Source organism: Coniosporium apollinis (genome assembly GCF_000281105.1).
Source record: "Coniosporium apollinis CBS 100218 chromosome Unknown supercont1.20, whole genome shotgun sequence".
NCBI lineage: Eukaryota > Fungi > Ascomycota > Dothideomycetes > Coniosporium > Coniosporium apollinis.
Window position 1 is genome coordinate 366,865 of NW_006913282.1, and position 133,580 is coordinate 500,444.

The window sequence follows — 133,580 nt, forward strand, 5'->3', positions numbered from 1 at the left end:
ATACCAATGCCGCTGCCCTACCTGCCATTGCGTAAGCAATCTACGCAACGTCTACGGCAGAAACACTCGCCATTAAATGAAGGCCGTTTTCCAAAGGCAGAGCAATCATCACCGAAGCTGCCTCTGGCCGGCGGTTTAGTGTCGGAGAGAGCTGCAATAGCCCTCAACGATTCGGAGGGCGTTACAAATAGCGCACTTCCAAAACCTGCGTTGCCTGCGCATGAGAACGCGGACTCACCGACTAGGTTTCCCCCAAGGAAGTCATCACTCCATAGAGAGCGGGGTGCAAGTCTCTCTTCACACGACAGCTCCGCAGAACAGCAGCCGTCATTACCATTGAGGGCGGCCATATCTATACCAGATCTTAGCAGCACGAGATCGAAGAAGGAACATGGCGAGCCTACTCCGAACCATCCCGACCGAGCCACTTGTCCAGGGGATACCTCGCGCTCACCGCTAGAGTGGCATCCTCTGCCTCCACTAGAGGCACCTCCTGATGAAGTACGCGCAAGTATACGATCCGCAGAGACGTACGGGTCCTCCGGCTTCATAGATGCCAGTGAAACCGAGCGCAGCAGTGTCGTGACGAGTCACAGCTTCAACGAAGACCTTTGCGGCGGCTTCACTCATTACGAGGGATCGGATAGCGAAGGCATGAGCGTCGAAGACGCCATTGGCATGTATGCCGACGGCTTTGGTGACGACGATAATGATCAGCCTGTCGACAAGGTCCGCGCACCAAGCGACGAAGGTTACTTTTCCCAAATTCACCTTTCGAGCGGAGCCGACGCGGAGACTCCCCTTGCGGAGCCACGCGGGCGCTCAACGAGCCGTATGGAAAGCGGGTGCTTCAAAGCTGATACCCTTCCGAAAGAAGATGCACGCCAGGTGATACCGCAATGCGTCCGAAACTCTACGGAGACAATCTCAAAGCATCGTACATCGACTACCCCCAATCTTGTAAAAACCGCTGGGCCGGTGCCTAGAGACCGCTACGGATTCAAGAAGATCACCACGTACATTACGGAAGAGCATTACGACGCATGGAACGGGCCATACACAGATTACCTAGGAAGACGGCGGAAGAAATGGGAGCAGCTCATGAAGCAACACCATCTGCCGACTGAGAACCCCACAAAGTTCCCACCAAAATCGGACAAAATCAAGCGCTACATCCGCAAAGGCATACCGCCGGAGTGGCGCGGTGCTGCGTGGTTCTGGTATGCCGGAGGTCCTGCTCGACTGGCTAGAAATGAGGGCTTGTACTGGGAGCTCATCGAACAGGTCACCCAAGGCAAGCTCAAAGACCAGGATGGAGAGCATATCGAACGTGACCTCCACCGATCTTTCCCAGACAACATTCGGTTCAAACCAGATCCCGTCTCCGCCCGCGACTCCGCAGTAACCGGAGTCGATTCGCATCATTCGTCGTTCGAGCCAGAAACAGCAATACTCCGCTCGCTCCGCCGTGTCCTGCAGGCATTCGCCATCCATAATCCCCACATCGGCTATTGTCAGTCTCTGAACTTCCTTGCCGGCCTGCTACTCATCTTCCTCGACGAAGACGAGGAGAAAGCCTTTATCATGCTCAACATCATCACGAACGAGCATCTTCCCGGCTCGCACGCACGTGTGCTCGAAGCTAACGTAGACATCGGCGTGCTCATGAGCTGCATACAGGAGTCTATGCCCGCCATCTGGGCCAAGATCGATGACGTTGCAGAGACCGCCGCAACAACCAGCTATCGGGGCCATATCTCAGTCTCTAAAGCGCGCCTGCCCACGGTCTCGCTAGCCACGACGGCCTGGTTCATGTCTTGCTTCGTCGGCAACCTACCCATCGAGACTGTCCTCCGCGTCTGGGACTCGTTCTTCTACGAGGGCTCCAAGACACTCTTCCGCATCGCGCTCGCGGTCTTTAAGATGGGCGAATTGGACATACGCGCTGTGAACGACCATATGGAGATCTTCCAGGTCGTTCAAAATATTCCGCGACGGCTGATCGATGCGAATGCGCTCATGGAGACGTGCTTTAAGCGGAGAAACGGATTTGGGCATCTGAGCCAGGAGATTATTGATATGAGGAGAGCGGATAGGAGAAGAGCGCATAAGGAGGATGTTGCGAGGCTGAATGGCGCCACGACGATGCCTATGTCGGTAGAGAAGCCGAGTGGGACGAGGAGGGCCGCGTCGAGAGCGAGATTCAAGAGGGGGATATCCAGGCGGAGGCCGACGGAGGCCTAAGTGAAGGCCTTGTGAGTTGTGGAGGTCGTCAATCCAATTGAGTGACCGAGCTGCGTGGGGATGTGTCGTATCGCTATGTCGAGATTCTGTATACGAACGATGCGACGCAACGTGGAGCTCGAGGACAGACATCTATACCCATTGGGCAGGCGCCAGCGCCTTGATCTACGTGTCTAAGTTGTCATGCATTCATAGCCGAAGGCTCGTTTGTAACGCCTGCACAGGTCGAGGTGCTAGCAACCCGCAGCTCCACCTCACACACCAACCTCAAACCTCCCCTCCACCTTACTCCAAAACTCCTCAACAAACCCCCTCTGCCCCTCCCCCGCCCTAACAGCAAGATATCTCCTCTCCTCAACCCTCGGCTCCCAATTCCCCGGATTCGCATCCACCATCACGCCCCCCGCCTCCCTCAACACAACCCACCCAGCACACACATCCCACGCCCAGCACCCGGCCTCCCAATACGCATCGATACTCCCACTCGCCACCGCGCACAGGTTCAGCGCCGCGGACCCGAACGACCGCAGCCCGTGCACCATGCCTCCGCCCTCTTCCCTCGTCGCGCACAGCCGCCGAAAAGTGTCGGATTTGACGGCGAGGTCGTTGCCGTGGCGGTCGCTGCCCCACTCCACGGCTACGAGGGCGTTGGCTAGCGACAAGGGCGTGGGGTTGCGGAGTGGTAATCGCGTCCTACCCTCCCCGTCCGTATCGTGGAGATAGGCGCCCTCGCCCTTCACAGCACTATACAGCTGCCGCGTAAACGGGTTATACACCACCCCCACCACCGGCACTTTCTCTACCGCCAGTCCCAGAGAGATACTGACGTACGGGTACCCGTGCACGAAGTTTGTGGTCCCGTCGATCGGGTCCACGATGAAGGTTGGGGAGGCTGTGAGGGTGTCGCCGGGAGCGTAGGTCTCTTCGCCCATAAAGGCAAAGGTGGGATAGCTCGCACGGAGGGAGGTACTGATCATGGTCTCGACGGCGCGGTCGGTCTCGGTGACGAGGTCGGCGGTGTTCTTTTTGGAGCCTGATGTGCCAGTCGTAGGGTGGGCGGTGGTTATCATGGTGCCAGCGCGGTGGGCAAGGGTGATGAGGTGGTCGCGGATTTGGGGGAGGTCGAGGTCGGCCATTGCGAGGGGTGGTGGTAAGAATTTAGCTGTGCTGGAGGTTAACGGCTAGGGACGTGATGGTTGAGCTAAGGTTGCTCGAGGGTTGATACACAAAAGTTGAAGTCTGCCCAGTATCTCAATTGCATGTGGGGCTTATCGATACGCGTCTCTCTTATCGCCGCAAACCCCGAACCGACGAACCTTCCGCCCAGCCTCGGCGCCCAAATAATCTCACCGTCGCATCTCACCCTCAAACCCCACCACCATGCCCTGATTCCAACCCAACCAGTCCTTACCTTACCGCCCTCAGAATGAGCTTCCCCCACTCCCTCACTCCCCCCTCTCACTTCACCCACCTCCCCTGGTGCGCATCCCTCCTCTCCGACGCCTCCTGGACGATCGTGCCAACCTCCTCACGCACCCCCAAACCCTCAACCGAAGACTCCTTCTTCGCGGAAACCCTCCAGTCCCCCCGAACCATCCGCGGGTGTCTCCCTCAGCACACCGCTCCAGACCCCACCTCCGACCCCCCCATCCGCGAAGTACGCATCCTGCTCGACCTCGGCGACGGGCTCAACGGGTACCCACACACCGCGCACGGCGGGCTCGTGGCTACGCTGCTGGATGAAGCTGTCGGCTTGCTGCTGGCTATTAATATGCGGTTTAGACCCAAGGAGGCGAGGAGCAAGGAGACGGAGACGGGAATCAACTTCTTTACCGCGTATCTGAATATTAGCTACAAGGCGCCGCTGATGACGCCGGGAGTGGTGCTGGCGAGGGCGGGGGTGGAGAAGGTAGAGGGGCGGAAGAGGTGGTTTTGGGCTAGGCTGGAGGATGGGAGGGGGTTGGTGTTTGCGAGTGCGGAGGCGTTGTTTGTGGAGGCGAGGCCGAAGTTGTGAGGGGGCAATGGAGTGGGTGTGCGGCTGATGTGGGCCGCTGGCTTTGCAGACAAAGGCATGCACTGGATCGGCGTTTACTGCGGGTTCTGTTTAGACGGTATAGAGTTGCAAATGTATGTGTGGACACCGGTAATATTACACCAAACCAATCGTTGAGTAACAGGTTGACGGCGAACAGTAATATCTCAATTCTGGATAATCAAGATGAAAGCCTGAGCGAGTGACAGGTTCAGCAACTGCACACCTTCCAAAAGCCTGGTCGACATGTGCACGAACTTAGCCATTCTACCAACGCTGATGAATGCAACCCATGTACGCCGTCTCGTGCAGAGACCATCCCTGACAGCAGCCACTGCACTTGACAACCCGCTTTCAATCATCACGACTCCACCTGCTTTCGGAGGTAGTATCTCGATGGCCAGCTCCGGGCGTTGCCACCAGGTGTGCGAAGAAGGGGCATCGCTTTCTATTAGCGTGGTAACGTTCGACCCTAACCCAGTCAGCGCAAACCCCTCCACTGTAATCTGCAGTTTGCAAGCGGGCACAACTCACTCCTGCTGGACTTCTCGACTCGCGAGTGCCATGGCCCTGCTTTGGCTGGGGATATTTTCAAGGGCGACCGCCAGTCTTTCCATCGACTGTCGTCTGCGCTTGGTGCTGTGCTCGTTCAGGAGGTACGAGCATCCTGTAGCGACTGCTCATCTGTCAGCTCCTACGGCTTTGCCTGTGTGGAATGTGCATAGGCGACTTACATAATATGGCAGAAAGGCGCGTCCCGATTGAGGGAGCTGGGGCCTGCTTCTGGAGAAGGGATTGGGAATGGATTTGCGGCGAGAGCGACCACTGCCGCATTGGCGAGGGAATTTTTCTGAGTAGGATTCGCGACGGAGTGGCCATTACTGCACTTCACGGTGATTCCGAAAGTTGGTTGAGGTGGATGGGATGCTCTAAAGATTGGAGAGTCTGAACACGAACTGATACTTCTGAGAACCTGCAAGTTCAGAAAGTGCAGCTCCGAGACCTACGTACTGATGAGAAAATGTAGAATTTCGCTACCACGGTTAACCCATCCCTTGTGGAAAGCGCGCCCTGATGCCAGCATGTCAACGCCCGTAAATGCAAACCCCGTATGCGCCTTCTCCAAGTAGCCGATGCTGCCCGCCCATGGTCATGCTACTTCCTCCCAGCGAATTTCTTGGTCCAGTCCCTCGCGGTCTTCTCAAACTCCTGGCGGTTGCTCTTGTACTGATCCGCTATGGCCGTCTCGACAGCATCGTCCGGGTTTGGCTCGATCAGGAGGTTCCGCGCCATGTTGATGACCGCCATAAGCTTGTTGGGAGGCTTCCACTCGTCGCTGCGCAGCATGCCCAGGCACATAGAGCCTTTGTCATCGTTGCTGACGTTGGGGTGGTAAATCTTGGTCTGGAAGTTCAGGACTGGCGGTTTGAAAGGGTAGTCTTTGGGAAGCGTGAGGAGGAGCTTGAAGTGACCGCCCTGTGGACGCGGTTAGCTGTGCTTTTACTGTAGGTGTGAGGGTTGCGGAAGCTGTACTGCGTAGACTGATTGCTCTGGGCCATCCAACAACACCTCCCACACGTGAACGTCGGATTCATCGACAAGCTGCACCTTCGTTCCAGCTGGTGGATTGCTGGTGACTTCCGTGAGCTCCTGACATCATTGTCAGCATGGCGAAAACGGTTGGCGTGGTGGGGACGGCGGGTGGACCTTGACAATTCGCTTGCTGGCTGACATCTTGCAACACTACCGACAAGCGACTCAGTGTGGGTGTAGGTAGGGGATGGAGGTGCACGGAGGAAGGTTTTGGTACGAGAGAAGGTAGGTTCCTATGCAAGGAATTCCAGAGTAAAGGTGAACTCAACGCAGTGACGACTTTCGTTTCAGTATTCTGTTCCAATGACAAGCTGCCGCCTGGGGCAACACAACGCTTTATGCGGCCTTACTGCGGACTTCATCTGCAGTCGAAACTTGAACAGTTCCTAAGTTTTGCATTTGTCCTGTGTCTTCACGCTCACGAGCAAGGTTACGGGGACTTGCGGTCAGCGAAGCGAAACTCCAGACGTTGCTACACGATGACAACCTCAGTAGGCCGAAGGTACAGCTGGACAACTTGTCCAAGAGCATCTTGGGCTCTCCTATGCATCTTCTACCTCTGCCTAACATGGTTTCCGAGGGTATCAGAGCGAGAAACCCTTATCGCCTGGGGTTTCGTTTGTGGGCTTCGCGGATCTGGTACCGAAATTTTCCATCCAAAGTTTTGAATCTATGACAGTACACAACGTATATAATGTACACTCCTACATACAGTTTACTAAATGTTCGACTCTTCCGGAATTCTGGTTGATCTCGAAGAAAGCTTAGTTACTTAAACTTAAACATCTTGATCTTTCGGTATCCAACTCTGCAAAATCCTATTTGCCTCAAGGTCCTCTCTTACCATAGCAAGGCGTTCCGATAGCAGAGATGTCAAAGTTTACCCTGGAGAAGCTTCCCTTGGCGGCGCGACAGACCATTCTTAGCCTGCTTGTCCCTGATTGGGAAAAGGGGCTTTTCGTCAAGCAACCTTGGGCTCCCGGTCCTGGAGAGTGGCCCACAGATCCGTTTTTCGTGTTGCAGGAGGTCTTACCCAGACTCTTCAAGTCTTCGACAAAGGAAGTCCTTGGTAGGACATCTTTGGACATTTGCCTTCCCGACAATCTGAACGCTCCGTCCAGCGGCCTGGCTACTTTCTGCGACCTCCTTGATACCATGGACACAGGATTTACCATAGCGATTGCACATGTGCGTATCGGCGTTACTCTGCAAGACTTCATACGTTTCGATCAGATGATCGAGCCTCTGCTTCGCAAGATAGCAGCTGGCTCGCCGCTCAGACGATTGGAGGACCTCGATATGAGAATCCAACGAGAGGGAGTTTTTCGGATGGTAGATTACACGTATCGTCCTGTTATCACCATAACAGGCTTCAAAAGACTAGACTTACGGCTTGTTGTCACGTGGAAAGATTTCAGGTACCGGCCTAAGACATGGGCAGTATACGTCGAAATGATTTCAAAGGTCTTAGCGGCAGTCAACACGCGCTGGAGAAAGCAACACAACAGGCTCCCTAGGGTCGACTTCACAGAGCGACTGCCCACCGAGCTTCGTTGCATGATCTTGGACCACTTAAGACCCAAAATCATGAATTTCACGGTCCCGGGCATTGCGGAAGAGGCGTACCTGATGCGGTCCTCTGTCTTCCTGGCCAATATCAACCGGCGTCTGGCGGCTGACTTCGCTGGTCGGTTGGCCAATACAGAATACCGCGTGGGCGAAGACCTCGATGCTCCACATCCGTATTGGCCGCGCAGTATCTCCGAGATTGGTACTCTATTAACGCGCCAACTGGCCGTCGTAAGGCTCGCTAACCCGCAGAATATAACCTTCGCGGCTCACTTCAAACCAGACTTTTGCAAGTGCGGACCCGCGTACGAGGCGTTCGTGGACCTATTCCTCACTGTGCTGGTCGACAAACTGGACCTATCCAACCACGTACTTGTCCACGAGATGAAGGCCAGATTCATCAAAGTCGACACCTCTGCGTTCTTCTACCCAGGTGATTGGAGCGAAGGCGAGACGCACATCTTTTCTATCTCCGGCTTCGACAGAAACATTGCGCTCAGGTGCCTGGTCCTGTATGGTGCACCGACCAGAGCAGGGAATTCGATGTGCCGCGCACCACGCGGGCTGACTACCCAGCAACGCAGGATCGAGATGACTACAACAGCGGTCCGGAATGGTCTAAACAGCTTCAAGGATGTTCTCTATAAGAAGCAGACCCTGGGCGGCCCCATGGTGTTGCACATATGATTGGAGAACCACGATGGCTCTCTAGGATGGCACGTGCTCAGCAACAGCAAGCGCGTACTCGATCTCACGCCAGCCTGAAAGTTGGGTGGTAAGATCGTTCGCGCTCTGATAGCAGAGCACCGAATGACAAGTGGCTCGAGGCGTGCACTGTATCGGAGACAGTATCTGGAAGCAAAGTTCTATGGTTGTTATGCTTTCATGCTTCGCATGGACTATACGTCCTATGGCCGTGTAGCTTAATGGACTAATGTGTTCTATCCACCTCCAGAACCGTCTTCCCCAGGGCGCGTGCACGTCTACTGTTCCTGTGAGACCAAATGTTGTTGGTAGAACTCATAAACAAATCTGTTATTTGTAGAGTTCATCGCAGTGATCGGGATATCGAGTGCACCACATCGCTTCACAGATTGAAGGTTCCATCCAGCACAAAACACCGCCGAGCCGCTCAGAAATGGAGCATCTAGCGTCCATTAATTCGGCATTGTAGTAGCCCTTCAACCCAATCCCCCACTTCGCCCTTGCCGCAGTGAGGCTGACAGCACGGGCTCCTCCTTCTGGCTGCCAGCCAAGTCCAAGATCTCCCCGCCATTGAGCTTTCACGCACTCTTCTAGGGTCGAGCAGCGGTTCTCCTCACGGCGTGGGAGGGTTCTATGTTTATGTAGGCAGCATGTCAATCTCATGGTATCTGTTAGGTGACTATGGGAAATGTCAACATGATACCGGCTGCCTGGCACGTATCCTTCTGTAGTCTGGAGTACCGACTCGTCCGTTTGCTTCACCAGCATACTAGTTCGTATTCTAGGCGTGGCATCCCTCTGCGCCTTCGAACTCAGTCCTTCCTCATGCTTCAACCACTGCTCTTCCATAGCAACAGTCAGGTTCCTCTGGCTGCTCATTCTTCCGGTAGTAATCATTGATATGCAGCGTTCCATCTCGGCGAAAATGAAGTGCTTAGTCGAGACAGAGGGAGCCGGAGAACAGTTCATCGCCTTATCGCGCGTGGTCAGGTGACATTAGATTGCATAGCCTGCCTGGTTGCCCGGCCGCGACGCCAGGCTGCAAGAGCCGCGACGAGTCAGAACAAAAGCGCGCTCGTCCCCCCCGCGAAACACTTCCTCTCCACACGCTTTCCATCACCCAGTTCAGAGCCGCCGAATACAGCGTTGCAACCTCACGCCCCGCCGTGCAGGCTGCAGCAAAGCCTTTAGGGCGACTTTCTCAGAAGAAGCTGCCCGTTTCTTCTGATGAGAAGTTCTAAAGCCTTCCGGAGCTCCTCCATGCAACTCGCGTCGTCGACCTAACTCCCCCCACGCTCACTTGCGTCGTCAACCTCAGTCGCTCGTTACGATCTTCGCCTTCGATCAAGATGTTCAAACGCTCGTTCTTGTCCAAGGACCGTGTGGGCAAGTCAAGCACAAGCAAGCTGTCGAAGAGGTCGTATCGCGACAATGTCAAGAAGGAGATGCTCGAGAGCAAGTTGGACAGTCCGCAGGTGGGGGGGTATGATGAGCCGTTCCTTCGTTAGCGCGAGGCGATTGGACATCAGGCTGACAGTAACAATCATAGTGTTTCGCCCAACCTCACCAGCGCCATCATCACAACTGTGATCGGTAAAGACCAACGACTGTTCGCGGCACACGAAGACGTACTGGTGCACTCGCCGTTCTTCGCAGCGGCGATTCGCGACCAGTTCTTCGAGGCCAACGCTCGCCGCATCTACCTCCCTGACGAAGAAGCCGAAGTCTTCTCCTGCATCCTCGAGTACCTCTACAAAGGCGACTACTACCCGCGTCTGCTGCACGACAAGCGGCGCAATGCCTTTGCCCTCGAGGATGCGGGCCCTGAAGGCAGCCCTAAAACCGGTGGCCGCGGATCCACCGGCTCAGTCGCACCGACAATCTACCACTTCGGCGTGGGCGACTACATTCTCCGTGACACGGCCGTGTACTGCGCGGCGGAGCGGTACGGCCTCGAGGAGCTCAAGAAGCTGGCTCTGCGCAAGCAGGGCCTGCAGAGCGGAATCGACGTCGCCACCATCCTGCGCAGCGCACGGTACGCCTACGAGAACACGCCGGACAGCGACAGCCGGCTCCGCGCGCATTACCTCGCTCTCATTATCCGCAGCCGGCGGACCTTCAAGCGCAGCGGCACCATGCAGATGGAGATGGAGATGGGTGGCAAATTGTTCTTTGACCTGTTCGTGGCCATGTGCAACCATGTGGATGACATTGTGGACATGACGCAAGTGACCCCTTCTCCTACGTGTGGCTGATATTTGACATTGCCTCTTTCGCGTGAGTCGCTCGCTGCGCGTGGGCTGACTGATGTTGCGCGAACAGTAACAGTCGATCTCCCAAGACCATCTAAGAGTGGTTCGCACAGCCACCACGAACAGCGTTGAAACCACCAGCAACGCAAAGCTCGGATCTCGTTATAAGACTGGAGAAATCTTTCCCTTCCCAACTCAACTAAACCGCACTTGCAAACCAGATTGACCAAGACCGCCTGCAAGCGACCCGAAGAGAAAATCGAGCCTAGACTGCCCAACTTTCTTCCTTGTAACTTAAGGACGGCCAATGTCTTTCTGGTCTGCATAGTGTTGCACGTAGGCAACCCTTCCCCTCTCTTGGAGTATCCCTGCGGTGTGATGTGGACTGGTAATCGGGCGTTTTTGCTTTGCCTTCCCTCACAGCTCTTCTACTTCGTCCTGCTCTTTCTATTCCCGACACCTTCCGCTTGAGGCGAGAGGTTGATGGGATGGGAAGGGCGGGACACGGAAACGTCTGCGACGTCTTCGCATGGTAGCTTCTTTCCTTTGTCAGGATGATGCGGCACTCTCCAGTCTGTTCTATGGTGCTCGCTTATGTGTCCGGAGCCTGAGCTGGAAGTACGCCCAAGCTAGATCTTGGACTGTGAAGGCGAGGGTGATGGACACCGCTTGGAGGATGTGGCGGTACGTAGGTAGTTTGAGTAGGTAACGCGAGATTCGGCCGCCATAAACATGATGTGCTGGTGATGTTGTGACGTGAAGCTGCGTGTAATCCTATACATCCCATACATGACATCCGTTGTGAAGCACTGAACGTATTATGCACTGCCTGATACAGACGCCGTACAGACAGAAGTTCAATGCAACAGGAACACCGGTATATAAAAGACAGGAACTCGCCCAAAGGAGCTGAGCGCGCCGGCTGCAGTCCGCCTCCCCGTCCCTATAACCCATTCGAAGACATGCTCGCCTTAGATGATGACCGTATCCATCCCTATATCCAACCTGGAATGAACCCAATTAATACCGCTCAAGATAGCCGCCCAATGCTTAACCTCCATTTCGAGACAGAATCCAAACATCCCGACCCAAACCGTAGGTAAACAAAAAGCAAAGAAACAGCAAGACAGCAAACTCAATCCACCCACGGTCTAACATAAACCCCGCCACCCCATCCCCTGGTCGTCAAACCCCCACACCCAGAAAACACCGACACAGCCGCCGCGTCCCCACTCACTGCACCCTCTTCCTCTTCCGATCATCCACAACCCCCTCATCCTCGTCCGCCCGCTCAACCGTTTCCGCGGGATTAAGCAAACTATGCACATTACTCGCCATGCTGCTCCTCCTCGTCGGGGGACCCGACGCATCGATTCCTCTAAACGGGTATCTGGGCCCCGGAAGACTCCACCCGCTCTCCGCGCTCAGGTTGCCGGACCCCGTGTCGCTGACCAGCGGCGGCGGCGTCGGCTGACGTGAGCCGTGGCCCTGCTGCTGCTGCTGCTGCTGCTGGGGGTGGGCGCGAGGGTTCCGGTTGATTTCGTAGGCGGCGAGCGCGTCGCGCAGGGACTGGTCGCCCGGGACGGCTAGGCTGGGCGCGCGGTGCGGCGACGAGGGCCACTGTGTGGAGTTCTGGCCGGACGCGTAGGGAGAGTGGGCGGGTCCGGGTCCGGGTCCGGGTCCGGGAGGTGGAGGTTGGGGCGCAGGCCAGCCGTGCGCGCGGATGTCGGCCGAGGTGTGGCGGCGGGCTAGGCTGGCGGGTGGAGAACAAACGGTTGCGAGCGGGTGCTGGATTACTGGTGGGGGTGGCGGCGGTGGTTGAGCGTAGTTTGGCGCGCGGATCGAGGAGGGCGAGTTGGTGCTGCCGATGGAGCCGTAGCGGCGGGGGGAGACGGCGAGGTGGGCTGGGACGGGGGCGCGGAAGGAGCCGGGGTGGGAGGAGCCGGCTAGGGAGGGCCGGCGGCGTTCGTCGTGGGCCATTTGTCGAGGGGATAGAGGCTCGGTTACGTGCTGTTGGAAGTAGGATGGTCGGGCTGCGGGTGGTGGCTCTTGGGGTTCGTCGAAGGCGCGGAGCATCTCTGTTTGCCGCGCGATTTCCCGTTGCATAAGGGCGACTGCACGGGTCAGTCTCCGTCTGGCAGATAGATCGAAGGGGATGAACATACCGTCTTTGTGTAGTTGGTTCTCAGGGTCCGGCACCATGGCCATAATGTAGTTGGCGATCTCGTGACTCCACTATAGGGGTCAGCATTCGTGTTTCTTAGACTAGGTAATACTGGGTTGGATACCTGATGGCATCTTAGGAGGCCGTCCGTCAGCATCTGGCACTTTGAGGTCACGTACGCATGGGCGTCCTCCGAGCGCGCTACTCGGTTGTGCATATCGTACAGGTTGTGCTCCAACATACTCAATCGAGCTTCCACCGGATCTGGCATCGGCTCGACTGGAGTCCCAGGCATTGGTGGTGCGGCAACCTTTGGTCCGGCTGGGAAGGAATCCCGGTGAATCAGGGCGTGTCTTGACGCCCGCCGTTTAATCTCTCTCAAACCCACGAGGTCGCCTCGCTTGAAATTGCCGTTGCCATGCTTGAACTCCCACAGGGGAGAGTCCGGTGCTCCAGTGTGAAACACGTCGCTCACTGTACATAATGTTAACATACTACCCGGTACTCCTAGCTCGATGTTGCTGTACCTTTATGGAAGCCATACATATTTAGCTGCCGTACAAAAGACGAAATATTTGTATGTTTGAAATAAGACCTGGGTGGCTTGTTAAGTGGGGAACCTTGGAAGGGTAGTGGACTTTCATCTTACGCTAAAACTTTTGAGAACTCGCTCGAAGGAGACATCACAAAGCTTTCGTTTGTACTCGACCACGAGATAAGATGCTGTATACTCTGGTCTTCCAACATGCTGTTCGCTGCGTTAGTGGGGCTGGTTTACGATGTATCTATGTTTACGCACTTGTATAATTTATGGATAAAGGCGGTCTGGACGACCTTTGGCTGTTGCGCTGCGGCTGCCGCACCAATAGCTGGACCACCGTTGCCGTTCGTTACCGGTTCCGATTCGCAGCCTGGTATGTGCGCGCCTCCGTTACGATCAGCGCCAGGACTGCTAAGCAGAGGCGGCCCCATTACTGTGCTTCCAGACGGCGTGACATCCATCGGATCTCGTGGTGGTGTTAGGGATGACCCCGTGGAGGATGATGGCAAAATGGGTATAGACTTGTAGAGGCCAGTACCATGTGCATCGGTAGAGAAAGGGCTCCGCCCTGGATCGGCCATGGACGCCATAGTTCGGGTGCAACAGAATAACAGCGTCCTAATGCAGTGAAGTTCCGGCTGAGGTTTGTGGAGATCCCTCTGCCCCTCACATTCACTCAGTATTGTCCGCCCTGCTTCGAGCGTCGCAAATCCACACAGTGCCAGACCAAGGCCAGTGTTTCTTGGCAGCTCTTGTACAGTCCAGAACTTCTCCCAACTATGTCGTTCGCAATCAAGTATTACGCATTCTCAGGTCTCGCTCCGATCTGCCCCTCCCCAAGCACAACGTCCAGTCTATAACTCCTCAAGTATGAGAGCCGCCGGCCGAAGCGGATTGAACGAGAAACAAATCGACAACGAGCGGTTGTGGAGAAGCTCGTGGGTGGTGTACGGTGCGGCTTTCGGTGCGGGACGTCTCAGCGACTTTGATATGAAACGTGTATGCCGGAGCCAGGACAGCACTCAGGAGCGTAGCGGTAGTTCGTTCGGAAGTTGGAAGCAATCGTCCGAGCAGTGCTCAGGCGGCGGAGAATACGGGGTCTTGCTGTGGGCGGGAGGAAGTTTGGATCGGTTGAGCTAAGCTCGGCTACGGGCGAGTGGTATTTCTCAGGAACAGTAGGTAGCGACTGTTGACAGGAGACTGCTGAATGTAGGAAACAGACAGACCAATGGCGGGCAATGATTGCAGTAGTTCAGTAGAGCGAGCGGGCGAGCAGGAGGATCGGGATATGATTGAGGTTGCATGTACGGTTGATGCAACCGGATCTGGCCGAAGTCTCCCCTAACCATCGTTTCAAAAACTGGAGTCTCGAAACGGCCTAGGCTTTCCGAGGGCCCCAAGGGTCATATAAAAAGTCGGTTGCCGCATTGAAAGCTAACGTTACTCGTGACCCTAGAGCTGAATGAGGCTCAAGCAAGTCTCACGATTCAAAGACACTTGAGCCGACCGATGCATTAGAGAACTAAACTGCTAAGCATACTTCGCTTTCTACCGCATATAACTGGTCCAGCTGCTCTGCAATTGACAAGATCATGAGTGCTGTTCAACGTCGAATCCGATAAAAGAAAGCCACCAGCCGAAAAGCGGCAATGCTTTTCTCAGACAGCCCCGGCCAACCGGAAAGAAACTGCGGGCCTGTGCACGACGGCTTCCTTCGCTAGCCTGAGCGTGCACGCGTGTTTACAACTTCAACCTTACGCGTTTGTGAGCTGCGCGCGTCGTCGGTACTCTTCCAACGCGCCCTATATCAAGAGGCATCCGCAACAGAGGCCAGCTTTGTCATCTTCGAGTACCACAACGTCTTGCGCGTTTCAGGATCCTCTCGACCTTTAACCATGCGTGATGATCTGCAAGTCGTCGATTCCTTCAAGCGGTTGGCCTCCAGACGAAGCCGAGCAGAAGCGTAAGTGGTAAAGGAAGAGACACCAGTTTCGTTTCTAATTTCATTCATTGTCTTCAAAACGGAAATGTCCTAGCTGCACGTTCTTGCATGCCCACCTAGGCACGCCGAGCGCGGAAAAAATGCCTCAGCGCGACAGCTGTTCAGCGCTCATTCACCGTCCACTTCACAAGAACGACAGAACAACGAGCCTTTAGTTGGCTGTTCAGACCATATGATTAAGCATTACATTGATCGCAAAGAGAGCACTGCCGAAAACCACTCGCTGACGTGTGCTGCGCAGACTTGAGGGGATCGTTGCTGAGTTGGATTCATACGAACAGGCCGCCTTGCGGAACGCTTTGAATGCGAAAGAGTTTCGGTATGACATCGTAGGGTCACTGCCACCTGAGGTAGTGAGCATCATCTTCAAACATGTAGAGGTCGTGGACTTCTTTCGGTGCCATCAAGTGAGTTGTTTTCTGGATCACCAGTTCATACAACGCTGATGTTTATGGTCTCAGGTATCAAGGCGATGGAGGTCGCTGTTAGCCTCCAAAGAGGTCCTTCGGCAGAACCTGGGCTTCATGCACTGGTACTCTGATGCGGAGTTAGCTCAGGCCAGGAAGCTCTACCCCCGCGATTGCGGTGGTTATGAGTTCCTTCAGGGCATGGCGAAGCGGATGCACCGCTTCAAGCACGGCAACCCTTGCGACCACTATCAATTGCATGCAACGCCGATGTTATTTTTTCAGGAACAGAGAAAGTCCAGTAGCGTCATGTGTGGAGAAAGAATCGCCTGGATGGTGTTTTCGGACAATGGATCTCAAGCCATTACAGTACTAAACCTGCGAACTCGGGAGTGCGTCGACTTCGTTGGGCAGGCCCGAGAACATATATCTTGCATTTCACTAGCAGAGGACGTTGTGTCATATGTGACCTTCTCAGGGTACGCCAGCCATTGAGTCTCGTTCAATCAGAGTCCACATCTAACAATAATCACCCAGAGTCTGTTATGTCGTCGATCTTGAGACTCGGGAGAAACGCTACTTCAGATTGCCGTCATCGGAGCTGATCTCCATCACAAGCCGACACAGAACCGTAGCAGTCCTTCGAAAGGGTGCGGTATCAGTGTGGAACTATGATGAGGGCTCGTGCCATACGTTTCCGGTTATGGAAGAGCCATGCCTGGAGAATTCAGGAGCTTCTGAGTTACAGCAGTAAGTCGAACCAAATCTACTGCATCACTTTGGGTCGCCTCAAGTAACAATAGTGAGATCTGAATCACCATGATGGTTTGCTCACATCCGGCGTCTTTAAGGTTCGTTCTTAGGCCCCAGGACCTCCTTGTCCACCCGATCAAGCGTACTGTAGACGTGTTCTGCTGCGGCAGTGATGTAACCGGCCAAGGGTACATCAGATCCGCAAGGTATAGCTTTTCTGGCGAGAAAATCTCTGCCGTGACAGCTCCACTGCCGACAATCCTCACTACGCACCCGCACTTACGATCTCCCGTGTGGGAAATCCAAGCGATCGTTCCTCTGGACTGCAAGGGACGCTTCACAATTCATTTCGGGTGCAAGGAGACCCACTACTTTGAGCACGGACACTGGCACTCCATGGTCTTTGACGACGTGTCCTGTAACTTCTCACGAAAAAGCCTTGAAATTGTGGTTATGAGTTTCAAATACTGGAAGGATGTCCTATATCCGCTGGATATGGCCAACGATGGATTCTACATGACTCCGGTGGTCGTCGATCCTTTGACATCAAACATACGCTTTGCCAACGGGTAAGTCGTACCAGTGCCACTCTTTCGATTTTCATTGACCCAAGTCACAATCCAGTGAACTACCCTGTATATACGACGTTCGATACGACCCCAAGCCTCGTAACACGATCACTCTGAGGTGTCAGGACAGGGAAGAGGGTCATCTGCCGCCGGACGATTCTGAACTTCTCTATGTCAACGATAGGTTCATCGTTCTGTTTCGATCTATGGAGATACACGTGTGGTGCTTTGAGGAACGCGACGTCCCCGCGGCATGAGGTTGACGTTCGATCCGCTCAGAGAATGATGACCTGTTAGTAGCATTTAAAGTAGCTCAATGGCTTACGGAGATCACACCTGCGGCGTGCTGGTGTCCTTCGAGGATGTGCTGGAGGGCTTTGTGCTTCGTCGGCGGTATTGGCTTGGGTCTTCACCAGGTGGCTCGCTATCGGTTGCTGCTGGCTACACCGTTCAAGTGTACTCGCGCGCTCAAGACATATTCCTGTATGAGCTAGTGATAGCTTGGTGCATGAGTCAACGGTAGCTTGAAGCACTACTCAGAGAGCAAGCAGATGTTGAACCACCAACATCTCATACTGCAGTCCAAACCATTGCGAGATACACATCACGGGTAGGGGAAGTCACAGAAAGTCGCAGCAAGAACATACGTGAAAGTATCAGTCACCTGCTAAGAGTTTGATGGATATTCAATCTATTCTCAACGCTGGAGCCAGCGGAGATACATGCGCAACAAAGGCGCCAGCGGCAAAGAGACCGCGAAGGGCAGATCAATCTAACCGCATCATGCCGCAAAGACGTTCTGTGAGACAATCTCATTAAATGAAGCACGATTCCTTGAGAGACCACAATGACACCACCGCCATTCCGTAACCCAGAGCCCCCAGTCCCCAACACCGATACCATGCTGCTCGTAGAGAATTAGTGAAAGAGATGAAAGCAGGCGCCATCATTGACGAAGCCCACGAATTTAATTGCCGGCACTAGGCAGTCTCGACATGTCGCCGCCACGTTCGAGCCACTCAGGTTCGACGAGATCATTGCGCTTTTCCCACAGATGCTTGTACGCGGTACGGATCGTGCCGTCGCTGACTTGATTCGTCATTTGGATTTCCTTGGCGGACTTCCCCTGACCCATCAAGTGCGACACGAAGTACACGCAAGCGCTGCCGGTGGAGAGAGGCGAACGGCCATCGAGTACGCCGGTCTCGCGGACCTTCTCGCAGAACTTCTGGACAATCATCGAAGTGTTCTTGTCTAGACTGAGCTGATTGCAGACACGGGCGGCGACCTCGGCCGGCGTCGTGGTCGTGGTACGCGTATACTCTTCGTTGGGCATGACAGCGCCTGAAACAGCAAGGTCAATAAGTAAGGAACAGAAAAAACGGATGATGGTAGCATCATCCATGACTTACCTCCTTGAACCGTCCGCTTTTGCTTCGTGGTCTGCGTCGCGAAAAACCGCTCGAGGATCTTGAAGGTACGGCCGATTTCCTTCTTGGACACCTTCGTGACGGCATAGATGTCTTTGAAGGTTCGCCCGACGCTCATCTTCCGCGCCGCGATGAAGATACAGCTGGCGATGATGGCGTCTTGCGACTTGCCCTTGAGGATCTTGGCGTCCTGGCTCTGCTTGAACAGATGCATGGCCATGTCGGCAACGGTGCTCGGTAAATCCGCGTTGTCGCACAGCGAGCTGATCGATTTGTAGGCGGCTTGGAGGCTCTTGTTGCCCTTGTCGTGAATCACTTTGTTCTGGGCTCGATGCAGATCGCGGCTGCGAGAGCCGCCATCGCCGAATGCAATGCTCGTCTGCAGCTGAGAGCCGTTGAGCAGCGGGTTCGCCGCCTCTCCGACACGAGAGGGATCGTCGTTGCCCTGGTCATCGTTCGCGAACGTACGCCACTCGGAACGCATGTCGACGACGTGCGACATGAGGACTAGACCGCAAGACCCGCAGACCACGTCGCCGGACGCAGGCTCATCAACGTGGTTGGGAGGGAATTCCTTGCACTCCGGGCAGATCAAGTGCCGGTTCAAGTTCTCCTGCCATTCTTCCTCCTGGGCTGCAGACTCAGGCGGGGATTCGATGACCTCGCCCGGGGAAAGGACACGGCCTGTATGGTCGGTCGCCATGATCTTAAGAGTTGTGCGAAACCGTCTGGAGGCTCTGCGCCTGAGTGCTTTATGGCTAACTGCGAGTTGATGTCTTCTAGCAAAGCAGCGGATGAAGAGCGGAGAGTGCAGTTTGACGGGTTGGAAGATGATGTGGCGACGGAGCAGCAAGCGGAAGTTGCTGGCTGAGTCGGCCCTGCTTAGCAATCACGAAAGAACAGCGAAGTGATTGGAATTGGTCGGAATAGCGCTTTCGGTGGAACGAGTGTTTGCGAAAGGGAGTGAGTGAGCGAGAGGCTGCTCGTCCGACCGGTGACCAGTGAAGGCGTCCGCAGGAGTTCGATGAGTCGAGCTCGCGCAGAGATGGCCGCTGAAGCGCGTTGAGGGTGTCGCTACAAGAAAATGCCCAGCAGTTTTCTTTGTGTGAGAGGACAGACTCGACGGCGTTCGTGACGAGTGCAAAACGGGTGGGTGCAGAGTGGGGGGTGGGGTGAGGAGAGGTGAGGTGAGGAAGAGGCTGGCAGGAATGCGATGAGGTCGAAGTGGCTCTAGAGACGCTAAGCCTAATTGGGCCACTAGCGCGGAGCCGCCCAAACTCACTTCGAGGCTCTCCTCCAACAGCTTGGTAGGAGGAGCTTCATCGCCTACCATACCAGCGACACCACGATGCTTGCGCAAACAATCAGAGCCTCGGTAATAGGTTCCCCCTCACTGCTCAACTGACTATCTGACAATTGCTCGCAGCGCTCATCCCTCGCCCGCGCTGCCCGACAGCATGCCGTCATTTCCCGTCGAACCCTCATCGCACCCACAGCTGTCCGCCAAGGTACGTCGTCCGACAGTCCTTGCAAGGTCTCTGGCTGACCCAAGTCCTCGATGGCAGCCGATCTGGTCCAGGACATGTACCTGCGAGAGCTGAAGAACTACAAGCCACAACAAATCAAACCCTCCGATGCCGAAGGTCACGTCCAGAAATTCTCCGTTCCGAAGCCCCCACCGTCGCCGGAAGAGAGCGACATTGCGAACGACCTGAAGTCGTACGAGAACCAGACTGTCGAGGTGGAGGGTCAGTCAGCTGAGGGTACTGCTGCTCCGGAGGAAGACTGGTTCGAGGATGAAGAGGAAGAGGCTGTTGTTCCCCCAGGGGCAACCCATTAGATACTGGGTGTCGTAGCTGTATACAAACTTAGTACCTGTAGTCGGGCAGCAAACTTGTACAAACCTCTCTGACGCACTGCTAGCTAAAGTTACTTTTCTGTACGATCCTGCACGAGTGCTTCGACTACCTTGATAAGTTACCAGTCTGTCAGCTGACTGCGTGTCACAAACGTGCTTCCTAATTCAGCCCCCATGGTCCGTCAACTTGACCTGATCCGGCTCAGACATGGAACACCGGAAGCAGGGCTTCACATGTGGCCAGAGCATGGTCTCTAATATACAAGGAGCACGGTCACTCGGTATTCCGAAGTAGCTGCAGTGTCTAATTATTGTCCAGTAGTGCGTTGAAATAGTGGCATGGGACAGAAGACCAGCCTTGTCGCATGGCGTTGGTCTACTAGCCACCTCAATGTCAGTATCAGCATCAGCTTCGAGGCTTCCTCAGCGATCGACGCACACCAATCAACTCGAGTAGTGAAGCTACCTACTCGATTCACGCCGAAGAACAGCTCGAAGTCTGAGCAAACTGGAGCTTCAATTTTAGCTTCAATTTCGTCCATGACACCTACCCTCCATATGCATCCGTAACAGAATCAAAGAGAGCTGTACACCACACTACAGTATCTAGTTCTACAGTGCCAGCCCCGATTAGCTTCAAAGTGCGATTGCAGATGCGTGAACGGAATCCCCCTAAACAAACGCACGGCAACATGCATTAAACAGCCCCATAGAGTCTTTACCCGCCTGGGCATTCCCTCTGACACTCGCCCTGGCGTTCTTTCAAGTTCGTCGACTAAGGCTCTTTTCAGTGGTGTATGGTCACAGGTCCAGCTCGGTCGCACGCCCATGTCGAGATGCGTTATCATGGACGAGCTCTTCCAGCTGTCTCCAAACGTTTTCTGTGATCCAGCCGGTTCCCTGTCGACAGAACGCCATCAAGCCTCCAAAGGTGGAGCCGAGATAGCCTGAGACGAGTCTTGCATATGCAGTGGAACTCCCCGCGACTGGGCCTCTAAGTTGAGCAGCGCAAGCCTGTCTTATCTGCCTCTCTCTGCCTTCCCTGCGCTCAGGATCAGCAGCAGATGAGGCAAGAGAGGCAAGAGAAACAAGCAGACTCGGAGCGTTGTCTGCCGGTCGATCGTGTGTTTCATTAGTGGGAGTGCCGCTGGCTGCAGACGCCACTGTATTAATGGGGCTCTTCGGTGGTTAAATTTGGATAGTCCGAGTGATGGATCAGTGGGACCCCCTACTAGTGCCGCACGAGCGAACCAGCGCCATCAATCTCAACATCTAAGACAGTCGCCGCGACGGGGAGAGACTGCACGGCCACTTTCTCAGACACGCTCTACTCGTACATCTTTCTAATATCTTCCATCAACTAGACACATTCGTTACCTCTACATCGCGAGTCCGCTTAACCCACTGTCACTGGCCGCTGCATCTCCGTCAGCCGTACGTCAACGCTGCGTTTCGGAACCCCGTCGATATCTTGCAAGCATCCGTGGCCTCCACGGCGCTATCACCCATCGCTGAGCAGACCAACTGCGAGGACCCTTCACCTGCAGTTGATTGCGTACTCTGCCGATCCTCTTGAAGATAAACTATCCCCTAACATGGCCCCACAGAGGTAGTCGTCACATCGGCCGTTTCTAGGCCAGCACCCTCCTTCAAGCCTCAAATGACTATCAGCATGTCCTTCGAGACGACAACCGCGAGCAAGTCTGAAGCGCGTGCCGCCAAGGACCAAGCAAGAGACAGGAGTTTCTCGGCCGCCGTGCAACCCTACGACAACCAGCCTTCACAGCCCACCGCCGGACACATACCCCGATCCGCCAGCTACACATACTTCCCTCAGGTCAAGGAGCCGCTTGTGGACGAGGTTCCGATCGTTCGTATCAAGGGTTCGATCAGCGAAGATGAATTGGCAGCGTCGCACAACATCTACGCCGATAGGGATTCATACAGCTCGTCAGGGTCAGGGGGAAGCACACCAGAAAACGAGGCAGTCACTCCGCTGGAGTTGAGTACCAGCAAGAGGTCGTTGGACATGAGCAAGTCTCAGCAGAGCTCAAAGATCACCATCTCGAAATTTCTCCTATCAAACGGTGAGCCCAGAGATTCGGCTTACGCATCCGCAAACGAGCTTGATGGCGCTGTGCAACCTGGCTTCGTAATCTCAAAGCCAAGATCGTCCTCTAGGACGCGCAACGTTTTCCGTCGCAAGTCGTGGATTCCACGGTCCCAGTCGACCTCCCGCTCCACATCTCGGTCAAACTCGCCGAGCAAAGCAGAGGCGGAACCCAGGCAAACCGACGATGGCGCGACAAACTCCTCTTGGATGTTCAGCGCCGGCCGTCGTAAGTCTATGACAGGCCGTAGCCGAGACGCAGACCATGCGATAGCTGAGCCTAACCCTACGGCCGCCGTCTCCAGAAACGGCACTGTCGCATCGAAGAGGCCTAGCAGACCCTTAAGCGCCCTGCTTAGAAGCTCTGTGGCTGGCAGCGATGCGAAATCATCAATTCCATCAGCTCCGGTGCCTGCTCTGCCAAAGTCGTTCTCGACAGATCGGTTGCCAATACTGCCGAGATCACACGCTTCATCGGAGCGCATACCTCCGGTTCCTAGAACGATATCGTCGGAAAAGATCAAGACCCTGGTGCCAGAAGTCTCAAGGAAGAAGGACGAGTTGTGGAGTGTCTTTCGCACTCTTGAGAGTGATCTTCACAAGTTCGTATTGACGCAGCTGCTGTATCCGCCTGAATCCGCGACTGACTTCATGCTAGATTCCATTCCAAATCAACCTCCCTCAAGGCCAATGTTGTTCGGGTATCACTCCTTCCGTTCCTGAAAACCTACGCTTCACATCCCTCCATACAGAAGCTCCGCGCCGAGGATCTAGACCGGCGAACTGTCATCTTAAACAAATGGTGGACCGGCTTGCTTGAAATGCTGCATGGAAGGAACAACCAATCCATTTCCGGGACTGACAGGCCTGCCATACTCGATGGCATCACAGGCATTATGGAAAGGCCGGAGTGGCGGCTCTTCCCCTCCCCATTCTGCGCCTTGGCCGACAGGAAGCCTTCACCTGCAATGCTCCGATCAACTTCGACGACATCCCTCGCATCCAACGCCTCCGACTTCCTCATTGAGTCCGTTCATCACAATGTGCGAAACACATTCGTTCAGAACTTGCTGGCACAGATGGCTTTTGTCATAGACAAGATGTCTTTGCGCAACGCTCCCGCAAGCACCGTCTCCTTCTGCGGCAAGACATGTGCGTACGCGTTCATGTTTTGCCCAGGCGTCGCCGATGTTCTGATTAAGTTGTGGAACCCTTCAACCAACCTCATGAAGCGAGTGGTCGAAGAAAACGGGCCGTTAAGTAAGAATACCCCACGTCCAGATGATAAGCGCATGATGGAGGCTTTCCCGCCAACCCTGCATCCTCTGCGCTTCGTCTCGGTAGCAAAAATATTTCGCGAACTTCGTAAACCTTGCTCTATGCCACTTGGGGCAGCGCATCTTCAGTGGCATGGACCATGGACCAACCGATGGTCAGGACGTGACAGCGATTTGTTCTACGTGTTCGTCAAACATTACCATATACTTGTCGCAGAGTTCCTACCGCCCGACACTACCAAAGCGGAGAGACTTTGCGTGCCAGGTATGGTGTTTGTCCACGCACAAATACTCACTAACCTTGACGCGACTATCCATCGGAACGCTTCTCAAAGCCAAGCGGAAGAGCCTGCTCATGGATCACCAACCATCACGTTTGACGACGTACTCACTGATCCCGACGCATCTGCCACGGCGCTGCCCCTGGCGCCTTCTAACGCTGTACGGCTTATGGCTGAGAACCGATTGATAATGTTAATACGAGATTTTCTCTCGGAGCGAAGCTCCATGTATCCGACCGCTCGGCATATATTCGCGGAAGCATTCAACGACGTACTAAAAGCATGCGCCAAGAAGGTATCGATATACGATCATAACGCATGCTACACACTCATCGACTTTTTGGAAGAGGCCGTTGTCATTCTAGTACGATACGAACACATTACAGCATCTAGCAACGACATGCTCGACTGGCCGTTCTGGCTCTCGGTGTATAGACGGATGATTGAAAGCCAGAACACCACAACCGAGATTCGGCTCTATGCGTTCTTGTACAGCACGTGGAATAGTATTTCTAATAGCCAGCAGCGGAAAGCGGACATGTGTTTCGAATTGCTCCTGGATCCGAAGATCTTCGAGAGCAGGTTCAACCACTGGTGTCCGATGGTACGGGCGTACTTCATGCGGCTTCTCTGCTGGCGGCTCGCAAGATTCGATGGGGACGCTGATGCTGACGCTGCAGAGACGTAAGTTTGAGCCATACTGGAGTGCCCTCGGTGCTGACTCGACTTGCAGAACCATCCTTGTACGACTGAACGACAGACTGCGCTCTATCTGGTCGCACTTCCTCTACGTTCGCGAAAATGCCGACTCACGACATGAGTTGCTTCCATCGACCGCGCCTTGTAATCCTGCACCTGGACGGCGTCTCCTTATCATCCGTACGGATGCCCCGCTCATTAACGTCAGCGGCCAGTTCTTCTCCTTTGATGGTGCCGTGTCGCCTTCGACTACTCGATCGTCAACCTTCATGAGTCAAACGATATCTGACTCAGCGCTTCGTCCTTCGACTGGTCAGTCAGACGCTTCGGACTCGTCGGACATGGTCGAAGACACGGGCAAGCGGAGATGGGGCATCTTCAAGAGTCTTATGCCGGGCTCATCGAAGACACGGTCGAAGTCTCGAAGCCCTGATCCGCCATCTGGGAAGGTCGTTCGCACCCAGTCCGTGGTGTCGCAGGCTACTGGGACTGCGCCCGCGACATCCTCTGCTGCAGCTTCGGCGAGTCAGCCGGATACGCCTCAAGCATCTACTCACCGCACCTTCTGCTTCAAGTTCTCCCTCGAATGGGTTGACAAACGATTCCAGGCACCAGGAAACGCCCGACTCTTCCCACCTCGGCTCCCCCTGCCGGCGCAGAAGTTCTTGCAAGCGCAGCAGGGCACGCCACCAAACACCACACCAGTCAAGCCGCAGGGAGACGCCGTCAACTCGAGCAAGTATGCCGGGCGCGCGCTCGCGGAGTGGGCGCTGGTCGTCAATGAGTGCCAGAACTTCTTCGAGCGCCGCAAGAACGAGGGCGTGCCAGCGAACAGATTGGTCGAGACACCTACGTTGGGCGTTGAGGCGTTCCGGCGGCCTGGGTAAATGGTCGGACAACCTATAACCGCTTTCACTTGCTGTGCTCTTGGCCACTCATTCATGCACATATGGTGCTTCTCTTCGCGCTCTGTATATTATCTTCCCACGCAGCATGTACTGGGCTGTCGCTTTTGTATATGTACGTGCTCAGCCTCGTATGCGCTTGCTGCCGCACGAGGCTTTTGGCGGTCAGCCAATTTTCCGTCCGTCATGGCTTGGTTTTTCGCTCTCGCTCAGGCTGGATGGGAGCCGATACATGAAAATCTGGATAATGGGTCCTTGGCGTTCTTTGGGTGTGCATGGTTCTAGAAGTATCCTTACCTGTCATGGGCTGCTGGTGGGCTTGTACACACGGGAACTGAGTTGAGGGTGGGTGGGAAATATGGGCTCAACTGCAGATGGGCAACGGCCTTGAATTGCAGCTGGAATCTTGCTATGTGGAATATAATCGGGTTGCCATGTCTCGCTGCCTCGTACACGCTCTAGTAATGGGATCATTTCAATGCTTTTGCATTTATCAAACCCAGACCGGCTAGCGACTTCCTGCAGCGTTGACGACACTATCGACACTTGTCAATCCGGGTCCAAGACGCCAACTCGTCAGGAACTTAGCGATGCAACTGAAGAATGCCCTTTACAGATTGCTGTAATACTGATTGAGAACACGTGGTTTATGCTTGCGGCGCAAACCCCATCCAAAGCTCGACGGCAGCGGTTGACTCCACAAAACCTCCAAGGTTGTTCCCATCTGCCGTCTCCGCCAAAACACCCACAACGTTGAGAACGGCCCCATGAATTACCAACGTCCTCAGGTGCATCCGAACGCGGGTCTCCGAAGTCGTCTCCGCAATCCTGACTAGTACTCTCCATGTAGTTGAGGTGATGTTGATGGCCCCAACTTACGCGCTCCACCAATCATTCTCCACTGTTCTAAGCGCTTGTTGCAACGTCGAGACGGCTGAGCATGTATCTCAGGTGAGCTTATGCTACGCCGCTCTTGCGTATATCTTTAGCTCTACACTGGCCGCCACTGCTTACCTCGTCAAGACGCAGCAGTCAGGCTGCGCCACCGCACGCAATACACCGACTTACTTTGTCCTACAACGTTGATCTGTCTATCCACGAGTGGAATCTTGTCACCATGATGTACCATACATCGGAAAGGCTTAGCCGCTGACGGGAGATGGAGCGCCTATCGTTCAAGCATGCCCAGTTACTCACCACCATATCGCCGTTGCCTAACGTTTATTGCTTGCGTCGTGCTTCTACCACCCACAAGTATTCTCCGGCCCGGTGCATACGGCGTTCACGCCCGGAGCCTCCGTAATCCGCTTATCGAAGGAAATGCTAAGCTTACCTAGGGGAACCACGCGAGGAGAATCCTCGGTGAGCTTCTTTTGGGACTTCACGGGTCCATCTGGCGGTGCTATTGGTGCGCAAATTCCGTACCTTCAGTAAACGACCCTGCAGTGCTACCGGTAAGATGCAAACCATGCATGCTGTAGCTCGTCACGATACCAAACACTTCTGCACGAACCACCGATTTCTCAATCCCTTCTCGTCAGTCTTGCAGTGGAGAAATCGCTTTTCTAGTGCTTGTGCTCCATTGCTTGTCATCTTTGTCTTAAAACGATCTACTCTGTATCAGCCTGGCGATCTGGTGATTGGCCCCCACCCCGAAGAAGCTTCACTCGTACTCCTCTCTCGCATTCTGTCTAAGCACGACGTCGAGATCTTGAAGGCCCAGGCTCCTTCTCAACTCCCAACTCCCCCAACTCGTGCTGCAGTGCCACTCCGCAGCCTTCCGGCCCCATGGCGCCGCAAGTGGCTTGCGGACTACTTGACGTGCATTAGTTTGCTGGCCGTTACCATGGATTGGACGGGGCAGATCCGAGCGATTCACGGGCTGCCAGTGATAGTGCTGCGGTATCTACTCCCTCACCGTATCGAGCCTCAGCATGCTCACGACAGCATTTGTACCCTTCTAAGCTGCATGGACATCTTGGATCCGCCGGCAGGGCTATGTCCTAATGCGTCGTCTGGGCGCACAGTAATAGTGACTGTCAGCTCAACGGCCTAATCTGTCAGTGGCAAATTCCAGGATTCTTGCGCAGGTGTATCTCAGGCTCATCTGATGTCCAGGATGTCCTGAGTATCCCCAAGCAGGTACGACCAATTGTGTCCCAATTGGGTAGAGTCGTCCATTTTAGTTCTTGTAGCGAGGCGGCATATCCGAGGAAACCCATCCTTTGTAAACTTGGGCGGAGTATAAGATAAGACTCCTGCTCCTTCTGGATCTAGCAACGTTTCTCTCATTGTTCTTTATCACTATCAAGGCCTGTCGATTCTCACCCGCCTCACACTATCGTTACTACTCTCAGTCTAGTCATAATGTATTTTCCTAAGGTAGTCGTTCTGCTCTCAACGGCAGCAACTATCCAAGCCATATCATTCGAGGGCCTTACCAACGATGTGGTACACTACGCTCGAGAGATCAAACTGCCAGGCATGATCGCAGTCAAACGAGCACTCCGCAATCCGTTCGAGGGGCGCCAGGATGGATGTCCCGAGGTCTGGGGTAGCATAGCGGAGGAGTTGAAGCAGAGATTCTTGGCCAACGGCGAATGCACCGACGCCGCTCGTGCTGCCATCCGGGCGGCTTTCCATGACTGCTTTCCCGGACAAGGTTGCGATGGGTCGCTGTTCCTAGCACAGGAGTTCACACGAGAGCGCGAGAACGGCGGCCTGGCGCCGATTTCTGAAGACCTTGGGAAACTGGCACAAGCAAAGGGCGTAAGCGTCGCGGATATGTTTCAGTTCGCTGGTGGTGAGTTTTACATGATTACCATTCTTCCTTCCTGGCTGTTCGCTTTTTCCTATGCTTACCGTCTCCAGCCTACGCGATAGCCACCTGTCCCATGGGCCCCAGAATCCCTGCCTACGTCGGCCGCACCGACTCCTGGACGCCCGCTCCAGAAGGCGAGCTGCCCAACCCCTTCATGACAGGTGACGCCGTGCTGGCTTCATTCCAAGCAAAGGGCTTCAGCGCGCGCGACCTCGCCGCCCTGATCGGCGCCCACACAGCCGCGAAGCAATCCCGCGTGGACCCCTCCCAAGCCGGCGCAGCGTTGGACCAGACGCCGGGTGTCTGGGATGTGAGCTACTACCAGCAGCTGCTCGATAACTCGGCGCCGTTCCGCATCCCGGCGGACCTCGGTGTCGCGCACCAGCCGGAGACGGGCGAGCACTTCAACAGCTTCATCGGAAACCAGTTCGGGTGGAACGAGGCTTTCACATCGGCGTAAGTTTTAGCTATTAACGAGTCTGTGGATGCCACTTGCTGACATTGTCCCTCGTAGCATGGAGAAGATGTCGCTTCTTGGCGTCCCGGGCGGTGCGGCGAGTTTGGTCGACTGCTCGAGGTTCCTGCCTGGTGGTTCGGTACAGCGGGACAGGAGGGCAGCTCCCATTAATGGTCGCATCCTGTAAGAGCCATCCCTTTCCGGCAGGATTTATTGGGGGATATGGGACCGGGGTTGGCGGTGGGAGTTGATGTTTGGATGGGACCGTCGTTGGAGACGATCTATCACGTGACTGCTGCATTACATAATGAAGAGACGGCACACTGTAATGAGAACCTCCATGCTTATCATAACTTTCTCCTTCACACAATCGGGGGTTGTTCATATCCATTTCTATCTGACGGAGACAAATGAGTTTGTGATTAGTCATGTGCGGTACGTTCTTGGCTATGTCTCGACCAACAACCCTCTCTTCCATCAGTCCCAAAGCGCCCACTTATTCTCCGCTCTGCACCCATGGAAATACTGCGGAGAGTTTAATAGACCACTTCAAAGAATGTCTAGGAGAGCAGAAGTGCGGCTTACGTCGTAACATTGTGATGCTGCGAGGTCGATGATGCACACATGTGCACTGATTCTGTAATTTACACACGATCATGAAACACTCGATGCTATACGATTTACTGCTTACAAGACAAGAGATTACCGGGATCAACACGGCCTGTACAGCTTACTGCTGGAGACAAAGTCGTAGTTATCTCATGCAGCTCTCGACGAGTACACAGGTCGAATGCGTGGTTTACTCTTGAGCCTTCCAGCTGGAGAAAGAGTCGAAGCACAGAAGCAACGGTCGAGCAGTTGCTCTCGTCACTGAAAAAATTCCAATCTTCGAACTGCAGGATCAAGGCCATGAGAGGTACTTCCTAGTTTGCGGCTCAAGCGCCATGGTTTCCAGGCAAGAACTACTCAGCCTCCCTGTTCGATGTTGCTTGCGGGCACCGTCACGGCTTAGACATTGGCTCTTTCTGAGAACAGTGTGCAATTCATCTCGTCATTGCCCAAACATTAATGGCCATTCTAGCCTCTGTGTGATCATGAATCCCATGTGCCACACACAGGGAAGGCCTCTCGCAGTACGCTGCTTAGAAATTCGTGATGCAAGAACAACCACGGAGTATTTCTTTACGCCAATGGAGTCGAGTTTGAACTCGTTCCTGATTCAAGAGATGACCTAGAAAGTCGCACTTCCCTTGATTGAGGTATACCCCTCATTGCACTCCGACTACATCCACGGTTCAGATAGGAAGGTGGAGTCAACAAAGTGGACACAGTCAAGATGATAAGGTCCTCCTGCCCCAGACCCTCTTGCCAACACTTCCCAGTCCACAATCCACCATAAAGAGGCCGTTCCTCCCGTCCAAAATCCTTCCAGCATCGTTCTTCGTTCTCAGCATCCATACATCGTTTTTCGACGGCCTTCCTCGTTTCATCACTCATCACTCATCACTCCTTACTACTCACTCCGAGCTCCATAGCAGTCGTTTCGGATTTACCCATCAAGCTGTCAAGTCAGCCCATTCGCTTTTGTCCCTCACCACCTTCACCGACAAACCCAAGTCAGAATACCGAAGTCAGATACACTATCAAAGCCAATGTCAGTATACATGCTCCATCTCTTCAGTGGATTACGCTTACGCATACCAAACCCAGCCTCAAGACCGAGTATCCCACCATGCATTTCAGGGTCGCTGTTACGCTGCTTAATCTCGCCCTCTTCGCAGCCGCGACACCCTTTCGTTCGAGGTCGGTCACGGTGATCAACACATGCCCGTACAACATCTTCCTGTGGTCCGTGGGCGACCGTCAAGGTGCACGAGTCACCCTCGTCCCCGGCGCGGCTTGGAGCGAGGCCTACTACAAGAAGGCGGATGGGAGCGGTCCATCCATCAAGCTATCGACCAACCCGCACGACGAAGGCGACCTGCAGAACGACATCTACCAGGTCGAGTACACCGTACACGATGACGGCCGCATCCAGTACGACATGTCGGCCGTCAACTGCTACTCGCACAACCCCTGGGGATGTCCGTTCGTCCACGAAGGCACAAAGCTGGAAATCGACAACCCGACGTGCAAGGGCTTCGAGTGTCGGCCGGGGGATGTTCACTGCCGTCAATCCTACCTCGCCCCTAAGCACGATCATGCGAATAGGGGGTGCCCCTCGGGAGGTGCGCTGACCTTTACCGCGTGCTCTGGCTAGTCCACTCGAGGCTTGGTACAGTGGCCCACGACAGCCTTACAGGTCGACTCTTGAGCCTGCCAAGGACCCTGCACTATTCAATGGACGCTGCTCCAGATGAACATGTTCCAGAGGCACACTTTCCGGAGTACCTTCCGGACGGCCATGAGGACGCAGATCCAACTGGAGTCTGGACGAGGCAAAGCCGTACGTGTTGTACTGCGAAGATCACCTGCCGTGCCGCGACCAGTGAACATAGCTGCGTAGGCTAGTATGTCGACTGTATGGGACACGGACCCGAAGTGGCGATGAACACCACTGGCTGAAATCACGCGAGCGGGTCAATTGGCAGTGGACTGATGAAGAGGTCACAATGCTGGAGGTCTTCACCGAATGGTGCTGGAGTGGCTTCCAAGACGGACTGTCCAGAAGCGCAACGACAACCGACGTACGCGTAAATCTACGCGCGATGGTACTTCACTCGTTTTGTGGAGCCGCAGTGTTCCAGGTTCATGATGACGTTGACCAGCACGCATGGTTGTTGCAGTGAATCGCCGGTGTTTGTGCAGCAATGCCGACGTGTGCCTTCGGTGGTCGGTGGTGGGAATCAATAGTATGCATCCTACCTTCAGGATGATCGGATCGAGACTGACATCCTTGCAGACTGGGTCAATCTACATCACAACTTCCACGGTCATGGCCCGATGGCCCCTTTGGAATTACTTGTGCGAGTCCGGTCCTCAGTCTAGTAAGGAATCCTCTTGCGCGATGGTATGAGCAGGGGCGGTACAGCATATGGACGGAGGGGCAGAACAGGATTACCTTGAGTCATGTGTATAGCACTGTGTTCCATCGTGGAGAAGACCTAACTTTCATGTCCTCGTTTTACACACTATCCGCCGATTGGCAGCCACGTTACATTGTCGCTTGTTCGGTCCCGTAAACAACGATTCAATGTATCCTAAGTGAAACCGCATTAAGCCGTGACAACCATTGAGAGTTGCATATGCGTGACTGCGCTGAGTGATGTTTGTTTCAAAGATTAACGATCTACTGTGCGGAAACGCTTGTTGTGAAGATGGAGAGCACCAGCGACACATTGCCGATTGGAAAGGCAAAGGAAGTCGCAGCTCCTCGCAGGCCCGCTAAACCCTTCGGCCACATGGTCCCAATCGCCTACCTCTCGAATTCGCCGGACCTTGTACTGGCTTCTACGGTGGACTCTCGAAGTCGATGTAAAGATAGTGATCACGGAGTGCTCGATATTGGGTTACAAACCAAGATGACCTGTAGTGGTAATGCCACTGTCTCTTTTGAATACATGCGCCCTGACCCTCGCACTGCCCTCGTAACATACAGAAAAGTTCAGGCTGCAGTCACTCCGAAGAGCAACCGCTTTACCCGCGGCAACGTCGCCCTCGGCTGCCGGTGTATAATATGTACGGTCGCTATGCCTCGCCCAAGGATGATCCCAAACCGAATCACCCTTCCCCAGCTGCAGAATCGCGGGTGGAGCCCCTTCATTTTGGTGTCGTGATCACGCCTTCGTACTCTCTCGACGCGATGTAATCGAGCGTTCTCTGGAAGTGCTTCCGCGGGTTCTCGAGCGAGGACGTCGCTTCATTGGTCTGCAGGTTCGAGTGAATGAGTTCTATCAGGCCGTTGAGGTATTTCGTCGTCACCTGTAAAGGATCGTGTCAGTTGTCACGCTCCCAAGTCTGAGCGAGCGGCTCATGTGGAGCGTGAGACGTACCGCTTCGTTCTCCTGATCGAAGTAGTAGACGTATCTGTTCAAGATCTCTACGAACAGCTCGACGGAGACTGCTGTGTCCATGCACGCGTCTGCTACTCGAAGCGCGCGCTGTAAGCACTCTAGGACGCGTTTACCGTCGCGGTAGAGCTGCTCCCTCGCATTAGCGACTGCGTCTGAACACAAGCAGCGCGGATATGAACTTACCGTCTTTGTATCTTCCTCCCCCTTCGCCCGTATCTCCGTCGCCCACCACAGATGACTCGCCAGATACACCGCCCTGCACTGGTCCGGCTTCTTGAGCAGCTTGCTGCCATGTAGCGCGCACTTCGTGATGAGCGTATCGTAGTTCTCCTTGCTGAAGTTCCGCGTGGTGTGGAGCCCGCTGGCGATGATGCATACGGCCTGGAACTGCGCCCTCGAATCGCTGATCGCTTCCTCGTAAATAGTAAAAGCTTGTGCGAAGAACTCGTAGCTGACTTCCTCGAAACCGTTTTGGTCGGCGACTTGGCCGCAGGCGACGAAGAGGCGGAGAGATAGGTCGGCGGCGCCGTTTACGCGGGTGTAGAGCGTGGAGAGCGTGCTGTGCATGAATTTGTAGAGGGCAGATGATTGGGTGGACCAGTTGTCGTCGAGGTGTTCTCGAGTTTTGTAGCGACGCGCGAGCTTGATGGAGGTTGTGATCAGGGCGGGTGTGGTGTATTTGACGCGCTCATTGCCTTCTGAGAAGGCTTTTCGTGCCGTTTGAAGCAGCTGAAGCGGGTGTTAGCCTGTATCATGATGTCACATTGGCAAAAGGCTTACTTTGAACTGTGTATCGTTTGACGGACTCTGGATGAGATGCACTATCCGTGCTAGCCATCCTTGCTCGTCTATCGTTTCGTCCGTCTCCATGCCCTTCCTTTGAAGTGGGCCACCTTGGTATCCTGCAGACTGTTGTGTACCTTCTTTGATGATGACTTTGAGTATCTCCAGCACGCCTTCGAGATTCTCAACTGTGTCAATCTTGGTCTGGTTTCGAAGCAAGCTCTGGGCAACCTCGCCCGCCACGGATCGTCTAGTAGAATACGGCTGCGATTGGAATAGGGGAATGAAGTTTGGTAACGCTAGTGCGGTGAACAAGGATAAGTATGCTTTGACAGGGGCGAGTAGGAGATTTAGAATGCTCGATTGCGTAGCTGGGGCGTGGAGGTCAGCACTGTTGGCGTACTGCGCGACCTTTTCGTTCGCGAAGGCTAGGACTTGATCGACGTAGTCCAGCCGTTCAGGGTATATGTTGCTACTGACATCAGCTTGATTCCTCTCTGACCGTAGGGATTAACTAACAGGGCGAGGTTTGCTAGGGACACCAGCAGAGCTATTGTGTCTTGTATTGGTAACCGCTGTAGCTTGACCAGACTGGCAACTTGTTCGTGGAAGATCTCGAAGAGCTTTACGTTGTCTGGAATGCCGCGACTCCTCTTGCTCTCGCCATTTGTGGGTGCAGACTCCTCTGGTGGCTCGACCGCGGTGGTAGATGTTGCTGTCGACGCAGCGTCGCTCTCAGCAGGACGCGCTTCTGGCGCATCCCCATTCTCTTGTGCCGGTTTGTCCGCGGGCTTGCTTTCTTTGGACATCCGCAGCTTCTCTAAGAGCTTGGTCGTCGCGTCATCCTCTGCCTTTCTCCGCTCCTCTGGTGACTCCGACTCCGACTCTCTTGCGGCGTAAGCGGACAACCTATCCATCAGCCCTATCACGATTGCCTTGATGTTGACGTGTGGATTCAAGCGAGCAGTCGCGGAGAGAAACTGGTCCAGAGTATGCAGGTGGTATTCATCAGGGAAGACTTGTGTTATCACTGTCGCCATGTGTTAGCGCAAACAGAGTGTAAAGGCGCACTCCCGTATTCACCTTCTAGTAGATACTCTTGCGCTAGGACGTCCCGGCATTGAACGACCTGTTCGAGAAGAGGCTGTAATATCTTCTTGTAGTTGTCCAGGTCCACCAACTGGCTTAGCCGCACGAGGTTGCTCCCCACCAGCAACTGGAGCTCCTGTCGTTCTCTCGTCCTCTGCTCCCGCTCCCTCGAGTGTCCCTGATGCTGCAGCCGTACCCAGAGCTTGTTCATCTCCACGAAGTTTGTCAGAATGAAGCTGATCGAGTCCTGGAGGTTCCCTTCCGGTCCATCACCGCTTCCGGTAGGCAGATGGTCTCTCGCCTGTCCTGAAAGGTAATACCGCAGGAACAGCCCTCGCACTGGATGCTGTACTCCTCGACTCATCTCCATCATGTCCTTCATTATCTCCTTGACCGGCGCATCCTCGATAGCCATGTAGACCGTTCCGACCGTGATCATAAGGTAAAGACGGGGGATGATGTTGCCGGCATACTGGACGAGTTCGTAAAGGTCGGCGAGATGGTTGACAGGGTGGTTATCTCGTAGGTAAACTGAGAGATGGCGCAGCGCATCGAATACAGCCATGTACAGTTCATAGTATTGCTTCGGCCCTAAGCTGCTCGTGCGGAGTTCTGATACTAGGGTGGAACTGAGAATCCATCAGCGTGAGCAGCGTGCCTTTACGCAAGTCTGTAAGCATGTGTTATAGGCTTGACACGTACCTGCATTTGAGCGCATCCATCAGCTTTCCGGGTGTCTCAAGGCATCGCCGCATTAGCACCGTCTGCTGCCGTACAACAGCCAGAGCATCTTCGAGCAACCGGCCTTGATCTTCCACTACCGGCGGCGACGCCATTGCTACCTTGAGGTTACGGTGATACGGTTGTTGGCTTGTAGTGTGTGGGCGGTCGTTCTGTATGTTTAGGTGACCTCCGCCAAGCTGACGTTGGTCGACTCTACAGGGCTGATCTCAAGAGACTCGTAATCTTATCAACAACACCACACTCCGCGCGTTCATTGAGGCTGCACTTTCAAAAGATCTCAGCACTGTCATGTGGTACTGGAGATCTTGCCGTAAGCATTGTCACGGTCTGCATTTGATTGAGTATAGTGAAGCTGGAGCGAAGGGATAAGGATCTTTTTGCCATCACTGGATCATTAAATTACCTAACCGCTATGCACTGTGCCGAGAACTCCAATCTAATGCTTCTGCCGGTTATACCGTCCCTCCCAATAAGACAAACCCAAACCGTCTATCCATTAAGCCATCTAAGATGCGTGGCACCATTAGACTCATATTGTACCGCCGAAACCCGGGTGACTATGCGAAGCACCTGAGGTTCAGACGCTAGTCTGATCAAAATATCGTCAAGAAGAGAAGACTCGTGAAAACTGTCGTATGCCACACGTGCGTGTCCAATGCCTCAGGATTGTGTGATGTTCCAGCTCACAACAGCAACTTCCGTGGCGGCTGCTCCTCGGGCAAGGACTGCAGTGGAGGAAGAACTTTCAATAGCGCTCGGGGCGGCATCCCACCAAGTGCGGATTGGATACCGCGTGTGCCACATGCCGTCGTCATAGTATGATGTTGTGGGCTGCGGCGCTGTAGAAATCACTGTGACTGTTGACGCCGGCAGAGTGACCACGCTGATTGAAGAAGTTGTCGTGGTAGTCGTTGTTGTCGTAATGTCGATGGCTGAAGATGAGAGGGTGGGAGTTGGAGAGGGAGCCAGGACCGTAGACGAAGACGTCAGCGCGGAGGCGGGAAGACTTGTAGGTGACGAGCTCGAAGGTGGAGGTGGTGCGGACAGTGAACTGCTTGTTGCGCTCGACGTGGATCTTGTTGAATACGTTCGGGTCTCTGTACTGGGGACCGCCGGCAACGTTGCGGGCTCGGTGGAAGTCGAAGGGAGCGAGGTGGGCTGAGGCGCGGCCTCCGTGGTCACGACTACTGTCGTGGGAGCAGGTACCGGAATGACGGTTCTTATGATGGTGTTGACGACAGTCGTAGCAGCAGCTGCTGAGGTCTCCGTTGAACTGCTGCCGTCGACGTTGACAACGGAATAGTCTTTGGCCTGCCTCGGTGCATTGGAACGCTGCTGCAGGCGCTGATCAAGCGGGAGAGCTTCTGAGATGACCGCGAACACAGAGAGAGCTACGAGAGCATGTGACTTTGGGATGTGCATGGCTTTTGAGTATTGATGTTGGCGCTGTGTGATTGTGCTAGTGAGAGTAAATGAAGATGCGATGAGTTTGAGTACGGCGAGGTGTGATTTCAGATCTGATATGGTAGACTTGGAAGAGGCTATATCAGTCTCTAAGAACCTACAGGCTAAGCGCACGCGACTAGAATATATGGGACCCATCTTGAGGGCGAGGCCGGCGGCGCGCATGGTGATGGCTGGCGAAGGCGTGGAGGAGGCTGGTGTTTCCCAGCCATCTTGAGAGAGACGCGGGTGTTTGGCGCTAGCAAGTCGGCAATCTGAAGCTAAGCCCTACGATCAATCTCACGTGACCCGACGCTTGGCGGACCTTCCTTGGCACTGCTGGCGGGGAAGCCGTAACCGATACAGCGCGGGAGGAGCTGCCGCGGCGCGCATCACCATCACCATCAACACAACGAGCCCTCAAAGTAACTTTCGCGACTTTACGCCCATAACATGCAAACGAGACTCGCTACGAAATCGTTCGAGTGAGCGCCATCTACCTTCCAAAACCCCCTCCTCCAACCTCAGTGAACATCATTGGTCTAAGATACACGTATAACACCAAAGTCGGCGCTCTTAGCGACCGCTACATGGACGAGCGCACAGGAACACAAGACGATGGCACCCGTGCATCCAGCGACACCATACTCTCCGGACTCACCTCCCTCGAGAATGACAGCGATACCGACGAGTTTGGACGATTGCTTATACAAAGAGCCAAGGACGAGCAGCGCATTCGCGACGCGCTTCGGCGGGGTGGACAGCCGTTCAGAAAAGCGAGACCTCGCCCCCGCATAGGCCTGACGTTGGAGAACTTGGAGCGCCAGGAGGACTTGGAGCGGTCGATAGGTCGCGACGATCTGGCTGCTCAGAGAGAATTCAGCAGTCCAATCAGCGTCAGCAGCAGCGAGATATCAGACCCTCCGGTGCGCCCACCGCAGGGATGGGGGAGAAAAGGCAGGCAGAGGAATACCTGGATGCGCCGTATACTGCAAGTGGACGTACAAGATGAGAGACGAGAGCCGAGTGCAGAAACAGACGCGCTATATCCTCAACGGACGGCAGATGCAAGAGACGGTGGCCTAGGCAGCAATGGGTGGTCGGCTGCAGCTGCAGCAGATATACCCGTATCCTCTACCGGGAGCAACAGAGCTCTCGAGGGAAGGCACGCTGAGGCCTCGCCATCTGCGGGGAAGCGGATGAACACCTCGCTTGATCGGATCCGGGAGTGGGAGCTTAGCGAGGATCTCACTATGGGTTCATTACTAGCTTCGACACCGATTATTCCAAAGAACAGGCTCCTGGATGAAATCCTTCAGCGCGAAATCGAAAGTATTAAGGAAGAAGCCATCGCTCGAAGCCAGGCAATTGAAATCACTGAGGTCCAGGAAGATGAACCACCAGAACACCATCCATCGCCATCATCCACGAGAGTTCCTCGGCTTGTCCAGCGTGACGATCTTGAAGCTCAGCCAGCACGGAAAGACATTGCGTTGCCGAAGCGCAGAGAAAGAGGGCAGAGTAAGCCAAGGTCACCGCTGGCGATGGGAGATGAGAACCAGGCGCCGAATTCTCCAATCCTAGTTTACAAGAAAAGCACGGAAACAGTCGGGATCATCAACCCGGATATTCAGGCCAAGGCGCAAGCAACCCCGCAGAGACCGGGTCACAAAAGACTCGACTCTCAGGATCTGCTCAGGAGACTAGCTCGGGCGACGAGTGCTAGTCCGAGTCCGAAGAGGGGTTTCGAAGCTGCTGCTAGCGATCGGGCTTCTGTCAGATCTCAACCAGGCACGCTTTCGAACAGCGTGCAAGAGCTTCCGAACATTGAGGAACAGAAAGCCCCATCCGAAGGCGACGAAGAGCGCCCGAATGACGAGTTGAGGACCGACCCTATTCCAGAAGAAAACGCGATCCCAGACGATAACATATCGCCAGAAGCGGACCTAGCTAGTGAAGGCGATGTAAGAGATCCGCCTAGAATAGATCCGCCAAGTACAGATCCGCCACTACTCTCCGAGCCCAACTCCACAAGGATCAATACAGAATCGGTTCCCTCTCCCCAAAAACCAGCGGACGTACAAACACCCAAAGTGACTGGCGCCTGGGTCAACACGCCTGCGCCTGAAACGAGCAAAGCTCGCTTCTTCCCGCACTCTTCATCAAGCAGCAGCAGATCAGTATCCCCGATAAAGTCTAAGACCGCGGAATCACTACTAGAGACGGAGCGGAAGGCACCGATAGAAGAACCTCCAAAGCCGCAGAAGCAAGCGCTACCGTCGTCTGCGCTAGAAGCAGTCATTGACAGAGCAAAGTCCAATCACCAAAGCCAAGGCAAGGAGGACACGCTCGGAGATTCCACGATCGATTCGCTGGAGGACCTGATTCACTCGTCACCCGACGACACAACGAATCTGCAGCTCGACGAAGACACCTTAATGGGGCTGCAACTCCCAGCTGGCGCGCCCAAGACGGCGGCCGAGCGGGACCGGTATCAAGAAATTCAAATCCTGCAGACCATGAACACTCGTCTCAAATCAGCAAGGACCAGCATACGAGATGCGGGCCGCGGTATCAAGCGGGTCGAGCACCAGGTTGATGTGGCTGAGCACCATGCTGATGTGGTGGAGGTCAACAACGTTCCAGCTGTCACGGGGCAATGCAAGCGCTGCGGATGCTCTGCTGTTTCTGCGCGGAGCTCATCATTCTCGGGCGTTTGGCCGGCACGCAAGAGCTTGTTCTATGATAAAGATAGGAACGGCCGCATGAAGTTTACCGGACTGGGACTTGCTTCATTGATATTGCTCACTTGGTTACTGTCGGAAAGTGTACTGTGGTATGTATGCCCGCAGCTGTTATATCGGCATCCACATCTGACCTCGCTGCAGTAGCATGTATTGTCAACCGCGCTACGCCCGCACTATGGTCGGTTACGGCGTCAATCCAGACGCCCCGCGATTACCCTTCGTCACGACCACGATTCTGTTTCGGCCGCTCGCTTGGCTGTGGAGGCCAATCCTTGGCGTACTTCAGTGGTTTTTTGAAAGCATTTACCAGGCGTTGTGTGAGGCGGTGGTGGAGGAGGAAAACGTCAGTAGTTTTCAAACCATGGCGGAAACAGTGGCGAGCTACACGACGCAGGTCGTCCAGGCCACGATGGAAGCGGACTACAGCATTATGGACGACGAGTTTGTTTAGACGGTTTGGTTACCGTGAAATAGCGAGGCGTTCAGGTATCGGATTGGATATCTTGTCGGGTTGGATTGATATCCGTTTTATGGACTTTGGAGCACACAAGCTTTGGGGCAGCGCTGGCAATGTGCCGTTGTGCATACCATCATTGTTACGACGGCTGTTGAGTATTGCAATAACCAAGAAAGTCATTTCAGCTTCGAAACGGTGGATGTATCCTCTTCATTTCATGTTGTAGTTCGGTTTGATAGACGCTTACAGGACGCTGCGGCAATATACGGTTAGTGGTTAGAAAGAGTATGCCGCGATAGTATTCCAGCAAGCGCAAAAACATCGTGACGTGGGTACAGTATTTTTCACGTGGTCCAACGATCATGTCCGCATGAAAACGTCTGCTTCGTCCATAGTCTGTCAGTCCTGCTGGCGACCCAAACCTTGCACCATCGATTTTGGATTTTATTCGCGCCCGTTGTCGATAACTGCGCCCGTACAACATGTGATCATCTCCAAATGGCCTGTTGATCAACGAAGACTTTTGTCACCATCTATCTCTTCTTTCTTAATGATTACAGCATTACTTTCTCATCTAGCGACCGCTTTCACGACGACATGCGTGACACACTGCCCACAGTTGAGTCTTCAGGACCGATTTCTGTCGCGGCGAAGAGCAAATCAAGCGGCTTGCTGGCTCTCTTGTTCCTTCTTGGCGACGTTCAGAACCCATTCAATCGTCTCCTTCTCGGCGGTCAAATTCGGGCAATGGTCCGCCTTAATGCTCGTGACATCAACCTTTCGACCGCTCGCTTTCTCAATCATAGCAATCATCTCTCTCTGAAGATCAGGAGGACCGGCTAAGTCCTCCTCGCACGACAAGTACGATGCTGGAATGTCCTTGTATCCAGCGAATGTTAATTCGTTGCCGAAACTCTGCGCCGAATGCTTTGCAAAGTCCCTGACGATAGCCTCGCCCTCCTTAGGAGGCAACTTCTGACAAATCGTTCCAGCGGTCGCTGCCGGATCCTCCATTAGCATCCAGCCATTTTCCTAAGGATTTTTGTCAGACATAGACGAGGTACAGTTGGCGATTATTAAGATACTTACATCAATGGAGACGAGAGGCCTTTTCTCGTTGGGAAACCTGCTCAGGAGAGACACAGCTGAATCTCCAATAGCAGGGACAAGGCAGGATATGTAAGCGAGCTGAACGATCCCTCCGGGTTTGCCTTGCGCCTTCCTCTCCTCTTTCCCCAGTCCTTTTGTGCTTTGGGACATCGGAATACCAGCATACGAGTGGCCCATTAGAATCACGTCTTTGCCTTGGTCTGCGAGTTTCTCGACCTCCTGTGCGATCACCGCCGCATCGTCGTACATGGAAGGTGCCGGGCCATCTCTGCCTTGCCGGCTGCTTAGCCCGACGGTGGGCGGATGGATGCCTTTGATCTCATAGCCTGCCTTGGAGACGGCATCGAAGAGCGGTTGGTAGACCGGCAACAGAACGTACGAGCCGGGAATGAAGATGATCGAAGGTTTTGACATGGTCACAATCACGTTAAGTAATTCTTTGGATGAGACAGCTCAGATTCACTCAGACGTGCCGCTAATTATTTGGAAATTAGAGTTTCCAAAGCTGACGGAGGGGTGCTGGTGTTTCATCAAGAACACGGACAAACCAGTGGGATAAGATGCAGAACATCCCGCCTTGAGAGTCAAGGCCAGGAGCTTGAAGTGCCATGAAGTGCTTACCAATAATCCTCGGATCGGTACCGGACCGGCATTTCAGTTTGGGACAGCTCCGCCGGATGTTCCGTCTTTCTATGGCGTGGTTCATTGATGCTTCCCGAAATGATTCAGTTTGGTTCGCAAGATCCATTACTGAGACTGCACGTGTCGAATGTAGTGCCTCAATTGTGATTCTTCAAAAGCCTCATGGTCCCGACATCTTACGGAAGAGTAGCGAGCCAAGGCTGTTCAACGCCTACAAGTCATGAATGACAAGGTTGCAGAGGTGCTGCCGGTTGCAGCAGCCAAGTTCCGAGCGATAACCCCATTGGGCGACCGCTTGACTTCTTTCTCAAGCTGGGTGGTCATTTGCGGTGCACTCGTCCTCCTGATTCTCTGGCTGTCCGATAGCACAGATGTACCTTTCATTGAACATCTACCGTCCATTCCCGGCCCTCCGATGGTGGGAAACCTCGTCCAGCTGGGCACTGAACAGCCACGACGTTTGGCAGAGTTGTCAAAGAAGTATGGACCCGTTTTCCAAATTAGGTTGGGAAATAAGGTAAGTCCTCTCATATAGTGAATAAAGGCGTGGCGATTGACCTGGTTCCAGCGATTCGTTGTTGCAAACAGCTTCGAGTCTATCAAGCAACTCTGGATCAACAACCAGTCTAGTCTGATATCTCGGCCTACGTTGCACACATTTCATAACGTTCTTTCATCTTCGCAAGGCTTCACCATCGGCACCTCGCCATGGGACGAGTCCTGTAAGCGACGACGGAAAGCCGCCGCCACTGCATTGAATCGACCAGCCGTTGTCTCCTACATGCCTTTTGTCGACTTGGAATCCCATGTCAGTATCAAGGAGCTTGTGCAGCAACTGGGTAACAGTGACGCACAAGTGGACCTTGACCCTTATCCGTTGTTTCAACGACTCGCCCTGAACCTCAGCTTGACTCTTGGGTATGGATTTCGCATCGACGGCTCCGTTAACAACGAGCTCTTGCGCGAGATCATCAACGTGGAACGCGGAATCAGCACCCTCCGGAGCACAAGCAACAACTGGCAGGACTTTGTACCTTTGTTGAGAATTTTTCCCAGAAGAACGAACGAAGCATCCGATCTTCGGCACCGGCGAGATGTTTACCTCGAATACCTGTTGCAGAAACTCAAGGACAGGATAGCAATGGGAACTCATGTATCTTGCATCACAGGCAACATTCTGCAAGATCCCGAGTGCAAGCTCACCCATGGTAAGGAATTCTTCGCAACAAAATACCTATCCTCTCAAACATCTGTTGACCATCTGATGTAGCGGAAATAAAATCAATTTGCGTGACTATGATCGCAGGGGGTCTCAACACGATGCCTGCTTGTATCTTACTCGGTATTGGCATTCTTTCAGGCCCTCAGGGTGCTTCGCTTCAGAAAAGACTCCTCAACGACATTCACAAGATATACCCAGACGGAAATGCCTGGGAAAAGTGCTTGGAGGACGAGAAGTGCGAGTACATGAAAGCCTTTTGCGAAGAGGTGCTCCGCTTCTAGACCGTCATCCTATGTCTCTGCCACGCGTAAGCGTCAAAGACGTCGTGTGGCAAGGTGCGACCATTCCTGCTGGCACTACATTCCTTATGGTAAGTGGTGATCGATATACTACTAGAGTTTCCGTGATGTGCTGACGGGCGTTTGTATTAATAAGAACGCCTGGGCGGCAGACTTTGATCCTGGCCATTTCAAGTCTCCCCAAGAATTCAGCCCAGAGCGATTCCTGGACATCCCAGAAGGATTAGGGACGCAATACTTTGCCTTTGGAGCGGGCTCGCGCATGTGTACCGGCTCGCACTTGGCGTACAGGGAGATGTACATCACGTTCGTACGCATGCTCATTGCATTCGAAGTGTTGCCTGCCGCGGATACATCGCAAAGACCAATCTTGACGGGTCCTCTCGAGTGCAACGCCAACCCATCGGGATTGTCCACTGAGCCAAAGGCCTTCAAGATCGGCTTTCGCGTGCGCGACAAAGCTTGTCTTAAGAAGTGGTTCGAGCAAACCGACACCACCACAAAACATATCGAAAGATAGTTTATTAATCCATGTAAGACCATTCCGATGTTGTTTGTACACCCCACGTTCTCAGTCGGAGCTGATTTGCTCGGACCAGATCAGTCCGGATGTCTAAACATCAGGGTGGCCAGTCGCCCGTCGGCCCACGCCCAGAGGCTCTAGACGGGCGGGCGGGCGGGCGGCTAATTCGAAGTGCTCCCGGCGGGTGGGCAGCTAAGGCATATCCGGCGGGCGGGCGCGCCTAGCTTATTAATAGAGTTTTAGCCCTTTTAAGCCTATTTTAAAGATAGATCTACCTAAATCTTATCTTATCTTATTTTATCTTAAGATCTAACATGAGAAATCTATGATTCTCTTAGGCGACTCGCCCACTAGACCGCCGGCTATATCTGGGCGGGCGGGTAGTATCTTGCCTTTTGGGCGGGCGGGTGAGGGCGGACCGCCCGGCGGACGACTGGCCACCTTGCTAGACATCCTCTCTCGAAGTAGATAGGCTCCACCCTTCCAGGATTAAGCTTGGCTACCTGGGGCAATTACAGTTCAGCACGGAAGGCGTCTTAGGCGTCTAGACCTGCAAGCAATTCATTCGGCCTCGCGGCATCAAAATTTGATTCCTCTACGTTGGGTGGCTAGGGCGGGACAATCACAATTCTCCATGATTCTCGGTCAATGCCTTCGGACGATGTGCCAGCACTCTCCCTTCATTTGCAATGACGAAAAAGACCAGCTCTAGCTTGAAGTTCTGTCCTTCAGGTATCTAACCATGACGGTTTGGGTGCTGGTAGGATTGTTCCAGAACACTCACCAAATCCTACCAGCTCCGAATTGTCGCCACCACACCATCCTCGAATGGTAACACGATCTCCATCCTCCAAGAAAGTACGCTTAATCGTGGAGGATACGTCATAGCTCCGTTTGCCCCCATTGGAAGCCTCGAGCAAGGAGGCCAGAGTCCCAGGTTCTGTGCCACTGATTGTCCCTGACCCGATTAGATCACCCACTTCTAGAGGGCAACCTCCTATTGTGTGGTGAGCGATCATCTGTGCGAAGGAATACACGAGATTGCGGGACAAAGTTGCCGTGTCACCATTGGTTGCTTGAGTGAGCTCTTGTCAGCATCGGAATCCCAATAAAGGGCGGGCACCCGCTCAAATTACTTGTCATCTCGACTTCCAGATCGATGTCATAGACATTCTCCCCCCGCGCTTCCTGCAGATATGGATGCAGCTTCGTATCATTTAATACTCCGGGAGCATGAAACGGTTCCAGAGCGTCTTTCAGCACAACCCAAGGGCTGATGGTCGTTGCAAAAGTTTTGGCATTGAAAGAGCCCAAGGGGACCGCCTCCCAGGCTTGTGTGTCCCGAGCCGACCAGTCGTTCAGCAGGACACAGCCAAAGATGTGTCTTTCGGCTTCATTTACATTGATGGGCTTGCCGAGCTTGTTGCCCTTGCACAGCAGCGCCCCCAACTCGAGCTCAATGTCAAGCCGGCGACAAGGCCCGAAGCTTGACTCGGTTGTAGACGGGGTGTCCAAGAATTGTCCCAGAGGTCGGCATACATCCGTGCCGGAAAGCACGACCGATGAAGCTCGTGAGTTATAGGCCACCGGCAGATGGAGATAGTTGGGTTGCAAGGCCTTTGCAGGACCCCTGAATATGCAGCCACAGTTGTACGCGTGGTTTTTGCCGGCGAAGAAATCGGTGTACCCTCCAATCTTCATGGGCAGGTGCATTGTGACTTGATCTCTCCGAAAGAGACTCGCGCGTCGGGTTTCGATATTGCCTCTCAGGACACCAGGGAATGGTCTTTCCTTTGCAAAGATATTTTGCAAGTACTTGCGCACCTTGGCGTGAACATCCTGGCCAAGTGCGGCGAAATCGTTCAGCGTAGGCTGTGAGAAGGTTGCGATATGGGCAGAAGCGAAGTCTTCCACGAAACCTTGGTGGCGCGCAAACTCATGTAGGTCCAGGACATGGTCTCCGATAGCGACTGCCGCATGCTTCTCGGCTGAAGGTGAAGTTGTAATGATTCTAAATGGTATGTTTGCTAGCGAAAAGTGCGACCCCTTGGGTATATCCAGCCAACTGCCATGAGTCGCCATGATTCTTTGTTGAATGCTATCTCTGAACGTCCATGTTGCCACGTATTGGCTTTTAAGACATGATGCCGAGCTTGTATCCATACTGTTTGATGAGACTGTTAGTTGGCATTACTGTGTTCAATAACCTTTCAGCTCAGAAAAACGCCATTGACCGTTGGGAGAGATACTGCGACGGGTTTTCCGGCGGATGTTCTCTGCGACAACACAATGATCAAGCTCAGCAAATGGTCTGTGTGGACTCTTGCAGTACGTTCAGCAGAATAGCAAAAAGGCAGATCTACCTTCTGCTGAGTTTGTGCCACAGCACAGGAGCATCGCTGTTTAAGGCTCTTGATCAGTAGTCAGGATGCCCCTCACAAATTTCGAGACACCGAAGAGATATTCGTACCAGACTGGTTTCCTTGCCAATCTAGAGTAGATGATGTTTAATTTGGTATTATTGATGCACAGCAAGGCTAACTCTCCTGGGCCAGAACGGAGGCTATCCCAGGAGCCTTGCCAATCGGACAGAACTCACCTCAAAAATGTCCGTACGGTCTTTACGCTGAGAAGATCTCAGGCACTTCATTTACGGCGCCACGGTGGGAGAATCAACAGACATGGGTGTATCGCATCATTCCATCAGCATCTCACGCTGCGTTCGAGGCCGTGCCTTGTGACAACAGTCTGGAAGCAAAGTTCAATTACATTCCTGATCAGCTCCGATGGGATCCTTTTGATGTCAACACGGATGTTGACTGGATCCGAGGCTTGAACATGGTCGCCGGGGCGGGTGATCCTGCTCTTAAGAACGGCGTCGCTTACTATATCTACGGCGCCACCCGGTCAATGGCTGAGAAGACTGCATTCTACAATTCCGACGGCGACATGCTCATTGTGCCGCAGCTGGGCGCGCTTGATATCTGGACGGAAATGGGTCGGCTACTCGTTCGACCCAACGAAATCTGTGTCTTACCTCGTGGTATCAGATACCGAGTCGATCTCGTGGACAACCAGCCGATCAGGGGGTTCGTACTGGAGATCTACAATGGACACTTCCAGCTTCCCGAACTTGGACCCATAGGTTCGAACTGCTTAGCAAACGCCCGAGATTTCCAGATACCTGTCGCGGTATACACCTATGATACCAAGTCGACCTGGACGGTATACACCAAATTCCGAGGCCGACTCTTCTGTACCAGCCAAACTCATACGCCGTTTGATGTTGTCGCTTGGGAAGGGAGATATTACCCATATAAGTACGATCTGGGTCGCTTCAACACCATCGAGACCATCTCGTATGATCACCCGGACCCGTCACTGAATACTGTTCTCACCGCGACGTCCAACGCCCATCCCGGGACCGCCATCGCCGACTTTGTCATTTTCCCGCCTCGTTGGCTCGTGGCTGAAGATACCTTTCGGCCTCCGTCTTACCACCGCAACTGCATGAGCGAGTTCATGGGCCTGATCCAAGGTTCTTATATCGCCAAGGGAGGCGGTAAAGGCGGCTTTCAGGCAGCTGGGGCCAGCCTGCACAATTGCATGAGCAGCCATGGCCCAGACTCTGCAGCGTTTGACAAAGCCTCCAACGAGGAGCTTGTACCTGTCAAGGCGAGCGTGGGGAGCATGGCGTTCATGTTCGAGAGCTGTTATATGGTTGGCATCACAGACTGGGGGTTGACAAAGTGTTCTAAATTGCAGCCAAAGTACTGCGAGGAAAGTTGGGGAGGACTTCGAGATTATTTCCAGCCGCCCAGGGCGGCAGCGAATGGCGAGAATGGAGTGCATTAGGCGCTGCGTACTGCAGCATCCCAGAGAGGGCGATGATGCTCAGTGTTGCTGGCTTGCACAAAATCGAAGAATAACAGGATCATGTGTCTGCGATAAGGCATATATGACAGGTCGTACGTTGTTACATACCCCCTTCTGTCTGTTTGAAACGTCAAGCAACCAAACGAGGACGCTCCATTGCTGGGCAGACATCGAATTACACTACCCTGTGCGATATAGCGATGTCATCGTACGAGATATTTATGGTGTAGGTGAGATGTGATGTGGCGCAGGCGAGAACAGAAATTACTTGGGCCTAGTTAGGCCCGGCAGGGGCCAATGAGGGATGCTTGTACAGAGGCCTGAAAAGTCGATCAGTGTGCCACTCTAGGCGACTGTGGGAGTGATAGTACTAAGCACCGAGCTTACGTAATAGGTAGGCCGAGCCCGAGGCGCATTTTGTGACGTTTAGGTACTTCTTAACTAGCTTCACAACCTCCCTGGAAACTCAACTCTCCCTCCACACTATTCTGTTCCAGCCTTATGTGTACATGCCGCTCCGCTCCTTCCCATTCAAGTAACAATGTTGGCATGATCTTCCGTCGTTTGCTGACCCAATCTCTCGAAGCCCATAATTACCAGGCCACACCCTCACGTTGACCTACGACTCGAAGTTATTATACCCACGCGATGCAAGAAGCTGGGAGACCAAAACGCCCAAGAGCACTTCAGGCGTGTGACGTGTGCCGCGCCAGAAAGAACCGCTGTAGCGAAGACCGACCATGCACTTATTGCGTTGGTGAGCTGTGTGTGCGGTATCTGGACCAATTCCATGTGGCTTACCCAAGATCGCACAGAGCATGACTTGGAGTGTACATATTCGCGCGGTTACCGTGATAAAAGACAAAGACCACAGCAAGTGCACCCTGATTCAGATTATGTTGCCCGGCTGACCTCACTGTAAAATGCCAATTTCACAGTTTGAACAACATGTTACAAGCATCAATTCTCCACGCTTCACTCAAGGGCCCATATCGGGCACCATCGACTTCTTGCCGAACAATGTCAATCAGACGGCGACCCTCGACGAGCGTCCTGTTCAACAGTCACGCTCTATTGCTGTTGGTCAAACCCAGCAGCAAGGCGCGGCATCTGTTCCATCGACCATGGACGAGAACAGCTGCACCCCATCTACAATCACACGTCGAAACACTGCGTCTGACGTGATGGATACCAACCTGCACACAAGCAACCTAGAATTCTATGGGTCGGCCTCATCGGTCGCATTTCTCCGCCATGTGGAAACGTTATCGAATTGTCGGACCACGGGTCCTTTAGCTGGACCACCGGAACGATCGTTGGCTTCACTTTTGCACAACACTGATTTCCAACCCGACATGTCGCACAGCATGCCTGTGGCACCACGAGAGGCGGACCTGAACCCTGACCGCTTTCATTTCCGCGTAGCAAGGCGATTCCTCGATGCTTACTTCTCCAATATCCACCACATCCAGCCTTTGTTCGAAGAAGAGGTGTTTCTCGCTCGCTGCGAAGATCTGTGGTTCAACAGACCAGGCAAACAGCCTTTGTCCTTTGTCGCTCTTTACTATGCCACTTTGAGTTTGGGCAGCCTCGTCATGACGTTCGAAAACCCCGAAATATATGGAGCAGATCGATTCACGTGGAGTCGCAAGCTGTTCAACGACGCACTTGCTGTCGTGATACGACTTGGCACAGCAACAGATGCAGAAATGGTCCAGTGTTTTTACATGATGGTAAGCTAGTATCCCAGCTGAGAAACCGCACCGGCTCTAAGCACTAACGACACTAATTGCCTGAAGAGCAAAATATGCCAGCACGAGCTCAATCCTCACGGTATGCCGAGCTTGACCTTGCTCCTTGTGTTGTCCTCTCTCACACCTCTCTTTAGTCGCATACCTATATTCCGGCCAAGCGGCAAGAACCTCGTTGGCAATCGGGATCAACCGGAGCCCCATCAGTCTAGATGCAGCTGACCCGCGGGCTTCAACGGCAGCATCAAAAACGTGGTGGTAGGATATCCCGAGTCTTTGCTCTTTCATGACCACGTTGCTAAAGCTGAGTAGGGCTGTTTACTGCCTTGACATGTATGGTGAGAGTCAATTTCAAAGTAAAGCACAGCACTGAGAAACGCATAGACAGACCAGCTTTGCTCTGGGAAGACCCGATAGCCTCGGTCCTGATCAATACCACACACAATATCTTCCCACGGCAACTTCAGGAGCATCAATTTCGAGTCCTCACGTTCTGCAGATTGTTCCATGCATGGTTGGCCTGTCGCGGATTATGCGAAAAGTGGCGCTCGATTTGTACACCCAGCCGTGCGAAATGGAACAACAGCTCCACCGAGCGAAAGCACTCGACGCTCAGTTGGAGCATTGGCTCGAACAAGTTCCCTCACATCTTCGGTCTGAGCACCAGAGTGGCTCGGATCTTTGCTTGAAACCGCGGCGCCTCGCCAGCTACACCAAGAAGCAGTCAGTCGTGTTACGACTTCGTAAGCATTGGGAACAACTCCACTTCGAACCCAGTTGATTCTGACCACGCTCCAGGCTACCTCAACCTTCGCATGGTAATTCATGCCGTGTTCATGATTGATGCGAAAACAGCCAGGTCAGAGGAGGCCGCGTTCCTTCGAGAATGCCAGTGCCGGTGTATTCAATCTGCAGAAGGTGCAATCGATTTGATGTATTCAACATTTTGCACAGACGACTACTTCCAGACCTGGTATGTGTCCTGTGCCATCGAGCACTCCAATGACGAAAAGCAAATTCCTTACAACGTTCAACTGACCCTTGGTAAACTTTTTTTAGGTGGTACAACTCGACGTATACCTTGTTTGCCGTCAGCATACTGCTCGCCGTGGTCTTTCGTCAGCTTGCGAGAACTCAGCAAGCACTCAAGAATCTTTTCGCCCACATTGACCGTGCGATTGTGGTACTTGAAGCTATGGATGACTGTTTAGTCGCCAGAAATGCGGCAGCCATCATCAAGCGAACACTCGCTCGAGCCAGAAAAGTACCCCAGCCGGCCTTGGTTGCACAACAGTCCTCATCGTCCCAGGATGCGGACCTCAATGGCGCGCTACGTCCTCCCGTCAACGCGGAGCACCAAACAGAATCTGACAATGTTGACATACTGTTACAGTCTCATGCGATGGACGGTGATGATCTTGGTGAGAATGTGGGCGACCTTGATTGGCTTAGCACCTATCCTTTTGATGACACCCAGCAGGCTTTATTCTGGACAGAGTGGGCTCATGAGATCGACACTCTTGGAACATAGTATATAGCATCATTTGGTACATGTTCTCGACTATCATCTAGAAGACATGGTCTAATCTACCTAGTGGACAGTTTTTGTCCTTCTGAATCCACCGTCCACCGTTTAGCCCACAGTTCAATGCTGCCTGATCCCTTACCTAGCAGAATCCCCAGAGGCCAGGGACAGCACAATCGAGGAAGGATACTCGGGCCCGGTGTGGACGACATGCTTGCCACGGTTGAGATTTCTGGGGACACGATCCAATGCAGGGAACTCTGGCAGCGTCACCTCATGACCCTTTATCTCTAGCCGGATGGACTCCCCAGGTCCGAAAATGAAGCCAGAGGGCCACAGTGGGATGTCGAGACAAACAATCTGACCCGGCGGGATCTTGTCCTCGCTGTCGTGAGGATGCCACGCTACAGCGGGAGCAAGCATCGCGGTCTGCTCCTTGGTGAGGGTCGGGTCAGCGCTCAGTTGCCGGTGAGAAGCTCGAAGTCTGCCATTGGGGCCCAAGTATTTGAAAATGTTCAGGTTTGGGACATCTTCGGCGGTGGTCCCTGCCGGGAGGGCCTCGAGAGGAATGTTCACCTGCACCAATGGCTGGCCGTCTGCATCGAGTTTTCGACAAATGACGTAGACGTCTAGATCATCGGTTTCAGCGCAGGACATGCACAATTTGACTTGGGAATAGCCAATCAGTTCGGTATAGGTGTTGAATTTGTGGACGAAGTGCGCGCCGTCGTCATCCCAGGAGTCGGATTGGTAGCTGATCGAAGAAGGCTCGCCGGGAGCACCGCCTTCGTTCATCGTTGCGGTCTTGCCATCCAAGAAGAATATTCGATGCTCGACGTAGCTGGGTGGGTATACGGACTCAGGCCTGTTCACAATACAGTCGCGGTTAAACCCGAGTAAGCTGTGCCGCACTTTAGGCGTCGACTCCCAGTCATTGGCCTTTTCGTAAAGGTATCGATCGAAGAATTTTTGCAGGTCATCGTTTGCCCATTTCTGGTACATATCATACCACTCCTGAGTGTGATGGATCCGTAGCCTATTCACTCAAGTCAGAAATGTTTGTTCAAGACTCATGAAGCTCGGACACAACGGACCACTTGTCTTTTGATGACGAGAACAGGAACCCCCTGATCGTGCCCTCGGTGTGCAGCATCGTCGAGAAGCTCGCCAAAGCGTAAACCGGAACGTCGATTTGAGCGAACTTCGCACTTTTATCGTCCCAGTACTGGTTCCAAAGTGGATATTGACGGGTCATAGCACCTGTATCTTCCTGCCGGTTCTTGCCTGTATAGGTTGAGAGGTTTTAGCAATTTGTACATGCTGCCAAAGGATATGAGTGTGTCACACCACAGTAGCCGCTACCGCGATAGTCAATAAAAGCATAGTTCGGGATGCCACCTCTGCCAAGCAGTTCACGATAATAGTCTGCAATGCCCTCCCAGGGAGCAATGGCCTTCAAATGAGGTGGTCGTTCCGCAGCAATAAACCTGCAAGACGAATTAGTTCTTGTCGGTCTGATAAGCCAGAAAATCAGTCTGCCGCTTGCACATACCACTGGGCGGCAGCAAGGTATGAGTTACCGGCAAAAGCAACGGCTCCGTTGCACCACTGCTGGGAAGCGATGCATTCGACGGCATCGTATCCGTCCCGGCCATCCTAGATCGCAGTACGTTGTTCAGCTTGATAAATCGTGCCAGGATATGTTCAGTTCTGGGCATGCTCACTTGCGTCCCTAGCATGAACATGTCTCCGTCAGAATCGAAGACGCCACGAGAATCCACGTTGACAGTCGCATAACCTCGAGGACACCATTCCGCCGGATCTAAAGCCTCGAATTTTTCGAGGTCACTGGTCCAATCTCTTGGTATTCCAGCCCGCCAGGGGACCCTATCAAGGCTCTGAAAGCCTGGAGGAAAGACTCAGCGTGTCAAGGGGCAGAAACGGTTGAGAGACGCACCATTGCCTTGCTTTCCATAAGGACTCCATGCCAATATGGCCGGGACAGGCTGATTGTCCGACGGCACAGGTCGAAAAACATCCGCCCAGATCGTAGCACCGTCTCGCAAAGGGATACGAAAATCTCTCTCAAAGATCAAGTCTTCATCCAATGCACGTCGTCCTTCTGCTTTCTGCCATCCTTTGGCGAGTACTTCTTTGGATGGACCAAATTGGTACCAACGCTTGCTGAAGTCACGATTTGCTTCTTTAAAGAGTACCTCGATGCCGCCGACATTAGTAGTCATGCTGTCACTGGTGAGACTTCTGGAGGTCCCTTTACCGGATATCACACACCGACAAGACTTCAGTTAATCTACAATTGGTCTAAATACTAGTACGTGAGACCTTCCACGAGCGACCACGGGCTTTTCCGGCCTGGCCTGGTCTGGCGCGGGCGTGGTCGGACCTGGAGACTCCCGACGATTTTTAAGCAAGCAGCCGCCGGGTTCCTTAGTGCCGCCGGAAGACCCGGCGGCCGCCTATTCCGGACAGATTAGTCTGGGCCCATTTTTGTCCCCACGGGGCTCTAAGCAACGAGCATCCAGAAGCGATAATTATTAGAGTTATTAATAGAATACTATCTTCTTCTCTCTAGAATTCTCATTGAGTATAACTTTGTACTAGATCTGTCACGGTCCAGGCCACGGTGAGGTGGCCTGGACGGCAAGAGCCAACTAAACGATAGGTATATAGTCGGTCGCATTAAGACAACGCGACTATCACTCAATTAATTATATATTTATAACTATTTAGAGATATATAGATCTAATCGTGATATATAGTAGCTAAAAAGTATACTATAGGATTCGACTATTTAATCGACTCTACTAGCTATTACTATATAGCGCTAAAAAGACTTCCGCACTATATTTAGTAAGCCGACTAAAGCGTTGCATTAACTCTACTAAACTAGCGCCTCTCACGATTGTACTAACCTAGTAGCACTCTCTATAGTTACACTAATAAGATACTAACTAGGTTCAATTCATTTCGATACTTACTAGCTACTATATAGTTCGCTATACTACTATCGCGACCTTAATTAACTAATAGTCTTAGGTCTTTCTCGATCTAACCTTATTTACTAGGCCCTATTTAAAAAGTAACTACGGTCTAACTTACTAATTAGAAATCAAGCTAGAGGCTAGATCCTTTCTTACTAGTAATACACTAAATCCATCTACCTTGCTACTAACTAACCTATACTCTCTCTCTTCTCTTTCTCTTTCTCTCTTCTCTTACTCCCTCTTAACTCCTACTTTTACTTCTATCTCCTTTAATACTTAAGGTATTACCTTATTATTATCTTAAGTTAACGGAACTCTATTATTCTAGTAAGCCTTTAAGCTAGCTACCTTAATAGAGATTCTCCTAGATCTACTTATAGCTACTATTAGGACTATATACTACATCCGAGCCTTTACGGAAGAGATTCTAAGCTATAAGTCTATTATTATAAAAGAAAAGGTTAATAAGCTCTAAGGCTTTATTATCAATTACTTTCCCTTCCCCCTAATATTCGATAAGGCTATCTAAGAATAGGCTAGAGGACTAAGCTACCTAATTAACTAGATAATTAGTATTAATAGTAAATACTTTATTAATCTTACCCTCTATTAGTTCTAAAGAGACACTTAATTTATTAAAGAGTTCTCTTTCTACCTAGGCTAGGAGTAAGATAACAAACTAACTTCTAGAGGAATACTAGAAAGACACTACCTAGTTAAAACTAATAGAACTCCTATAGCCTTAACTCTAGCCGTTCTAGCTACACTAGCGCCCCTAGGTTTCTAGCTAGATTATAGATTAGAAACCTCGCAACCTATTATTCTATCTAATACTACTATACTAGTAATAATAAACTTATCTCTACTCTCTACTATTTTATTATTAAGAGCCTTCGAAGAACCGTTCGCATCTAGAAAAGACTTTAAGCGTAAGTATTAGCTAATTAATAAGGACGCCTTCTAAGCCCTAAGAGAACCCCTTCCTCTATTAAAGTTATTACTAGAGGACCGATTAGTTTAGGACAACGCCCTAACTATTACTTAAGCCTTATATAAGGGCCTATAAAGGACTGAGAGTTAGAATCAACCTATATACTAATATATAGCACCTTTAATAATATAAGAGACGATAGTTCCACCTTATTATTCCTCTCCTACTAAGTCTATTCTAAGAGAAGAAGGACCTAACTACAACGTCCCTCTAGTAAAGAATCTACTATTAGCTTTTACCTCTTAGTAGACCTAGGCTATATAGCTACTCTTATAGTAAGTAATTAACTCTACCTAAGAGTCTATTAACTAGAAATAGCTAGAGAGGAATCGACGTATAAGGGAGACTAAAGTAGGGCTTAGTACCCTAGCCGAACCACTAATAGCTCCAACTCCTTTAGACTAGCTCTTTAAAAGGCTAAGACGTACTTAGAAAGAACTATACTATTAACCCTACCTAACACCTAATATAGAAAAAGCGGAAGAAGACTACTAACCTTAATAATATTTCTTCTCTAAAGATATCGGCTTCTTTAATCTAGACCTAGATACTAAGAAGTTTTCTAGAGGAGATTTTATTAATAAGAATAGAAAGATCTACTATTAAAGTATCCACCCCTTTATTAATATAGTAAAGAACGCTCGCATCTTCTATTTAGCTAAAGTAATTTATATAAACCTCTATAAGTGCTTACGTGGCTCCACCTAATAATAATATATTAACTAACTCTCCCTAATATAGTATAAGTACCTAACTAACGGTAATAGAATTAAATACTAGATTAAATACTTAACTAATAAGTATAAGAAGCACTCTACCGCGGCTTAGAACGCTTTAGAGAATAAACGCTATATACTCTAAAATATCCAGAATAGCCGCCCGATTACCGAATTCGTCCTATTAATAATTCATAATTTAAGGAATAGAGGTATTAAGACTATTAAAGAATAACTAGTTTAAGTCTAAAACTATATTAACCTAGTACTTAGGCTTACCCTCTAATAGCCCGGACCGTTAACTACTATAGAAGACTTAATCGATTAGCTTAAATAAAAAAAGAAGACCTAGAAAGATATCTACTAATAGTAGTCTTAGTATAATAAGGAAAGGAACTTAAGTAAGAATAAACTAAATAGATATAAGGGGAACGATTAAGGCTAGGGTAAGAGTTTTAGTTAACACTCTAACCCTTCCACTTAATATAATTACTCCTAAAAATCTAACCCCCTATAGTAATAACTACTAAGCGTAAGTAAGAGGTACGTGACAATAATAAAGCGCCTATATATTACTTTAAGAAATAAGCTAAGGTAAAGCGGCTAAGCAACCTAATCCTCTAGCTATTCTAATAAGCTATAAGGTAATCACTAGTCGAATAAGCTAAGGAACGATTTAAATAAGAACACTAGTAGGAACTATAGGAAGTCTATAGGGACCTACTATATTAATACGAATCTAGCCGAGAACGTGAAGTATTCCTCTAATTAGGAAAAAACCTTAGTCTAAAATATAAAGGACTAGAATAATAACTCTCTCTCCGACGTAATTACTAGGAAAAATAGATTTAAGTTAGAAGGAGCCTTTATAGATTTTATTGAATTCTACTAACTACCGCTAGTAGTTACATTAAAGCTAATACTAATCCTACCCGCGCTAATAACGTCTAAGATACCTCTTATCTATAAATATCTCACCTATAGTTCTATCTTTAACTCCGGGAATAAGCTGCACTAGTATATTTATCTAGTCTATAAAAAGTAAAACTACTAACCCTCTATTTAGCTACTAGAGATACTAATATTCTAGGTCTAGATAGACTTACCGCTACTAGTTATTAAATTAATAGCCCCTCTATTTACTACTAAACCCGGCTAAAGCTTCTAGTAGTATAAATATATAATAATTAAAGGCCGCCTTACGCTAGAAGCGGCGGACAAAGACTACTATATTAATATATGCTACCTACTTGCAGCTATAGATAGAAGGCATCTAAAGGATATTACCCTAACCGCCCTAATTGCTAAACTAGAGAATTCTACTAGAATTTAAGGAGTTAGAGGCGATATAATATCTTACTATAAAATTATAGTTATTAATATCTAGTTTCTAGTAAAGCTAGACGGCTAGAGTATACTTATTAAAACTAGTCGTAAGTGCTATATTATAAATAACCTCGCTCCTAAAATATTAATCGGGATAGATATTATCGACTAAAAGAAAATAAATATTAATATCTATAAAAGGTCTATTACGTTTAGTATCGTATAGAGCGTGGAGGCCTATATATAAGTAACTCCTAAGACGCCTAAGGTTAACGCGATAGTAAGATATACTAAGAGATTAACTATTTTAGTAAAATTAAGAGTAAGCGTCTAGATTACCTATACTACCAACCTACTCTCTAGAATAGAGTATCTCTTTAACCTATAAGTATTAAGTAATTAGTAAGCCTTTCTTTAGATAGGGGGAAGTATCTATATCTATATTACGAATAATAGATTCACGCATATTATAATTCAAAATAATAGGCACCGCCCTATTATAGTATATAAGCACATGCGCCTAGGCTTCCTAACTAATAGTAAGCCTAAAGAATACTACGTATTAGAAGTATTAGAATATAGCCTAGTAACTATTAATCTAGAGAACGTGACGCTACCTCTAGATTATCTACTAGTTAAAAAAAGCGCTCTAGAAATAACTCTAAATAATAGAATTATAATCTATAGAAATCTAGAGGCCGTTAAATGTCTCTTAGAAGTAGTAACTAGATACTCTAACCTCTAGGTCGATAAAAGTGTAACTATTAATATCCCTAAGAACTAAAGAATAAGAATTCCCCTTATAAAGAGATAGTAGAAGACTAATCTACTAATAAAGCTGTATCCGCTTTCTATAAAGAACCGAGCGGTAGTAGATAAAACATTTAATAAGCTCCACTATTAAGGAAAAATAGATTAGTTAAAGTAATTAAATCTAATAGGCTTTCTAGTCTTTATAGTATAGCGCTTAATTCCGATAAAGAATAGTACTATATAATAAAAATTAAGGGCTGTTATTAATATCTAAGGCCTTAATACTATCTCCGTTAAAGATAGTTACCTAGTACCCTTATAAGCCGACCTTATCTTATTACTTAAGGGTTACTCCTATATCTTAACCGTTAACGCGGTAAGCTTTTTCTATTAGTAGCTAGTAGTAGAGTCCAATAAATAGAAATTCGTAATTAATAGTTATAGGGGATAAGAGATTCTTAAGGTCGCCCTAATAGGCTACTATAACTCTATATAGTACGTCTAATAGAGTCTAGATAATATACTACACCCTTTATAAGAATCCGTTAAGGCTTATATTAATAATATAGCTTGCTTTTTAAAGTCGTTAGATAATTACATCTAATACTTAGACGCTCTATTCTCACTCCTAGATAAAGTATAAGTTAGCTTATTACTAAAGAAAAGCTTTCTTAGCTACCTAATAATAAACCTACTAGGGTAAAAGGTTAACGCTTTTAGACTTTCTATAGAGAAGAAACGAATTAAGGCAATTAAGTAGCTACTATTTCTAAGGGACACTTAGGCACTTAAGTATTACCTTAGAGTTACCGAATAGAATAGGGTATACATTCTATACTATATCTAAATTACTAAGCTGCTTTAGATTCTAAAGACTAATCTTCTAAAGGACGCTCTAAAGGTAGGGAATGCTAGACACTCTTTTGCTATAAAGGCTAAGATTAAGCCTACTAAGAAGCTTATTTAGGCGTATAAGCTATTATAAGAATAGCTCTTCCAAATAGAATAGTTAGTATATTATAATACTTTTAGACTGCTTTATATTAATATTAATATATTCCAACTAAAAATTAGCGCTATAATCTACTATATTAAGGGAGACTTAAAACTAATTATAGAAGACTTAAAGCTCCTAGTAAAGTAGAATAATACTTTAACCACTTAGCTAAAAAAGACTTCCGACTTCCTAAGGATATAAATTAAGCCTATTATCTTCTTAACTAGATGCCTAACTCTAGCCGAGAAATAATACTAGCTAATTAAGCTTAAAATAGGCAGTATTATCTTTATATTCTAAAAGATAAAGAACTTTATTTAGGCTTCTCTAAAGACCTACATCTTTACTAACTATTTAGTAATTACAGCTATCGCAAAGTAGATATAGTTCTTAACTATAATATCTACTAATAAGCTTAACCTATATCTAATATAGGCCTTCTAGTATCTAAGCTAATTCAATCTAGACATAAGGTACTATCCTAAATATATATACCTTATACTAGATATACTTAGTCGTCTCTTTAGTAAGGCTTAGAAAGCTCTAGCTAATAAAAACAAGTTAGATATTCTAGATAATATAGCCTTTACCTTCTATATAATCTTAGTATAAGTTAGTAATAACTTTATGGCTAGAGCTAAGGTAGGCTATAAGGTAGATAAGCACTAAAAGTAGATTATCTTTATAATTAATAATTCGCAGATAAAAGACGGTACCTCTCTATAAAAACTATAGTTTTTCTAAAAGAATAGACTTATTTACTTCTATAACCTAAATAGTAAGGAGCGCTTCTATATTCTACTAGTATTAGAAAAGAAGGTCTTCGACCTCTACTATAACTAGAAGTTTCACGTAGAATACTACTAGTCGCAGGAGAAGATTACGAACGACTTTATAATTAAAGGCCTTATATTAAAACTTAAGGCTTATATCTAATACTACCTAGAGTGTCTACTAAACTAGATCTAGAGGCTCTAATCTTATAGCTAGCTTAACTCTATTAAGAGCCTACTAGTACCCTTCTATATAGTCGCTTATAACTTTATAATAAAACTACCACCTACTAGTTATCTATTTAATACTCTTCTTATAATAATAGATAAGTTCTCTAAGCGAATTCTACTAGTTCTAGGGGAGGAGATATAGCTAGTAACTAAATAGGTAGCTATATAGCTTGCGGCCCTATAAGGGTATAAGTAGAGTATTCCCTCTAGGTTTATTTTATATAGAGATATACAGTTCCTATTAGCCTTTTAAAAGGGCGTTTTTAATAAACTTAGTATTTAAATACTAATAAGTACTACCTACTATCCCTAGACAGATAGGTAGAGCGAATGTACTAATTAGACTATAGAGATCGCTCTATGCTACTTTCTCTTAACTAACTCTAAGGTATAATAGACGGAACCCTTAAGTTAGATCTAAGAAACTCTAAATAATATAACAAATAGCTCTACGAGACTATTACTAAACTAAATACTATATAGATTTAATACTTAAGACTCGCTCCTAGCCCTTATAGAGCTATAATAAGAGAATAGGGAGGCGCTATACTAGAAATTCCCGCTAAGCGGCTTTAGAAGCAATTACATTCGCGAATACTACTATAAAGTACTACTATAACTAGTAGTATAAGCTATTAAAGCTATAGTCTAGCTAGTAGGCCTATCTAAAGCTATATAAGGGATATAAAGTCCCTAGTCACATAAACCGGAAGCTCTTATACTAATAGATAGGCTCTTTTATAATTAAGAGAGCCGTTAGCACCCTCGCTTATAAGTTAGATCTTCCCCTACTAATAAAGATCTATCTAGTAATCTTAGTGGCGCAGTTAGAACTAGCACTCTAAGGAGAAGACTCCTACTAAAGGAAACTAAACCTAGAGCCTAGCCCTATTACTATAGAGGCTAAGAACAATAATAGGGATAGCTTTAAGATTAAATAAGTCCTATTAAGACGTCTCTTTAGAAAGCCTACACGCTACTAATACCTTATTAAATAGAAAGGGTGGAGCCTCTCGCATAATATATAGTATAATGAGAAGAACCTCGCTAACACTAGAGACCTAGTTAATATATATAATAAGCAGCATTCTAGAGAGGGTTTAGAGGCTAAGAGAAAGGAATAAACTTAGTAGATAAAGAAGCTAAAGGAAGGTGGTAGTAATACTATAAAATACACCTCTAAGGCTCTAGTCGTGGCTTCTAAGCCTATTACTATATTATAACTAGGCCTAAATACCCTAGCACGAGTGGAAATACCTATTACCTATAGGTAGAGGAGCCTAAGTAACGAATTATAATAAATTAATTAGTTTATAGAGTTAGGCGTTCTAGAAAGAAATAGAAATTATTAAGTATAAGAAGACTAGCGGCCACTATGTTATAAAGACTATTATTATTAATTAGATTATATATACCTAGATTACTCCGTAAAAGGCAACATACTTTACCTTATATATATAATAAACGCATGAGCCTTTACGTTTAGATTATTGATTATAATAACTAGAAACCTCATACTATATAAAGCCTAGCACCTATAACTATTGCATTAAACCTAAGTATTAAGTAGATTATTATAGTCTTATTACTATAAGTGTACTAATAAACCTATTTTAATTTAGTAAATATTAACGCGTACCTTCTTACTAACCTTAAATAGCGTATCACCGCATAAGATAGGGCGATAGTAATATCCCTTTTTAAATCTCTTATCTTAGTATACACAACTAGAAGATAGCTTACTAAAGTAATAGAAGCGATAATTATTATAATCTATATAGTAAAAAGAGTGAACAATAACTACCTAGATAACTAGTTATAGAATAGGGCTTATATCTAGAACCTCTTCACGAAAGAGTATACTAATAACTAACTAATCCTAGAATTCGCGAAGAACGCAATAAACTAGATTTAGACTAAGGCTAACTAGCTATAGTTAAATATCTATATTATACTTAAGAAGCTGCAAGTCGCAATTAAAGTATTCTCACTAATTAATATAAATGTTAATGTTACTACTCTCCGAAATATCGACAACTTAAAGGAGTTAACTAATAAGATTCTATTGTGGGTAGAGGATTTAAGTATAGACTCAGGTGAGTAGGTCGTACGCGTCCGCGGAGGTGAGATATTAAGGTAGGACTATTAAGGCGGCGATAGGATTACGGTAATAGGTTATATAAGGCTAAATAATATATAGAACAAGTGTGGTAATACTTAATACTATAATATAACTAATACTAACTATCTTAGTTCTCTAATTAATTAATAAAGATCCTTAAACCTTAGCACGCGCACCCTATACTAGCTTCCACGTAATAAACCTCCCGTACTACCACAACCCTAGCAAGGCTTCTAATCCCTATTATTAATACTTAACCTTTAGCAGCTAACTAAACCGCTAAAAATATACCTACTACATCTAAACTATCTAACCTTAGATACATCTACTAGAGTCTCCTAGAAGTATATAATAGTAAGGAGGGAGAGAAGTAGGTAGCTTTTACCTTAGTACTAAACTAGTACTAATTTTGTAAGTAGCTAGTCTATAATAGGTCCCTCTTTAATAAGAGTACCTTAACAAAGAACGTTTATCTAGAGCTAGTCTCTATTAAGGAACTTTATAGTCTACTCGCTAGCGGAGGGAACTTTCTAGAAGGTAAAGCTAAGGTTATAGCTAACTAGATAGGAATATAGTTCCCTAGTACCTTTATAAAAAAAGAATAGGTCTATAGATTAGTCCGAAACGTGGTGGATCTATATATAAGAAGGGAGAAGATTGATAATAGAGAGTATCTCTAATAGTATAGTAATTATATTACCTTAAGGTAGTAATAAATATTATATTAGAGAGACGCGGAGTAATCGCTACTCTACTAACCCTATATTAGAGATAGACTAGAGCTCTTTTAACTAACTTTTGAGAGGAATAGTCTAGAGTACTTTCTAGGTATCTATAGGCTAATTAATCTACCCTCCCTTATAAATCTAAATAATTACTATAGGCTTACCCTACTAAAAGGTGTTAAGGTCTCTATATTTTAAAAGAATAGAACCTTAAAGAAACAATATTATATAGTCCGCAATATTAACTCTAATATTAGTTTAAATATACCTATTCTACTAGTAGTAATCTTAAACTCGAACCTAGATACTAATACTTAGAAATAGCTAGAGGAGGAAGAAGCTATAAAGACTAGAGTCTAGGGCTTTAGTAAGGCAAGTGCTGCCTCTCTAATAACTATAGACTCCGTAAAGAAGACGTAAGTTAATATAATAGAGCTAGGTAGCCCGATTAAGAGAAAGATAAAGTAGTTAATTAGTACGACTCCTACTACCCTAGTACCTATAAGTAACCCTACTATCTAGCCTAAGATAATAGCGGAGGAAATTAAACGAGCCTTTAATAAGAAATATAGTAATAAGTTAGATAAAGAGACTATAACTATTAGTAAGCTCTAGAAGAAGCTAGCGGAAGTAAAGAATAAGCTATAAAAGAAAAGAGAACGCGTTATAAGACGCGATGCAGCCCTAAAAGCGTTAAAGTAGTGCTATAACTACTAAGTAATAACTCTCTATAAGATATCTAATACGCTAGATCGCGTTATTATCTTAAAAGAAAACTTTAGTACTATTATCTATAACTTCACGCTATATAGTATAAAGGTTCTTTAAAAAGATTCCCTACTTATAAATATTCTTAATAAGTGGGTTACTAAGTATCTATAGTAATAAAGTGAGGAGCTAGAGGAGTTCCTCTAAGATATTAATTTAGCTCTAGCTAATACACTAGCCCTCCGCTAGTTAGAATTATAAAGAAATATCTCTAATCTATAGAGAAAAACCTTTAATAGGGAGGAATAAGTTTTCACCCCTCTACTTCTAATAATCTAGAGGCTTAACGTAATAAAGTATAAGGTTACTAAGCCTATACCGCTACTATTCCCTATAGGCAATATGCCCCTACTAGTTAAAAAGACTTAAGCTAAACGCTACACTCTTTCTACTCTAATAGTAGCAATCTTCTAGATACCGTAAGGCTAGAGCAGGTAAGCTAACCTATAAGCACCCCCTACTAGTAGCTAGTAGCGGAAGAGAGGCTAACGCCCCTATAAGCTTACCTATTACGCCTTATAAACGCAAGGCTTCGCTAGTAAATCTTATAGGCTCTAAAACTATTAAAAAAACTAGAACGGTAAGCGCCTTACTATCTCTCCCTACCTTAATAGTATACCTCCTACTAGTTACTTTAACGGCTAGTTCCTTACGCGAATAAGGCTATATTATTCTAGACTCGCCACTTTGCAATAATAAGTTCCTAAGTAATTATAATAGTAATAACTATCGCGATACTACTCCCGGCTCTCCTACTACCTAACTAAGTAACTTAAACCTTTTATATAGGCTTTTTTTATTAAGCTTTATTACGAACCCTATAAGTATCTACTCTACCTTCTTATTTACCTAATATATCGCACTAGTAGGTCGGCACGCGCTGTCTATTATTTAAAACTAAAACCTTATTATAGGACAACACACTTCTCTCTTTCTCTCTAAATAACGTAGAGCTACTAGATAATAGCGTGCTCTCTCTCTCTCTTCTATTTTCCTTAATAGTAGCTTGTTTTCCTTTATTTATTTCTTTACTCGCTTCTATTACTTATCTACTCTTCGCAATAGCGCTCCTTATATAAATAGGCTAGAGGGTATAGTCTAGCTAACTAAGTAGAGGATTAATTAGGAGAGGTAGTACTTACTTTTACTTATAACCTTTAAGAACGAAGATATATACTTATTCACAGCGGTATATATCACGGTTTAAGCTATAGTGAGGTAGCCTAGATAGTAAGAGCTAACTAAATAATAGGTATATAGTCGGTCGCGTTAAGACAACGCGACTATCACTTAATTAATTATATATTCACGACTATTTAGAGATATACAGATCCAATCGTGATAAGATCTGCGTTTTCAGAGTAGAATACTATTAGCAATTTAGTTTTACAAGATCTTAAATCTAGTTCTATATTAGTATAACGCGCTGCTATCTCTAGATAATAATAATAATTATTAGAGGTAGTAATAATTCTAGTTAAAGAGTTAGAGAAAAGTATAAGATATAATAAAGTTAAATTAATATTATAAGATAATAATTAGATATATTATAAAAATATAAGATTCTCATATTAAGTTAAGTATAATTCTAAGCTATACTATAGTATAAAATCGTCTATCTATATACTATAGCCTAGAGTAAGTATCTATATATTTTATTTAGCCTACTTAGTATACTCGATTCCTAATTATACTAAGTATACTAATTACTTACTTAGTAGCACCCTAGTACTTAGTTTACTTATAATCTCTTAATACTAAATTCTCGCTTAGTAGCGCGCCGCATCTCTATTTATAATAATTAGAACTCTTACTATATAATTTGCTGCTAGTTATAGCTAATATATATAATTATATAAAACTACGAACTTTAATCTATCTATTAGCTATTAAAGATTCTTTCTAATAGTCTATCTAGTTCTTTTGAATTAATATTAGATAGAATACCTTGTTTCAGAAACTAAGTCTATAGTAATCCTCTAGTCTCCTTGTTAGAAATTCATACTTCACTAGGAGGTGGACTCTACTATGCACGGCAGGGTCGGAATCGGTCACCGAACCCCAGATCCAAACATGACGTATGGGGTATCAGATGGCTCCTGATGGCCCGTGCGCAACTGAGCTCATGACTTGGGCCAGAGCTTCAGAGACGGTAGCTTAACACACACGACGAACCATCATCTGCAATTGTCCTTCAAGCTTGCCATAATTGCAATTGACAAACCTTCGTCCTTTACAATGTCTCTCCTACGATCAAGTCTGAGCTCCACGCTCCTCCGCCCGTTCCTGCGCGCAGCTCCCCGCGCTACACTCCCAATCACCTCCCAGCGCTTCGCCGGCGACTACGGCGGTGGTGAAGGCGACCCAGTCGGCGAGAATCCACAAGACCAGGGCCCCAGCAAGTCGAGCGACCTCGAGCACCCGGGTCCACCACCGCCAAAGGTCGGCCAGGGCACCGGAACGACACCCACGAAGGCCACGAGCGAGGGCCACACGGGCGGGACGTCCTCATCAGGGGACTCTTCTTCTTCGGCTTCGTCCCAGCAGAGCAGTGGAGGCGGCAATGGCGGAGACAAGACGAAAGGTGCGCAGCCAAAGATCCTAGACACAAGCCCTCCCGACGCCTCGGAGCAGAGCCAGGACGTCAAGCAACACAACAAGGAGATGGAGAACCGTGCTGAGAAGGCGCCTGAGAAGACTGATGATCCGAACGCGAGCGATAAGCAGAAGGTTGACAAGGGGTTCTGGGCTGGTGAGTGTCTCGTGACTCCATCCAGCACGCCGAGTGTTGTTGCTTTTTGTTCAATGGCTAACTCGTCCGCTTCATCAGGGCACGGAGGAGTGGGAGAGACCAACGAGGGGCCGGAAAAGCAAAACTAAACTGGGCTGGGCTTGTTGTAAAGCAATTGTACTGTATGCTTATTACTGCCATGTTTGATTGGACCTGCTGCTGCTGCTGCTTTGCGGCTGTCTCTGACGGAATAGCTTGCTCTCTAGCCATTTGCCCCATTGCCCGAAAGCGATCTAGACATGGACTCCATCTGTGTCCGCAGACGGCTGTCCTCACTACAAACAGGATCTCGCACAGCCATACCAAGTGTGGCTGGTGATTGGTGAGCAGACAGCGGTGAATGGCGGCCCATGCATGTGAAAGCGACGTCACGTTACGTTGCGTTTGTCCCGCAGGTGAATTGCGTCCCGGACGGGTGGACAGTTGTGGAAGGCGACAGGAAAGCAACGGACAGGCCGGAACGATTCCCGCTCTGCTCCGTTTCTTGGTTTTCGCCGTGATTCCCTGTCAAAGCCACGGATCGACGATTTCTCGTTTGAGCCACATTGTTTACCTCATTATACGTCACTCCACACTTCACTTCTCGCACACGCTCTGCACCGCCATTTTCTCCTCCATCTGCATTCCTCGCAATAACACCAACCCCCAACTCTCTTCCATCACCTCCACAAACACCACAGGAAAGAAGCGTTCCGCACCCCCGCAGCAAAGATGAGATTCTCGTTGATCTCCGCCCTGACGGTGGCTTTGGCCGCCAACAATGCCATCGCCAGCTCGTGGTTTGGCAAAGCCGGTACGTGTTTCTGCAGCACACGGCTTTCGTCGCTCTTCCCTAAACGCTTTACTTGCACGCACTTGGCGGAGAGCATGACTGACATGGGAGCGCGCAGCATACAACAACTGGCACGAGACCGAGCTGGAGCGTTGGCTGTCAGATCACGACGTTCCCTACCCCACACCTGCCGACCGCAAGGATCTGGAGAACCTTGTCAAGGAGAACTGGAACACCAAAGTTGGCTCGCCGTACTCCAGCTGGGATACCAACCAGATGCAGTCCTACCTTTCCGACAAGGGCTACCAGGCCAAGCAGGGGACCAAAGAGACCAAGGATGGCTTGTTGAGCCAGATGAAGAAATACTGGTATGAGACTGAGGATCAAGCATCCGACTCGTACCACAGCGTCAAGGATTGGATCTTCGACAGGTATGCGTGCAGTATTCCCCCGAACAAGAACCCGACTAACCCGCTGCAGCTGGACTGAGTCGCAGCTCAAGGCATTCTTGGACTACCATGGCATTCCCAACCCGCAACCCCGCAACCGCGACTCCCTTCTCAAGACCGCTCGCGAGAACTACCAGTCTGCTGCCAACAAGATTGGCGAGACTGCTGCCTACCCAGGTGACTGGCTCTACGAGTCCTGGTCGGACTCTGACCTCAAGTCTTGGCTCGATGAGCGCGGCTACCCAGCTCCTCAGACCAGCAGCCGCGATAAGCTCATCGCCGCCGTCCGCCGCAACGCCCGCTACGCCGGCCAGAGCATGCGTAATGGAGCCTTGTCCGTCTCTTCCGCCGCCTCCTCTGCCACGCAGAGCCTGAGCGATGATCTGCTTAACTCCTGGAGCGACAGCCAGATTAAGGAGTGGGCCGACAAGAACGGCATCAAGGTCCCCCAAGGCTCCAAGCGCAACGAGCTCCTCGCCCTCGCCCGCAAGCACCGCAACAACCTCTCTGCCTCCGGTACCAGTGTCGCTTCTTCCGCTTCCAGCATGTACGGCGCTGCCACCTCCTCTGCCGGCAACATGGGCGCCCAGGCCACCAGTACCGCCGCCGGCTTGGCTCAGCAGGTCACCGACTACATCAAGAACATGATCGGCATGGGTTCCGCCAGTGCCACCAGCGCCGCCAGCCGGGCCACCGGCGGTGTGGGCGCTTCTGTCAAGAGCGCTACCAGCGTTGTGGGCGCCTCGGCCTCCAGCGCTGCCGAACGTGCCAAGGCTAGCGCAAGCTCTGCATCTGCTGCCGGTTCCTCGAGCATCAGCTCGGGTGGTTCTGCTGCTTCGGCTAGCGCCAGCTCTGCTGCTTCTGCTGCGTCTGCGAGTGCGAGCTCTGCCAAGTCGGCCGCCTCCAAGAGCGCCTCGAGCGCTTCGGCTTCCGTCAAGGGCGAGTTGTAAGCTCTTGGCTTCGACGAGCTGGAGAGGGTGGAGAGGGCCCTTGGTATTGCGGTTGAACAATCACACGACGGTATGACGATGAACCGGTGAAGGATGACTGGCGAGACGGCTGGATGGAGTGGGGTGGACGATTATGACATATGCGATGGTGTACTACTAGACCAACGAAAATTGAGCGAGCGCTTGCTTGGGTGCTGGGTGCTGGGAGCTATAGGGACGGATTCAATAGCGATAGCGAATGCATGCGTTTCTCTGAGCTGCCTCCTGAGCAGTGCCTGATGACCTTCGTGCCTGCGCCTACCTTGGTGAAACACTGCTGCGGTGATGCTCTGACTTGCTAGGGAAAACCAGCACTCGGTGGTTGCTTGCAGTTAGCTAGCTAATTATACGCTGTATACCGTTGATCACAACGTCTCTCATGGTTGAACAAGCACTGCCCCATCCAGCCACCTTCCGGACAATTCGAAGAAACCGCAAGACAAAGCAAAGCACATTGAAGTCGAACGCTCAAACCCGATACCGTGCATCTATGCTTCGGAACAATGCCACGCTAGCCCATGCATCAACTTTTAGGAATTCATTCATCGTCGTCGTCGGCCTTGCTGTTGGCCGTTTCTTCTTACGGAAATGGGAGACGCGGGCACATGTTACCGTTCCATGCAAGTGGTAAAACCATGTGTACCTTGGAAGATTGGAGGAGCCAGCAGTGGCACGATAGTATATCGACAATGTCGGTCTCCGTGCAGATCGCCTTGAGCTGTAGAATATGTTTCGCGGTCTGATCCGGTGATGGCCACACAACTGGACGCCATGCGAGCGCATCAGGTTCCGTGGGCCTCTGATACCGGTTCTGAGGCGGGTTCTGGTACGGGTGCCGTAGCTGGTTCGGGTACTGGGTCCTTGGGCGCGACAGCTGGTTCATCCGCCAGAGTCGTTCCAACATTCCCCTCGCTCGATTCGTCCGTTCGCGCCTCTTCGCCCTTGTCCGCTCCCCTGTCCGCGCCCTTCTCCTCAGATCCCTTCTCGTTTTCCGTCTCCAGGCCGACCACCCTCACCTCCTCCTTAACCGGATCCAGCAGGCCCTCGACCAGCGCGTCTTCTCCTTTCCACAGCCCCTGCAAGATCCTCCACGCGCGCCTGAACTCGTCCCTAATCGCCACAATCCCCCTATGCGTCACCGTCCGTCCCACATTATGGCTCCACTCAAAGGGATCCTCGATTGCCAGCAGAAACCTCTGCCGGACTTCCAACCCATCCTCCATCAGCTGCGTCCTGGCGCCCGTCCACTCTTTCGCCCGCTTGCTCAGCAGGCCCCCGGGCGCTGTGCGTAGAGAGAGTACGTCCTCCATCCAATGGAAGCCGCCGGAGGTGGTGGCATAGTACCCAAAAAACCCGCGCAGCAGCGACCCGACAGACTCTCCGTTCACGCTCCCCTGCCCGCTCGCCGCCAGCTTCGCGAGCGCCTCCTCATCATCCCAGAACGCGACCACATGGCCCGCCACGACCCGATTCGTGAGATTGGCATGCACACCCCTCACCGTGAACAGCGCGAGCTGCATGTTCTGCAGATTGGGCACCACGGCCGGCCGCGCGACGTTCATGAGGTAGTGCAGCGCGAGCAGCGCGTAGCCGTACGAGCAGAGCGTGCCGTTGCGCGCCGAGTTTATCTTGCGCGATGAGGCCCAGAGCTTGATGAAGAGGATGAAGGGTTTCACGCGCGCGTCGCAGGCGAGGTAGCACCGCAGCAGGCGCGTGTTGTGCACCCCGAGCGGGTTCGAGAAGTTGATGTCGGATTGGATCCCGCATCCGGTTTTGGGGAAGTCGAGCGGGCCGAGCGGCTTTTCGCGGAGCCAGGTCCTTTCGGGGCGGGGTGGCCGGAGCGGTTTAGTACCTGGTTTGGGACCGTCCGTTGGGGGTGAGTTTTGAGGGGGATGTGAATCTGTTGTGGCGTTGGGTGGATCGCTGTTCGCGGCTGGCTCTGGTGCGGCTACATTGACTGGTCCGTCGTTTACGGTATCGCTACTACTCAGCTTTGGGGACTGCGATGCGATCTTGACGTTCTGCGCTGTGTCAGATGAGCTTTTGCTAGGCTTCTTTGAGGCCTGTACCGGCTTGGCTGCGGCGTTTTGCGCTCCAAGACTTGGGAAGTCGCCCTCGTTGAAGAGTGGCTTGGCCTTCTCTGCTGCAGCCCTATCCGCAGCAGCTTTCGCGGCCTCTGCTTTCGCAATATCCTCGTTCCTCTTCTGATTGACCTTCACTGGGTCAGGGTACTTCTCCTCGTCTGGTAGGACTTCCCATTTTTGACGCTCCTCGCATAGTGCAGCATACAGCTCCGGCGACGGTTTCTCACAGACCTTTAGGATGGGCACCCTGGTTTGGGTGAGCAGGTGAGCGCCATAGCCGTGCTGCAACAGCGCCTGCTCCATGAGACGTGGGAGCCAACGGGGCACAGGTAAGATCTGGCTTGATGGGTCAGAAGGCGTCGCAAGCAGCGTGGCTCCAAGGTCAACATCGGAACCGTGGGTTGCGAGACCTGATCCGAGGCTGCCGAAGCTTTGCAGAGAGATGTGAGGCGTATTATCCGGAACAGCTTCGCTTACAGCGCCTTGGCAGATTGCTTCAATGCGGGATCTGAATGCCTGTTTCTCTTCCTTCTCCGCTAACGTCATCTCGGCGCGAGGAACTTCAAGTGTCACGAGTCGATCGAGGTAGGTACATTGAGCCTGGAGCACGTCGGGTCGAGGTGTCTGTGGCGGTCTGGGACCCGCTTGAGGCGGGCGTAGGACTTGAGGTGTTTGAGCACTTGGTGTTGCTGCGTTACCCACTGGAGCCACAAGGGGCCGCTGCAGAACCTGCGGCCTAAGCCCAGGCGGAGCGTTGCTAGACGGTGGAGGTGCAGGATGACCCGCGGTTACTGGAGGTTTCGCGGTCCGTCGCTGCGGCGTCTTTGGCTGTGTGGGGGTGTTGCTAAGTGGCGGACCTGCAGGATGAGTTCCGGTACCTGGGTGCTTTGTGGTGTGCTGCTGTGGTGCCCTCGATGCTTGTTGGTTATTGACCTGGTGGGTAACTCTGCCCTCGAAATGCTGCTGCTGACCGTAGAACCTGCTCTGGTTCTGGTTTCGGGCATATGCATTTTGGGTTTGCGATGAGTTTTTGGGAACGTAGCCGTTGTGATAGTTGTGCGGAGGCCCTTGTTGTCGGTTCTGGACTGGGAGTTGAGGATGCGCGGGCCTTGGCTGATGAAGTGTTTGTGCCGAATATCGTCCCTGCTGGCCATGCGGAACATGGTGAGGTCCTGGAGCCTGGTCGCCAGAGATGGTGATATTGCTTAGGATCATGCCTCGAAGCTGGTCCTCAAGCGTTGGTCCCGGAGGACCAGGATTCGCCATGATTGGGATGCTTGAATGGCAACGGAAAGCAGCGAATGTAGAAGGCGCGAAAACAGTCAACTCGCAAGAGAGGCGATCCTAGCGATTCCGGGGTGAGATTGTCTAAGATGATGGAGGCGACAGTAAGAGGCGAAAAGAGAGTGAGAGATGGCCCAGCCGGGTGAACAGAAATGCATCAACTTCACGGGGAGGAAATTTGGGGATATACCACATCAGCTACAGCATTAGCTTTCACCTCAGGGTTTATTGGAAACGTTGCTCATTCTCGGATGATAGCTCCCTCTCACACCCGTCCCGGACAGTTAATGGTGGAGGTTTTGGCTCCAAGGTGAATTCCAGGTTGAAGTGCCCGGCGCTCGGGGCTCGCAGCAACCTTCAACGGGCCCGACAACGGGTGTGGCTGCACTAGAGCCGCACCTTATTAGAACACACTGTGATACGGAGCCGTAATTTATGAATAAGCGGGGAACTGTTCCTATGTGTTCATCGTGAACCGAACGTCCCCTTCAGGCGACGCTCGCGGACAAAGCCATTCTACCCATTCCACCCACTTGTTTGCCCCCTCTCCCCGTCCTTTCTGTCAACACTAAGCAGTGACGCTGCCCTCGCCACAGTGACAACTCTCGGATTCCCCAGCTGCAAAGAACACTCAATTGCCCATGACATGGCGGCCGCCTGAGCTTTGAACTTGACATCTTCCGCAGCTTCGCGCCCTGCCAGGCGGCGGCATTTCTGCATCCTCCACCAGCTCTTTGTCACCTCACAATGAGCGCCTCGCCTGCTCCTCCGCCAGGCTCGACGCCTAATGGCGCTCCGTCCAACGCGATCCCCCCCCGCAGACTCAAAGCCAATCCACTCGTTGCCGCAAGAAGACCGCCAGCCCGGAGACCTCCTCCGCCAGCCGGCAGTACGAACGGCCCCCCTGGAACTGCTAGCAGTAGAAGCACACCCTCCACCAGCGCTTTCGCGCCCGCCGCTCCACCGCCCGTCCCCGCAGACGCACAGCTGTTCCCAGTGGTGACTACACGGAAAGACCTTATCAAAAGCTTGCGCCATCACGTTATGCGACTCCGAGCTCCAGGCACCATCGACCTGACGCAGCAACGTACCAAATCCGAAGACGGCAGCGAAGACCCCTCCACCGCGGGCTTCGTCCGACCCATCTCGCTACACCGCCGACGTCTCGACGACGATTCAGGTCTGCATAAAGACGGCGACCAGAAGGACGGTGACGAGGATGACAAACAGCGTGAACAACAACAGGCGCTGAAGGATGAGAGGATGCGGAAACGCCAGGAAAACCAGGCCAAGATCGCGCCGAGCGCCAAGAACAACAGAGCTGCGCGGACGGGACCGTTCCAAAAGAAGACCGAGCAGCTCTTCCGGACCAACGACACACCGGAGGCCATCAAGAGGCAGCAGCTGCGGTACGAGGAGGCCCTGCCGTGGCACCTCGAGGACGACAGCGGCCAGCGCTTGTATGTCGGAACCTATGAGGCAGCGCTGTCAGGGTGCCACGTCTTGTTGCTCCCTGAGGAAACTGGCCAATTTCGCATGCTGCCTCTCGAGAAGTGGTACAACTTCACAGCCAAGTCAAGGGTTGAGAAGCAGCCCCCGCCTCCGTCAGGGGCTGGAGTAAAGGAGGAAACTGCTCAATCGGGTATACTGGGCACGATTGCCAGGCACCGCGCTAAGCAAGCAGCGGATGAAGAGGAGAGGAAATTCCTGGGCCCCAGAATCAAGCGGCCTGGTGAGCAGGACGACGCGAAGCCTACCAGCTTCTTTGCCGGCAAACGCGACGTCGAGGATGCCGACGTTATTGATTTTGAGCTCGGCGAGGAGTTTCAGGATGACGAGGAGAGGGACATGTTTGGGGCCGACGATGAGGTGGATATCAAGGAGACGGAGGAGAAGCTCAAGAAGGAGCAGTTAAAGGCAAACGTGTTCGAGCTGGGAAACGAACAACGTGCCTGGCAGGAGGAAGAGGAACAGAAGAAGGGAGAGGAGCTCAAGAAGAAGCTCGAGAGAGACACACGTAAAGCGCTCGTCAAGCGAGAGAAGGATTACAACTACGAGGATGACGAGAACTACACGGATGAGGTGGCTGATCTGTACTTCGAGCTCTCTACAGAATCAAGCTAACATGCCCACAGAGCGATTCCGAAGACGAAGCAAAGCGAAAGGAAGAAGAAGAAAAACGCCGCGAGGAAGAACGCAAAGCCCTCGCCGAAAACAAAGACAAAGACAAGGCAAAATCCGACAAGCCCCCCTCCGGTGCCTCCACCAAAGGTACAAACACTCCCACCGGCCGCCCCAAGCAACCCGAGCAGCCAGCGAAACTCGCATCCCTCAAACGCCCCGGCTCGCCCAACCTCTCCGACGCCAGCGGCAACGAGTCAACGCGGCGCAAGAAGGTCAAGAAGAACAACCAGGATACCAGCTCAGCACTGCCCAGCCGTCCTGATGTCGGCTCCCGCAAGCCCTCGATCGCCATGCGCGTGGCCGCCGGCTCGGGAAGCGACACCGAGGCTACGGCTACGGACGGCGGGAGGAAGCCGAGACTCAAGATCCGCATGTCGCCGAACGGCACGCCGAATGGGAGTCGTGCTGGGAGTCCGGTGGCTGGTGGGAGGCCGAATGGGAGTAGGGCGGGGAGTCCATCCGCTAATGGTATGTGTCTGCGCATACTCTTCCATGTCTTCTTCACCGGACTCATCCTTTACTCCGGTCACCCCGTCTCCTCTCTTTCTGTTTGGAGTAAAAGCGTTTTGCTAACCTCACATCCCCTAACAGCACCCCTCCCCTCCGTCGCCGAGATCATGGCGAAGATCCCGCCAGAGGGCATCTCGATGAAAGACATCATCGCTGCTTTCAGGGATCGCACCAAGGCCCGGCCGATGGAGTTTGTGCAGCTTCTGAAGCAGCACTCGAGGTTCGATAATAAGACTAAGATGTTCTTCCAGAGGGATTGATATACTTTGAGGAAAAGCGTGGCTGCCTCACACTAGGCTGCTTTTGGTGCACTGGTGGGGAGACGGCTGGAAGGACTTTTTGTTGCTTGCGTGTGCATCATCTGGCTGGGTCAGGCGGTTTCGGGGAGGCGGCAAAGAGGACAAGGAATCGTTTGCATCGTCGCGTTCAGTATGCAGAGGGTGTGCTCAGGGTAGTCGGACCGCCTCTTTGTTCTGCTGAGAGGCCGGGCTCCGCAGCGGCGCTCATCCGTCTGTAGCATGAACAGTACCATATAACCACACAAAATCTACCTTTCCGTCTCCTCTACATCCCTTTGAATCTGCGGTGTTAGACTGGTCATTTCTATCACACAACTCCCTGTGGTCATACTAGCCGTGTAGCCTTGTGAACATGTATAAGTTTCTTGGCCCAAGCCGTCCAAGAAGTCGTGGAGGATAAAGACATAGTATTGCTCTAAGCTTCCTACGCAGCGCGACACGACATCGTATGACACGCGGTACGGCCTTGACCGCACATCCGCTCCGACGTCGTCCTCGCATGCATTCTGCAACTCTAATCCCCATGCATATCGTTGCGTCAATTGGGGGTGTTCTATGCTACATGTGCAGCTCTGAGGCAGTGCGCATCTCTCCGCACCTAATTCCCCTGCTGATAACATCCCACGGACAACCCGGCTTAATCTCAGTGCCAGGTAACAAGAAACCCTGTACAAGCTTTCTCCTGCGAGCCTCCGCAATCACGCCTTCTGGACGCACTTCGTAGCCACCACGACCATCTTCGTCAAGATCTTCATGGCGAGTTCCAAGACCCACACCGCGGTCTTGAACCCGACCCTCAACACTTTAAGAACCGCCCTCGTTGCTGTAGGTAGCTCCTCCCCTTCCTGATCCTTCTCCGCGGCCATACCAGCCTCAACGTCCCCCTCTCTCTGCACCCCCCTTGCTTTCTTGGCCTTCTTCAGCTCCTTCGCGGCTAGCTTCGGCGATCCCCTTGCGGCGGCTGTTGGTGGTCCCTCGAACGACGTCTTCACCGTCTCGGCTCTCCTCTTCGCTTCTGCGACGGCGACGGCTAGGATGGCGGAAACGGCGACGTCGATGAGGTAGGCGTTGCCGAGGCGCATTATCGCGCCTGCATCGACGGTTAGGGCGTCGGCTGAGAGGTCAAGCCGAGCAAGAGGGGTGCCGCTGTCGTCGCTGTTGTTAAGACCGTTGGGTTTCTGCGACTCTTTGTCGGCATCGTCGTCCTTATCATGAGCGGCGGGACAGCGGATGACGATGCTGGCTGCAGATTTCGAGCGCGCTGAGGAGAAGCCGTGGCCGACATCGCCTTGCACCTTGATTGGGAAGATGCCCAGACTAGGATGCTGCAGTTCATACGCGCCGGACCGAGCCGATGCACCAGGTGCGGCGGGCGTCCATGTGAGCGCGCAACACTCGCGAACAGCAGCTTCCTGCACGGCCTCAGCGGCGAGCTGGGCCGCGGCGGGGGATGTCGCTTCTGGGTCCACGAGCGCGAGTGAAGACGCGGTGGGTGACTGAGCGGCAAGCTCAAGCGCGGAGAGCGCGGCAAGCTTGGGGTAGATCGATGTGATCAGGGAGGGTTGTACTTCTTGTGAGGGCTGGGAGGTTGATAGGCTCAGGGCTGGAGGTGGTGTCCGGAGCGTTAGGTGTGCGATTGGGAAAGACATGGGCTTGTTTGGGTGGTGGCGCTGTATCAGCAGCTCTTGGTCCATGCTGGCATCGTTGCTCTCGGCGCCACTGGAGTACGCTTCAAGGAACGAAGATTTCGTTAAGCTGTAGAAGGCTTGGGATTGAGAGGGCCCGAAGACGAATTGCGAGTGGTTCGGTGGCGCGTTTGACGATGATGCGTCCAGCGGACGATGCATCTGCAGGGTGTATTTCTGTGCGGCTATGGGTGTTCCTTGTCCGTTTGCCGCATCCCAAAGGGGGTAGAGCTCGCCAGCTGGGGTAAACTCCAAAGCAGCCGATGAGCTACCGCTAGCTTCTCCATTCAACAAGTCGCCGTGTGGTGAATAGAAGCCGGGCGAGTAAGGTGCTTTGCTGATCTTATCACGAGGTATGTGTGTTGGTGACGCTTGGGTGGGACGATACTGTTGCTGCGATAACCGCCTGCCATAATCGTAACGCGGAAAAATGGATTGCATCAGGGGAGCCTCGCCAGGGCTCCGCAGAGCTTGAGAGGTTGCAGCGCTGTTACTTCGCACAAGCGTAGGACTGCCTGAACGGAGTGAGTAAACCTCCGAAAGTGAAGGCGTCGCAGCATGTTGCCGCGAGATGGGCGAGCTTGTCCGTGTCCGATGTGCTGAGCGAGCTTGCGATATTGAGGGCGACGCCGCTCGGTCGTGCGTCGTACTTCGGGTCGGGGAAGCTGCTTTTATTCGATCCAACGCATCGGAAGCCGGTACATGCTGCTCTGGTGGCGCTTGTAGAACATACGCCGTAGGCGGAATTGAAACTGGCGATGCAGCGGCAGGCGAGCTGACCTGAATGACGAGTTCGTGGAAGTCGACCGGCGACTTGGCTCGCTCCATACGCTCAACAACGGGCTCTGGCGCAGCTTGCTTGACTGATGCTTTGCGACTGAGCGATCTCTTGACCTTTTTCTGGGGTGGTGGGAAAAGCTGCAATGACACGCTCGAAGTCATGATGCCGCAAGAAGGCTGACAGGAGACCTGTATACTCGGAAACACTTGGTGACTTGTGGGTAGAGATAAAGTAGGGATAGCCTGGCTACACTACAAAGACTCTGTACTCAAGATACATAGATCATATATGGTCCACAAGTCTGGGGGCGAGACAAGTGGTTATAAGACGGCCGACCTTGACGGCCGCGAAGCATGGGTCGCCATTAGGGCCACCGGGAATCAATAGCGGCTCCAAATGCACATGCATTGATCTTCGCGCTGCAGTGCATGGCGCTCTCGGCAGGCACTTGATGTGCCTGATGGTCTCGTAGTGGTTGGCTGAACGGTGTTCCTGCATAAGCGCCCGCACCTCACGACGAGCCTCACAGGGGTTGTAGCGCCGTGACTGGACAGTGCACGACCAACTTCTGGCTGGCCGCACACCCGCATCTTCGGCGGCGCGTAAATAGTAACAGCAGATGTGCTGAGCAGAGTGGCATCTAGATGGCGAGCGCTCCAATGTACAAAGACTTGGAGATAAGGAAAGCGGCAGCTGTGGAGCGCGTAGTGGCTGAACTCCACGCGCGGATACGTCGGTTCAGCGTAGAATCAAAAGAGTGCAATCTCACGGTGGAGAGAAGATATCCGCTCATGAAGATGCACAAACAATCGGGAAGAATTGCAAATGGAAAGAGTTGTGGTCCTTACCGTACGAAAAGCGGCTTGAAGCACTACTGGCGTAATGACATAACTCTGCGCCTATACCGCTTATCACTCCTCCAGATAGAGTGATGAATCTTGGATTCGAGATATGACAAACAGAGGATGGCCAGATTACCTAGCCAAGAGCTGCCGCTGGGTGCGAAGGAAGGGAGAGTGCAGAAACTCAAGACACTCGAGCTTCGTGGTGCCAAGATCTGGGGATGGCGAGATGGCGCTAAGATAAGAAAGCCTCTATCGACACCTAGATACCGATTTTTTTTGGTGACGCCCGATTTTCGAAATCATCGCGAACACCCCGCCTGTATCATTATGCCTACCGAACTGGAAGAGGTGCGGCGTATCACTCGGCGCTCTGAGATGTGTATGACTGACTAGTTATCCGTCAGCTAGTCGAGTTCCTCCACCATGGCAATACTCAGATCCGTCAAGTCGGTAGGCTGGCCCTCAATGCGCCAGCAGCAATGCTATCTTTCGCTGACATTTTCTGTATCGCAGCGGCCGAACACCTGGTCGGATACTCCTCTGCTCAGCCTGCTATCTTCAAAACTGGCCAGCTGACGCCCGTCAAAGACCTCAAGCTTCTTGTCAAGGACTACGCGGTATGCGCAAGCCCTGAAAATCAGCGAAACCATGGCAGAGATGCTGACGGATCTGCACCAGCCTATAGCTAAAAATGCCCTGACGATCTTGATCAACATATCGGATGACCAAGAAGTTCTTCAGAACCTGGCAAAGGACGATGCCTTTCTTGAGTCGCTCCTGCAAAGGATAACAGTATGTCAGTTCTCCACGGCTCTCTAGGCCCTTCTTCGTATTCTCCTTGTTTCAGAACCACGGCCAACAATCAACCTCCAGAACCCTGATGAACCAAATGCAAATGAGATTGCCATGCTCCTCGCCAACCTCATAAAACACTCCTCGCTCGTTCGCATCCTAAACCTCACCCGGTCCGTAGCACCCTGTCCGCTATCACGCTCGAAGAACGCCATGGACCAGCTGCTAGACCTCTTCGTCAAGGGTGCTGCGGGCAGCTACAACAAGCACGCAGATTTCGACTACCTGGCCTACTTCTTCGCCGACATGGCTAAGCACCCGGAGGGCCGAGCCTACTTCATTACGCCGCAGAGCCGCGACCAAGAAATAATCCCGCTGACCAAGCTCACCGTTTTTACGGAACATAAGTCGGTCATCAGGCGGCGTGGAGTGGCAAGCACAATCAAGAACGTGGCATTCGAGGTATCGGCGCATCCGACGCTGTTGGCTGCTGATGGGGTTAATCTCCTGCCGTATATTATTTTGCCGCTCATGGGCCCGGAGGAATACAGCGAGGAAGACACAGAAGGCATGCTAGAGGATCTACAGCTGTTGCCGCCGGATAAGGAGAGGGAGCCGGATGCGGAGATCATCAAGACGCATTTAGAGACGCTGTTATTGCTGACAACCACAAGAGGCGGGCGGGATGTGCCGAGGTCGATCAGGGTATATCCGATTGTTCGGGAGCTCCATCTCCATACTGATGACGAAGGAGTGAGGGAGGCATGTGACCGGTTTGTGCAGGTCATTATGAGGGACGAGGAGGGAGAGGGGAAGGAAGACGGAGTGGATACGATCACGGAGGTGGAGAGTGACGAAGATGAGCAGATCATCGAAGTGTTGTAGGTTTGTAGAAATTAATGCTGCAGAAGGGTCTGTGGGTTCAGTATCATTGTGAAGGTTAACGAGGTAAGATTTGGAAAAGCCAGAGCAACGAGCAGTTTTGAATCGCACACGGCAAGAGTCCTCGAGATCTAAGCAGACACTAGATGGGAGGGCTCTGGCGGAAGCCTCCTATAGAGTTACTATATACACTTTTATATAAGCCTAACTTTCAATCGGTAAACATGCCTATCTGGTCGCACTTGGCGTCTGCTTCCCTTTATTCGTCCTTATCCCGTCTCCAGCAGCGCGATAAGGCTGTCGATGGTAAGAAAACTCAGGGTTGCTTGGCTCAGGAGGCGAATCTGGCTCAAGACCGGACGGCGCAATCGAGGGCATCTGACAGGGCTGACAAACGTGCGCTCGGGCTCACCAAGACTGATTGGCTGCTCTCGACGGCCAACATCAAACATCAGCTCGCTGCCTCGAACACACCATGGGGCGAACAAACTCATGGCTGCAGGAAGCAGAGACGTACATCGTCATGAACGCCGCCGTAGATCATCGCGCAGATCCTCGAGACCTCCAGACAGCGAAGATGTTGCCCGCAACGCCAGTCGTGCGGTGTCCGGGCCCGCCACGAATTCTGCGCCGGACTTAGCAGAGATACGACGAGCGCGGGAGGCGTTCTATAGCAGACCGGTAGAGGAGCGCCAAAGCGAGGATCCTGGCGCAACTCGAGCCACGTTCTCTAGACCAAAATCCACCCGGACTATATCCAGGAGAAGTGGCAGGGAACACCGGCGCAAACCCCACGATGATACCAAGAGACGGGCGAAAGAGCAGGAACGGGAAGACAGCAGTGTCTACGTGTACAGTCGACCAGCTGCAGACACTAGTACTGGGAGCATCAGGCAGTCAGACGCTCAAAGGCCAGAAAGAGCAAAGTCTTTGAGCGGCACACATCGTGCGTCCTCCACCAAGCCGGTAATACGTCGAAGCAGGACGACTGCTCGCGCTCGCAGCTCAACCATCACCGCTACTGCTACGAAGTCCAACGCTGGAGAGCCCGCTACTGCGGCGAAGAGAAGCGCACCCACATCGCCCGTGAAAGAGCGCCGAAAGAGCACTGGTCTCCTGGGTTCTCTCTTTGGCATCAAGCCCCTTCCACCACCAGCCCCACCAGAGAAGGTCGAATGCGTCGTTTGCTTGGCGGACGACATCCTTTCCAACCGAGCTGCCCGCCTCTCCTGCGGTCATCGAATGTGCCATGCATGTTTAAAGCGACAGTTCACCCTGTCCGCATCTGACCCGCAGCACATGCCGCCGAGGTGCTGCACATCCAAGCCCATCCCCCTGAGACACGTCGACCGTCTCTTCGATGACAAGTTCAAGATTATGTGGAACACAAAGTACGAGGAGTATACCACTAAAAACCGCATATACTGCCCTACCCGTGGCTGCGGCCAGTGGATCGATCCCTCCAACATCCGCATGGACACCGCCGCTGGCCGCAAGTGCGGGAAATGCAGCAAATGTAAGACCAAGGTCTGCGTACTCTGCAACGGCAAATGGCACACCCGCAAAGAATGCCCTCGGGACGAGGAGACGAAGAAGTTTGTCGAGATTGCCAAAGAAAACGGTTGGCGGCGCTGCTACAACTGCAAGGCCATGGTCGAGCTGAAGGAAGGTTGTAACCACATGACATGCCGCTGCACAGCCCAATTCTGCATGCTGTGTGGTGAGGTTTGGAAGACGTGCAGCTGTCCGTGGTTCAACTATACTCAGCTTGATGAGGCCGATCGCCTTTACATGAACGTACCACAGGAAGTGAGACAGGTTTTCCGTCACTTTCCGCCGCCACCGCCTCCACCTCCGCCAGGGGTAATTTGGGGGCCTCCGCCCGCCGGCCCAGACAATAATCCGCCTCCGCCTCGTCCGCAACCGAATAACGAGGATGAATTTGCCCGTCGCCGCCGCCAAGAAACAGCCGACGAGGCTCTCGCCCGCCGTCTGCAAGCTGCTGCTCTCGCAGATCTTGGCGCCGACCTTCATGGCGCTGCCGAACCCGATCCTGCGGCCATCGATGCCGAAGTCTACGGTCTTGGCAACGCAGGCACGCACCACATGAACGAGACCTATCAGGTCACGCCCGGGAATGATGGACGGCCCGCGCTGAGGCGGTCGAGGACGACTGCGGAGCGCAGCAGGGGCTGGTTTGGGCGAAGGCAGGCAGCGAGACAAGACAGTGGTACAGGGGAGTCGAGCAGGGGGAGCGTTGATGCGTCGGCTATGGCGGGACTAGCGGATGACGGTGGTGGAACTGGCGCTGGAAGGGTGGGGGCTTGGTTGCAGCATGTTGAGAGTGGCCCTGCGGAGACGGCGGGGCGGAGACGAGCTAGTTGAGCAGTGGATCGTTGTTTGAAGCTCAAGCAATTGGGTAGGTCTTGAGCAGGGAGTTTGGGATCGGGATACCCAGTTTGTAGCCATGAATACGTGTTTTGCGCTTTGAGTTTCAAAGTCAAGAAAATGTGGATAGCATTCGCGTGTTGTTGCAGGCCATACAATATGTCCAAAATGCATCAAGAGCTCTCCCTAATCATGGTGAGTTACGCAGCGGAGCCTACAGCCACCCATTGTTGTTGGCAAAACCTCAGACCGCTCGCTAGCAACTTCCCAGCCACACATCGCAAGATCTCCAGGGGCTGGGAATGTTTGCAGAAACGAAGCAAGACATGACGAAAGTGCATCAGAATTTTGAGGAACTGGCTGGCAAATCTCCAGCAGCTGTTGCACAGCCGTGAGGCCGAACTACGATCAGCTGGTCCCACCAGCTCTAAAGTCTACTCCTCGAGCTCAAAATGTATTCGCAGTATCTACTAAATAGCCTACCTTTTGCTTTCACGTGCGGCTATAGAATAAAGAGTGCTAGGTATCCTATGCCGTACATAAGCTTCAAATTGGTAGAGTAGTAGTCAGGCGAGCTAAATAACTCGGAGCAAATCACAGCAATGGCGTCCCCAAAAGTTGTTCTCATCACCGGCGGCAATAGTGGCGTCGGCTACGAGGCCGTCAAGATCTTTCTGGAGGCCCACAAGCCCTACCACGTTCTTCTCGCGGCTCGTTCGCTGGAGAAGGCCACGGGCGCCGTGGAGAGCATCAAGAAGGAATGCCCAGGCGCGAAGAACACCGTTGAAGCGCTCGCTCTCGATGTGACCAGTGACGAGTCGATCAAGAAGGCCTTCGAGCAGGTCAAGGCCAATCCAGGGCACGTCGACGCCCTCATCAACAACGCGGGTACGCACCCCCCTCTATCCTATAACATTCCACTAACATTCCCAGGCGCCACCTTCGACCCGGAATTCGTCGCCGGCAATGTCTCTCTCCGTGACTGCTTCAACAAGGCCTACGACGTCAACGTGACCGGCGCGCACATCACCAGCTGGACGTTCATGCCGCTTCTGCTAAAGTCGGCCGACCCCCGCCTGCTCTTCGTGGCCGGTCTCTCCCATATGACGGTGGCAAACGAGGGCCCGTACTTCCCGACGCCGCCTCAGCCGGCCGGCTGGCCCAAGCAGATCGACTTTGAGACCATCGGATACCGCTGCAGCAAGACGGCGCTTAACATGCTGATGCTGGACTGGAACCACAAGTTGAAGGCAGATGGCGTCAAGGTCTGGGGTGTCGGGCCTGGCTTCCTGGCTACGAACCTGGGAAATATGAAGGAGAAGGTCAAGGGGATGGGCGGTGGGCATCCGAGCGAGGGCGGCGTGCTGTACAAGAAGGTTGTAGAAGGGGAGAGGGATGATCAAGTGGGCAAGATCATTGACAAGGACGGGCTTGTGCCATTATAAATAGAACAAGGCGGATTTGAGATGAAGTAGGGAATGTTGCAACAGCATACTCTTGTCATACCCTCTTCCAAGCAGGTGATAGGGTAAGTTTACCACCCCCTAATCGCGCGAGCTTACTCACCCGCTAGAACGGGTAAAGTAAGATAGAAGTTAGCGGTACATATTTAATAGATAGGTGGGTAATCACTAGCGAATACCTACTACTATACGTTTTTGAGCTTTTCTTTTGCCCTTCTCTTAGGCGTCTTAAGATCCTTGCGGACTTCGATGGCCACTGTGTGATTGAAGTTTGACCTTGGCTGCAGATATTATATAAGAGCAATGAGTGACTGGCATGTTGGCAGGCCGCAGAGTCCTACGCGTGCTCGAAGTGAGAAGGAGTTTGGGATAGTTTTTGGAGACGGGACAAAGCCTGAGTTCATAGAGCACTCAGCAAGATGGGACAGAGGACAGCCCTCGCTGTTATTGACTACAAGGTAAATCACTATAGATAGAGTTCCTTTAACGCGAGGAGACTTGCTTCTTCAAGCTAGTACAGATTGTAGCACGGATAGAGCGAGCGAGTCACTAAGAAGCGCGCACCCCCTCGTGTTCACCATGATGCACACTAATACTGCTGCATCCACCAGTTCTCAATACACCGCAGATCAACAAGGGCAACCGAAGCACGTCGATGGGGAATAACTGGACACCTCTCATCAGCACAGCTCTCTCCACCGACTCACGCATTCAGACAAGACCGAGCAAAGATGCAGACACTCACAGGACCCTGAAAGCCCTCGCAACCCCCGGCGTTTGCGCCGGCCTCCTAATCCTGCTCGGACAGCCCTGGTAAAGAATATCACTCAGGCAGTCCGTATTGGCATAGACGATGATTCTGGTCGGATCTGGGGCATTATCCGTCCGAGCATCGAACGTAACTTGGCCGATACGGATGGGGGGAGTAGTCAGGCATCTGTTGGTGGTGTTGCCGGATCGCTGGAAGTTGCCGCTGGGGCCCCAGAAGCCGACTTCCCAGGCCGAGGCGGTGGCGCTGATGGCGAGGAGGGTGGGAAGGAGGGAGGGCTTCATAACGGTTGCTGGGAGTGTCGGTCAGTTGTGCGTCGTGGAAGAGTTGTGTGGCGCGAACTGTATCTTGTGCGAGAACTCTCTGTTGTGTGGATATTGCAGTAGGCACGCAGGTGGTTTCTACGGTTCAGAGCGCACATTTGCGCCTTCTTGTATTGTCTGGTCCAGACTTGGCGGATTCGAAGGCACTGTCCCGCGTACGCCTTCTCCTCAGTCTATCTTCGGAAGTGCGCGCGATTACAACTAGCACAAGGCGTCCAGCAAGGGGAACAGCGAATAAGATGTCGTAAGCGCTCTACGCGATGAGCGCCTCGTATTCAGTCGAAGCCTGTACTACTGCGTCGCGTTTGTGGATGAAGCCGCGCGCAATGTGGAAAAGTGGTATCGGAGAAGTACAAGCCGTGGAGAAGAAGCCAATCGGACACACAAGCATGTTGAGCGGGCCGCATAAGGCAGTGTCGAATCTCGATAGGTCCACAGGGCGATTGACCTTTGATGTGTATCGTCTGGTAGTGAGTCGATGCTTAATATTCAGGTACGAGGCTCTCTATATTTAGAAACGCATGAACGGAATATGGAGACTGAGAGATGGAAGAGAGTTTTAGAGCATAGAGCCTCGCAGACCTCAGCGTGATATACAGAGGGCTCACTCCGGGCTTTGGGACACTCACTAAACAATCAGCAAGAATCAGCGATCCACAGGACATATGCAGTTGCCGGTTCAGAAGCTATGAGTGTAATTTGAGTATGTAGAGCGGACAAGAGTGAACTCGAGGGTGAGGAACGTGCGGGCAAGTAGCGGATGGGAAGGGCCCTACGCCAACTCGGCCCCTAAATTGAAGGATCTACAGCATCGTAATACGGTTGTTGGTTGCAATACGAACGTTGCAAATGGGGATGGAGCCGTGTGGAAGGCAGGGCAACCACCAAAGGGCCCGTGCACGTCGCCTGTCATGCGGAGAAACAGCCCGCCATTCGCTTGATGATCGCAGACCAGGTACTCGGGTTCCGGTCTGATGCACGGTTTTAGACAAAGCTGGGGTTGAAAGTTTTTACGAGGACCTGCTATGTTAGGCAAAGCCGCATGTCGGAGTTGAAACTGGAATTAGGGCGGCACTTTTTCTAGCTCAAAAATGGCCTCACAAGGCTCGTATCGCGCTAGATTAACACTACATGACATCGGCCAGTCGTCCACCAGCCTAGACATAGCCGACTCCCAATGTGTGGGATCTTTCCTGCTGGAGGTCCGCGAGTATTAGCACAAACCGCCCACATCACGGAGCAGTGGAGACCAAATAGTCTGCACACATGTCATGCGCCTGAAATACTCGCATGTTAGAATTCAGCATCAGCGATCACCTCGAGGCGCACCGCTCCGGCTTCGGTATGCGAGCCGTTGTATGAGTGTGCTCGGATGGCTAAGGTAATCCGATGCGCAATCATTGATCCGATGTCTGCACTATGTACTTACGATTGCGCTTGTCCTACAATCTTCCTGCAGTTGCATACACAGGTCTCGCTGTCTACAAAGAACGTCAGGTATCTTCCAGCCGGCCCCCGGCAGTGCGATTGATGTCGATGCGATACTCAACTTTATTACCAAAGTTCTGGAGAGTGGCGTCGCCGTAAGATGCTATCGACATGTGCAAGGCCTCTGCCGTTACGGTGATATAGAGCTGCAAGAATCTTGTGGTATGTTCAGGCTGGAATGCTCCTACCTTTCTGCAGGTTTCGTCTGTTACCTACGCTTTCCTTGTTCGGTATACTCGGCCAGAATACAATCCGATAAGTGACGACATCTGAAATCAACGCAGCATCCATCTGGCCAATCGACGTTGGGATTTAAATCAGAAGGTCACAAAGTGGGGTTGGAGATCATGCGCTGAAAATCCCGATAAGCGAACCGTGGTTCAGCGAGGGCCGACCCGTCGGCACGGACACGGTGCGGAATGGAAGGTGCAACGCGCAACGGACTGAGGCATGCCATCGTGCAGGGCCAGGCCGTGTGGCCGTCTTGAATGCGCATTTCGGGTCGGGAGACGCTGTAGATACCGTGTAGCGTCTTGCAGAAGTTGCAGCACAGGTCTAAGAGGTTTGAATTTGTTGGTGCTGCGGCGAGGATGACTACGCGGAAGGCGGTATTGGCTGCTGCGCTCGTTAGTCTAGCCCCGCCCCAAGGTGCACAGAGGTCAGCGGGGCTGGCGATTCTCCACACGTAGCCGACTATTTCCAATCCAAAGATCTTCTTGGTCCATGGATCAACGGCATCGGAAGTGATTGGGCCGTGCAGCCCACATCGGTGCTTCGTCCATAAAGCCTCGCCCACCCCCCGATCTTTCTGCTTTTCTTTTCCTCTCCACACCACTGCATATCTCACCGCGATACAAACTTGAGAACACACGAACGGGAATATTAGCAGTTTCAAACAACAACTTCTTCTCTGCCATCACAAACAACCATGGGTGTTTGCACGAAGGTCAGAGACTTCTTTAGGCGTGTGTTCCGCCCACAGCGTCATGCCGACAAACTTCGGGTCGAAGACGCCCTTAATGAAATTCGACAGCCAGGGTGGAAGGGGCCACTACCGAAAAACTGGTCCACAGAACCCCCATACGGGCCTGAGAGGCTGCACAAGCAGCAACTGGGTGTGAAAAAGCTGGGAGGAGCGACACCGGCGCCTGCACCGGTGAAAGCTGGTGGGAGGCCGCGCGGTAGGAGGGACAGCTTTGAGCTGTCGACAGTCCAGGAGGAAGGAGCGGGTGAGTATTAGACGTATTTCCTTTGTTATCTTACGAATTTCCTTTGTTCTCAGTCGGGAGGGGAATGGCCGGTCCGAAACTGCAGCGCCCAGCGTGTGATCACCAGGGCCAACTCAGTGGAGGGCTTGTTTTCCCTAGCACGCATGGGAAGCCAACCTTACAGTCCCAGCGCTAGTTCGCAGGTGTACCTGGACGGCTTTCATGCGTGCGAATCCCCACTAACCGGCGGGCCCAGTAAGGAGCGCTCGCTTGTCTCCTGAACAGCTTTAGCCCCAGCATACTAGCGGCTCTGCGCTCTTTAAGCATCCGCGAGTCCCAAAGGGTAAAACCGGAGGGGCGGGTGAAACCTGGCATTCGCTTGTCCATGGGAGTAGCCTCGGGCGTCAAATCCGACTCTACAGGTCCAAGTCCTGTCGCCTGGGTACCCTTTCGGGGGTAGCAGAGTAGAGCGGTGGTGAGTATTCCTTCGTATGTCGTGATAGTGGCTTCTTTCTTCTCTTTCCAAGTCATTCAAGTGCCATCCAATGCTCCTTCTTCTTACTTGCAGGCTGCAGGCTCATGCTGAGCATCTACAGAGGCAAGGATTCGATCAATCCCTGCGTTGTTGGCCTTTTCTTCTTACAATAAATAAGGTATAAAGAGGGGACTCCAGTGAAATCTGGAAGTCAGCCTTTGAGTTTCATCATGTCGTTGAAGTTGCCTTGCGTTTGCTCGGGAGCGCTTGTGCAACGGATCTGCACGATGCGGCGCCACCGTCGATCTCCCGCTCTGGAGGCTGAAGGTTACGAGTGGCCTTATGCTATGTCCTTCAGTATCTCAACAAGCCTGATAAGGCAATGAAACGACATAGGGTCTGCAGTCTCGGCATGGAGCGCTGCTAAGTTTTCGCTTGCATTTCTTTGTTTTAGGTTTACTTGAGCCAACCGCTCCCTTGTGCAACTCCATATGTTTTACAGTCACTTTTCCATGGGTCGCATTGTGTGTCGTTGGCAAACCGCAGCCTTTTTTACTGTTTGATTACTCTAGTTGCGGAACGAAGTTCATTTCCGCCACAACAGCCAAGCAAATCAATATAGACAGCATAAGAGTACTTTATGTGCAGCCTACAAAAAACTAATACCAACACCGAAGCTAACCCCCTTCCTCCCCTCCTCTCCTTTCCTCAGCACAAGCGGCAAGCTGAAATTCAGCTCAAACCTCGCCATCGGGTGCGCGTACACCAGCCCAAGCCCAGCCGCGCAACTCGGCAGCCCAGTCGTCACCTCCCTGAGCGTCCGCTTCATGCCGTCCGCAACCGCATCGCTGTCCATGACGCCCTCCTTCGGCTTGCCTTTGAGCGCCAGTAACCGACCGCCGTTGATGAATGCCTGCAGCCGCAATGGCGTGTCTTTACCAACACGCGGAAGCGGTATAAGTAAACTGGCGCCACCAGCGGCGTAAACATCTCCGCCGACGGCATTGGGCCCGTCTCGGGGTCCTAGGCCTGAAAGCCGGAAGCCGCGGACGTCGGTAGGTCCACCGAGCTGAAACCGGTCGTTGATACGTGATTGGACTGGGATGTCGCCGCCGCCGACTGTGAGCGGGTAGAGCATGCCCGCTCGCAGTCCAGCGGTAAACGATACGCCGCTTTCGCCTTCGATACCTGGAACGGGTATCGGAATCGCAGCCTGACTCTCCAACTCGAGCTTCCCGAAGCCGACGTCGCCCTTGAGCGGACCGAAGCCAGCAATCTCGGTGGTCGACTTCAAGAAATAGCCTCTCGATGGTAGCAGCGGCGTATCTCGCTGGTCATTGATCCAAGTATGCGAGACACTGCTCTTAAAGCTGTCTCCTGCGTCCGCGCGGACGGTAGGCGACGCGTTCTCAGCTAGTCCCGTTATCTGCCGCCAGCTGCCCGAATAGCCAAGCTCGTGCCTGTGACCTCCGCCCGCTATCCATTTCAGCTTCGTCGCGCCGCCCTTCAGGACTTCCTCATGGCTTGCCCAGTTCTTTAGTGTCGAACTCGACATGCCACCGAGCTCCAAGAGTAGGTCGGGATTGCTGAGGACGGGCGTGTCGAAAGCGACGGAGTAGGCTGATCGCGTGCGTGTGCCTAAAGAGCCGCCAATATTGAGGGTCTCGGCGCCGCCGAAGATGTTTCGAAAGGTGCCATTGAGGTAGGCGGAGCCTTCGGCGTGACCGGCTTCGGTGCCGGTGCGGATGGTGTAACGGGACTTCTCACGGGCGGAGAGGTAGACGTCGATGTCGGTGGGCGTGGTGGAGGGGTTCGAGGGGTCAGGCTTGTCGATGAAGATGGAGATAGGGGGCTTGAAGATGTCTGAATACTGTCAGTGTCTGTGTATGGCGTGGGTGAATCGGGCCCATGTTGTACCAAAACGTTTCAGCTTGTCCGCAGCGGTATGGATTTCTTGAAGGACATCTTCAAGCGTCTGAGGACCGTCCTTGTTGGCGCTCAGCAGGGGATTGAAGATTCGTTCGAGAAAGCCTCTCCGAGTATGTGTCGCGTGAAGTACCCGGACGGAGGATATGGTGACGGGAAGGGTTGAGTTGCTTCCGACCTATGCGCGCAATCAGAACTGGCTAGAGATGGTCGAGCAATGGAAGTCAATGGTACCAGCTCCGCAACTCTAGCTTGTGCTCTCTCATATTGCGCGTGTATCCGAGCGTTTGCTTCCTGATCCCGCTTCGCCTGCTCCTGCGGGTCGAGTTTCTGCCTCAGCTTCTCGAAGACCTGCAAATTGGGAGCCTCTGGTTAGCTTCGGACTCAAAGAGGTGACGACGAGGTCGCTTGATGGTGAACAGGTGAACATACATCGTCTTCGAGCGGCGAAGCCATTGGAAGTAGCTAGAGCCGGCTGGTGAAGCTGCAAACCGGCGCGATGCAGAAGCTGTGACGGCGGTACCCAGGTAGCTTCACCGGCAGTCCTGCCAAGACAATCCAGAGGTGCACCGGAACCTCATCCGCAGCATCTCTACACCTTTCGCCTCTCGCCTCTCACCTCTACAACCACTAACCTCACTCCCACCACAACTACTTCTTCAGTCACACAATCCTTACAGCCTCAAATCTCGCTACTTAGGTATCACCTATCCGTATCCACCGCTCTTTCCCTACAAAACAAAGTTCAGGCCTACCGCCCTCAACAGCCCAAATGGCAACGTCAGCCGCAACCAAGCGCCTTACTAAGGAATACAAATCCATCTCCGCCAACCCACCCCCCTACATCACCGCCCACCCTTCCGAAACCAACATCCTCGAGTGGCACTACATCCTGACGGGCCCGCCCTCGACGCCCTACGAAAACGGCCAGTACTGGGGCACGCTGATATTCCCGCCGGACTACCCCTTCGCGCCGCCCGCAATCCGCATGCACACGCCCTCTGGCCGCTTCCAGCCCTCGACCCGGCTCTGTCTCAGCATCAGCGACTTCCACCCTAAGAGCTTCAACCCGGCCTGGGAGGTCAGCACCATCCTGCTCGGGCTGCAGAGCTTCATGACGAGCGAGGAGATGACGACGGGGTCGGTGCGGGCGTCGGATGCGGAGCGGAGGCTGTTTGCCCAGCGGACGCGTTGGTGGAATAGCACGGGTGGTGGGACGAGCCAGCGAAGCATTGCGGGTGTGAGCAGCAGCAATAGCAGGGGGATTGGTGCGATCAAGGCGGGGGATGGCGGGGTCAAGTTTAAGGCGGAGTGGCCGGAGCTAGACGAGGAGAACTGGAAGTGGATGAAAGAGAAGAGGATCGATCCGGCGACTGGGCTGGTGGTGCCAGAGGCCGATGCTGCTGCGGGGCATGGATCGTGTTTGCCGGAGGCGGCGGCATTGAGGAGAAGACCTGGAGGAAGTCAAACGGGGCTGGGCGTGGTGGTCGAGGGCGGACAGGTTGCGAGAGTGGCGGGACAGAGCTGGGTGAGCAGGAACAAGTATCTGCTGGGTGTCGCGGTGCTCTTCGGGTACGTCATCATCGCGAGGCTGTTGGGCGAAGGGAGCAGCACTGCAACATAATTGTGTCGCTCCTCTCGTTCCCGTAGGGCGTCTGGTCGGGAGTCATGGGCGTTATGGTGGGTAATCGGATGGGCCGGTCTTTTAGATCAGGGCGGTTGATGGAATTGGGAGCGGTCATCACGGTTGCATACGGACGAGCATTAGCGGGTGTTTCTCATGTCCATCCTCGGATAAAATTCGTTCCATACTGGGGTCTTCTAGGGCTGAAGTGACAACGATGTGCCGTATACTTCTGCTTTCACATGTTGTACACGCTGGGGAGGACTATACGCTTGGGAGCCTTCTCGCAAGCATCGAGATTGGGTTACGCTTACGATATTCCTCATAACTCTCCATGCCACAAGCTATGAGCCAGACGCCCTGCGTATACTACAGCTACTGCATGCTACGCTTCGAATACAAGTCCATGAGCCCATTCGTCTCGAACCTGAAACCAGACGGGATAGATATTGATTCCCAGCAAGGTCCCATCACGCAGGCGTACGCAGCATCACATTGAGCCCTAACCCATGGACTTCCAGTCCGTGAAGATTTCGTATTACTATTACTGTTATGCCTAGCTATCGGCGGATGCTTGTGTCGATGCTCGACTAATACGGCGGCGTCGAAACCGCATGTATGAACGTGTCTTCGCAGCTGTCATCGGCTCCCTTCCACACAATCTGGAACTCCAAGTCAGTCTAACCCCTAGGCAAACTCGAGTTCGCAAAGCTGGTGTAGCACTCACCACTTTCTGCTCCAGATCACCAACACAGATGCTCCACCCCTCGCTCTCACCATCCACAGTCAACAGATAGCCCCCCTTTAGCGCAAGGTTCCCCGCCGGCTGCTCCTCAGGCAGGAACTGTAGTTCTTCATCCTCCACAACCGATGTCGAGTTGTACAGGTGGACGGCAGGGCCACGTGGCGCATTCGCTAGTGTCTGCAGCGTGCCATCGGTGAGGTTGAAGGTAGGTAGACTGCCGTATCCGGGATCGATGATTCGGAGGTAGTAGCTAGGCTGGTAGTAGGGGTCGAATAGACTGAGGGCCTTGACGTTAGGCAGGGCGGATGAGTTGGTGGTTGCGTTGCTCGAAGAGGTGGTGACGAGGTAGAAGGACGAAAGACCAGCTGCAGTCATGCCGGATGGGTATCCGTATGTTTGGGGTGAGGGAAGGGCGGCCACAGAGGTGAAGAGGGCGGAGAGGGTTGCCAGGAGACATGCGCGTGTGTTGACCATCTTGACTTATTTGGGGAACGCGAGAATAACAGAAAACGCTATGGCTCAAGATGCAAAAAGACGTCGTGGGCGGGTGTGTATTTGAGGTAGAGACAACGATAAAAAGGGTTCTTAAGTAGCTCCTCATGGCCCACATGTCAGTCGGCTGTTTTCGTTGTCGTACCACCTCTCATCCTTGTCCCACTATGACGCATGATATTCAGGAACCGCGGGTCCTCGGCGTGGGTTACTGCCATGTTTAAAGGGGCTACAGTCCGTTGCGGACGGAGGTTGGAGTTAGTTGTACGCAGAAGAACCCGAGGTAAGCGGCTGCTCTCCTTGCGCACACAGTGTTGAAGCAGCCATTTGACAATGCAGAATTCGTCAACGAAATCGTTGTTTTCATTTTCATCCAGTCAAGCGGCCGTTCTATCTTTAGCAGCGGCTCCGCATGCTCGTCATTGCAGGGTCCAGCGCCCCAGCCGTTCAGTCTAGCCGCCGTTGGATGGTACCTTTTCCGTGCGTCCCGTTGCGACTGGCGCTGTCCGAGCATGGGTATTCGCTGCCTTGTAAGCCAGCACCAATACGTTGTGTTTTTGAACTAGTTTCAAAGGCAATTGGGGCTTATGATGCTTTCCACAAATTCTCATTGAGTTGTTGATCGTCCCATCCTTGGAAGTCTCCATGCGTCGACGAACAATTTCACATCCTACAAGTGGTAGTTTACGTGCAAAATAGCTCTGATCTGTTCCAACAAAACACAAATCTGGCAGTCATATTCCCACGCGTTAGAGACCACAGAATGATCCAACAGCGACTCAGTTATTGAGCCGGTTAAGAAGTTCTTTCATACAGCTGGGACATTACATGTTACGGATCGCGTGATCACCAGCACTGATGAGTATGCCTGCGGGCAACCTATGTTGTCCGGTTTCTGTGCTGACGAGCATTGATATAGTGTCGGAGTTCTTCGAGTTTTAACTGCACGAGAGGTACGCAATCTCTTCCAAATGCTCTTTTCGCACTTCGTGCGGCCTAAGGACCCAAAAGGCGCGGTCTGCCATCTGGAGGGGCACGAGTCAGCATTGGGCTGAAGGAATCAGTACAATCGTATCTTTAAATATCTTGCAAGCCGCAGATTGTCGGTTGAGTTTAGGTAGGTATGTTCCCTGACCAATCCCCTGCCAGCCTCACGCAAAGCCGAATACGGTAGATGTCTGACGCAGAAATGCCTGGTTGACGCTGCTAGGTATGCCGGCTAACCATGTTGCATTGAAAGTATACTGTCCGGCCTTGCGAGGGTGCTTCCAAGCCGTTCTGACAGGAGTCTACAAGTATTGTATCAGAACGTTAGACATTGGCCTCAAACATAGTTCGCGATAGAGGCCAAGTACTCATCCCGGCCGCAATAGCTACAAGTCTTCGCAAAAAGAGCATGAATTCAGCTTCAATAGCCTTCCGCTGCGAGAGTCCTTCAATATATTTAGTAGACTACTGCCGTGAGAGAATGAATTTGTAGGTGCGTCGGCACTGATAACTATGGGACCAACACGTACACCTCAAACAGATACAGTCTTTCAACTGGGAGCGAACTGCTCCTCCACCTGTCAGGTACCATGTCAGATGCCATGTCAGATGCCATGTCAGATCCATCCACCGGTCTACAGTACTGCAGCATCCAAACATCCGGGGACTCGATGGAGGTGAGCTCACGCCCCTTGCCGCGCCAAGCGCCCAACTCCACAAACACGCAGGAGCCACGGCCAATCAGCGATCCCACCTCCCCCGGTCCTGCGATCGCGCCGGGAGATCGCAACAGCCGGGGGGAAGCTGCTGCTTGACCTCCGCCAACTTCCATCCACGCGCGTCGCACTTCCATTCAACAAACATCATCACTACGCGCGCATACCTCCCGCATTATCGCGCATCATCTCGTTGTCTTCGCGACCCAATTGATATCCAAGTATCCCTACGCGCTTGCATATACTAAGTACTCGACGTCATCATCAACAATGGCCGACAAAGACATCGAAGTAGGCGACAAAGGTAAGCTTCATCTTGTCTCTTGCTTCTTCGCGATATACGCGCTTCTCAGAGTGTCGCTGCGCGACAGACGCGCTCCACACCATCATGCAATCGCAGTCAAACACGCGCCAAACAGCCACTACGCGCGATCCCTCCTCAGGCCTTCTGTTTACTCACTAACACGTTCGCAGTATCCTGGAAATGGGGCAACGGCGCGCCCAGCGGCGAAGTTGCCGAGACAGCCACGGAAGGCGAGATTGCTATCCAGTCGAACAAGGGCAACACCATCAAGAAGAACGCCAGTGCGGAAGATCCGGCTGTGCACATCGCGCGCCCTGGCAACGACGTCGTGAAGCGCGCGCACGAACTCACGGTCGAGGAGAAAGGCGAGGGCGCTACGGAAGAGAGCAAGGACGATGGGAAGGCATCAGAGGACAAGACTGCGGAGGGAGACGAGAAAGCGGATGAGAAGGGAGATGAGAAGATGGGAGATGCCGCTGACGCTAAGGCGGACGCGGCCGAGGCCAAAAAGGACGACAAGGAGAAGGAAAATGGTGGCATGAAGGCAGGGGAAAAGAGGAAAGCGGACGAGGCAGAGGAGGACGAGGAAGCGGAGCAGGCCGATACCAATGGTGATAAGAAAGCCGAGGATGCCTCTGAGAAACCGGCAAAGAAACAGAAGACTAACGACGAGACCAATGAAACAGAGGAGAAGGACGACAAGGAGAGCGGCAAGGGTAAGAAGGGTCGTGGACGGCCGAAAAAGGGAAACAAGCCCGCAGCGAAGAAGCGCCAGCCCAAAAAGGCTGCGACGGCGGATGGCGAGCCAAGGAGGAGCTCGCGGAACAAGGCCTAGGTCACACCAAAGTGTGGGGGGTGTTGAAGGCAGTGCGCCTTCACGAAGGCGCTATCAGGTGCACGATGACATGCTTTGGATAAGAATCGTGGTCGGATATGAACTACGGAGGGCGTAGGGGTAGCATGCATGGGTTCTTTCGCTAATTTTGCAAAAGCTACATGCTTCTTGTTACCGGCATGTACGATAACTACTTATTGTTACGGCTATTGCTAAATCATTGCTGACCGGATACGTCCGCTAAACAGCCTCTCACGAATATTTGCTGAATAAGCGTTGATTCGGCTCAGTGTGGAACATTCAAACAAAGTATCAACGCACTAGAAAGGGTTTCAGTCCGCTATTTTCTCTTTAGATTGGGACGCTCGCACTGCCGTTTCTGCAACACAGTCAGAAAGTCGGTCCGCCGTTGTTTTGAGTAGGTCTGGAGGTTAGGACGGGATCAGCTCAGAAAGGAATTCTCATTCATAGAGGCGAAGTACGATGACGCCTCTCCGATCCGTCTTGAAACTTGAATGTGATATGTGTTCATCATGTGGATTAGACCTATGAGAAAAGAATGCACAACTCACTTAATTCTATTAAATGTGAGAGCTCATAACACGGGATGCTTGAGCTTCTAGACGGTCTTTCCGGATTTAGGACCTGGAAAGACATTCTCTAGCCCTCAGTCATGGATCTTGACGTGCTCGCTTGGATTCAGTCCTGTCCAGTCTTAATGATGTGGGCTATTGCAGCGAACGAAGCTCTTATATAGCCTGGACCCCGCTGCAGCTTGCTCAGTTTTACCGGCACGACAATATTGTGAACCATGTGTTCCCATCAGGATCTTCTCCACAGCAGCAAACACAAAACGAGCCTCCAGCATATCCAAAAGAGGTATCTGACGCTCCACCCGACGAGACAACGATGCCTCTTTTCACGGAAGTGCCGTTGTGCGTCACTCACATGGCCTAGTATGCTAACAGGCCTCTGCAACTGATGTTGCCATTTCCGTCTTCGCTGATGAATCATCTCTTGCAGTCCAAACGCTGGACAGACAAGAAGGACATGAATGCTGTAAGCTGGTGGGCCTTGCGAGCAACTGGGCCAATGTCACGCCGGGAACTCAAGTAGGGGCCGAGGAGCTCCCTCCATCTAATGAACGGACCTGCCGTGTGTTGTCCAAAGATTCGTCAGGAAAGGACCATTGGGTCGTAATTGAGATAACAAGTCCGTGAAACGGAAGTCCTCTACCCCAGCCCATCCGTCGTGTTGCCTCCATTTCCAGTTCTGCAGCCAGGTTTTACGGCGCATCCCTCTCAACGCTACCACTGAAGTTAGGTGTCAAAGCTGCGATAATCATGCCAAACTCGTATGCGAGCATGGCGGTTCAGCCCAATACCTCCGCTGCGCAGAATCAAGTTAGGTGTTACCTACCCCAGCCTACATAGTGGCAGCAGAGGGCTGGCGAAATGGTCCATTCGGCCAGCGAAGTCTAGGGAGAAACCGAGTTGCAAATGCAGCATACAATCAGGCTCGAGAGGCTAAGTTACTTTTTAGAGTCAAGCAACTGATATGCTGATTAAGAATTTCCTGTTACACGTGATCAGGTCAATCGGCTTTCTCATGACATCTGACTCGTGCCATCGCAACCATCCCAAGGTATACCTAACCTAGGTACTCTCAAGACAATGGCTCCAGCACAATCCGAAACCCGCTCACCATACCGCGCCTCCCGTGACCGCTCAAGGTCACCGCGCCGTCAACATGAACACTCCCGGCACAAGCGCAGGCGGACCGCTTCCCCACGACCTGTCGTTCTACCCTTCAATTCCAGACAACTGGCAAAGCGTGACTTTGCCGAATACAAACCAACTTTCGCACTTTACCTGGACATCCAGAAGCGGCTGGTGCTGGAAGAGCTCGCCGAGGGCGAGGTAAAGGGTAGATGGAAGAGCTTTGTGGGGAAGTGGTATGCCGATCCCAATCCGTGGGAGCAGAGCCGCCCGCCTATGTCTGGATCACGAGGCTAACATGGATGAGGAATCGTGGAGAACTCGCAGAAGGGTGGTATGATCCTGCTACAAAGCAGAAAGCTGTCCAATCCTCCAACACCGTTTCGACAAAATCGTCTTCACCCGCAAGACAACGGCGCTCATCACCGGACTACGCCTCCGGAGCGCCGCCACAAGATGCAGATACGGACACTGACGAAGACGCTATTGGCCCAGCGCTGCCCAGTCAAGATGTTCGCAGTCGAAGAGCCGGACCGGCCGTACCAAGCATGCAGGATCTAGATTTACGAAACGGTACTATATTAACGTCCTTCCAACCCTGCAAGCCGTGCTAACTATGGCGGTAGAACAAATCTTCGAAGACTCTGCTAACCACCTGGCCGATGTCCGTTACGAGAGGAAGGTCGACCGCACAGTGCAAAAAGAGCGCCTCGAAGAGCTTGTCCCGCGCGCAGACCCAGGCAGCCGAGAACGACAACTCGAGAAGAAGCGGGAGATTGCCGCTACACATCGGTCCTTTCGCGAAGCCAAGTCACCGGGAGCTGAAGAGGTTGGCGAAAGTCAGCTGATGGGCGATGATGGTATCGAGGCATTTAGGTCACGTAAGAAGGAGATGGAGAGGAAGAAGAATGAGAGGGAGATCAGGAAGGAGGAGTTGCTGCGAGCTAGGCTTGCGGAGAGGGAGGAAATGCTGGAGAAGCATAAGGCCAAGGAGGAGAAGACGATGGAGATGTTGAAGGCGATTGCAAGGGAAAGGTTCGGCTGATGTGGCAGCCTCGTCCAATAACAGATATAGCAGTGGGGTAACTATTTCAAACAAAAGAGCATTGTGGAAGCGCAGACGTCATGATCACGAGGGAATCGTTCCAATGGGCAAAGATACGTCCGAAGGTCGCGATGCAGCACCATAAAGCGGGCATGGTATACTGCCACCGACTACGAGCTACATGCGCCATACGCTCGCCATTCTCGAAGCTCTACGAGCGCTACGGCCTTGTCCCTTCAAATGTGCAAATTTACGAAGACATTCCATCCGCCTTGCTGTTTTCTGGACAACTTTCTCTCCGCATAACGCGACAGAACGCGACATACAAGCAACCATCGATCGGACCCCGCGCCGACTCCAAAACTGGAATATTTAGACCGCGTTGTCCTGCCGACGTCAGTGTCCGAGATCTGCGCGGTTGCGGAATTACGCACCCGTCTCGCTCTGTCCGCGTGTGTGCAGACACGTATAGACCGAGGCTTTGGCTTCGAATAGCCACATCATCGACAGGCCGAAAGCCAAAATGATGCTGCACCAATCCCCTGCTGCTCCGATTCGATGCGGTCCTCTTGTTTATACTATTGGTTACGCGGCGAGACTTTTGCATGTCGGCTTCTCGTTTCTGTGTCAACAGCTTCTCGTACGTCTCGAGGTAGCCGGAAGCCATAGTCCTTGCAGAGAACCGCTGCTCAAACACCTTGCGGACGGTTGCCCGAGATAGTGTCTCCACGCGTTGGACTGCTTCGACGGCGGCCGCTTCATCGTGGACAACAAGCCCCGTCACCCCTTCATTAATGACCTCTGGCACAGAACCGTGGCTGAAAGCAATGACTGGCGGCCCACAAGCTATTGCTTCGATCATCACAAGGCCAAAGGACTCTTGCCAGTCGATGGGAAACAGCAGAGCGACTGCGTTGCCCAGGAACTCCGCCTTCTCCGTGGCGCAAATTTCGCTGACGTATTCGACGTGTGGAAGCGCCATCATCCATTTGATCTTTTTTTCGCGGTAATCCCGTTTAACATCGTCGATCTTGGCTGCGACTTTGAGCCTCATGCCTGCAGCTTCAGCAATGCGGACTGCCCGATCGACACGTTTCTCTGGCGAAATGCGGCCGAGGAAAGCGAGATAACTAGGTTAGACATCTGGAATCGGCATCAAGAGGTCCTCCGGCAAGCCGTGGTAAGCTGTCGAGACCCAGTTCGCGCAGTGGCACACGCTGATTCTTTGAAATGGAGACCAGCGCCTGATTGCAGAAGGTGAAGAAGAGTCGCATCTTGGCTGGGATAAGACTTCCGTGGATTGTGGTCACGGAAGGAATGGAAAGACGGTCAAACAACAGGTTGTGGTAAAACTCATCGTGGAGATGCAGCATGTCGAACTCGAGTTCATACTGGTGGCTGAGCTTCGCTTATGGATGTGCGGTGTCTTATCCCGCTTGCATGGGCAACTCCAAGACCATTGACATGACACGATGGACGACGCTCTACTATGAGCAAGCATTGAGGGCGGACAAATAAATCTTCTGGTAACCTGTCTACGAGCCAGTGCGAACGGTACGCATCCATCGTGATTGAGACCACGCCGGACAAGATCTCATCAAAGCTCCAACGCCAGCTCAGACACCGCTTGAACGTTGAACTACAAGGCCGGTGCTGCGAGTGGAGGCTCAAACCACAGAGCTTCACAGCCGCCTTGCGTCCGGCGGCTCGACCGCGGCTGAGACCGCTTCCCTAACGGCATGACACAAGGCGCAGGACAACTGGCAGCGACTCGGATGGGTGTTTGACACGACGGCACACAACACGGCAGGCGGGAAGCTAAAAGACGGCTTGGGCGATAGCCTAGGTGGACATTGACTTGGACGGATCTCTGCGGGAGACCTCTCTCTGGCAACAGGGTCCGAGAGCTTGGAGAGTCCAACCCGCTCCCAATCGTTCATAGACGTTCGGACAAAAACCAACCCCGACTTGCACAGGTTCTTGCATGCGTTCCCAGGCTCGGTGATATGACACTGAATCTATCACGGACATTGTCGCCGAGAATTCATCTTCTCACGCTGTCCGGCTCCCATCGGTCTGTCCGAGACAAGGATATCTTCTATCTAGCTTTATATAATGTACTAGGAATGACCTGCTCCCTCCGCCCATATTTGTCGGAACTGCGCTGAGCGTTGGCCTGCACCGCTTACCTCGGGCATTGTAGCCGGCGCCGTCTAAGACTGTCGTTGTATTCGTTTTGGGAGATGGGCGGACCTTCTTTTCCGCCCAGTTGTTCGGCCTCGAAGGCGCCGGCAGCGGAGTCAAGTCTGATGGTTATCTCGGCCTGCTTCTGCAATAGGTCACTCTCCCCGTACCAGCATTGACCTATTTACTTTGAACCCTGAATCCACCGCGGCCACCTTCCTCTTTCTCCAACTTGCCGGTATCCCACCCTGTATTGTAGATAAAGTCCCCCTCCGCCTCAACCCATCCCCAACTGCAGCCCACTTGCTCCACCTGGGCATTCTTGATTCCCGTTGTTGTACGATGGCCACGTACATCCAGCTGCCGCTTCTCAACAATTGCGCCAGGCCTTCATCAAGCCTGCCTTTACTGAACGGCAGCCTGCCCCAGATCCAACCGCGCAAATTTCCTCCGCCTTAGACAATCCGTCATCCACACGGTATTTTCGCTCCCGAGTTACTCCTCTTCTGACGACGTGTCCTCTACACGCATCATGAGCAGCGTAGGTACCCCGCTTGATTCAAAACCACGAAACGGGTCGGTGATATGAGATTGCGTGTGTTAACTAGCGGACCGCGGTTCAAGGGTCGCTACATTCCAAGCGGAATTTTTCCGAAGCCGCGACCGCCTTTGAAAAGGCGAAAGCCCGCTAGCCACCTGTTCCGGCTTGCGTCCAACGTCCAACGACGTCTACACCTAGACCTTGAGCCGAGGCACTTTTCCTTCGCCGCTTGATAAGCTACGGCTTGCGGCTTATGTTGACGGAGTCAAAACCATCCGCCTGTCTTCGCTAACTTGCTGCTCTTCTAGATTCTTGATTTACCGGCTTCTCACCACCTAGATATATAGAGTACGAGCAGTTTGAAGTCACATATTAGCTGCAACTACCGTTCACCCTGCACTAATCTATCGATATACTTACTCACCTCGATATCTCGCCTCCGTCTGCCATCATGGACGGGGCTACTGAAAAGGTCGTAGACTACGACGTGATCATTGTCGGCTCCGGCATCTCAGGCATCAATTCCGCGTACCGCGTCCAGACCCAGGTACCCAACGCGACATATACGATCCTCGAAGCCCGCGGCGGGCTCGGTGGGACTTGGGACTTTTTCAAGTACCCGGGCATCCGCTCAGACAGCGACTTGCACACCTTCGGCTTCTCGTGGCGACCGTGGACGGAACGAAGGGCAATTGCGGACGGGCCAAGCATAGTCAGGTACCTCAAGGAGTCGGCAGAAGAGTACGGGATTGACAAGAAGATACAATACAATCACAAAGTCATATCAGCGGACTGGTCGTCGGACACGTTGAACTGGTCGCTGGAGGTACAGCACAATGGCGAGACGAAGACCATGCGTGGCCGCTTCCTGATTCTGGGCACTGGATACTACAACTACGACGAGCCGATGGAGTCAAAGATCCCGGGCCTTGAGAGATTCAAGGGCACGACAGTTCATCCGCAGTTCTGGCCTGAAGACCTCGACTACAGCAACAAGAAAATGGTCATTATCGGCTCTGGCGCAACAGCAGTCACGCTGCTGCCAGTAGTAGCGAAGACAGCATCGCACGTAACCATGCTACAGCGGAGTCCGAGCTACGTATTGTCACTTCCGAACGGCGACCCGCTCGGCGAATTCTACCATCGATTCCTACCCTTGTATTGGGCACACAAACTCGACCGTTACCGCTTTCTTGTATTCGGGTTTCTTTTCTACCACTTCTGCCGCTTCTTCCCCAACGCCGCGCGTGGTGTTCTCGCCAAGGCCACCAAGAAACAGCTCCCTTCCTCGGTACTCTTCGACCCTCACTTTGTTCCTACTTATAACCCTTGGGATCAAAGACTATGTCTCTGCCCTGACGGCGATTTCTACGAGGCCATGCGTAGTGGCAAGGCTGATGTCGTTACCGGCCACATCAAGACGGTCACTGAGAAAGGGATTCTCCTCGAGTCTGGCGAGACGATAACGGCAGACATCATCTGTACAGCAACCGGACTCAAGCTGAAAATTGCCGGTGGCATGACCTTTACCGTCGATGGTCAAAAGCTACATGTTCCCGATAAGTTTCTCTGGAAAGGAATTATGCTACAAGATCTTCCAAACGCTGCATTCGTTCTCGGCTACACGAACGCCTCGTGGACGCTCGGTGCAGATGCGACGGCGCAGCTGGTGACACGGCTGATGAACCACATGAGGAAGAATGGTTTCGCGGCCGCAGTGCCGAGGGTGCAGAATCCGGAGGGCATGAAGAGTCAGCCGGTGCTCAACCTCAAGTCCACGTACTTGCAGAATGCGGCCAGCTCCATGCCTAAAGCCGGCAGTGTGGGACAGTGGAGGCCAAGATCGAACTACTTCAGGGATATGCACGAGGCCAAGCGCGGTGACATAACGACTGGACTGGAGTTCTACAAAGATCATTTAGCGAACGGAGTGAAAAGCTAGGGACGTGTATATCTGTTATAGTCTGGTAGGAGTATCTGTACAGGCGAAGTCGTTGGATATGTGTCGGAGGACTCTGGCTTCATCGAGCCTCAGATAATTTGGTACATTAATCTGGATATCGCTCATCCTGCTTGGCTATCTTGCCGCTTGACGATTGTGAAGCCTGTTTCATACTCTGCTCGCCTCGTCCCTGACAGCCGCGATTTCCCATGATTGAGGTACACTTAAACAGCTCGCTGTTTGCTCAGTTCGTTGTGCGGCTCCCACGATCTCGTAGGCTCGAGCGTTACCGGCCGCAATACCCCAAAGTCCATACTCTGCCTCAGCAAAACGTCGTGCTTCAGATGAAGAACCTCTTTCACCCCTTCCCAGATCGTGAGCACCGGCAAGTTCCTCGGCGAGTTGATCGAATGATTCGAGTCGTTCTTGGGGCGTAGAGCCGGGAACTTTGGCCACGGGTCCGTCTTTCTCCGGCTGTGCTTCGGATGCCGGTTGCGGGTCTGTACATGCGTCGCTGACCCTTTTAAATACCCATCCTGATTCCTCAGTCTGCTGCAACGCAACCCTGACCCTCCCAATCGATGAAGGTATGCGATCGAATCTGTCAATATACCGCACGACGGAAGGCGTCTTCGTCACGTCATCAACCGAACACAATAGTAAAGCGAGCGCGCTGCTCTTCCAGGCTCGTGTAGGTGCTAAGCGGGTCTGCCAGATACTAGCGGCCAGAAAGACGATTGATCCAAGGACGATGAGGGTGGGAAAGGTGAGCCATAGCCATCGAACATGAATAAAAGGCTCTAAGGTATGAACCATACTGCCGTAGTGCGAATCATTACCCGCGGGGGCCGCTTGGATGATTTGGTTGGTGATGGCCAACGCAAGGTTCTGAATCCAGGGTTCCATCGCAAATGAGTTGTACCATACAGCCTCGACTGCATCTGAAGGACTAACTCCCTCCTGTATACGGCCGTGGAAGGTTACTGTGCCACTAAGAAGGCGTTTCATATGATCCTGCATAGCGTGTACAACACCACCGTGAACGCCAAATACGTTGTGGGGTAACAGATTGAAGTCAGGAGATGGTTTGGTGAAATTCCGGCTAACAGTAGTTACCCATGCATGAGCGCTAGAATATTCTGACATTTCCCTCCATGTACCAATGAGAGTACGCTGCTGTCTGCCAGAGACGACCCGGATGCTGTGCGTTTGTAGACAAAACCAAAGAGAGCACTCGTGGGCCATTATAGGATTTGATGAAGTGTAGTTATCGTGGCCTACGGTAGGAATCCCCAGCGCGACAAAGATGCTTATGGTGGCATCATGAAAAGTTTGCGGGGTGGTAGAGTTGGCGGAATTAAGAGCTTGTACGTTGATCGAGGAGACCGTGAAGATATCAGGGTAAGATGGGGTTTGCAGTGAGGACCCATTTGGAAACGTGTAAGTAGTGGAAGAGTGCGTCTCTTTATGTATACGGTCCGTCGTATTCTTGCAAGCTCCGCAGACACCTAAGGTCGGTACGATAGGCCACTCGCAATTGCCTGTAGGACAAACAACCGGTAGATCTGTTTGAGGTGAGCCGAGAACACCGCTGTTGATTGCTGCTACCATTGAAATCCCAGGTTTATATGCTAACAGATCAAGACTGATCAGCTGATAAGAAAGATGCGAACGGTAAAGTACTGGATCTTACTAGCATGTTCCATATCCTATCGGTATTGATCAAAGTTGCCTCCGTAATACTCGCTCCTTGGGATAAATGTTGTGTAATTGTCATTTTGATGGCCGATATCTCGATATGCAATGCTTAGGATCTGTTGCGAGAAAGTGCTGATAGCTAGCGAGAGAACGGTTAGAATGGCTCCTAGGGAACCTAGATGCCTATGGTTTACAAACCCTTCAAGTTAATTGGGTGACTACATCCGACGGAACAAGGTGCGAAAACTTACAAGCCTTTGGTTTCCCAGAGGAGCTTTAAACTTCCCCAGGGACCTCTCGATGCTTCATCAAAGACCTTGAAGTCTTCTAGTCTTCTTCCTTGATGTTTGCTGCGAACGGCTCGACCCCGTGGCGAGTACCAACTCCATCTCGCTTGGCTTAGAGCTTCTGCTACAGGAACCATGAGCGCAGCACGTACTCCCGTGGCTAGTAGCGCTATAAGACCGTTCAGCGTTAGAGTCTGGTTCGTCCACGCTGTCTGCGGCTGCCCGTCATATTTCCTTAAAAGGGCAATAAGACCGGCTAGCCCGAGTAAAGAAAGAGCAGCCGATGAGATTTCGAAGAGCTACCAGCTGTGTCGTACGGTAAAATTTGTCGGAAGCTCACTAGCCGGGAGTCTTGAGGCTAAGCTATCTTTATCTTCGTGAGCGCGATCCTCATGAATCGAATTGCGGCCCTGGGAAGGTTGTAATAGTGTTGCCGAGCCATCTGCTGAGGCTGGACAGATGGTAGCGGAGTTTCTGGGCGTGTGCTGAGTTAGAGATGAATCGAGACTGCTTGGTTCTAGATGTTGCGTTTCGGGATCCATTGTAGTTGGTGAAAACTCAAGCGAGAGATTTTTCGAGGGTGCATCAAGGCTGGGAGTTGCGCGCGGGCTGCCTTTTCAACAGACGGGCGAATGCAAGCTCAGCCTCGATAGCATTACTGTATCTGCCCGATGCGCTTGTGCAAGCGGCGCTGCGCCTTGCAAGTAGTAGGGTTCTCACATGCAGAAGTACTCAGCGATCCTGGGCCAATAAGCCACAGCCCGTCTACTGGTTCAGCCTGATGAATATAAGCAAGGAGCATCCTAGTGCGGCAGCATAGCATGTTCATGACTAGAGGCTTACTGCTGTGCGTAAATAACAGCCCCATGGACTATTTGCAACCGATGCGCTTCTCGAGGTCCTTGTGAGAGCCAAATCGACCCGCAGAGCCAATAGAGCTATACCCCGTTAAGGTGTGTTTTTAGAAGAGCATCTGGGGCTATCCGCATATCATTCACGTCCTTCGCATAGCTTCACGATTTGTTACATCAAGCTTGTCCAACAGAAGAAGCACCGAAAGCCAGCCCCAGACCGTAAGCATCTTGTTTCCCGGCACGGCTGTATTCTCAGATTTCATCCCACTGAGAGGGACTACCCTGTGCGTCTGCAACTGCACTGGCAATACCTGTAAGAACCTCCAGGACCGGACGTGGCGCACTGTAGACGCAACCGTTAGGCACTTGGCAACAAGACGAAAGCTATCCGTGCGAACACAGATGTTTCGAGTGTAAAGCGGGTAAGGGGGGCCACGGTACGGGATCTATTGACCTGGACCGCTGAATGGGGAGGACTCACATAGGAGCTTCGACAGTCGAAGAAGGCACAGCCGCCGTATTGCCTGCAGCACGACGATCGGCAGCCTAACGTCTCAGTTATATCTTCATTCTTAGTGGATCCCTAAGTGAACGTACTAGTGACGATGCAGGACCCTTGGCGAGCCTTGATTGGTCAACATATATTCTGGAGAGCTTTAGAGGGGACTATTACCTCGAGTGCTTCCGCAGGCGCTGAGCCATCGATCTCAGCAGCCGGGGCAGCCATAACGGCGGCGGCGAAGAGAGTAACGAGCGTAAGGAGCTTCATGGTGCTTCGCAGTCAACGTGGTGAGATGCTGGTGTTGAGTTCGACAATCGAGTACTGTAAGGCGCTGTAGTCGGACTGCTGTTATACCCTGGGGAACATCGGCTTTATGGTTCATCTGGAGGGTAAATGATATCCAGGTTAATATGGAGGAACCATGCTTGCAGCTCGTTAAAGTTTATCTAGGGTCCTGCGAGCTCGCTTACCGACTCCAGCTTAGGAATAGTATGACGGTTAGATCTGGGCTTGCGTGAGCTGCAGGCCACTAGATCTTTGCGGAGAGAGTGCACGTGCCGGCGAGATGAACCTGAACGAGCAGCTGTTCGGATATTGTCCAGACTATTGCCGCAAGTGAAGAGCTCAGCAAGGCATCGTATGCAGACTCGGATCCTGTGTGGTTGCTGCAGCTAATCAGGCGTGTCAAATCCGCGGTCTACAAGGATTGATATGAGGAGGCTGGAGACGACAACTTTGGTAGAAAAGACGGATCCAACGTGGGCACGCGCCAAGCCGCCCTACCCCGCAACGCGGACGCTCTATCAATGACAAGTCCTCGGGTCTAGTGCTGGACATGACCTTAAGCGTGGGTGAAGGAATAGACGACCCTTAAATGCAATGAGTCGGTCCCAATTCACCCGCTAACGGGTCTGTTGGACTGTATAGTTGGGCGATGAGGTAAGCACACAATTCAGCGCTTCGTTAGCCATATGAACTCTATGTTTGAGCTAATCTAAACAAAGCTTTCCCTTCTTAACCTCTTCCTTAGTTTCTCCGACTTGTGTGATCGTGTCGAGCTTAGCCGCCTTGATACAAAGGATGTTCTCATATCGAGTATGTCTACATGGAGCGATGAGTGCTCCATTGAGCGGGTTTTCTCTACATATTGTTCTTAATAATTCGGGGACTCAAGTAGCTTTGGATAATCTTTGCTAACCTGGGTTGACTCCCATAGATTACTGGCTTGCTCTTTCATCAGGGCAGTGCTGAAAGGCATCTCTTAACATTCTGCAGTCAAAAGCTAACGCCGCCCCGGTTCGCGCGAATATAGATTGCACATGAGATCGATCAGCACGAGAACGGCATGCAAGTAGTTCTTGATTACGATCTATATGTTTAGATGCCGCCAGCCTGAAAGCATTGATGGTAAGCACACGCATGCAAATAGGATAAGTCAACAGCCCTCAACGTTTAGAAGCAGACCTATGTCCGCAGGAAGGGGAACCCAAAAGAAAGAGAAAGAAAAAGTAAAGAGGGCAGCACGCCCGTAATTACAAGGAAACTCCGACTCGCTCGTTCAGCCCGTCCCAGCCACCAGTTTCGGGGCATTCCCAATCATGAAATCCTTCGATTTTACCTGCCTGATGACGAAGCTCGGGAGTTTATACCCAAACACAGCACCGACACCCTGCGTCGATCCAATGGGAACGAACTGCATATCAGTCTCGGTGATCCTCTTATAGATGTTCTTCCTCTTCGCCGGGTCTGTCGATCCGGAAAACGGTAACCACGAGGTCACCCAAGCGAGCCATGACGACGCAGGGATGGGATCCGGAGAAGAAGCCTCACGCTGTTCGATAATATCGAGCTCGATGCTCTCCAGCAACGCCTTCCCCGCAAATTTGACGTCCAGCAGCCCGCCGTTGGAGTAGCTCCCCGCGGACCCTATGCAGTACACGCGCTTTGCGCCCGGCACATCCAGCCGCAGCGTCTGGCTGTCGGTCTTGACGTAGCCGCGCGCATCCAACCACGTTTCAGGGATGAACTTGTTGTTCGGCAGCTCGCCCGTCGCGTCGATGTAGACGTCAACCACCATTTTAGTCCCGTTGTCCAGCGTCACGGTCGTCTTCCCGCCGTCGGCTGCTTCATCGACTCCAGTTACCTTGACGCCGTGCACGACCTTGACGCCCTGCTTCGCCAGGCGCGCCTCGGCGTCTTTGCCGACGGCTGCGTTCTTCAGCCGCGGCAGCAGACGGCTCGAGCCGGAGAGGAGCGTGACCTCTTTCTTTCCGCCGCCGTAGGTCTGGCCGAGCTCGCCGGCGGTCTCCACGCCCGCGGGGCCGCCGCCCGCAACCAGGACGCTGGAGGCTCGGGGCAGGCGCGCGTGGACGGCTTTCAGGGCTGCGAGGAGGGCGTCAGAGCCCTTGGAGAGGGTCCAGAGAGGAGATGCGGAGGTGGTGCCAGACGCGATGACTAGGGAGTCGTACGTGATGCGTGAAGTTTTCCCGTCATCCGTGGAGAGTTCGACGGTCTTGGTCGCGTGGTCGATCGCCGTGGCGTACGCTTGCACGAACTCGAAGTGCTCCTTCGGGTACGCTTTAAAGCCGTCGGCGATGGGTAGGAGGACCTTCTCGATCGGCAGCGCGGCAGGGTTGACGATCGTGCGCGGCGAGCCGACTTTCCAGTAGAAGTAGGACGATGGCGAGATCAGCGTGACATTATAGGATTGTTCGCGGAGTGCGGGGATTGCGGGGAGGACGTCCCTAAGGAGGCCGTGGGCGGCGGGAATACCGCCAAAGGAGGCACCGATGATAACAATTGAGTACGGCCCCATGATATCTATAGGCGATGATGGCCCCGATGAGGAGAGAAGAGCTGAAGTCCGAGATGAAGCGGTGGAGAGGAAATAGCAGTGACTGCTGCGTGTGAAAGAATCAAAATAACGTAGTGGCCGATAGAGTGCTAGCGCGACGGACAAGCTTATGAAAATCGACTTAGATGTAAAAAAGCGTCTACTTGATGATCAAATAGTTATGATGTTTGCTAACAGCGGCGTTTGCGTTTATATGCGGCAATAGATGATGCCACTGCTTCGAAGTTTTAGTACCTAGGCAGAGCTCCGACCAGACTGCACCTTCGCTTATCGATTATTAATTGGCCATGATTATTTCAGATTATAAAGAATAGTTTTGCGACCATTATGAAACCTGATGACTGAGGTATCCCGGTTCAGCTCTAAGACATCAGCCTCACGTTCACGTTATCAAACGCTATACGCGTTGTTGTCGAAGCTGCAGGTGCTGAGTGAGCGGCGTTCGGATGCCGGAACGAGATCATTCCCGAATGTGGGCTTGAACTATTCCGCCATCCGGCTTACTAATGTTTTTAGCTAGGGCCTGTCTCTCGTGCTGACGTGCATTGTATCTGGATTCCATACTGGAAGAAGAGGTGCACGATTAGGAAGATCAGTAAAGAGGTGATCTTAAACGCAAGTTTCTAGTTAACAGAAAAGCGGCTGTAATCCCTAAGGCGTAGGTCATATTAGATCTCTGATGCGGTGGTGGTGTGGAGAGATTTACAACCAAGGGTGAGCGAGGTGTGAAGGTCGAGGCGGCGGGGCGGCTCTCTCCCCGCAAGTTTGGTGGGACTCTCTGCTGAACTGGCGGACTAAGTTTGTATGAACGTCACAAAGAATGTGGCCGAACAGTTCGATGTCAACGTCAATGATGGGGAGAAGCGATAGTGCTTTACATGGGGTAAACAATAGCTAAATGATAGCCATAGCCAAATCCAAGCATATGGCGCTCTGACCGAAGAGCAAATCTGATAAGCCAGATGGTAGGTGCCCAACGCGCCAGCGCGGAGCCATACACAAACCGTCGACAACCCCATTGTGCTATTCGGCTAGCTCTACTTCGAACTACCGCAAGCATGCTGTATGAAAGGCTAATAGAAAGGCAAACCTCCATCGGTAGCACCGACACCATCAGACAGCACAGGCAACAGGATGATGGACACGATAGGTAGCATTGTAAATCATGGATACGGATCCGGGCAGGCACGGAGGGCATCAGCGTTGAGAAGACAGCGAGGCTCATCGATGGGTAAGCTAAGCATAAGAGGTAAGACGGGCACGAGATGCAGGAAGCAATTCGGGCACAGTAGAAGATATTCTGGGGTCGGGGCATTATGGACACGGAAGGGAGACAGCAATGGGCACGCATTCCGTTGAAGGTTTGTATAAACCAGGTGCAGTCAGATTTCATCAACACCATGCCAAGGATCCGCGCACAGTCCGTGTCCACGGCTTGGATGCGAGGCGCTAGCCTCATGTTCATCCTACACTCATACAGTCCCTCTACCCCTCGGACTTCATCGCCGGCACCTCTCATCCGGGCTATCCTCTATGCGCGTGCCTTCGCATGCGCCGCTATCACGCCTATTCTCTTCAGTCATTCCGCTCAATCACGTATCGAACAGCGCCGAAGCCATCGACAACGAGGGAGTATTTTTTATCAGGAACCTTCGCCAATAGCCGCGAGACCCCACATTCATTATCCTCGCGAACAAACCCGAATCCATCAACCTCCGACACACTCTCCGCGGCGAGAAATGTTCTCCGTCCGCTGATACTTTCCCATAGGGGCTATTCCGGCTACGGCCGGGAGAGCATGCACTGCGAGAACTATCTTTCAGTGGTCTTCGGTCGACAGCCACAACATCCTTTTTCGCCAACCTCCGTCCCAAGACGAGGCTGTTTATAGCCTCAAACTCATCCAGTTTCCGTTCTTTCGACCTCCACAAGAGTCTCCGTCGTCATAGCCACCCTCTAGCGGGCTCGAGTTCACCGACCGCCAGGATATCCACCATTATGAAAAGCATTCAATGCACAGTTCCGTCCAGTTCACGGCCAGGGATCGTATATCGTGAGGAAACTTTCTTCGACAGTCGTATGCAGACAGCCTGAACCCCTCGGCGGACACAAACGGTTTCGACGAGCCGAAGCCTATCGCATACCGAGAGCCCCGATCCACCTCAGCCAAGATGCCTGCTACTCAAAAGCGAGCTTCGGACATCTGCATTCAGCGATACCCTTGAGATACTCCGCCTCCGCCGCCAAAGTCACACTCCATGCATCTTCAATCCATCGACCGCCACGAGACCCTCCGTTACAAAGCAGACAATCCACCAGCATCAGACGCACCGCGGAAGCAAACACTGTAAACCGGCTCGCTGGAGAGAGAACGGAGCAGAATGGGCCAGGTCGAAAGGAGAAAGAGTTATCCGGACGCAAAGGGCGACGGCTGGATGCTCGGACACGCTGTATATTCTGCGGCCGGAAGGGGGGAATCAAGGCACCATGGTCGCACAGCGCCAACAATTCTGCAGGCGAGTTGCGCCGGCTTAGAGGATATCACAATGGCTGTGGGCAGGGTGGTAGATAGTCGATCGGTCCTGGTCCGAGGCTTTCGGACCGACCGACCAAGTAAGGGCGCACCACCGGACCGACCGGCCAGGACCAAGGGGGCTCCAGGACCGACCGACCACACCGGATTGGCTTAGATAGCGGGCAAGGTCTTGGCATGGTGTCGTGAATTTTTGACAGCGTTTTCTTAGCTAGTATACTGAATCTTGCCCATAAACCGCATCCACCACGCTCCAGAACCTGCTCATTGTGTCCAACCAGCTCCCATTGTGTCCACCTTGCTGCCGCCGTGATGTATAACGACGCCGGCGCCGTGCGCGCTACTCCGGGACCAGCTGTCTGAGGTTTCGGGACGGAATAACCAGCCTCCGGACCAATTATAGAGCCGCCGAAGACTTACCGGCTAAACACCTTGCCAAGGCTGGTCCGCTAGTCGGACCAGCTAGTCGGGCAGCTTCAGACCGACCGACCAAGCTCTGCTGCTTGGACCGACCGACCAGGACTAGCTGGTCGGTCGGTCGATCTTGCGCTAATCGGACCGACTATTTACCACCCTGGCTGTGGGTGGCCGGGGTGTAAGCAACCCCGGATGTGACTCGCAGCAGCCAGTTACAGCGCGATGGGAGGACCTCGGAGGCTTCGTGCGAGTGAGTGTGTCAAGAATCCTGGCGTCCATCCGCAACGTCGAGAAAGCTCGAGGGAAACAAGCTAGGAGGAGGATGTTCACGATGACCTCTGGGAAAGCGCACTTGTGGCATGACGGCGGTAGTGTGAGTTTTGACCTCCGGCACCTGCACAATCTCACCTTCAGAGTTTCGATGGCAGAATTTCGTCCGTACAGCCTCGCTCTCGCGGAGCGGCCTGTCCAGTGAGTCTTCTGGTTGGCCCCGTTGACTATCCGCACGTTATGAAGAGCCTAGCCAGCACACCTAGCCCGACCCGCGGAATCCTGCCTGTCGACCCTCGATTTCAATAGCTGGCCCGACCTGACATTGCACAAGAACCGGTCAAGGACGATTCTAAAATGCCCGTCGCGGCAGCTCTCAACATATCGAGGTAAATCATTGTCTGCGCGATTGAAGCAAAGTGGACACGAGATGGGATATCCCGCTGGGAAGGATACAATCGGGCAATCATCTGCGCGCAGGATGAGATGCTGTCAAAACTGCAGCAGCAGCTCGACCGACTGCCCACTCATCACCTGTTACACGATCCTGCCCTCCAGTAGCGTTGGATGAGGATTGATATACGGTGAGCAATCCTCGCCACCCAGTGCTACGGTAGCCCTGACTTTTACAGCTCCGATTAAGTGACCTCGCCAGACAAATCTTCGCAAGCTCTAATCAAATCTCTCGCCCCGGGGTTTCGATGTTGTCACACAGTCTTATACCAGCTCGGCTTTCCTATCCCGTTAACCAACGAGATCAGCCTCCACTATCTCTGTATCAGACCGCCCTTTCAACAGCCTTAAAGTCTACAAGCCGACCGCAGCCGCTTCGACCGATAGAGGCATATAGAGCACCCACGCCAGCGGCTAAAGGCTAACGACAGCCTACTTCACTCCTGTACGTGAAACCAAATCAACTTCCAGGACGTCCGCAAGGCCTTCCTATCCGTTATCCTTCAGGGGATCACGCCTTCAAAGCGTGGAGCACCATCTGACAACATAGTGTGGTTCAGCCAACGCCTCACTGAGTTTTTTCATCCAGCGACAAGGCAGCCAGGGCCATCCTACTATCCAAAGCTTCCTCTACCAGCCATACGCTAAGTTCTTGACGCATGGATAAAGACCCTGGTCTGCAGGCCGTCTAGGGTGCGCAAGCGTCATCACCCGGTTGATCCGCTATTTGCAGCCTGCCCGTTCGAAGGCGCGGCGCAGGGCCAGAGGAGGGGCTTGTAGAGCGTTGCCTAGCATGAAAGACGGTCATCCGGCTGCTCAAAACTGTCGAGTTCCACGACGAAGACCGCTCTGTGCTGTGGCGGGGGCGTCCGCGCTGAATCTCTTCCGGTATAATCAGCACTCCTCGCCCCACCAACACTCTGAGTTATCCACGGTCGGTTGCAAGATGGTCCGCCAGGCCCAGCCAACAGCGGGACCTTCCAGCACTCGTTTCACGGCCGCTTGGCAAACCGGCGGCCAAGAGGCACAGGAGGATATCAGGGGATGATATTCAAGGCGTTACCCGGCGGTATTAACTTTCGCTCCGCTACTCATTGTCAATGCGCTTACACGTGTTTTGAATATGGCGTTCGAGGCATGTCGCCTGGGTGTCGGTGGATAAGCAGGCTCGTTCGATGCATTACGCTACTGTCCGGATCGCTCAGCGAGGGGTTCTTATCATGGCTGGAAGTTTCTATCCTCGGCTCCGCACCTGTCATGCGAGTGCACTTCGCCCCTAGATAAGGGAATCTTTCGCTCAGTCCGTCTTCCTTGCTCCGATTTCTTGATGCAAGGGCTGAACTCTATCGTGTGTTCTGTCTGGCCTTGCCTTTCGCAGCCTCTACGGCGCTAAATCCTTGGAGCCCCAACGTTGCCCGCTGAGTCTCTCAGCCTCGTATATTAGAACGCTCCTGACGGACTGTATCCACCTAGTCTCGCTGTCTGTCTCAGCCGCAGAGCTTGTGTCCGTCCAGCTGCTGTCTTGCTCTAATCAATATTTATAAAACATCCAGCTACTTGGATTCTCTAGCGAAGTTTCTATCTCTTATAATAGCAGCCGTAATAGTTTGGGGCTTCACACTATAGATCCCGCATATCGATCTGCGTATCTTTCTTGTATACCTTTAGCTAACATCCGGGCTTTCAAGAGTATCTCAGCTGCTATCATCCGGCACTCGTCATCTTGTTCAGCCGCTCGGCTGTTCTTCGTTGGTGAATGATTGCACAGTAAACAATAGTATCCAACCGCAGCGGCACTTCAGGCACGGTAATTCTAAACCTTAGAACGGTTGGAGAGCACAGTTGACTATACTTGCGTCTGCACGTAGGCCGCCTCCGCTCTGCTATCCTCCAGCATATCCTTATTATTCTCTTGATCGGCCGTGGCCTTATTGAGGGGCCTCCGCAAAACCTCCATCTCGCTCATCTCCGCGACCTCCCTGTTTTTCTTCGCACTTCCCTCCAGTCCATACAACACCGCCTCGTCTAGCCCCGGAATAACCATTTCAAACGTCTCCCTCACAACCGCATACTGATAGTATCCACACCTCGCAATCGGCTGCGTCTTTCTCACATCCAGTATCCCATCCGTCAGCACCTCGTTCGCAATATGCACAGCCACCACGCGCCCAATAATGATGTCTACCGTCCCCATCGGCGGGTTCCCCGGCAACCGCAACGTCGAGTGGTACACGCACTCGAACTTCACCGGGCTCGCCTTAACCATCGGCACGCCTAACACCGCCTTCGTTCGCGCGTACTCCTTCTCCAGTCCCGCGCGGTCGAACTCGTCAATGCCGTAGGGGACTTGTTCTGCGCTCACGTTGACGGCTTCGCGCAGGTCCCAGGTCGCGAGCTGCCAGCAGAACTTGCCAGTTGCTTCGGCGTTGATGACGGTGTCTTTACGTGTGGTGGAGACGGTCTGGTTGGCGGAGAAGAGGACGTAGGGCGGATCGAAGGTTAGGTTATTGAACTGGGAGTAGGGGGCTAGGTTGGGTTTGCCGGTGGGGGAGATGGTAGAGATCCAGCCGATGGGGCGGGGAACAACGCAGGCCTAAGGATTGCGAAGTCAGTGTATGTGTTGGTAGAGCAAAGGTGGGATTGTTTGGGGGTCGGCAATTCCCCTTACCTTAAACGGGTCATGAGGAAGGCCGTGGTCGGTTTTGCCGGGCTCGTAGAACATGACAGTTTATTGCAATTGATGGATAGTGTTACAGTCTACATGGCTTCTCAGAGAGCCAGCCTTGTCTTTCTATTTAGGGGCTGAACGGGGTCTTGAAGGACTGTGTCGGCTACCTTGACGCGGGCGAGATGCGGGATACGGGATGCGGGGTGAATTTACGAAGGACGCGGTTTTTAGTGAACAAGGGGTTGCCGCTTGCTGGGAGTTTTTAATTACAAGCATGCAACAGGTCTAGCCCCGTTATCACGTGCATATTTGCTATAATGGCTCGTGTCTAAGATGAATTCTTTTCGACAATGACAGCCTCAGAAGCAAACAAAATCACCACGCCATCCGATCTTGTCTCTGTAACTTCTTCACCTGCAATTTTCCCGGTCTCGTCCACGGCCTGCATTCCCCACGTAACGCCCGTCTTGGCGATTGAATTAGGAGCAGTGAGGCGTTTCATCTTGATATCCTTTCCAAGCACAGGAGCGACATTGATGGACTTGAGCGGACGCGTCTCCGTGGAACTATTGTGGTAGTGCATGTTGAGAAGAACCAATTTCTGGAGCACAAAACCGTCGTAGATGGCGTAGTGCGCGAGATCGTAGGTGTCCAGATGGGAGGCGCGGTAGACGCGAGGGGAGTCCAGGTCTGCAACTACGTCGGCAAGTAGGAGCATGCTGTAGTACCTTTGCAGAAAGTCAGCTAGCTGAGTCGGTGATAGAACCAGGTATCATGTTAAGAATGCCGAAGAACTATCGGTGGGAGCGAGAAAGTACGTCGTGCGTCGCAGCTTATAGTAACAGCGAGTACTACATCAATCCAACATATACTCAGGAGTGTCAGAAATATTCGTGGCTCGTGCGAGCCACAGGACTAGGTCTGGGCAACGGTGATAGCTGGGGCTAGGACAGACGTATAGTCTGCTGGTCTGCGGCCTCAAGCACTCTTGATCGAGATGCTAAGGGCGCTAGCTAATTAATAATGGTTGCTTTAACTGCTGGATGTTGACCCGGGCGTGACCACGTGATGCGAATATTTCTGATCCTCGCGAGTGTAGGCGTCGCATGCTGTGTCTTGATCTGGTTCTCGATCACACGTCGACAAGAGGAAACTCATAACTTACTGGGGATTGATATGTGCGGGTGCTGAGTCGTTCAGCGCGACAGGCTCCCACATAGAATAGAAAAAGTCTCCTACGCCGTTGTGGAAGAAGAGCCTGTCGGCCCCTAAGGATGCTAGATAGAGAGAGTAATCGATTGTCCACAATAGGGCGCCCATCGTGTTAGATATCCCGTCCTTGCCGTGGCATGCAGCACTGTTTGTCTCACCCATGTGATAGGTCAGTCCTACCGACTTAGCAGCGTCGATTTCGCCAATGTAGGCGCTGAAGTACTGGACGGTATTGAGGTGGTTGACGTAGTTTTCGAGCTTGACAAGCGCTGCAAACTCCGCTGGGAAAAGTCAATATTAAGACATGGATACTTGAGCGGTTTGAGGGACCCACAAGTACAGACATGTCCCGGGTATGCATGAGACGAGATGATCTTCACGGTGTCAAGCTGATGAATACCCAGTTTGATAGCTTGGACCATCGTCCAGTCTCCGGCGAGGGTTGGACTCGTTGCAATAGAGCCATATTGAAATCTTTGCCCTGCGCTCAGCTGCGACAACCATTCCATCGTTTGTTTGACGTAAGCAAGCATATCCCAAGTTGCAGGAGATCGGTAATTAACGATCGGCCAGACATAGTGGTCAGGCTCATTTCCGAGCTCATAAGCGATGAGCTTTGACTGATTGAGGTATGCCAAAGCTCCTGTGAGCTCTGCTTTGGCAATCTCGACGTTGTCTGGTAGTAATGATAGTTATTTTAGTAAGGGCTGAATTCCAATTGAGCAGGAAATAACTGACTTCGTCCTAGGTTAAGTCCAAAGACATACTCTTGGCTGGAAGGTCCATTCTCGTTCAATATCTTGAACAAAGATTTGCTGAAGGTAACATTGATGGCCTCGGTACTTCCGGGCCTGTACGTGCTATTCATCGCTTGCAGGCAGTTCTCGCAGTACTGTGCAAGATCCTGCGTGTTTCCCCCAATTCGAAGGACTGGAGAGGTCCCAGATATGTCTTCAATGTTCTGGAGCAACTGTTGTGAGAAGAGATTTGGCGAGTCTGGCTGCCCTAGAAAGTCGACGGTGTAGCAGAACCTTCGATAATCAGCGGATAAGACAGGACATGCAGCACGCATGGTAACTCACTCAATGGACATGGAGATTAACTGGCGGTTGATGGGCTTCGATGCTGCGGCTCCAGCATGCACATCGAATGAAACAGAAACATTTGAGAGACTCAAGTCTATTGTGTCACTTGTTGAGTAAACTGGTAAAGCAGCGGTGGCTGCAGATAAGCCAAAAGCTAAGAAAGTAACGAATGTATTCAACATATTAGCTGTTTCGCATAGAGGTGTTTCTGTATCAAGAACCACGAATGGTCGTTCGGATCAAGCAATCAAACAGCAGGAACTGCTAAATACATTCAATACCCGATATATCTCTTCGGCTCCACACATCGTGGTTGGATAATGTGGAGCCGATTTCCAAAGTACAAAACTTTGAGCAAGTGGTGATGCATCCGTTTGCATCTTGGGACTCTCAACATGATGGCTAAACCGCTTGAGGTAACGCCGCTAAGCTTCCGATGTGGAGTGTGGAGATGTTACCCTTCCGCCGCCCACTGCGGGGCAAACGTTCTCCGAGCTCGTTCAGCGTTCTTTTTAGCTATCGAGTATTAGCAGTTTGCAAGGGCAAGCAAGAAGGAGCGGTAGTATTAAGCCTTCTTTAGAGAGATTAGACAAGCAATTTTCATACTACGAGGTTGTAGGGAATGCACGAACAGCCCCCTAGGCGCTTGCCGGTCTTCTGGTGCTGGCTGCAGCCTTGAGCCTTCAGCCTCGTTTCAGCCTTTCCACCGTCCAGTCAAAAACTCATAACCACGCCTGGACTCTTCTCAAAACATAGTCTGCGGTTCTTGCCAAGACACACTTCTCTTTGTTGTGTATTGGCCTCAGACTTGACTCTAAGATAGCTTTGCTTGATGGCGTCCGCAAAAGCAAGCCGCAGCGGCAGCGAGCCGAGCCATAATACACCACGGAGCTCAAGACTTTGCGACAAGTGCAAGGTGTTCTCTATCAACGTCGACAAGGGAGGTCTCCAGATTACTGTCTTTGATGATGGGGAGAGCGTCCTCACAGCTCCGAATGATAGGCTCGATCTGGCTTTCTCGCTTGAGGATACCTATCTAGCTTTCCCCTATCTGACCAACTCCGCAGCACAAGGGTGTGACTTCTGCGCCTTTCTACATCAGAGCATATGGGATGCCTTACTCCTCGAGGATTTCCAGCTAAAAGAGCCATCTAGGATGACTGTTATCCAGTGCACGTACATCTGGGAGGGTTACTCGCGATTTGCTGACGCGGAGCAAAGCACCAACGGTCTGTTTCGGTTGTATCTGCCACTTGAGTTCCAATTTGGCAGCGAACAACGGCACATAGTTGACCTCGCCTTTGATATCATGTGTACCTCCGGTAAGCTGAACATCATTAGCAACGCATGGATGACTGGACCACAGCAGTGTTAACACAATTCAGAGACACCAATTGCACGCTTCTTAGGGATACACCGTCGGCCTATTGAAGCAAGCGTACTGAATCCACGGACCGTGCAGTTGTGTGCTGAGTGGCTTAGGGTCTGTACCGAGGAGCATGGTGTTTGTGATGCCCATATAGGAGCATTCACACCGACTCGGCTCATTGACATCGGAGAAACTTCATTGTCACAATCTCCCCGCCTGATGAATACCCAACAAGAGCTTTCTGTAGCCAGCAACGACCCGAGTTCCAATGTGAGCGATATATCATCGCTTGCCTGCGGGACCCAATATATAGCGTATAGCTATTGCTGGAACTCCCTCTCAACATCTGGCATATCCTCTAGGACTACTAAACTGAACGTGCTTCAGAGGGTGTCTGGGATTCCTACCGATGAGTTACCGAGCAGCTTTCAAGACCTTTTCGTTCTGACGCGTGAGCTCGGACTGAGATTCGTGTGGATAGACTCTTTATGCATCATCCAAGATGACTCTCGGGATCTGGCCCGGGAGGTGATGGTCATGGATAAAATTTACAGCGCAGCTTATCTAACAGTAGCGTCGGTACTCAGTCCTTCCTCCTGCGATAGTCTGTTCCTACGAGTGTCCAACTCGCTGATATTCGAGATGCCTTTTGCGACCTCTTCGAAGCTTGACATTGCTGGGTCTTACACGATTTTTCCATTGCGCTCAACCAAGAAACCTTTTCGGTTCGAATTTGATGAAGATGTTGAACATTCGAGACACAACAAGCGCGGCTGGACTTTCCAAGAGCGATTCTTATCGGGAAGTGTCTTGTTTATCAGCAATCGCATGCTGTATTACGAGTGCCTAGACAGTCGACGTGCAGAGAATACTGCGATATTGTACAAGAGGAGGTGGAGTCGGAGTTGGATACCCATTTCAACCATTTGGCTCGCAGGTGAAGCAGTACTCTACATGTCTTAGTACTACGCTGTTTAAGACTACTCTGAGCGAGCACTGACATTTGCGGACAACAAACTGCCTGCAATAGCGGGGCTCGCAGCAACCATAGACGACACACTGCGGCGGTTTGACGTCCCGGCGGGGTATTTGGGTGGTCTATGGAAACGCGATATCCTCAAGGGCCTTCTTTGGCAGAGACGAGAGGAAACTTTGCAGAGATCGTCAAATTATCGTGCCCCGAGTTGGTGCTGGAGCGCGTATGACGGGGCCATACAATATTTCAGTTACGGTTGGCAACCAGATGTCACAATGGAAAGCCGATGCACTTTGTTGGATACAGAGGTCACAAGCAGTGATGGATACCCTTTCGGTCGGATCATTGGGGGCTTTCTGCGATTGTCTGGCCGTCTGAAAGCCATAGATTTCCTGGAAGTCGACGACCACAATCGTTCCCATTTCCTTTTGAAGAGCGGAAAGAGCATTTCTGACGGAGCAGTAGACTTCGCGGATACATGCGAATGTGGTATACGCCAACAACGAAAGACCTTGAGACCGTATGAACAGCTTGAAAAGAAACACGACTTCTCGTTGCTGCTATTAGCGACTGTTTATCCGAGTTGGGATGTAGATGGAGAAACCGCGTCCCCGCCCGGTCGACCTGTTGGTCTCGTTTTGACGCCTACCGAATCGCCCAACACGCGCGCAGAGTACCGTCGGGTGGGTGTTTTCGGGGTAGTTGATTATTCTGAACTGTCCCTGGACAGGGTGTCCATTGGTCGGTCGGACCGACGGCGACGAGGTTGGACGGACAACCCCGTCCAGTCCGTCGGCGTGATTTTTTGAGGCTCGTCCGTCCGTCCATATCTTACCGCCGGACAAGGTTGGACGGGGCTTGGCATACTTGGCATAATGTTTATGCTGTTTTTGAAGTTCTGGATAGCCGGCAAGTCTTCGGCGGCTCTCTGATTAGCCACGGAACTAGTTATTCCGCTCTGGATTATAATTCTAAAGTCAGGACTTACTGGTTTACCGTGTTTATCTATTTAACTAGCTGTATAGCATAATATGTAACGCTATTGTACTACTCGCAACCTTACTCGTGTGTCTTTATCACCTAAACTACCAACTACATTGGTTGAATCTGAATGCGACAGCCTTGATACCGCACAAACCGCACCTGAGTCCACTACCAACCCGCATCCACTACTAACTACCTCCTATACTCTTTTCGACATCAATTGGAATAAGATACGCCGGCGTAATGGAAGCCTGATACCTCTTTAGTATCGCATGCGTCATAAGAGCCGTATTAGCGAGACTTAGCCACCGTCCTGGATATATAACTACGGAGCCGACCTTAAAATAATGGAGGAGCGGTTAACTGACTGTAAACGCATCTAGTTATATCGGCGATGCTATGAATTAGTAAGAGATATGCAGTTTAGCGGTATCTACTAGGGTGGAAGTTTATTACATCCAACCGAGTATTTAGATAAAGCATATAGGGTCTATACTCCCGGCTCTTTACCCTCTCAATTATTTGGAATATCTTCCCCTTTACCTAGCACGCTCTTTAGCTACTAGTCGACACCAGAGCCGTTTAAAGACATTAAATATAAGTAAGACTTTATTAACTAGCTAGTAGCTAAGGATTTAAGCTTCTAGCAGGCTACTAGTAACTGCACACACGCGTTTATATTATCTACAGCTAAGGGAGCTAAGAAAATACTATCCTTAAGCGCTTTAACAACTAGCTGCTAGGTTAATAAGCTCTACTAGACACGGTAAGGCTTTATTAAGAATAATCTCTATACTATAAAGAGTCGGATTAATCTTAGCTATAACGGCTAGACTATAAGTAATAGTTCTAACTATATTAGCGTTATTGCGCATTGGATTAATAGTACTAGATATCTTTAAAATGCGCTTCTTAGACTACTATACCTCCGCGGATCTTATATGGGCGAGAATATTGGGAGCTACATTGCTTCTATTATTAAAAGATACTCTATTAGCGCTAAACTTAGCTACTTTATAATAAATAACGTGTTAGATAATAATACGGCTCTTAAGAAGCTTGCCCGAAGGTATCTAGATATAGTTAACCTAGTAGAGTAGCGTATATAGTATATTAGCTATATTATTTAGCTAGTTGTTAAGGCCGCTATCTATAGCGAGAGTATTAGCAAGTTTGAGAGGGAAATCGCTAATACTAATAATAATAGTGTCTTTAGTATTTAGACTAAAAAGATAGGCTCTATTAGTAAGCTCTATAACATATACGTCTATATTAACCGGAGCGATTAACGCTATTAGGTATTTAAAGCCTACTAAGTAAGAGATGAGTCTACTAGTAAGAATTTCTACTACTAGCTACTAAGAGACGGCGGAGTTTAATAGGATAGCTACTTAGTAATAATTAAGCGCGCTCTAAAGCTAAAGAGAGTAATTATACTCTATTAACTCGAGTGGACGAAGCCTAGCTTAGCGGATAAGCTCGATCTATCTCAGAATATATTAAGTTAATAAGATTTCGAATATCTAAAGCTATATAAATACCTGCTAGAGCTATTTAGTGTTATTACTAAGCAGCTTCAATTAAACGGATAGGTGTAAAGTTAAGTAGCTACTTATAGAGCGGTATAGAAGACGCTATCTACTATTAACTATCTCTTTTAGTATTTTAAGATCTTATCTAGTATCACAAAGGCTAACTAGTACTTGATTAGATATCTAAAATAGTACTATAATAGGATTAACGCCGGCTTTAAGAAGCTAGAGAGTTATTATACGCTTATAGATAAGACACTAGTCTATTATACTACGGTTATACTCTATCTAGCACGGAAGGATAAGTATTTTAAGGAGTACTAGAGTTAGCTAGATTATTGAAACTAGATAGACAACGCGCGCACCGCTACTACTAATTTATTTAAGAAATATAAGGAGGCATTTGAGCTTAAACTAGCTAAGAGTAAGGAGGATAATACTATAGCGTCCTCTAGGCTATCTAATAATAAGCTTACTCACTTTAGGCGTATTACTTAAGCTATAAAGAAGCGCCGCGATAAAAGAGCTAGGGTTAAGTCTAAGTTAGACTAATTTCTAGAGCTTAGTGTTAAAGATAGTACTAAGAATATAGAGGATCCTTTTAGCTAGTGGCGCGTTAACGAGACTAGGTATCTAAAGCTTAGTAAGATAGCCTTTAACCTTCTCTTAATACTAGTAATGAGTGCTAAATGCGAACGCGTTTTCAGCTACTACAGTAACCTTATCACCTCTGAGCGCAACTAGCTATTACAGCTAATAATTAAAGCCGCTATATGCTAGCAACACTAGCTACGCCGGAAGCTAGTCTCTAAGTAGCGCGCGCGGCGCCGGCGACGTTGTATATTACGACCGGTAGTAAGGGAGCATAATGGGAGCTTGGTGGACACAATAGGAGCTTGGTGGACATAGTAGGAGCTTGGTGGACACAATAGGCAGCGAGGGAGGCTTCAAGGGGCAAGATCTTATGTATTTTACCTAAGAAAACGCTGCCAAAAATTATGACACCACGCCAAGACTATTCAGCTCTATCCAAGCCAGTCCAGCCTCGTCGGTCCGTCCTCAAGCTCGCCGGAGCCTAGTCCGTCCGTCCGGTGGCGCGCCCTTACCCGGTCCGACCGTCCGAAAGTCTCCGACAAGGACGGACCGACTAATGGACACCCTGTTTGTAGTTCGCGTTTTTTTAGCCACGACTTAGCTTCCTTTACTATGTTCGTCGGCCCCCAGCGCTATAAGTGATTCGAGACGCGTGCTGTATATATAATAGGTTCGTACGAATAGCGTCTGTGGCGCTTTCGTCTGATTTCCTGGCCCAAGACCTGCTATTAACTCGAGTGGTTTGACGGGCTTAGAATTGGACTTCGCGGGCGCTTTACATGTTGCTTCCTTAACCGTGATCGGCATGTACAAACGAGGGGGGTGGCGGACGGAGAAGATCAAGAGCTACACCAATTGCCACGTACTGGAGAGCCTTCGCAGGGAGATCAAAGCCGGAAAGAAGGAAGATCCGTTGGCCGCCATGGCCGTTGACTTCCCAAGATATCAGATCAACGAAGAACTCGCAAACAAGCTGTGAGTGGCGTTCTCGCAGCTAGAAAAGCACTCTTTAAGTGGCTGGAATATCTGTACTTCTTCTTGATGAGATAGATCTGCTAAACAGAGTGGTGGACGGACGATAACTCTCGCCGCAGGCATGGTTGGCGTATTTGCGGACTTATACGATAGACGTTCACACACAAAAGCATATGATTGCCTCTCATATCCCTCTGTCCCGTTGTCTATCCTGGCTGTTGTCCCTAGCTGATATTCCAATATCCTTGCCGGCATTCTTGCCGACATTCTCGCTGAGACGCTTGACTAGCCGGCGATTCAGCTCTCCGGTCTTCTTAAGCAGTTTAACATCCTCACCATCTAGCTCCAGTCGAATGCGTCAAGATGGGTCAAAAGGGCACACACGGAAACGGCGTCTGGCGTCAAACGTCAAAGGCTTCACACGGACCAAGAGGATGGTCGCGTTCAACGCGTTGACCTCTGAGGTCAAGGATCCGATCCGCTGGTAGCTACGCAATGGGGCTGAGTATTCTACCCTCCGTTAGGGGTCGCTCAGTCCTTTCTCAACAACAGGTACGAGCGTTGACGTGAACGCTCCTCCAGCCACTGCAATATCCTCGTCACCTCCGAGCGCGATCAATTCGTCGCAAACCATCGAGGCCACCAAATGCCAAAAGAACTGGCTCGCTTCAGAATCGGTGCCACGCGCGCGCGGTGCCGGTAACATTTACATCACAATCAGACTTAACGGGAGCAAGCTGGACATAAGGGCCGGGCACAATCGGACACACTGGCTAGGTACAAGGGACTGGCGGAGGCATCAACGGGCAAGATCTTGTATTTTACATATGAAAACGCTGCCAGATTCTTGGACAACACCACGCCAAGCCACTCGAACGCCTCAGATACCCCGTCCGACCGTTCAACGGCCGGCTTCACGCCTCCCAGTGTTCGGCATCGCGCGTCCAAAATCGTTGAGACGACGTTCGTCTTGGAGTCGTCCGTCTACATCGTCGTCACCACCTAGTGCTTTAGACGACCGGCTAGGCCGATTTAAGATATAGAACTGTAGTAGGGTGACATTAATTATTCAGCACGGCGCTGGTTAGCTAAGAGGGAGTAAGGGAGGATTAAGAGCTTAGTAGTTGGTTAATTTAAGGCTACGGGGTTTCAAACTGTAATACTATATAATATTAGCTGCTAGATACCTCAATTAAAGCTTATTTACTCCCTTACTTACTAATCTCACCTAATAACAATATCTAGCTTCGAAACTAGCTAATAGACGCTATATCTAAGTCTAGATTCGTAAGAGGTCCAACCTCCTACTAGCTAAGAGACTTAATTAACTAAGATTATCTCTACCGAACTTACTACTACTATATCTAACCCCTCCGCACTAATAGAGCTTTAACGAGTATTAGCTTTTAGCTTAGACGTATAAGCTAGTGACCTATAATAGAGCGCCGCTATTATTAAGTAGCTATAGATAGACTTTAGCTAAAGGTATTTAGCTAGCTACTTCTACCCTCTCTTGTAGTCTAATTATAAGCTAAGCGGCTAGTAGTAGAAGTATAGTAGCGTAATTAAGAACGTTAAATCGCGTAAGCGGTACTAGCTATATAAGAAGTGTTATCTATAAGGTGTTAAAGATAGTAGTAGCTACCCGCTACTATTATAATATATCTACTAAGCTAATTAAGATAGAAATAGTGTAATTTGATACCTACTAGAGCACTATTATATTAGTAAGACTAGCCGGCTTAAGTCTAGAAGTAAGAGAAGCTGGCTTAATATTACTCTTATTAACTAGCTAGGCTTTAATGCTAATAACCCTTGCGACTAAGCGGTAATTAATAAACTAGCTATTATCTTTAACTATAATACCTTCTAGCGGCTCCTAGTACGGTAGTTTATTTACAATAATATAGCTCTATATAATATTAAGAGGGAGCGGTTTAACTAGTATTGTAGGTAAGAGGTTTAAGTATAGAACTTAGGTAAGTAGATCGTGCGTGTCCGCGGAGGTGAGATATTAAGGTAGAACTATTAAGGCGACGATAGAATTATAGTAATAGGTTATATAAGGCTAAATAATATATAGAATAAGTGTAATAAAGCTTAATACTATAATATAAATTGTAGTTAACTATCTTAGTTGTCTTACTTATCTAATTTAAATAACTATAAAGAATCTTAAACCTCCGCACACGCACTTTATACTAGCTCCCATGTAATAAACCTCCTGCACTACTATACTAGCTACTTATCTATCTTTAACCGCGTGTTGAAGCTTTAATTCCTTATACTAAGTTAGTATAATAATAGATTATAGAGGACTACTAAATACTAAAAGAAGGTGTAATTTAAGAGCTTCGTATAGCCTCTAGCTCTATTCATCTATCTTTTAACCTTTAGACTTTAAGGAACCTTCTTAGCCTTAATAGATTTAATGTCCACTATATTAGCGCTGAATATACTACGAAAACCTATCTTCTTATATTACTAGAGTAAGACGGTAGCCACACGGGAGCTAATATTATAGAGATAGTAGTATATATTATTACAAAGTACCGGATTGAAGGTAAAATAGGCTATTTTATAGTAGATAACGCGTTAAATAATAACTCTTATATAAAGGAGCTTATTAACTAGTTTAATTTCGATTCCATCTAGCGCTAGTTGAATTATATAGGCTATATTATTAACCTTATCGCGAGGGAGATGTTATTTAATAAGAATATAGACGTTTTTGAAGTAGAGACAGCTTTAATAATAGAGCTAGTAACTTAGTTAGCTCTATAGAGAAGTAAGAGGCCTATTAGACAGCTTTATAATCTTATTATTTGAATCTACTACTCGCTGTAGCGTAAGAAGTAATTCTATAAAGCTTAAACTTAGGTGAATAGAAAGCTACCGCTAGTAGAGGGCTATCTAGAATTAAATACTATTCTTAATTTAATTCAAGATAATAGAATATAGTTGAACTTGATATTTAATATAATTAAGCGTAGTCTTAAGCTCTATAATACTATTAACAAGCTTATTAAAGCTAAACTGCGGCATAATAGTAGACTCTTAAGATAAAATCGCTAAGTAAAAGATCTAAATACCTTAATACTTACTAACTAGCTATTAGTAGAGGACTAGTAGATATAGGCGTAGTACTATAATATCCTTTAGCTAATAGAGATTATTACTAAGAAGCTTAAGGGACGGCCTAGATCTAGTGTAGAATTAGGAAATCTTTAGATAATTATCGCGGCGTTCGAATACCTACTAAAGAAGTTTAAAGAAGCTAAGAGTCTCTATAAATACTATCTAGAGAATTACTTCCGCGTAGGTATTAAGTTAGCCTAGTAAAAAGCTAATTAGTACTATTAGCTCCTTAATAATAGCCTAGCTCACCTTGCCGCTATTATTCTTTATCCTATATTTAAATAGCAGTATATTAATAACTATTAGAAGGGCTAAGATTAGTAGTTAAAGAACGAGAAGGCTATAGTAAAAAGACTCTAGCTTAAAGAATATACCTACTAACACGCTAAGCCGGTTATTCGGCGTTTATCTAATGAGCTTAATAAGTTTAAAGCTAATATAGCTAAGAGACTAGGCGCTAGTAAGGCTAGTGTCATATTCTATAATAAATATAACACTTAGATAGAGGTTAAATAGATTGGGTATAAGGATCTAATTACCTATTAGGTTTAGCGCTTAAATAATTATCTAAAGCTTACGCGTATAGCGTTAGACTTATTCTCTATACTAGTAATAAGTTCTAAACTAGAGCGTATCTTTAGTCTTACTAGCTTAATAGTTATAGACTAGCGCAACCGGTTAAATTCTAATATTATTTAAGCTTCTTAATATATCCAATCGTGGGAGTATTATAGTGTTAGAGCTACGGTAGTAGCCTCGGCGGAGGAGCCGGAGGAAGAATAATAGGAGTAGTAAGAGTATATAATAGCGGTGGTGACTCTTATAGGGAGGGGGTAGAGGAGTCTAGTATTAACAGCGTAGTAGTTAAACAAGCGGCGATAGATAGGATATAAGAAAATAAGGTTTAACACCTACTAAGACTCGTGATGTTCTTCTATAAACGGCTAGCCGGCTACTAAATGTGGTTAGTAGGTCATATAATCGTCTAAATCGTTGAAACGGCGTGTCGGGCGAGACGGACGACTAGACCCTCGTCCGCGAGACGGTCGGGCGATGCCGAACACTGACGCCTCCCGTCGCCGTCCAACCGTCGGCGGTCGCGCCCTTAGCTCTTAGCCAGACCAACCGGCATGAGAGATTTGATGGCGACGACCGGTTTATCAGACACCCTGTCACTAAGGCACAACCTCTCGAGAACCCATATTAGGACGTAGGCTGGCTCGCTCTATCAGACCAAGATCGCCGGAGCATCCACCAGAGCCCTTAGTCCCAGCATCACGGGATCAAGTCTACTGAGCCAAAACCCCGCTATCCATCATCGACCGGCGCGCCTCGAGCGAATCACAACGCAAGATTGCCGTGCCGCAGAAGCTGACAACATTGAGACTACCGAGCCAGAACCTCCATGTGCTTCAGCTGACAGACAAGATACCGCCTCGAGGACTTACAGGTTGTTACGTAACATATAAGGCTAACAGCTTGCTGCTTATTATGTGCCTTCCCTCAGCCCTTCAGCTCGAGCTTAGCAGGTGTTCTTTGATCGCTCGATCCGTTGCGGAGGCGTAATATGGCTTGGTTAGGTTCATAGCTGAAAATCCATAATCTTTTACAATTGGAACGCGGAAGGCAAAGAAGTTGCCTCGTATATGATGCGGTGTAATGGCTGCGTAGAAGCTGATCAAGTTTTATTGGGGTGTGGTTTGGGCTTTGTCGTGTAGGCGCCTTCCGTCGTCGTTATAAGGTCAAGTTCAGCCAAGCTCAGCTAAGCCTTACAACAGAACTAGTCTACCAGTAATAGGCCATGTGCCAAGGCCTGTAAGGGTGGACATCAAACCGCAGTGCCGAGGTCTTCATCTTATATCCAGAGACTGTAAAATTATGGCTTGCTCCGGTGCAGAATAAGCTTAGTAGAGACTAACTATGGTAGACTGGTGCTAATGTTGGGGCTGAATAAGTGTTGTTCCGCTGAACTTCATTGAACGCTGACCATAGTAAAGTAGTGCTTGTTCGGGCGGCTTCTCGCAATACTCGTCCTTTCTCCTTCCAGTGGTTACGTTCTAATAGGAAATGAGCGTGAAGGTGGGGCAGGCGAGGTCTGCTACTGCTATGTAGCTGTAAATGACTAAGCAGTAAGCGCATCGGATTACACCGATTGTACATTTCCCGAATGATCCGCACCTAAGGTTTGAGAAGGGCGTTTTGCAATGTGCTATACTAATGAGCTTCCTGTAGGTCCCCCTAAGCAATAAGAATTTGCCGAAGTCGTTTCTTTACTTTACTTCAAATAATACCATATCTGAATTTTGAAGCAGCCAAGGCTTGGCACCTCGTATTAGTCCAGCTCGAACCACTGCTAGTTACAAGAGGTCTCAGCCATGTGACATTTTCCCAGCCGGGTAATTCGGCTCTTACCGATTCCAGCCAATATCTGGATCTACTCGTAGACTCAACAACGTCCAAGAGCTTAACTTATTCGCCAAGGATAAGGCAAATGCAACGCGCACTATGACCCGGCTTGCATCGGACCAATGACCGAACCAGTGACGGAACCACTGCTATGGCCAGCAGTGAGACCTTAGATCGCAGACCCTTCCAGCTGCATGCACTCAGCCCATACCGCCCGAGAGAAGATGACCCGCGTAACTGTCATGATAGTTGCTGACGATAACCGTGCCGTGCTAAGCATGCACCTCCTTCTCCACCGTGGTGGAGGGTTAGAGGCCGCCAGTAGACCTTCAGAACGGAATATTGCCCTTTCTATAGGTTATCGTCCTTGTCTTTCTATTCGTATTGGCCTTTTCGTGGCCCACAGCTGCCAATGTTTGCCTGATATCCCACGTTCTTGGCTAGAGGCACGAACGGAGACCGCGTGGATCTGTGTAACAGCAAATTGGGTATAAAAAGACGACAGAACCAGATCTCACGTTAGACCGAAGAGCATCTCATCACAAATCCAATTTACACCTCATTCTTGATTGACTTGTCTCTTACTTTCGTTACCACTCATAATGGTCGTCATTCCACCTGTTGATGAGCCAGCCGAGTACAACTCCAACTACATCCTGTACTGGAACCATGCCGGACTGGAATTCAACAGGCTCACTCACTCGGTTGGTGGCCCACAACAAGGACCGCCAATCAGTGCCAGGGTCTTAGGCATTCTACATCTTGCCATCCACGATGCCTACTTCGGCATCAGAACTACGGCCGGCTACGACACTTATTTGACCACGGGCGCTACAGAGTACACCCTTCCGTTGAAGTACAGCTCGGACAATGCAGAACAAGCAGTGGCTGGCGCAGCCATCGCCGTCCTGCAGAAGCTATACACTCAGCCCAGCCCGAAGGTCTCCCGTAACGCCACGTTGGAGCTCACGCAGCTGCTCGACAAGCTGAAGGCGGACTATCCAACCTTGGATGCACTTTCGGAGAGCTACCTCTTCGGTGTTGCTGTAGCTGAGAAGATGGTGTGGCTTCTCAACCATACGCCGGGCGCAGACTCGGCAAATTATAGCCCCCAAAGGCCTCACGTCCCGTATCGCTTCAACGACGAACCAACGCATCCAGTAACGCTCGTCCCGATCGATCCTAACGACCCCAATGGTCCTAAGAAGCCTGAACATGCGTACCATGCTCCAATATACGGCATTACCGCAAAGCGTCTTGCAACACATAATGAATATTACTGCGCTGACCCTCCGGGCATGGGAGCCGCTGCAAGCAAGACCGTCGAGTACGATGACGCTTTGAAGGAAGTTATCCGCATGGGCGGAGCTATTCCACTGAATTCAACGAAGCGGACTCCAGCTCAGACAGCGAAGGCGTTATTCTGGGCGTACGATGGCCCCAACCTCATCGGGACGCCGCCTCGCCTGTACAATCAGATCCTGCGGAAGATCGCCTGTATTGAAATGCCAAACAAGGCTGATCTTAAGGACGAAGCAAACAACGCCGACTTTACCCGCCTCTTTGCTTTGGCAAACGTCGCCATGGCCGACGCTGGCATCTTCGCCTGGCGTGAGAAGTACTGCTACGAATACTGGCGCCCGCTTTCCGGCGTCCGCGAAGACCCGCGTCCCGAACATGCCGATCCATTCTGGCTCAGCCTTGGTGCGCCTGCTACCAATACGCCTAACATTCCGTTCAAGCCCCCATTCCCTGCCTACCCTTCCGGTCACGCCACGTTCGGCGCTGCTGCGTTCCAGATTGCGCGGCGACACTACGCAGAGAGGGACGCGACGCAGCCTCCTCTCTGGGGTAAACATGAGCCCGATAAGCTCAAGTTTAAGTTCACCTCCGAGGAGCTGAACGGCGTCAGCAGGGACTTGACTCAGCAGTATGACCCAGCGCGTCCGATTACGGACCAGCCTGGTATTGTTCGCACGAAGATTCCCCGCGAGTTTAGCTGTCTTTGGGAAGCGATATTTGAGAACGCGATCAGCCGTGTCTGGCTCGGTGTTCACTGGCGCTTCGATGCCTTTGCGGCTAAGGACGCTCTTGTAGCAACAAGCGTCCCCGATGTGTATGCCACCACTGGCGACAATGTGACCAGATATCAAGATCCGAAGGAGATTAGGTACGTGACCAAGGGCCATCGCATGGACAGCCCAGATCCAACAAAAGAGTATCCCATTGGTGGAGTTCCTCTTGGCCTGGACATTGCAGACGACATCTACGACAACAAGCTCAAACCAAGAGCGGGACCCCAACCCACTGGAAGGGACCGGTGCGGAGAGCGTTCCAAGTATAACACGATGAGGCCAGAGCTTGGTCCGCTTGCGGAGGAGGCCGCCAAAATGGGTATGCAATCCGGACCCAACGATTTCAGAGCAATCAATGGCGCAGCTGAGGATAGGGCCGGTAATAGTGCAGATGGCGAAGATGCCACCAGTGCGGCAAATGAAGATTCACAAGAGAAGGGGGAGGAGGAGGAGCAGAAGAAAGACCTCTGAGGTTACTGCATACTATTTCTCTTCCTGTATACTGATAGCACAGTCTGATATATACTTTTCGTTATAGTAATGCTTAAGTGTTCCTCGATTTGCTCTTTAAAGTAACACTCTATATACTTCTAGTATATTACTACTAGCTACTACTAACAGGATTAGAAGCTAATACGTATATAGATAGTACTATTCTCACTCTTTAGAATAGTATACTTAACTTAAATAAGAATCTTGTATTCTTTATAACCTAATCTAATCTTACTATATAATATTAATTCTTATCTTATTAACTATATCTTAGTATTACTTTCTTTCTCCTTAATTAGAATCTCTACTTTATAGTAACCTTATTATAAAACTACTTTTATATATAAAAAGTTATTATAGTATATATAGAACTATTGAAATAGCTTTTAGATAGAATATAAGTAAATAGAATACTTAAAGCTTTAGAAATATAATAGAAACTAAAATTTTCTAGATTTTACTTAATACTTTTAAAATCTACTTTTATATATAAAAGTAATATTAGTATCTATTATTGCAGTTGCAATTAGGAATAGAGAATATACTATTAGAATTAGAGGAATAAAATATTATAAAGTTATAGAATAAAGTATCGCGAAATATACTCTATAATTAAAGTTTAAATGTCTCTTACTATTATTATATAGTATTAGTATAAAGTTTAAGAACTTAATATAGTTTTTAGAAAGAGTATTAAAGCTAGAGTAAAGAAACTCTAGATAGACTTAAACTCTTGAAAGTAAAAAGATAAAGCCTTAATCTAGTAAATATATTAGATAGAAACTCTATTTAGAGTTAGAATTCTAAGTTACTAGAGTGACTCTAAGCTATTATATATTATATACTACTTTTATATAAGTATCTCTTTATCTTGTATCTATATATAGTTATACTTCTTATACTTATATAAAATAGTTCTTCTTAGCTATTATTTATAGTATACTAGAAATAGTAAGTAAGAATAAAAGTAGTTACCTAAGAAAGTACTATAATATTATAGAATATAAGATAGTAGTAAGTATATAACTAAAGTTAAGCTACTAGTAATTAAGAATATAGTAATAAGTATTTAGCTTTACTATTCTTTAGATTTAGTTTAATCTCTAATTATAGTTGTACTCTATCTTCTTTATATCTTCTTTCTATATTTTTATAGGTTTATATAAGATACTAAGAGTAGTAACTTACTATTTATTACTTAGTTAAATAGTCTATATGAGATAATAAGAGCGGTATCTATTTAATTACTACTACTATAAATAATCTGGTGTGGTACTACATGCTCTGTTAGGGTTAGGGTTAGGGTTAGGGTTAGGGTTAGGGTTAGGGTTAGGGTTAGGGTTAGGGTTAGGGTTAGGGTTAGGGTTAGGGTTAGGGTTAGGGTTA

General features: G+C 51.0%; 44 protein-coding genes across 44 annotated transcripts in view; 25 read left to right on the top strand and 19 right to left on the bottom strand.

Moving 5' to 3' along the window:
• Nucleotides 1-2,244, top strand: part of W97_04609 (uncharacterized protein) — a gene marked incomplete at both ends in the record, with an annotated part of 2,538 nt that extends 294 nt beyond the window's left edge. The window contains one exon of the mRNA XM_007782498.1: nucleotides 1-2,244. This exon is cut by the window's left edge and continues 294 nt beyond it. Within this exon, the coding sequence (XP_007780688.1) occupies nucleotides 1-2,244 (2,244 nt within the window).
• Nucleotides 2,245-2,498: 254 nt separating this feature from the next.
• Nucleotides 2,499-3,380, bottom strand: W97_04610 (uncharacterized protein; the record flags this gene model as incomplete). Its single annotated transcript, XM_007782499.1, has 1 exon — nucleotides 2,499-3,380. One exon carries the CDS (start codon nucleotides 3,378-3,380, stop codon nucleotides 2,499-2,501), a length of 882 nt encoding a protein of 293 aa, XP_007780689.1.
• Nucleotides 3,381-3,670: 290 nt separating this feature from the next.
• W97_04611 (uncharacterized protein) lies at nucleotides 3,671-4,258 on the top strand (the record flags this gene model as incomplete). Its single annotated transcript, XM_007782500.1, has 1 exon — nucleotides 3,671-4,258. The coding sequence occupies one exon, from the start codon at nucleotides 3,671-3,673 to the stop codon at nucleotides 4,256-4,258; it is 588 nt and encodes a 195-aa protein (XP_007780690.1).
• Nucleotides 4,259-5,431: 1,173 nt separating this feature from the next.
• On the bottom strand, nucleotides 5,432-6,010 carry W97_04612 (uncharacterized protein; the record flags this gene model as incomplete). The annotated part of the gene is made up of 3 exons (XM_007782501.1): nucleotides 5,432-5,752; nucleotides 5,810-5,926; nucleotides 5,984-6,010. 3 exons carry the CDS (start codon nucleotides 6,008-6,010, stop codon nucleotides 5,432-5,434), a joined length of 465 nt encoding a protein of 154 aa, XP_007780691.1.
• Nucleotides 6,011-7,456: 1,446 nt separating this feature from the next.
• Nucleotides 7,457-8,125, top strand: W97_04613 (uncharacterized protein; the record flags this gene model as incomplete). Its single annotated transcript, XM_007782502.1, has 1 exon — nucleotides 7,457-8,125. The coding sequence occupies one exon, from the start codon at nucleotides 7,457-7,459 to the stop codon at nucleotides 8,123-8,125; it is 669 nt and encodes a 222-aa protein (XP_007780692.1).
• Nucleotides 8,126-9,492: 1,367 nt separating this feature from the next.
• Nucleotides 9,493-10,398, top strand: W97_04614 (uncharacterized protein; the record flags this gene model as incomplete). Its single annotated transcript, XM_007782503.1, has 2 exons — nucleotides 9,493-9,626; nucleotides 9,693-10,398. 2 exons carry the CDS (start codon nucleotides 9,493-9,495, stop codon nucleotides 10,396-10,398), a joined length of 840 nt encoding a protein of 279 aa, XP_007780693.1.
• Nucleotides 10,399-11,628: 1,230 nt separating this feature from the next.
• W97_04615 (uncharacterized protein) lies at nucleotides 11,629-13,690 on the bottom strand (the record flags this gene model as incomplete). Its single annotated transcript, XM_007782504.1, has 6 exons — nucleotides 11,629-12,509; nucleotides 12,561-12,630; nucleotides 12,684-13,033; nucleotides 13,087-13,154; nucleotides 13,209-13,307; nucleotides 13,359-13,690. 6 exons carry the CDS (start codon nucleotides 13,688-13,690, stop codon nucleotides 11,629-11,631), a joined length of 1,800 nt encoding a protein of 599 aa, XP_007780694.1.
• A 1,305-nt stretch (nucleotides 13,691-14,995) lies between these two features.
• Nucleotides 14,996-17,088, top strand: W97_04616 (uncharacterized protein; the record flags this gene model as incomplete). The annotated part of the gene is made up of 6 exons (XM_007782505.1): nucleotides 14,996-15,063; nucleotides 15,344-15,509; nucleotides 15,564-15,988; nucleotides 16,047-16,259; nucleotides 16,373-16,831; nucleotides 16,887-17,088. The coding sequence occupies 6 exons, from the start codon at nucleotides 14,996-14,998 to the stop codon at nucleotides 17,086-17,088; spliced, it is 1,533 nt and encodes a 510-aa protein (XP_007780695.1).
• A 710-nt stretch (nucleotides 17,089-17,798) lies between these two features.
• On the bottom strand, nucleotides 17,799-18,964 carry W97_04617 (uncharacterized protein; the record flags this gene model as incomplete). The annotated part of the gene is made up of 2 exons (XM_007782506.1): nucleotides 17,799-18,175; nucleotides 18,244-18,964. 2 exons carry the CDS (start codon nucleotides 18,962-18,964, stop codon nucleotides 17,799-17,801), a joined length of 1,098 nt encoding a protein of 365 aa, XP_007780696.1.
• Nucleotides 18,965-19,609: 645 nt separating this feature from the next.
• Nucleotides 19,610-20,101, top strand: W97_04618 (uncharacterized protein; the record flags this gene model as incomplete). Its single annotated transcript, XM_007782507.1, has 3 exons — nucleotides 19,610-19,636; nucleotides 19,688-19,769; nucleotides 19,827-20,101. 3 exons carry the CDS (start codon nucleotides 19,610-19,612, stop codon nucleotides 20,099-20,101), a joined length of 384 nt encoding a protein of 127 aa, XP_007780697.1.
• Nucleotides 20,102-21,791: 1,690 nt separating this feature from the next.
• Nucleotides 21,792-25,373, top strand: W97_04619 (uncharacterized protein; the record flags this gene model as incomplete). Its single annotated transcript, XM_007782508.1, has 3 exons — nucleotides 21,792-22,831; nucleotides 22,888-24,471; nucleotides 24,521-25,373. The coding sequence occupies 3 exons, from the start codon at nucleotides 21,792-21,794 to the stop codon at nucleotides 25,371-25,373; spliced, it is 3,477 nt and encodes a 1,158-aa protein (XP_007780698.1).
• Nucleotides 25,374-27,758: 2,385 nt separating this feature from the next.
• W97_04620 (uncharacterized protein) lies at nucleotides 27,759-28,856 on the top strand (the record flags this gene model as incomplete). The annotated part of the gene is made up of 3 exons (XM_007782509.1): nucleotides 27,759-28,194; nucleotides 28,263-28,668; nucleotides 28,727-28,856. 3 exons carry the CDS (start codon nucleotides 27,759-27,761, stop codon nucleotides 28,854-28,856), a joined length of 972 nt encoding a protein of 323 aa, XP_007780699.1.
• Nucleotides 28,857-30,401: 1,545 nt separating this feature from the next.
• W97_04621 (uncharacterized protein) lies at nucleotides 30,402-30,929 on the top strand (the record flags this gene model as incomplete). Its single annotated transcript, XM_007782510.1, has 1 exon — nucleotides 30,402-30,929. The coding sequence occupies one exon, from the start codon at nucleotides 30,402-30,404 to the stop codon at nucleotides 30,927-30,929; it is 528 nt and encodes a 175-aa protein (XP_007780700.1).
• Nucleotides 30,930-32,428: 1,499 nt separating this feature from the next.
• Nucleotides 32,429-35,390, bottom strand: W97_04622 (uncharacterized protein; the record flags this gene model as incomplete). The annotated part of the gene is made up of 7 exons (XM_007782511.1): nucleotides 32,429-32,590; nucleotides 32,662-32,808; nucleotides 32,866-33,411; nucleotides 33,463-33,937; nucleotides 33,985-34,495; nucleotides 34,549-35,183; nucleotides 35,257-35,390. The coding sequence occupies 7 exons, from the start codon at nucleotides 35,388-35,390 to the stop codon at nucleotides 32,429-32,431; spliced, it is 2,610 nt and encodes an 869-aa protein (XP_007780701.1).
• A 719-nt stretch (nucleotides 35,391-36,109) lies between these two features.
• Nucleotides 36,110-36,720, bottom strand: W97_04623 (uncharacterized protein; the record flags this gene model as incomplete). Its single annotated transcript, XM_007782512.1, has 2 exons — nucleotides 36,110-36,400; nucleotides 36,505-36,720. The coding sequence occupies 2 exons, from the start codon at nucleotides 36,718-36,720 to the stop codon at nucleotides 36,110-36,112; spliced, it is 507 nt and encodes a 168-aa protein (XP_007780702.1).
• Nucleotides 36,721-37,331: 611 nt separating this feature from the next.
• On the top strand, nucleotides 37,332-39,939 carry W97_04624 (uncharacterized protein; the record flags this gene model as incomplete). The annotated part of the gene is made up of 2 exons (XM_007782513.1): nucleotides 37,332-39,577; nucleotides 39,630-39,939. The coding sequence occupies 2 exons, from the start codon at nucleotides 37,332-37,334 to the stop codon at nucleotides 39,937-39,939; spliced, it is 2,556 nt and encodes an 851-aa protein (XP_007780703.1).
• Nucleotides 39,940-40,605: 666 nt separating this feature from the next.
• Nucleotides 40,606-41,469, bottom strand: W97_04625 (uncharacterized protein; the record flags this gene model as incomplete). Its single annotated transcript, XM_007782514.1, has 2 exons — nucleotides 40,606-40,977; nucleotides 41,035-41,469. 2 exons carry the CDS (start codon nucleotides 41,467-41,469, stop codon nucleotides 40,606-40,608), a joined length of 807 nt encoding a protein of 268 aa, XP_007780704.1.
• A 448-nt stretch (nucleotides 41,470-41,917) lies between these two features.
• W97_04626 (uncharacterized protein) lies at nucleotides 41,918-42,967 on the top strand (the record flags this gene model as incomplete). The annotated part of the gene is made up of 2 exons (XM_007782515.1): nucleotides 41,918-42,214; nucleotides 42,266-42,967. The coding sequence occupies 2 exons, from the start codon at nucleotides 41,918-41,920 to the stop codon at nucleotides 42,965-42,967; spliced, it is 999 nt and encodes a 332-aa protein (XP_007780705.1).
• A 244-nt stretch (nucleotides 42,968-43,211) lies between these two features.
• Nucleotides 43,212-43,738, top strand: W97_04627 (uncharacterized protein; the record flags this gene model as incomplete). The annotated part of the gene is made up of 2 exons (XM_007782516.1): nucleotides 43,212-43,289; nucleotides 43,355-43,738. 2 exons carry the CDS (start codon nucleotides 43,212-43,214, stop codon nucleotides 43,736-43,738), a joined length of 462 nt encoding a protein of 153 aa, XP_007780706.1.
• A 1,065-nt stretch (nucleotides 43,739-44,803) lies between these two features.
• On the bottom strand, nucleotides 44,804-45,823 carry W97_04628 (uncharacterized protein; the record flags this gene model as incomplete). The annotated part of the gene is made up of 1 exon (XM_007782517.1): nucleotides 44,804-45,823. The coding sequence occupies one exon, from the start codon at nucleotides 45,821-45,823 to the stop codon at nucleotides 44,804-44,806; it is 1,020 nt and encodes a 339-aa protein (XP_007780707.1).
• A 346-nt stretch (nucleotides 45,824-46,169) lies between these two features.
• On the top strand, nucleotides 46,170-47,596 carry W97_04629 (homogentisate 1,2-dioxygenase; the record flags this gene model as incomplete). Its single annotated transcript, XM_007782518.1, has 2 exons — nucleotides 46,170-46,237; nucleotides 46,297-47,596. The coding sequence occupies 2 exons, from the start codon at nucleotides 46,170-46,172 to the stop codon at nucleotides 47,594-47,596; spliced, it is 1,368 nt and encodes a 455-aa protein (XP_007780708.1).
• Nucleotides 47,597-48,972: 1,376 nt separating this feature from the next.
• W97_04630 (uncharacterized protein) lies at nucleotides 48,973-50,899 on the top strand (the record flags this gene model as incomplete). Its single annotated transcript, XM_007782519.1, has 7 exons — nucleotides 48,973-49,350; nucleotides 49,417-49,450; nucleotides 49,506-49,626; nucleotides 49,681-49,701; nucleotides 49,753-50,111; nucleotides 50,167-50,341; nucleotides 50,428-50,899. The coding sequence occupies 7 exons, from the start codon at nucleotides 48,973-48,975 to the stop codon at nucleotides 50,897-50,899; spliced, it is 1,560 nt and encodes a 519-aa protein (XP_007780709.1).
• A 132-nt stretch (nucleotides 50,900-51,031) lies between these two features.
• On the bottom strand, nucleotides 51,032-53,136 carry W97_04631 (uncharacterized protein; the record flags this gene model as incomplete). The annotated part of the gene is made up of 6 exons (XM_007782520.1): nucleotides 51,032-51,929; nucleotides 51,988-52,177; nucleotides 52,241-52,380; nucleotides 52,446-52,549; nucleotides 52,618-52,799; nucleotides 52,851-53,136. The coding sequence occupies 6 exons, from the start codon at nucleotides 53,134-53,136 to the stop codon at nucleotides 51,032-51,034; spliced, it is 1,800 nt and encodes a 599-aa protein (XP_007780710.1).
• A 12,402-nt stretch (nucleotides 53,137-65,538) lies between these two features.
• W97_04632 (uncharacterized protein) lies at nucleotides 65,539-66,180 on the top strand (the record flags this gene model as incomplete). The annotated part of the gene is made up of 2 exons (XM_007782521.1): nucleotides 65,539-66,052; nucleotides 66,131-66,180. The coding sequence occupies 2 exons, from the start codon at nucleotides 65,539-65,541 to the stop codon at nucleotides 66,178-66,180; spliced, it is 564 nt and encodes a 187-aa protein (XP_007780711.1).
• A 622-nt stretch (nucleotides 66,181-66,802) lies between these two features.
• Nucleotides 66,803-68,262, top strand: W97_04633 (uncharacterized protein; the record flags this gene model as incomplete). The annotated part of the gene is made up of 4 exons (XM_007782522.1): nucleotides 66,803-66,884; nucleotides 66,982-67,103; nucleotides 67,218-67,294; nucleotides 67,344-68,262. 4 exons carry the CDS (start codon nucleotides 66,803-66,805, stop codon nucleotides 68,260-68,262), a joined length of 1,200 nt encoding a protein of 399 aa, XP_007780712.1.
• An 821-nt stretch (nucleotides 68,263-69,083) lies between these two features.
• W97_04634 (uncharacterized protein) lies at nucleotides 69,084-71,651 on the bottom strand (the record flags this gene model as incomplete). The annotated part of the gene is made up of 1 exon (XM_007782523.1): nucleotides 69,084-71,651. One exon carries the CDS (start codon nucleotides 71,649-71,651, stop codon nucleotides 69,084-69,086), a length of 2,568 nt encoding a protein of 855 aa, XP_007780713.1.
• A 1,062-nt stretch (nucleotides 71,652-72,713) lies between these two features.
• On the top strand, nucleotides 72,714-74,623 carry W97_04635 (uncharacterized protein; the record flags this gene model as incomplete). Its single annotated transcript, XM_007782524.1, has 3 exons — nucleotides 72,714-73,751; nucleotides 73,835-74,321; nucleotides 74,445-74,623. 3 exons carry the CDS (start codon nucleotides 72,714-72,716, stop codon nucleotides 74,621-74,623), a joined length of 1,704 nt encoding a protein of 567 aa, XP_007780714.1.
• A 737-nt stretch (nucleotides 74,624-75,360) lies between these two features.
• Nucleotides 75,361-77,289, bottom strand: W97_04636 (uncharacterized protein; the record flags this gene model as incomplete). The annotated part of the gene is made up of 1 exon (XM_007782525.1): nucleotides 75,361-77,289. One exon carries the CDS (start codon nucleotides 77,287-77,289, stop codon nucleotides 75,361-75,363), a length of 1,929 nt encoding a protein of 642 aa, XP_007780715.1.
• Nucleotides 77,290-78,300: 1,011 nt separating this feature from the next.
• On the top strand, nucleotides 78,301-79,650 carry W97_04637 (uncharacterized protein; the record flags this gene model as incomplete). The annotated part of the gene is made up of 5 exons (XM_007782526.1): nucleotides 78,301-78,321; nucleotides 78,378-78,423; nucleotides 78,487-78,590; nucleotides 78,652-78,765; nucleotides 78,847-79,650. 5 exons carry the CDS (start codon nucleotides 78,301-78,303, stop codon nucleotides 79,648-79,650), a joined length of 1,089 nt encoding a protein of 362 aa, XP_007780716.1.
• A 489-nt stretch (nucleotides 79,651-80,139) lies between these two features.
• Nucleotides 80,140-82,032, top strand: W97_04638 (uncharacterized protein; the record flags this gene model as incomplete). The annotated part of the gene is made up of 1 exon (XM_007782527.1): nucleotides 80,140-82,032. The coding sequence occupies one exon, from the start codon at nucleotides 80,140-80,142 to the stop codon at nucleotides 82,030-82,032; it is 1,893 nt and encodes a 630-aa protein (XP_007780717.1).
• A 605-nt stretch (nucleotides 82,033-82,637) lies between these two features.
• Nucleotides 82,638-83,480, top strand: W97_04639 (uncharacterized protein; the record flags this gene model as incomplete). The annotated part of the gene is made up of 1 exon (XM_007782528.1): nucleotides 82,638-83,480. One exon carries the CDS (start codon nucleotides 82,638-82,640, stop codon nucleotides 83,478-83,480), a length of 843 nt encoding a protein of 280 aa, XP_007780718.1.
• Nucleotides 83,481-84,239: 759 nt separating this feature from the next.
• Nucleotides 84,240-84,551, bottom strand: W97_04640 (uncharacterized protein; the record flags this gene model as incomplete). The annotated part of the gene is made up of 1 exon (XM_007782529.1): nucleotides 84,240-84,551. One exon carries the CDS (start codon nucleotides 84,549-84,551, stop codon nucleotides 84,240-84,242), a length of 312 nt encoding a protein of 103 aa, XP_007780719.1.
• Nucleotides 84,552-88,410: 3,859 nt separating this feature from the next.
• W97_04641 (uncharacterized protein) lies at nucleotides 88,411-90,143 on the bottom strand (the record flags this gene model as incomplete). The annotated part of the gene is made up of 4 exons (XM_007782530.1): nucleotides 88,411-89,624; nucleotides 89,679-89,865; nucleotides 89,922-90,038; nucleotides 90,120-90,143. 4 exons carry the CDS (start codon nucleotides 90,141-90,143, stop codon nucleotides 88,411-88,413), a joined length of 1,542 nt encoding a protein of 513 aa, XP_007780720.1.
• Nucleotides 90,144-90,459: 316 nt separating this feature from the next.
• On the top strand, nucleotides 90,460-91,311 carry W97_04642 (ubiquitin-conjugating enzyme E2 J2; the record flags this gene model as incomplete). Its single annotated transcript, XM_007782531.1, has 1 exon — nucleotides 90,460-91,311. The coding sequence occupies one exon, from the start codon at nucleotides 90,460-90,462 to the stop codon at nucleotides 91,309-91,311; it is 852 nt and encodes a 283-aa protein (XP_007780721.1).
• A 590-nt stretch (nucleotides 91,312-91,901) lies between these two features.
• Nucleotides 91,902-92,530, bottom strand: W97_04643 (uncharacterized protein; the record flags this gene model as incomplete). The annotated part of the gene is made up of 2 exons (XM_007782532.1): nucleotides 91,902-91,973; nucleotides 92,039-92,530. The coding sequence occupies 2 exons, from the start codon at nucleotides 92,528-92,530 to the stop codon at nucleotides 91,902-91,904; spliced, it is 564 nt and encodes a 187-aa protein (XP_007780722.1).
• Nucleotides 92,531-94,521: 1,991 nt separating this feature from the next.
• On the top strand, nucleotides 94,522-95,390 carry W97_04644 (uncharacterized protein; the record flags this gene model as incomplete). The annotated part of the gene is made up of 2 exons (XM_007782533.1): nucleotides 94,522-94,555; nucleotides 94,726-95,390. The coding sequence occupies 2 exons, from the start codon at nucleotides 94,522-94,524 to the stop codon at nucleotides 95,388-95,390; spliced, it is 699 nt and encodes a 232-aa protein (XP_007780723.1).
• A 1,673-nt stretch (nucleotides 95,391-97,063) lies between these two features.
• Nucleotides 97,064-98,153, top strand: W97_04645 (uncharacterized protein; the record flags this gene model as incomplete). The annotated part of the gene is made up of 3 exons (XM_007782534.1): nucleotides 97,064-97,362; nucleotides 97,416-97,681; nucleotides 97,735-98,153. 3 exons carry the CDS (start codon nucleotides 97,064-97,066, stop codon nucleotides 98,151-98,153), a joined length of 984 nt encoding a protein of 327 aa, XP_007780724.1.
• A 372-nt stretch (nucleotides 98,154-98,525) lies between these two features.
• On the bottom strand, nucleotides 98,526-99,207 carry W97_04646 (uncharacterized protein; the record flags this gene model as incomplete). The annotated part of the gene is made up of 2 exons (XM_007782535.1): nucleotides 98,526-98,540; nucleotides 98,584-99,207. The coding sequence occupies 2 exons, from the start codon at nucleotides 99,205-99,207 to the stop codon at nucleotides 98,526-98,528; spliced, it is 639 nt and encodes a 212-aa protein (XP_007780725.1).
• A 2,122-nt stretch (nucleotides 99,208-101,329) lies between these two features.
• Nucleotides 101,330-102,820, top strand: W97_04647 (uncharacterized protein; the record flags this gene model as incomplete). The annotated part of the gene is made up of 1 exon (XM_007782536.1): nucleotides 101,330-102,820. The coding sequence occupies one exon, from the start codon at nucleotides 101,330-101,332 to the stop codon at nucleotides 102,818-102,820; it is 1,491 nt and encodes a 496-aa protein (XP_007780726.1).
• Nucleotides 102,821-102,988: 168 nt separating this feature from the next.
• On the bottom strand, nucleotides 102,989-103,840 carry W97_04648 (uncharacterized protein; the record flags this gene model as incomplete). Its single annotated transcript, XM_007782537.1, has 1 exon — nucleotides 102,989-103,840. One exon carries the CDS (start codon nucleotides 103,838-103,840, stop codon nucleotides 102,989-102,991), a length of 852 nt encoding a protein of 283 aa, XP_007780727.1.
• Nucleotides 103,841-107,719: 3,879 nt separating this feature from the next.
• On the bottom strand, nucleotides 107,720-108,976 carry W97_04649 (uncharacterized protein; the record flags this gene model as incomplete). The annotated part of the gene is made up of 2 exons (XM_007782538.1): nucleotides 107,720-107,907; nucleotides 107,992-108,976. 2 exons carry the CDS (start codon nucleotides 108,974-108,976, stop codon nucleotides 107,720-107,722), a joined length of 1,173 nt encoding a protein of 390 aa, XP_007780728.1.
• A 5,558-nt stretch (nucleotides 108,977-114,534) lies between these two features.
• Nucleotides 114,535-115,410, bottom strand: W97_04650 (uncharacterized protein; the record flags this gene model as incomplete). Its single annotated transcript, XM_007782539.1, has 2 exons — nucleotides 114,535-115,281; nucleotides 115,357-115,410. 2 exons carry the CDS (start codon nucleotides 115,408-115,410, stop codon nucleotides 114,535-114,537), a joined length of 801 nt encoding a protein of 266 aa, XP_007780729.1.
• A 274-nt stretch (nucleotides 115,411-115,684) lies between these two features.
• Nucleotides 115,685-117,661, bottom strand: W97_04651 (uncharacterized protein; the record flags this gene model as incomplete). Its single annotated transcript, XM_007782540.1, has 5 exons — nucleotides 115,685-116,084; nucleotides 116,522-116,849; nucleotides 116,903-117,244; nucleotides 117,307-117,599; nucleotides 117,651-117,661. 5 exons carry the CDS (start codon nucleotides 117,659-117,661, stop codon nucleotides 115,685-115,687), a joined length of 1,374 nt encoding a protein of 457 aa, XP_007780730.1.
• A 12,568-nt stretch (nucleotides 117,662-130,229) lies between these two features.
• Nucleotides 130,230-132,173, top strand: W97_04652 (uncharacterized protein; the record flags this gene model as incomplete). The annotated part of the gene is made up of 1 exon (XM_007782541.1): nucleotides 130,230-132,173. One exon carries the CDS (start codon nucleotides 130,230-130,232, stop codon nucleotides 132,171-132,173), a length of 1,944 nt encoding a protein of 647 aa, XP_007780731.1.
• Nucleotides 132,174-133,580: the final 1,407 nt, after the last annotated feature.